Raw genomic sequence first — 141,075 nt, forward strand, 5'->3', positions numbered from 1 at the left:
TGTCGCCCTCTTTAGGGGCGATGTCATTGAAATAAGGCATTACGTCATTTTTGGCACGGTGCCAAGGGGAAAACCAGGAAATAAAAGGTGATGTCGCTCTCTTTAGGGGCGATGTCATTCGAATAAGGCATTACGTCGTCCTTGGCAAGGTGCCAAGGTGAAAATATTGGAAATAAAAGGTGATGTCGCCCTCTTTAGGGGCGATGTCATTGAAATAAGGCATTACGTCGTCTTTGGCACGGTGCGAAGGGGAAAACCTGGAAATAAAAGGTGATGTCACCCTCTTTAGGGGCGATGTCATTGAAATAAGGCATTACGTCGTCTTTGGCACGGTGCCAAGGGGAAAACCTGGAAATAAAAGGTGATGTCGCTCTCTTTAGGGGCGATGTCATTCGAATAAGGCATTACGTCATCCTTGGAACGGTGCCAAGGTGAAAATATTGGAAATAAAAGGTGATGTCGCCCTCTTTAGGGGCGATGTCATTGAAATAAGGCATTACGTCGTCTTTGGCACGGTGCCAAGGGGAAAACCTGGAAATAAAAGGTGATGTCGCTCTCTTTAGGGGCGATGTCATTCGAATAAGGCATTATGTCATCCTTGGAACGGTGCCAAGGTGAAAATATTGGAAATAAAAGGTGATGTCGCCCTCTTTAGGGGCGATGTCATTGAAATAAGGCATTACGTCGTCTTTGGCACGGTGCCAAGGGGAAAACCTGGAAATAAAAGGTGATGTCGCCCTCTTTAGGGGCGATGTCATTGGAATAAGGCATTACGTCATCCTTGGCATGGTGCCAAGGTGAAAACCTGGAAATAAAAGGTGATGTCGCCCTCTTTAGGGGCGATGTCATTGAAATAAGGCATTATGTAATCTTTGGCACGGTGCCAAGGGGAATACCTGGAAATAAAAGGTGATGTCGCCCTCTTTAGGGGCAATGTCATTGGAATAAGGCATTACGTCGTCCTTGGCACGGTGCCAAGGTGAAAACCTGGAAATAAAAGGTGATGTCGCCCTCTTTAGGGGCGATGTCATTGGAATAAGGCATTACGTCGTCCTTGGCACGGTGCCAAGGTGAAAACCTGGAAATAAAAGGTGATGTCGCCCTCTTTAGGAGCGATGTCATTGGAATGAGGCATTACGTCATCCTTGGCACGGTGCCAAGGGGAAAACTTGCAAATAAAAGTGATGTCGCCCTCTTTAGGGGCGATGTTATTGGAATAAGGCATTACGTCGTCCTTGACACGGTGCCAAGAGGGCGACATCACCTTTTATTTCCTGGTTTTCACCTTGGCACCATGCCAAAGATGACATAATGCCTTATTTCAATGACATCGCCCCTAAAGTGGACGACATCACCTTTTATTTCCAATATTTTCACCTTGGCACCGTGCCAAGCATGACGTAATGCCTCATTCCAATGACATCGCCCATAAAGAGGGCGACATCACCTTTTATTTCCTGGTTTTCCCCTTGGCACCGTGCCAAAGATGACATAATGCCTTATTTCAATGACATCGCCCCTAAAGAGGGCGACGTCACCTTTTATTTACAATATTTTCACCTAGGCACCGTGCCAACGACGACGTAATGCCTTATTCGAATGACATCGCCCCTAAAGAGGGCGACATCACCTTTTATTTCCAGGATTTCCCCTTGGCACCGTGCCAAGTACGACATAATGCCTTATTCCAATGACATCGCCCATAAAGAGGGCGACATCACCTTTTATTTCCTGGTTTTCCGCTTGGCACCGTGCCAAGCACGACGTAAAGCCTTATTTCAATGACATCGCCCCTAAAGAGGGCGACATCACCTTTTATTTCCAATATTTTCACCTTGGCACCATGCCAAAGATGACATAATGCCTTATTTCAATGACATCGCCCCTAAAGAGGGCGACATCACCTTTTATTTGCAGGTTTTCCCCTTGGCACAGTGCCAAGGACGACATAATGCCTTATTCGAATGACATCGCCCCTAAAGAGGGCGACATCACCTTTTATTTTCAGGTTTTCCCCTTGGCACAGTGCCAAGGACGACATAATGCCTTATTCGAATGACATCGCCCCTAAAGAGAGCGACATCACCTTTTATTTCCTGGTTTTCCCCTTGGCACCGTGCCAAGGACGACGTAATGCCTTATTCCAATGACATCGCCCCTAAACAGGGCGACATCACCTTTTATTTCCAATATTTTCATCTTGGCACCATGCCAAAGATGACATAATGCCTTATTTCAATGACATCGCCCCTAAAGAGGGCGACATCACCTTTTATTTGCAGGTTTTCCCCTTGGCACAGTGCCAAGGACGACATAATGCCTTATTCGAATGACATCGCCCCTAAAGAGGGCGACATCACCTTTTATTTTCAGGTTTTCCCCTTGGCACAGTGCCAAGGACGACATAATGCCTTATTCAAATGACATCGCCCCTAAAGAGAGCGACATCACCTTTTATTTCCTGGTTTTCCCCTTGGCACCGTGCCAAGGACGACGTAATGCCTTATTCCAATGACATCGCCCCTAAACAGGGCGACATCACCTTTTATTTCCAATATTTTCATCTTGGCACCATGCCAAAGATGACATAATGCCTTATTTCAATGACATCGCCCCTAAAGAGGGCGACATCACCTTTTATTTTCAGGTTTTCCCCTTGGCACAGTGCCAAGGACGACATAATGCCTTATTCGAATGACATCGCCACTAAAGAGGGCGACATCACCTTTTGTTTCCTGGTTTTCCCCTTGGCACCGTGCCAAAGACGACGTAATGCCTTATTTCAATGACATCGCCCCTAAACAGGGCGACATCACCTTTTATTTCCATGTTTTCCCCTTGGCACAGTGCCAAGGACGACGTAATGCCTTATTTGAATGACATCGCCCCTAAACAGGGCGACATCACCTTTTATTTCCAATATTTTCATCTTGGCACCATGCCAAAGATGACATAATGCCTTATTTCAATGACATCGCCCCTAAAGAGGGCGACATCACCTTTTATTTTCAGGTTTTCCCCTTGGCACAGTGCCAAGGACGACGTAATGCCTTATTTGAATGACATCGCCCCTAAAGAGGGCGACATCATCTTTTATTTCCAATATTTTCACCTTGGCACCGTGCCAAGGACGACATAATGCCTTATTCCAATGACATCGCCCCTAAAGAGAGCGACATCACCTTTTCTTTCCTGGTTTTCCCCTTGGCACCGTGCCAAAGACGACGTAATGCCTTATTTCAATGACATCGCCCCTAAAGAGGGCAACATCACCTTCTATTTCCAATATTTTCTCCTTGGCACCATGCCAAGGACGACGTAATGCCTTATTCCAATGACATCGCCCCTAAAGAGAGCGACATCACCTTTTATTTCCTAGTTTTCCCCTTGGCACCGTGCCAAAGATGACATAATGCCTTATTTCAATGACATCGCCCCTAAAGAGGGCGACGTCACCTTTTATTTACAATATTTTCACCTAGGCACCGTGCCAACGACGACGTAATGCCTTATTCGAATGACATCGCCCCTAAAGAGGGCGACATCACCTTTTATTTCCAGGATTTCCCCTTGGCACCGTGCCAAGTACGACATAATGCCTTATTCCAATGACATCGCCCATAAAGAGGGCGACATCACCTTTTATTTCCTGGTTTTCCGCTTGGCACCGTGCCAAGCACGACGTAATGCCTTATTTCAATGACATCGCCCCTAAAGAGGGCGACATCACCTTTTATTTCCAATATTTTCACCTTGGCACCATGCCAAAGATGACATAATGCCTTATTTCAATGACATCGCCCCTAAAGAGGGCGACATCACCTTTTATTTGCAGGTTTTCCCCTTGGCACAGTGCCAAGGACGACATAATGCCTTATTCGAATGACATCGCCCCTAAAGAGGGCGACATCACCTTTTATTTTCAGGTTTTCCCCTTGGCACAGTGCCAAGGACGACATAATGCCTTATTCGAATGACATCGCCCCTAAAGAGAGCGACATCACCTTTTATTTCCTGGTTTTCCCCTTGGCACCGTGCCAAGGACGACGTAATGCCTTATTCCAATGACATCGCCCCTAAACAGGGCGACATCACCTTTTATTTCCAATATTTTCATCTTGGCACCATGCCAAAGATGACATAATGCCTTATTTCAATGACATCGCCCCTAAAGAGGGCGACATCACCTTTTATTTGCAGGTTTTCCCCTTGGCACAGTGCCAAGGACGACATAATGCCTTATTCGAATGACATCGCCCCTAAAGAGGGCGACATCATCTTTTATTTCCAATATTTTCACCTTGGCACCGTGCCAAGGACGACGTAATGCCTTATTCCAATGACATCTCCCCTAAAGAGGGCGACATCACCTTTTATTTTCAGGTTTTCCCCTTGGCACAGTGCCAAGGACGACATAATGCCTTATTCGAATGACATCGCCCCTAAAGAGAGCGACATCACATTTTATTTCCTGGTTTTCCCCTTGGCACCGTGCCAAGAACGACGTAATGCCTTATTCCAATGACATCGGCCCTAAACAGGGCGACATCTCCTTTTATTTCCAATATTTTCACCTTGGCACCATGCCAAGGACGACGTAATGCCTTATTCCAATGACATCGCCCCTAAAGAGAGCGACATCACCTTTTGTTTCCTGGTTTTCCCCTTGGCACCGTGCCAAAGACGACGTAATGCCTTATTTCAATGACATCGCCCCTAAAGAGAGCGACATCACCTTTTATTTCCTAGTTTTCCCCTTGGCACCGTGCCAAAGATGACATAATGCCTTATTTCAATGACATCGCCCCTAAAGAGGGCGACGTCACCTTTTATTTACAATATTTTCACCTAGGCACCGTGCCAACGACGACGTAATGCCTTATTCGAATGACATCGCCCCTAAAGAGGGCGACATCACCTTTTATTTCCAGGATTTCCCCTTGGCACCGTGCCAAGTACGACATAATGCCTTATTCCAATGACATCGCCCATAAAGAGGGCGACATCACCTTTTATTTCCTGGTTTTCCGCTTGGCACCGTGCCAAGCACGACGTAATGCCTTATTTCAATGACATCGCCCCTAAAGAGGGCGACATCACCTTTTATTTCCAATATTTTCACCTTGGCACCATGCCAAAGATGACATAATGCCTTATTTCAATGACATCGCCCCTAAAGAGGGCGACATCACCTTTTATTTGCAGGTTTTCCCCTTGGCACAGTGCCAAGGACGACATAATGCCTTATTCGAATGACATCGCCCCTAAAGAGGGCGACATCACCTTTTATTTTCAGGTTTTCCCCTTGGCACAGTGCCAAGGACGACATAATGCCTTATTCGAATGACATCGCCCCTAAAGAGAGCGACATCACCTTTTATTTCCTGGTTTTCCCCTTGGCACCGTGCCAAGGACGACGTAATGCCTTATTCCAATGACATCGCCCCTAAACAGGGCGACATCACCTTTTATTTCCAATATTTTCATCTTGGCACCATGCCAAAGATGACATAATGCCTTATTTCAATGACATCGCCCCTAAAGAGGGCGACATCACCTTTTATTTGCAGGTTTTCCCCTTGGCACAGTGCCAAGGACGACATAATGCCTTATTCGAATGACATCGCCCCTAAAGAGGGCGACATCACCTTTTATTTTCAGGTTTTCCCCTTGGCACAGTGCCAAGGACGACGTAATGCCTTATTTGAATGACATCGCCCCTAAAGAGGGCGACATCATCTTTTATTTCCAATATTTTCACCTTGGCACCGTGCCAAGGACGACGTAATGCCTTATTCCAATGACATCTCCCCTAAAGAGGGCGACATCACCTTTTATTTTCAGGTTTTCCCCTTGGCACAGTGCCAAGGACGACATAATGCCTTATTCGAATGACATCGCCCCTAAAGAGAGCGACATCACATTTTATTTCCTGGTTTTCCCCTTGGCACCGTGCCAAGAACGACGTAATGCCTTATTCCAATGACATCGCCCCTAAACAGGGCGACATCTCCTTTTATTTCCAATATTTTCACCTTGGCACCATGCCAAGGACGACGTAATGCCTTATTCCAATGACATCGCCCCTAAAGAGAGCGACATCACCTTTTGTTTCCTGGTTTTCCCCTTGGCACCGTGCCAAAGACGACGTAATGCCTTATTTCAATGACATCGCCCCTAAAGAGGGCGACATCACCTTTTATTTCCAATATTTTCACCTTGGCACTGTGCCAAGGACGTCGTAATGCCTTATTCGAATGACATCGCCCCTAAAGAGAGCGACATCACCTTTTGTTTCCTGGTTTTCCCCTTGACACCGTGCCAAAGACGACGTAATGCCTTATTTCAATGACATCGCCCCTTAAGAGGGCGACATCACCTTTTATTTCCATGTTTTCCCCTTGGCACAGTGCCAAGGACGACGTAATTCCTTATTCGAATGACATCGCCCCTAAAGAGAGCAACATCACCTTTTATTTCCTTGTTTTCCCCTTGGCACCGTGCCAAGGACGACGTAATGCCTTATTCCAATGACATCGCCCCTAAAGAGGGCGACATCACCTTTTATTTCCAATATTTTCATCTTGGCACCATGCCAAAGATGACATAATGCCTTATTTCAATGACATCGCCCCTAAAGAGGGCGACATCACCTTTTATTTTCAGGTTTTCCCCTTGGCACAGTGCCAAGGACGACATAATGCCTTATTCGAATGACATCGCCCCTAAAGAGAGCGACATCACCTTTTATTTCCTGGTTTTCCCCTTGGCACCGTGCCAAGGACGACGTAATGCCTTATTCCAATGACATCGCCCCTAAACAGGGCGACATCACCTTTTATTTCCAATATTTTCATCTTGGCACCATGCCAAAGATGACATAATGCCTTATTTCAATGACATCGCCCCTAAAGAGGGCGACATCACCTTTTATTTTCAGGTTTTCCCCTTGGCACAGTGCCAAGGACGACATAATGCCTTATTCGAATGACGTCGCCCCTAAAGAGGGCGACATCACCTTTTATTTCCTGGTTTTCCCCTTGGCACCGTGCCAAAGACGATGTAATGCCTTATTTCAATGACATCGCCCCTAAAGAGGGCGACATCACCTTTTATTTCCATGTTTTCCCCTTGGCACAGTGCCAAGGACGACGTAATGCCTTATTTGAATGACATCGCCCCTAAAGAGGGCGACATCACCTTTTATTTCCAATATTTTCACCTTGGCACCGTGCCAAGGACGACGTAATGCCTTATTCCAATGACATCGCCCCTAAAGAGAGCGACATCACCTTTTATTTCCTGGTTTTCCCCTTGGCACCGTGCCAAGGACGACATAATTCCTTATTTCAATGACATCGCCCCTAAAGAGGGCGACATCACCTTTTATTTTCAGGTTTTCCCCTTGGCACAGTGCCAAGGACGACATAATGCCTTATTCGAATGACATCGCCCCTAAAGAGAGCGACATCACCTTTTATTTCCTGGTTTTCCCCTTGGCACCGTGCCAAGGACGACGTAATGCCTTATTCCAATGACATCGCCCCTAAACAGGGCGACATCACCTTTTATTTCCAATATTTTCATCTTGGCACCATGCCAAAGATGACATAATGCCTTATTTCAATGACATCGCCCCTAAAGAGGGCGACATCACCTTTTATTTTCAGGTTTTCCCCTTGGCACAGTGCCAAGGACGACGTAATGCCTTATTTCAATGACATCGCCCCTAAAGAGGGCGACATCACCTTTTATTTCCAATATTTTCACCTTGGTACCATGCCAAGGACGACATAATGCCTTATTCGAATGACATCGCCCCTAAAGAGGGCGACATCACCTTTTATTTCCAGGTTTTCCCCTTGGCACCGTGCCAAAGACGACGTAATGCCTTATTTCAATGACATCGCCCCTAAAGAGGGCGACATCACCTTTTATTTCCAATATTTTCTCCTTGGCACTGTGCCAAGGACGACGTAATGCCTTATTCGAATGACATCGCCCCTAAAGAGAGCGACATCACCTTTTGTTTCCTGGTTTTCCCCTTGACACCATGCCAAAGACGACGTAATGCCTTATTTCAATGACATCGCCCCTTAAGAGGGCGACATCACCTTTTATTTCCATGTTTTCCCCTTGGCACAGTGCCAAGGACGACGTAATTCCTTATTCGAATGACATCGCCCCTAAAGAGAGCGACATCACCTTTTATTTCCTTGTTTTCCCCTTGGCACCGTGCCAAAGACGACGTAATGCCTTATTTCAATGACATCGCCCCTAAAGAGGGCGACATCACCTTTTATTTCCAATATTTTCACCTTGGTACCATGCCAAGGACGACATAATGCCTTATTCGAATGACATCGCCCCTAAAGAGGGCGACATCACCTTTTATTTCCAGGTTTTCCCCTTGGCACCGTGCCAAAGACGACGTAATGCCTTATTTCAATGACATCGCCCCTAAAGAGGGCGACATCACCTTTTATTTCCAATATTTTCACCTTGGCACTGTGCCAAGGACGTCGTAATGCCTTATTCGAATGACATCGCCCCTAAAGAGAGCGACATCACCTTTTGTTTCCTGGTTTTCCCCTTGACACCGTGCCAAAGACGACGTAATGCCTTATTTCAATGACATCGCCCCTTAAGAGGGCGACATCACCTTTTATTTCCATGTTTTCCCCTTGGCACAGTGCCAAGGACGACGTAATTCCTTATTCGAATGACATCGCCCCTAAAGAGAGCAACATCACCTTTTATTTCCTTGTTTTCCCCTTGGCACCGTGCCAAGGACGACGTAATGCCTTATTCCAATGACATCGCCCCTAAAGAGGGCGACATCACCTTTTATTTCCAATATTTTCATCTTGGCACCATGCCAAAGATGACATAATGCCTTATTTCAATGACATCGCCCCTAAAGAGGGCGACATCACCTTTTATTTTCAGGTTTTCCCCTTGGCACAGTGCCAAGGACGACATAATGCCTTATTCGAATGACATCGCCCCTAAAGAGAGCGACATCACCTTTTATTTCCTGGTTTTCCCCTTGGCACCGTGCCAAGGACGACGTAATGCCTTATTCCAATGACATCGCCCCTAAACAGGGCGACATCACCTTTTATTTCCAATATTTTCATCTTGGCACCATGCCAAAGATGACATAATGCCTTATTTCAATGACATCGCCCCTAAAGAGGGCGACATCACCTTTTATTTTCAGGTTTTCCCCTTGGCACAGTGCCAAGGACGACATAATGCCTTATTCGAATGACGTCGCCCCTAAAGAGGGCGACATCACCTTTTATTTCCTGGTTTTCCCCTTGGCACCGTGCCAAAGACGATGTAATGCCTTATTTCAATGACATCGCCCCTAAAGAGGGCGACATCACCTTTTATTTCCATGTTTTCCCCTTGGCACAGTGCCAAGGACGACGTAATGCCTTATTTGAATGACATCGCCCCTAAAGAGGGCGACATCACCTTTTATTTCCAATATTTTCACCTTGGCACCGTGCCAAGGACGACGTAATGCCTTATTCCAATGACATCGCCCCTAAAGAGAGCGACATCACCTTTTATTTCCTGGTTTTCCCCTTGGCACCGTGCCAAGGACGACATAATTCCTTATTTCAATGACATCGCCCCTAAAGAGGGCGACATCACCTTTTATTTTCAGGTTTTCCCCTTGGCACAGTGCCAAGGACGACATAATGCCTTATTCGAATGACATCGCCCCTAAAGAGAGCGACATCACCTTTTATTTCCTGGTTTTCCCCTTGGCACCGTGCCAAGGACGACGTAATGCCTTATTCCAATGACATCGCCCCTAAACAGGGCGACATCACCTTTTATTTCCAATATTTTCATCTTGGCACCATGCCAAAGATGACATAATGCCTTATTTCAATGACATCGCCCCTAAAGAGGGCGACATCACCTTTTATTTTCAGGTTTTCCCCTTGGCACAGTGCCAAGGACGACGTAATGCCTTATTTCAATGACATCGCCCCTAAAGAGGGCGACATCACCTTTTATTTCCAATATTTTCACCTTGGTACCATGCCAAGGACGACATAATGCCTTATTCGAATGACATCGCCCCTAAAGAGGGCGACATCACCTTTTATTTCCAGGTTTTCCCCTTGGCACCGTGCCAAAGACGACGTAATGCCTTATTTCAATGACATCGCCCCTAAAGAGGGCGACATCACCTTTTATTTCCAATATTTTCTCCTTGGCACTGTGCCAAGGACGACGTAATGCCTTATTCAAATGACATCGCCCCTAAAGAGAGCGACATCACCTTTTGTTTCCTGGTTTTCCCCTTGACACCATGCCAAAGACGACGTAATGCCTTATTTCAATGACATCGCCCCTTAAGAGGGCGACATCACCTTTTATTTCCATGTTTTCCCCTTGGCACAGTGCCAAGGACGACGTAATTCCTTATTCGAATGACATCGCCCCTAAAGAGAGCGACATCACCTTTTATTTCCTTGTTTTCCCCTTGGCACCGTGCCAAAGACGACGTAATGCCTTATTTCAATGACATCGCCCCTAAAGAGGGCGACATCACCTTTTATTTCCAATATTTTCACCTTGGTACCATGCCAAGGACGACATAATGCCTTATTCGAATGACATCGCCCCTAAAGAGGGCGACATCACCTTTTATTTCCAGGTTTTCCCCTTGGCACCGTGCCAAAGACGACGTAATGCCTTATTTCAATGACATCGCCCCTAAAGAGGGCGACATCACCTTTTATTTCCAATATTTTCACCTTGGCACTGTGCCAAGGACGACGTAATGCCTTATTCGAATGACATCGCCCCTAAAGAGAGCGACATCACCTTTTGTTTCCTGGTTTTCCCCTTGACACCGTGCCAAAGACGACGTAATGCCTTATTTCAATGACATCGCCCCTTAAGAGGGCGACATCACCTTTTATTTCCATGTTTTCCCCTTGGCACAGTGCCAAGGACGACGTAATCCCTTATTCCAATGACATCGCCCCTAAAGAGGGCGACATCACCTTTTATTTCCAATATTTTCATCTTGGCACCATGCCAAAGATGACATAATGCCTTATTTCAATGACATCGCCCCTAAAGAGGGCGACATCACCTTTTATTTTCAGGTTTTCCCCTTGGCACAGTGCCAAGGACGACATAATGCCTTATTCGAATGACATCGCCCCTAAAGAGAGCGACATCACCTTTTATTTCCTGGTTTTCCCCTTGGCACCGTGCCAAGGACGACGTAATGCCTTATTCCAATGACATCGCCCCTAAACAGGGCGACATCACCTTTTATTTCCAATATTTTCATCTTGGCACCATGCCAAAGATGACATAATGCCTTATTTCAATGACATCGCCCCAAAAGAGGGCGACATCACCTTTTATTTTCAGGTTTTCCCCTTGGCACAGTGCCAAGGACGACATAATGCCTTATTCGAATGACATCGCCCCTAAAGAGGGCGACATCACTTTTTATTTCCTGGTTTTCCCCTTGGCACCGTGCCAAAGACGATGTAATGCCTTATTTCAATGACATCGCCCCTAAAGAGGGCGACATCACCTTTTATTTTCAGGTTTTCCCCTTGGCACAGTGCCAAGGACGACGTAATGCCTTATTTGAATGACATCGCCCCTAAAGAGGGCGACATCACCTTTTATTTCCAATATTTTCACCTTGGCACCGTGCCAAGGACGACGTAATGCCTTATTCCAATGACATCGCCCCTAAAGAGAGCGACATCACCTTTTATTTCCTGGTTTTCCCCTTGGCACCGTGCCAAGGACGACGTAATTCCTTATTTCAATGACATCGCCCCTAAAGAGGGCGACATCACCTTTTATTTTCAGGTTTTCCCCTTGGCACAGTGCCAAGGACGACATAATGCCTTATTCGAATGACATCGCCCCTAAAGAGAGCGACATCACCTTTTATTTCCTGGTTTTCCCCTTGGCACCGTGCCAAGGACGACGTAATGCCTTATTCCAATGACATCGCCCCTAAACAGGGCGACATCACCTTTTATTTCCAATATTTTCATCTTGGCACCATGCCAAAGATGACATAATGCCTTATTTCAATGACATCGCCCCTAAAGAGGGCGACATCATCTTTTATTTCCAATATTTTCACCTTGGCACCGTGCCAAGGACGACGTAATGCCTTATTCCAATGACATCGCCCCTAAAGAGAGCGACATCACCTTTTGTTTCCTGGTTTTTCCCTTGGCACCGTGCCAAAGACGACGTAATGCATTATTTCAATGACATCGCCCCTAAAGAGGGCAACATCACCTTTTATTTCCAATATTTTCCCCTTGGCACCGTGCCAAGGACGACGTAATGCCTTATTCCAATGACATCGCCCCTAAACAGGGCGACATCACCTTTTATTTCCAATATTTTCATCTTGGCACCATGCCAAAGATGACATAATGCCTTATTTCAATCACATCGCCCCTAAAGAGGGCGACATCACCTTTTATTTTCAGGTTTTCCCCTTGGCACAGTGCCAAGGACGACGTAATGCCTTATTTGAATGACATCGCCCCTAAAGAGGGCGACATCATTTTATTTCCAATATTTTCACCTTGGCACCGTGCCAAGGACGACGTAATGCCTTATTCCAATGACATCTCCCCTAAAGAGGGCGACATCACCTTTTATTTCCAATATTTTCACCTTGGCACCATGCCAAGGACGACGTAATGCCTTATTCCAATGACATCGCCCCAAAAGAGAGCGACATCACCTTTTATTTCCAATATTTTCATCTTTGCACCATGCCAAAGATGACATAATGCCTTATTTCAATGACATCGCCCCTAAAGAGGGCGACATCACCTTTTATTTTCAGGTTTTCCCCTTGGCACAGTGCCAAGGACGACATAATGCCTTATTCGAATGACATCGCCCCTAAAGAGGGCGACATCACTTTTTATTTCCTGGTTTTCCCCTTGGCACCGTGCCAAAGACGATGTAATGTCTTATTTCAATGACATCGCCCCTAAAGAGGGCGACATCACCTTTTATTTTCAGGTTTTCCCCTTGGCACAGTGCCAAGGACGACGTAATGCCTTATTTGAATGACATCGCCCCTAAAGAGGGCGACATCACCTTTTATTTCCAATATTTTCACCTTGGCACCGTGCCAAGGACGACGTAATGCCTTATTCCAATGACATCGCCCCTAAAGAGAGCGACATCACCTTTTATTTCCTGGTTTTCCCCTTGGCACCGTGCCAAGGACGACGTAATTCCTTATTTCAATGACATCGCCCCTAAAGAGGGCGACATCACCTTTTATTTTCAGGTTTTCCCCTTGGCACAGTGCCAAGGACGACATAATGCCTTATTCGAATGACATCGCCCCTAAAGAGAGCGACATCACCTTTTATTTCCTGGTTTTCCCCTTGGCACCGTGCCAAGGACGACGTAATGCCTTATTCCAATGACATCGCCCCTAAACAGGGCGACATCACCTTTTATTTCCAATATTTTCATCTTGGCACCATGCCAAAGATGACATAATGCCTTATTTCAATGACATCGCCCCTAAAGAGGGCGACATCACCTTTTATTTTCAGGTTTTCCCCTTGGCACAGTGCCAAGGACGACGTAATGCCTTATTTGAATGACATCGCCCCTAAAGAGGGCGACATCATCTTTTATTTCCAATATTTTCACCTTGGCACCGTGCCAAGGACGACGTAATGCCTTATTCCAATGACATCGCCCCTAAAGAGAGCGACATCACCTTTTGTTTCCTGGTTTTTCCCTTGGCACCGTGCCAAAGACGACGTAATGCATTATTTCAATGACATCGCCCCTAAAGAGGGCAACATCACCTTTTATTTCCAATATTTTCTCCTTGGCACCATGCCAAGGACGACGTAATGCCTTATTCCAATGACATCGCCCCTAAAGAGAGCGACATCACCTTTTATTTCCTAGTTTTCCCCTTGGCACCGTGCCAAGGACGACGTAATGCCTTATTCCAATGACATCGCCCCTAAACAGGGCGACATCACCTTTTATTTCCAATATTTTCATCTTGGCACCATGCCAAAGATGACATAATGCCTTATTTCAATCACATCGCCCCTAAAGAGGGCGACATCACCTTTTATTTTCAGGTTTTCCCCTTGGCACAGTGCCAAGGACGACGTAATGCCTTATTTGAATGACATCGCCCCTAAAGAGGGCGACATCATTTTATTTCCAATATTTTCACCTTGGCACCGTGCCAAGGACGACGTAATGCCTTATTCCAATGACATCTCCCCTAAAGAGGGCGACATCACCTTTTATTTCCAATATTTTCACCTTGGCACCATGCCAAGGACGACGTAATGCCTTATTCCAATGACATCGCCCCTAAAGAGAGCGACATCACCTTTTATTTCCAATATTTTCCCCTTGGCACCGTGCCAAAGACGACGTAATGCCTTATTTCAATGACATCGCCCCTAAAGAGAGCGACATCACCTTTTATTTCCAATATTTTCATCTTTGCACCATGCCAAAGATGACATAATGCCTTATTTCAATGACATCGCCCCTAAAGAGGGCGACATCACCTTTTATTTCCAGGTTTTCCCCTTGGCACCGTGCCAAGCACGACGTAATGCCTTATTCCAATGACATCGCCCCTAAAGAGGGCGACATCACCTTTTATTTTCAATATTTTCACCTTGGCACCGTGCCAAGGACAACGTAATGCCTTATTCCAATGACATCGCCCCTAAAGAGGGCGACATCACCTTTTATTTGCAGGTTTTCCCCTTGGCACCGATCCAAGGATGACGTAATGCCTCATTCCAATGACATCGCCCCTTTATGCCAGGGGACAGCCTGGGCTTTCTGCCTTTTGCCTGGCACTCTGCCAAGTATGACGTAATGCTAACTTGCAATGACATCGCCCCCAAAGGGGACGACATCGCCCCTTTATGCCAGGGGAAAGCCTGGGCTTTTTGCCTTTTGCCTGGCACTCTGCCAAGTATGACATCGCCTTAAAGAGAGCGACATCACCTTTTATTTCCAATATTTTCACCTGGCACTCTGCCAAGTATGTCGTAATGCTAACTTCCAATGACATCGCCCCCAAAGGGGATGACATCGCCCCTTTATGCCAGGGGAAAGTCTGGCCTTTGTGCCTTTTGCCTGGCATTGTTTCAAGGAAGGAAGGAAGGAAGGAAAGAAAGATTAAGAAAAAAGATGAAAGAAAGAAAGAAAGAAAGAAAGAAAGAAAGAAAGAAAGAAAGAAAGGGAGACAGAAGGAAAGAAAGAAAGAAAGAAAGGGAGACAGAAGGAAAGATGGGAAGGAAGGTGGGAAAGTAAGAGAAAAGAAAGGGAAGATAGAAAGATAAGGAAGTTAAGAAAAAAATAGAAAGATGATAGGAAGGAAAGGAAGAAAGAAAGAAAAAAGAAAGATGATAGGAAGGAAAGAAAGAAAGAAAATGTAAAAAGGAAGAAAGAAAGAGAAAAAAGTTAAGAAGGGAAGAAGGAAAGAAAGAGAGAAAGAAAGAAAGAAAGAAAGAAAGAAAGAAAGAAAGAAAGAAAGAAAGAGAGACAGAAGGAAAGAAAGAAAAAAGGAAGAGATGGAAGGAAGGAAAGAAAGAAATAGAAAGAAAGAAAAAGAAAACAGGGAAGGAAGGAGGGAAAGAAAGTAAGAGAAAAGAAAGGGAAGATAGAAAGAGAGAAGGAAGGAAAGAAAAAAATAGAAAGATGATAGGAAGGAAAGAAAGAAAGAAAGCAAAAAGAAAGATGATAGGAATGAAAGAAAGAAAGAAAGAAAAAAGAAAGATGATAGGAAGGAAAGAAAGAAAGAAAGAAAATGTAAAAAGGAAGAAAGAAAGAGAGAAAAAAGTTAAGAAGGGAAGAAGGAAAGAAAGAGAGAAAGAAAGAAAGAAAGAAAGAAAGAAAGAAAGAAAGAAAGAAAGAAAGAAAGAAAGAAAGATAGAAAGAAAGGGAGACAGAAGGAAAGAAAGAAAAAAGGAAGAGATGGAAGGAAGGAAAGAAAGAAATAGAAAGAAAGAAAAAGAAAACAGGGAAGGAAGGAGGGAAAGAAAGTAAGAGAAAAGAAAGGGAAGATAGAAAGAGAAGGAAGGAAAGAAAAAAAATAGAAAGATGATAGGAAGGAAAGGAGGAAAGAAAGAAAAAAGAAAGATGATAGGAAGGAAAGAAAGAAAGAAAATGTAAAAAGGAAGAAAGAAAGAGAAAAAAGTTAAGAAGGGAAGAAGGAAAGAAAGAGAGAAAGAAAGAAAGAAAGAAAGAAAGAAAGAAAGGGAGACAGAAGGAAAGAAAGAAAAAAGGAAGAGATGGAAGGAAGGAAAGAAAGAAATAGAAAGAAAGAAAAAGAAAACAGGGAAGGAAGGAGGGAAAGAGTAAGAGAAAAGAAAGGGAAGATAGAAAGAGAAAGAAGGATAGAAAAAAAATAGAAAGATGATAGGAAGGAAAGGAAGAAAGAAAGAAAAAAGAAAGATGATAGGAAGGAAAGAAAGAAAGAAAGAAAATGTAAAAAGGAAGAAAGAAAGAGAGAGAAAAGTTAAGAAGGGAAGGAGGAAAGAAAGAAAGAAAGAAAGAAAGAAAGAAAGAAAGAAAGAAAGAAAGAAAGAAAGAAAGAGAGAGGGACAGAAGGAAAGAAAGAAAAAATGAAGAGATGGAAGGAAGGAAAGAAAGAAATAGAAAGAAAGAAAAAGAAAACAGGGAAGGAAGGAGGGAAAGAAAGTAAGAGAAAAGAAAGGGAAGAAAGAAAGAGAGAAGGAAGGAAAGAAAAAAATAGAAAGATGATAGGAAGGAAAGAAAGAAAGAAAGCAAAAAGAAAGATGATAGGAATGAAAGAAAGAAAGAAAGAAAAAAGAAAGATGATAGGAAGGAAAGAAAGAAAGAAAGAAAATGTAAAAAGGAAGAAAGAAAGAGAGAAAAAAGTTAAGAAGGGAAGAAGGAAAGAAAGAGAGAAAGAAAGAAAGAAAGAAAGAAAGAAAGAAAGAAAGAAAGAAAGAAAGAAAGAAAGAAAGAAAGAAGGAAAGAAAGAAAGAAAGAAAGAAAGAAAAGGGACTAAGAGGAAAAAACAAACAATGGTTGAGGGTGAAAGGAAAAGAAAAAAGAAGATGAAGGGAGGGAAGAAAGGAATGAATGAGAGGAAGGAGGAATAAAGGAAAGAGAAGGAAGGAAGCAGAAAGGAGGAAGGAAGGAAAAGGAAAAGAAAGCAAGGCATTGAGGGAAGAAGGAAGAGGAGGAGGGAGGGAGAAATTCACGCTGGGATTTCAGGACAAACCAGGGCTTGTTCAGGTTCTCTTTGAGGAAGAAAAGAGGATTTTCAAGTGGCCCAAAGTGAACAAAACAGCCGGTTCTATCTTGGTAAAGCCTGACTTTTTTGCCCTCTTTTGGGTAGAACACTAGGGCCTGACCTCTGACCCACTTTGGGGTTAGAAAAGAGTTCGGTGGGCGTAAGGCTGCATTCTGATGACTTTGCCCCAAAATAACCAACAAAATTTTCATACCTTGGGAAAGGCTGACTTTTTTGCCCTCTTTGGGACAAGGTTTGTTTCCTTATGTGGCCGCTATTCCGGCCTTGACCACAGGAGGGCACTTTTGCTAAGGGACGGGGAAACTGTGCAGTCCTGTTGTGACATCCGGTATTGCAGCCACAAAAAGAAATAAAGCTTTTAATAGCATTTGAACATTATTCTTCTGTATCTTTTGAAGCTACCATAGGCCTTTTTAACAGGGTTTAAGGCTTTTGAAGCAGGTTTCCTACATTTGTGCCTATTCTGCAGACCCTGGGGCTCCCGTTGCCCTTCTAGAGTTATTAATAAGTGTTTTAATAACAAAGATAAACAATAATAACCTTAAAACCATTAAAATGGTTTATTTTCTTTTGTGGCTGCAATACCTGCTCCGGCCACAGGACGGCACAGTTTCCCGTCTTTTAGCAATAGTATTGAGGCCATCGCAAAGGCTAACGCTATGGCGCAAGGAAAGTGTGCCCTCCAGTGGTCAAAGTATAAATCGCAACCACACAAGGAAATACACCTTTTCAATGGGATTTTAAGGTTATTATTCTGTACCTTTATTATTAGAAGCCTTGCTATTAGTATTAATAGTGCAATGGGAGGCCCGTGGGCTGCAGAACAGGCAGAGAAGAAGCCTTAAATTGAGTTAAAAAGCCCTATGATGATGGCTTGAATAGATGCGGAATAATAATCTTAAAATGCCATTAAAAGGTTTTATTTCTTTTTGTGGCTGCAATACACGCTCTGACCACAGGATGGCAGAGTTTTCAGTCCCTTATTGAGGCCATCAAAAAGACTGCAGTGCTAACGCTAAGGGACGGGAATAGGGGAATAGCAGACACAAACGCCTTTTTCGAGCCTTTTAGCCTTGTTATTCATTATCTGCTTTAATAGCTTTGTTATCAAAATTAACATTGGTCCAAGAGGCGCTGGGGCTGCAGAAGAGCCGCCGAAGGAAACGTAGTGAAAGGGCTTAAAGCGAGCCAAAGAAGCTTATTCCCAGCTGTCTAGCATATAGTAAAGGACAGAAAGCGGAAGTTTCCCCCCTTGATGAAAAGAAAAGACCACAACAGATCAAAATACTCTTTTACAAATACTGTTCTATTGTTCACAAAAATAACACCCGGGGAGTATAACATGATCACAACAACTGGCCCATAACACTTCCCGGTATGGCCGACTTCCGGTCAGACATGCGCAGTAGTCCTCCACTGCCCTCTCCACCGACCTCCCCGGCGTAGCCAACTTCCTGTCCGTCTCCGTGGCCGTCCTTCCACTTCTGTTCAGAACGACCTTCCCGGCATGGCCGACTTCCGGTCGAACATGCGCAGTAGTCCTCCACTGCCCTCCCCACCGACCTCCCCGACGTGGCTAACTTCCTGTCCGTCTCCGTGACCGTCCTTCCACTTCTGTTCAGAACGACCTTCCCGGCATGGCCGACTTCCTGTGCCTAAGGGGGCGGCTGGATGCCGGTGGTTGCGACGGTACGAGAGACCGGGAGGCCGAGTCTCTTTGTACCCTCTCCATCTCAGGGAGAAAAACAAGACGCCAAATGGGGAACATAGAGATAAAGTTCATGTATTTGCAACATAAAATTCAGGGATTCCTTTTCAGGCTTAGGTGCGGCGTCTGCATTTCTAAAATGGCACTCGGGCGCTGTTTTACAGCCGGAGGGGGCAAGACGAGTTCAGGGGACAGAAGGGTCGGGATTTTATTTTTATTTTTTTTTTTATTTTAATTCCATTTCTATCCCGCCCTTCTCCGAAGACTCAGGGCGGCTTACAAGCTTACAAGCTTAGCAGTAGCCTTCATTCTATGTATATGCCTGCTTATTAGGGCTTTCACACACACCCCCAAGCGGCATTATTACAAAGTCAGCTTATTGCCCCCAACAATCTGGGTCCTCATTTTACCTACCTCGGAAGGATGGAAGGCTGAGTCAACCTTGAGCCTGGTGGGATGCGAACCTGCACTAATTGCAGGCAGCTGGTGTTACTTAAGGAGGCATTAGCCCACTGCTCCACCAAGGCTCATTTTGAGCTTATTCTTCTGCATCTTTATTGTTAGATGCCTTGATGTTAATCATGATAGAGCAACGGGAGGCCCAAGGGCTGCAGAACAGGCACTGAAAAAGGAAACCTGAATAATAACCTTAAAATCCCTTTGAAAAGCTTTATTTCCTTGACTGTGTGCGGTTCCTTACTGTGACCACGGGAGGGCACTCTTTTCTGTCCCGTAGCGTTAACGTTGAGGAATCCTAGGCCTTTTTGATGCCCTCGGCCAAAGATGGCGGTTGCTGCGCGCCGAGCCGGGCGGAAGTGCCGCCGCGGGGCCTGCCGGGAGTGGTAGTCGCGGGCGCGGGAGAGGACGCCGTCTCCTATCATCTGCAAGCTGCCTCTGGAAACCTGGCAACCGAGTTCCCATCTTACCCAGCCGGTCTCTGCCCCTGTCTAAAGTCTTAGGCAGGGGTCTTCAAACTTGGCCCTTTTATGACTTGTGGACTTCAACTCCCAGAATTCCTCAGCCAGCAAAGCTGGCTGAGGAATTCTGGGAATTGAAGTCCACAAGTCATAAAAGGGCCAAGTTTGAAGACCCCTGGTCTTAGGTGTCTAGGACTCCGTCCCAAGGCCCCTGCTCCCCTCCCTCCCTCCCTCCCTCCCTCCCCATCCCTTCCTCATCCCTCCACAGCCCTGCGGCAGGTAGTCCTCCCCTCACGACCACAATGGGACCAGAATTTAGGTTGCTGAGTAAGATGTTTCTGAAGTGAATTTTGCCCCATTTTCCAACCCTTCTTAACACAGTTGTTAAGTGAATCCCTGCAATTCTTAAGTTAATAACACAGTTGTGAAGTGAAGCTGCCTTTCCCATTGAATTTGCTTGTCAGAAGGTCGCAAAAGGGGATCAGGTGACCCCGGACACTGTGACCGTCATAAATAAGAGTCAGCTCAAGGTCCCATCCACTATGAAAAAAAATATAAGCCTTTTCTTTATCTGGCAGTCATCTTTTTTTCAAGACCAAGTTTCCAGTCCTCATGAGGTTTATACAGAGGATGGTTTTCCTGTGGATAGACTGCCAAGAATCCAGATTTTTATTTTATTTTATTTTTACTTACAGTTGCATCTTCACTGGTCACTGATGCGACTTTCTGTGGTTTGCGAACCTGTTACCTAAAATCCAACATCTGCAAACTGGGTGTGCAATTTACTTAGCCATTTCGCTTTTTTTAACAGAATGAGCTTTAAAGAAATGTATTTTTTTAATGAGTGTTTTATATGCAGAACACTAGAGTTATAATATGATTGAATGCAACTAGGGGAAAAAGTGAGAATTATAATAAATGAGTGATGAAGATGATTTGGGATGAATCTTGGTTTTTTTCCAGTTGCTTGTCTATTACAGTCCTCAACTTACAATCGTTCGTTTAGTGACCAATCTTACAAATTCAGGGTTCGGGGGTAATGTCCCTTTGACTGGCTCCACCGGTTCAAGTCTGTGTCCCAGCTCAAAACAGGGAGTTGTTTCGTGGAGGCTGTGCCGATAGTAAGTGGGAGGCCTTGTGGCAGGACTTTGGTTCTCTTCACCCCAAGCCCAGCTGGTAAAAGCAGGAAAGTCTGCCTTCTTACGGACACCTTTCGCCAGAACCCCTGAGATTCCTACAACTCTGTGCTTTTTTCCTAGGGGCACTTGGCGAACGCCTTTGATAAAGGAATATACAAAATAAGCAAACGCCCATAAAACTGAGTTTGGTCAGAGTGTTTCTCAAAGTCTGCCCTCCTGTGGCCAGTGTGTGCCATAACGTTTGGCAAAGAAGCCCTGGAGTGGCTTATTTTTATTCTTTCGTGTCTTTCCTTTGATGGAAGCTCAAAGCAGCCACAGAAGAGGCTGTCAGGAGTATAAAAGATAATTCCAGGAGCTAAAATTTCATTTCTAATAGGGCACCGAGGAGGGCAAAACAGGCAATGCTGCCCTCCTGTGGCCAGATAGGTCCGTGGCATTTCCCCCCTCAGGTACAGCAGAAAAGGTCACTAGATTATTATAGATGATTAATAGGTGAGATAGATAAGAGAGAAATTAAAATAATTTTATGAAAAGCACAATTTTGGTAGCACAGGACATTTCTGAATACACCCAAACCCCAAATCCTTACAAAAGATGATCCTCGGTGACTTCAGCGAAGAGGAGAAGCGCACGGTGCCCAACAGGTCCAAGCTCTGACTTGCGGGATCACAAATATAATCAAGTACTTTCAAATACTGTATTGTTTCTTTGACACAAGCATCGCATCTTCCAAGCATTACACAGCTGAAACAGTTTGTACAATTCAAAAAATAATACAGTCTTAAAGATAAAATACATAGAAGCATAATCCAATACTTTAAGGATAAAAAGTCACATAAAAATTACAAAAGCAATGATAAAATGCCACGGTGGGTTAAACAGTTCACTAATTTAAAATGACATTTTCAACAAAAGGTGAGGTGTAAAAGAAACCATAGTTGTCATCAAAAAAAATTTCTGAGAAGAAACACAACTTCAGTGTTCAAATACATGAATATCACAACAGGTATCTCTTGGTGAAGAGAGGGTGATAAGAAAGAATACATAAAAACAGGCAAAAGATAAAATGTCTACCATAAGCATCACAACTACTTAACGGTTAAATCAGGAGTAACTAAATTTTATTACAAAAATACATGTCAAACAGAATGTTACCAAGCTTGAATCCCATTTACAGAAATTTCAGGAACAAAGAGAGAAATGTGTGTGACCAAAGAAATGAAAATTATTGAGCTGACCGCCACATCCTGTGTGTCACGATTAACATGTATCAGTCAAAACATAACTTACACTGGATCCCCTTCCAGTTTGAGACTCAGCTGGGGATCCTCAGGCACCGGAGGCGGCTTGTAGTTGAGCGCTGTTGACTCCTCCTGTGTGGTGACGGCTTAAGGACCGAAGGAGCCTGGGGGACGACTGGCTGCCTCTGCATTCAGAGTGAGTTTCACAGAGTGGTAACTCTGGAGTGCCTTGGCGCCACCTCTGTGAGTCAAGATGGCCTCAGGAGCAGTGCCGCCTTTCGCCCGAGAAATGCGCTCCATCAACTCACCCGTGCTCACAGGGATTCCCCTCCGGTGTGAGGCTCAGCTGGGGATCCTCAGGGACCGGGAGAGGCTTCCAGCCGGGGGCTGCTCCCCCAGGGACCGAAAGGCTCCCCTGGCCACGCCTCCTTCGCCCCCTGCCACTCACCTCAGCCCATTTCCTCCTCCGCTGCCCTCCCCCAGCCAGTCACCAGGGCCCATGCGCCCTTGGCCCTCTGCCCGTTGCCCTTCGGCCCGCCCAATGCGCCCAGACACCCCTTGTCCGGGGTCTGTGGCTGTACGGGACAAATAGCCCCAGCCCATCGGGGGCAGGCCGAAGCCATGGTGCTGCGGGGGCAGCGAGCGATGGGCAATCCCAGGGGCGGGGGGGGGCAGCTGTGATGCAAGAGTTTTTTAAGTGCTGTGGCTGCTCTGTCCCCAGAATTGGGAGGAGGGGGACGGGCAGCAGAGTAGCAGCCCCCGGGGCCACTGGGGGGAGGGGCAGTCTGACAAGGGTGCGTTGGGGGAACAAGAGGGGGGGGCTTCACGAAGACAGCTTGGGTCACAACTCAAAGAAAGAGGGGAGGAGGAGAAAGGCCGGAGCAGCTTCTGCTGTTGCCAGGGGTGACTGGGATGGGGGGAGACAGGCAAAGAGCAAGGCCAGCGAGGCTTCACCCGGCTCTACCCTCCCAAGACGGTCGCAGTCCCATTAGCCCCCCAGCCCTGCCATTTGCCCCACGCTGCCCTCCCAAGACGGTCGCAGTCCCATTAGCCCCCCAGCCCTGCCATTTGCCCCACGCTACCCTCCCAAGACGGTCGCAGTCCCATTAGCCCCCCAGCCCTGCCATTTGCCCCACGCTGCCCTCCCAAGACGGTCGCAGTCCCATTAGCCCCCCAGCCCTGCCATTTGCCCCACGCTACCCTCCCAAGACGGTCGCAGTCCCATTAGCCCCCCAGCCCTGCCATTTGCCCCACGCTGCCCTCCCAAGACGGTCGCAGTCCCATTAGCCCCCCAGCCCTGCCATTTGCCCCACGCTACCCTCCCAAGACGGTCGCAGTCCCATTAGCCCCCCAGCCCTGCCATTTGCCCCACGCTGCCCTCCCAAGACGGTCGCAGTCCCATTAGCCCCCCAGCCCTGCCATTTGCCCCACGCTACCCTCCCAAGACGGTCGCAGTCCCATTAGCCCCCCAGCCCTGCCATTTGCCCCACGCTGCCCTCCCAAGACGGTCGCAGTCCCATTAGCCCCCCAGGGCTGCCATTTGCCCCACGCTACCCTCCCAAGACGGTCGCAGTTCCATTAGCCCCCCAGCCCTGCCATTTGCCCCACGCTGCCCTCCCAAGACGGTCGCAGTCCCATTAGCCCCCCAGCCCTGCCATTTGCCCCACGCTACCCTCCCAAGACGGTCGCAGTCCCATTAGCCCCCCAGCCCTGCCATTTGCCCCACGCTGCCCTCCCAAGACGGTCGCAGTCCCATTAGCCCCCCAGCCCTGCCATTTGCCCCACGCTACCCTCCCAAGACGGTCGCAGTCCCATTAGCCCCCCAGCCTTGCCATTTGCCCCACGCTACCCACCCAAGACGGTCGCAGTCCCATTAGCCCCCCAACCTTGCCATTTGCCCCACGCTACCCTCCCAAGACGGTCGCAGTCCCATTAGCCCCCCAGCCCTGCCATTTGCCCCACGCTACCCTCCCAAGACGGTCGCAGTCCCATTAGCCCCCCAGCCATGCCATTTGCCCCACGCTACCCTCCCAAGACGGTCGCAGTCCCATTAGCCCCCCAGCCCTGCCATTTGCCCCACGCTACCCTCCCAAGACGGTCGCAGTCCCATTAGCCCCCCAGCCATGCCATTTGCCCCACGCTACCCTCCCAAGACGGTCGCAGTCCCATTAGCCCCCCAGCCCTGACATTTGCCCCACGCTACCCTCCCAAGACGGTCGCAGTCCCATTAGCCCCCCAGCCCTGACATTTGCCCCACGCTACCCTCCCAAGACGGTCGCAGTCCCATCAGCCCCCCAGCCCTGCCATTTGCCCACAGTACCCTCCCAAGACGGTCGCAGTCCCATCAGCCCCCCAGCCCTGCCATTTGCCCACAGTACCCTCCCAAGACGGTTGCAGTCCCATTAGCCCCCCAGCCTTGCCATTTGCCCCACGCTACCCTCCCAAGACGGTCGCAGTCCCATTAGCCCCCCAGCCCTGCCATTTGCCCCACGCTACCCTCCCAAGACGGTCGCAGTCCCATTAGCCCCCCAGCCCTGCCATTTGCCCCACGCTACCCTCCCAAGACGGTCGCAGTCCCATTAGCCCCCCAGCCTTGCCATTTGCCCCACGCTGCCCTCCCAAGACGGTCACAATCCCATTAGCCCCCCAGCCCTGCCATTTGCCCCACGCTACCCTCCCAAGACGGTCGCAGTCCCATTAGCCCCCCAGCCTTGCCATTTGCCCCACGCTACCCTCCCAAGACGGTCGCAGTCCCATTAGCCCCCCAGCCTTGCCATTTGCCCCACGCTGCCCTCCCAAGACGGTCGCAGTCCCATTAGCCCCCCAGCCCTGCCATTTGGCCACAGTACCCTCCCAAGACGGTCGCAGTCCCATTAGCCCCCCAGCCCTGCCATTTGCCCCACGCTACCCTCCCAAGACGGTTGCAGTCCCATCAGCCCCCCAGCCTTGCCATTTGCCCCACGCTGCCCTCCCAAGACGGTCGCAGTCCCATTAGCCCCCCAGCCCTGCCATTTGCCCCACGTTACCCTCCCAAGACGGTCGCAGTCCCATTAGCCCCCCAGCCTTGCCATTTGCCCCACGCTGCCCTCCCAAGACATTCGCAGTCCCATTAACCCCCCAGCCTTGCCATTTGCCCCACGCTACCCTCCCAAGACGGTCGCAGTCCCATTAGCCCCCTAGCCTTGCCATTTGCCCCACGCTACCCTCCCAAGACGGTCGCAGTCCCATTAGCCCCCCAGCCCTGCCATTTGCCCACAGTACCCTCCCAAAACGGTCGCAGTCCCATTAGCCCCCCAGCCTTGCCATTTGCCCCACGTTACCCTCCCAAGACGGTCGCAGTCCCATTAGCCCCCCAGCCTTGCCATTTGCCCACAGTACCCTCCCAAGACGGTCGCAGTCCCATTAGCCCCCCAGCCCTGCCATTTGCCCACAGTACCCTCCCAAGACGGTCGCAGTCCCATTAGCCCCCCAGCCTTGCCATTTGCCCCACCTTACCCTCCCAAGACGGTCGCAGTCCCATTAGCCCCCCAGCCTTGCCATTTGCCCCACGCTGCCCTCCCAAGACGGTCGCAGTCCCATTAACCCCCCAGTCTTGCCATTTGCCCCACGCTACCCTCCCAAAACGGTCGCAGTCCCATTAACCCCCCAGCCTTGCCATTTGCCCCACGCGGCCCTCCCAAGACGGTCGCAGTCCCATTAGCCCCCTAGCCTTGCCATTTGCCCCACGCTACCCTCCCAAGACGGTCGCAGTTCCATTAGCCCCCCAGCCCTGCCATTTGCCCACAGTACCCTCCCAAAACGGTCGCAGTCCCATTAGCCCCCCAGCCTTGCCATTTGCCCCACGTTACCCTCCCAAGACGGTCGCAGTCCCATTAGCCCCCCAGCCTTGCCATTTGCCCACAGTACCCTCCCAAGACGGTCGCAGTCCCATTAGCCCCCCAGCCCTGCCATTTGCCCACAGTACCCTCCCAAGACGTTCGCAGTCCCATTAGCCCCCCAGCCTTGCCATTTGCCCCACGCTACCCTCCCAAGACGGTCGCAGACCCATTAGCCCCCCAGCCTTGCCATTTGCCCCACGCTGCCCTCCCAAGACGGTCGCAGTCCCATTAGCCCCCCAGCCTTGCCATTTGCCCCACGTTGCCCTCCCAAGACGGTTGCAGTCCCATTAGCCCCCCAGCCTTGCCATTTGCCCCACGCTACCCTCCCAAGACGGTCGCAGTCCCATTAGCCCCCCAGCCTTGCCATTTGCCCACAGTACCCTCCCAAGACGGTCGCAGTTCTAGCAGCCCACCATCCCTCTCTTTGCCTGTGTGCACCCCTAACCCACCTACCTGGCAACAGCAGAAGCTACTCCGGCCTTTCTCCTCCTCCCCTCTTTCGTTTGAGTTGTGACTCAAGCTGTCTTCGTGAAGCCCACCCCCTTGTTCCTCCAACGCACCCTTGTCAGACTGCCCTTCCCCCCCAGTGGCCCCGGCAGCTGCTACTCCTGCTGCCAATCCCCCTCCTCCCAATTCTGGTGAAAGAGCTGCAAGGCCCAAAACGTGTAGAACAGCCACACTTCTTTAAAAAATCTTGCATCACAGCTGTCCCCCCACCCCCCTGGGATTCTCCCGTACGGCCAAAGACCCAGGATAGAGGTTTTCTGGGTGAATTGGATGGACCGAAGGACGACGGGCAGAGGGCCAAGGGCCCATTGGTCGTGGAGAATGGCTGGGGGAGGGCAGCGGAGGATGAAAGCGGGCTGTAAATGGGCTGAGGTGAGTGGCAGGGGGTCCACGCCTAAACGTGGGGGTCGACCATGTGCCCAGATGGAATCAGGAATAGTGCATCTCTTTTGTCTCTCTGGTTTCTCTGACCGCACTGATAAGGATCATCATTGGCCATGTGTAAAGTAGTGAGGGAAGCCATCCAAAAGGATTCCCTTCCAGTTTGAGACTCAGTTGGGGAGCCTCAGGGACTGGGAGAGGCTTCCAGCCGAGGGCTCTTGACCCCTCCAGTGTCATTCACCCTCGCTGCTCACTCAGTGATTGAAAGGGTCACCCGGGGTGACCCGGAGAGACTTCTAGTGTGAGTCTCACAGAGTAACCGCTCAGCGACTGAATGTGTCTGGCAAGAATGGTATTAAATCTATTATCTACAGTTCAGTTCTGATTGACTCGGTGAAGTAGCATTCTTGGTGGAGACCATACTCATTCTTCCGTTCCATTCCTTCTTCCTCCATTTTCACCATCAACACTGCAGGCTGACAACTGTGTTTTCTGTCTTCCAAGATGGTGTAGTAGAAGCCTATGAGTTAAAAGAATATCAGCATTACTTCAGCTGCCACTGGAGTCTTACTCCTAATAATGCAAAATACACTGTGCTTACTATTACCCCAATACAGGTATTCCCTTTCCTTATCCTAAAGCTTTGAAGAATACAAGACTCAACTAAACTTACCTCACAGCGAAGGAGGCACCCTCACAGCCAAAGGCTAATAGGGCTTGAGCTGGAGACATTTTCTTGCTTTTTCTTTCTTCTTTCTTCCTCTGCTGTGCCCAGCATGCATTGTCTCTTTCGAGGAACAGTTGGCAGAAGAGCGCACTTGTTCCTCTGCTCAGTCTGCAAAGCTAGGGAGCTATAAAATCTTTTATATATCAACGGCCACATCTAGCATTAGGAATCAGCCGTTGAGGTTTTCTTTCTGGTTCTAAGAACCATCGCCCGGGCTAGAATTAGGCCAGGCCGAAAAGTATAATATTTATAATCGATCAACAGCCACACCTAGCATTAAAAAAAGGCCATTGCGGTTTTCTTTCTGGTTCTAAGAACCACCGCCATGGCTAGAATTAGGCCAGGCAGAAAACTATAAAAATCTATTATTAACCATCGGCCACACTGGTCATTTAAAAGGGCCGTTGAGGTTTTCTTTCTGGTTCTAAGAACCATCGCCTGGGCTAGAATTATGCCAGGCAGAAAAGTATAAAATCTATAATCGATCAACAGCCACGCCTAGCATTAAAAAGGGCTGTTGGGGAGGTTTCCTTTCTGGTTGTAAGAACCATTGCCATAGCTAAATTTACAGCTGGCAGGAATAGCATTAAATCTATTATCTACAGTTAGGTACTGATTGACTTGGTGAAGTAGCATTCTTGGTGGAGACCATAGTCATTCTTCCGTTCCATTCCTTCTTCCTCCATTTTCACCATCAACACTGCAGGCTGAGAATGTGTCTTCTGTCTTCTAAGATGGTGTACTAGAAGCCTATGAGTTAAAAAAAAAACAACAGTGTTACTTCAGCTGCCACTGGAGTCTTACTCCTAATAATGAAAAATACACTGTGCTTACTATTACCCCCAATACAGGTATTCCCTTTCCTTATCCTAAAGCTTTGAAGAATACAAGACTGAACTAAACTTACCTCACAGCGAAGGAGGCACCCTCACAGCCAAAGGCTAATAGGGCTTGAGCTGGAGACATTTTCTTGCTTTTTCTTTCTTCTTTCTTCCTCTGCTGTACCCAGCATGCGTTGTCTCTTTCGAGGAACAGTTGGCAGAAGAGCGCACTTGTTCCTCTGCTCAGTCTGCAATGCTAGGGCGCTATAAAATCTTTTATATATCAACGGCCACATCTAGCATTAGAAATCAGCCATTGACATTTTCTTTTGGGTTCTAAGAACAATTGCCATGGCTAGAATTACGCCAGGCAGAGAACTATATAAGAATTATTGCCATGGCTAAAATTACGCCAGGCAGAGAACTATAAAATCTATTATTAACCACCGGCCACACTGGTCATTTAAAAGGGCCGTTGAGTTTTTCTTTCTGGTTCTAAGAACCATCGCCCGGGCTAGAATTAGGCCAGGCCCAAAAGTATAATATCTATAATCGATCAACAGCCACACCTAGCATTAAAAAAAGGCCATTGCGGTTTTCTTTCTGGTTCTAAGAACCACCGCCGTGGCTAGAATTAGGCCAGGCAGAAAACTATAAAAATCTATTATTAACCATCGGCCACACTGGTCATTTAAAAGGGCCGTTGAGGTTTTCTTTCTGGTTCTAAGAACCATCACGGTGGCTAGAATTATGCCAGGCAGAAAAGTATAATATCTATAATCGATCAACAGCCACGCCTAGCATTAAAAAGGGCTGTTGGGGAGGTTTCCTTTCTGGTTGTAAGAACCATTGCCATAGCTAAATTTACAGCTGGCAGGAATGGCATTAAATCTATTATCTACAGTTAGGTACTGATTGACTTGGTGAAGTAGCATTCTTGGTGGAGACCATACTCATTCTTCCGTTCCATTCCTTCTTCCTCCATTTTCACCATCAACACTGCAGGCTGACAATGTGTCTTCTGTCTTCCAAGATGGTGTAGTAGAAGCCTATGAGTTAAAAGAATATCAGCATTACTTCAGCTGCCACTGGAGTCTTACTCCTAATAATGCAAAATACACTGTGCTTACTATTACCCCAATACAGGTTTTCCCTTTCCTTATCCTAAAGCTTTGAAGAATACAAGACTCAACTAAACTTACCTCACAGCGAAGGAGGCACCCTCACAGCCAAATGCTAATAGGGCTTGAGCTGGATACATTTTCTTGCTTTTTCTTTCTTCTTTCTTCCTCTGCTGTGCCCAGCATGCATTGTCTCTTTCGAGGAACAGTTGGCAGAAGAGCGCACTTGTTCCTCTGCTCAGTCTGCAAAGCTAGGGAGCTATAAAATCTTTTATATATCAACGGCCACATCTAGCATTAGGAATCAGCCGTTGAGGTTTTCTTTCTGGTTCTAAGAACCATCGCCCGGGCTAGAATTAGGCCAGGCCGAAAAGTATAATATCTATAATCGATCAACAGCCACACCTAGCATTAAAAAAAGGCCATTGCGGTTTTCTTTCTGGTTCTAAGAACCACCGCCGTGGCTAGAATTAAGCCAGGCAGAAAACTATAAAAATCTATTATTAACCATCGGCCACACTGGTCATTTAAAAGGGCCGTTGAGGTTTTCTGGTTCTAAGAACCATCGCGGTGGCTAGAATTATGCCAGGCAGAAAAGTATAAAATCTATAATCAATCAACAGCCACGCCTAGCATTAAAAAGGGCTGTTGGGGAGGTTTCCTTTCTGGTTGTAAGAACCATTGCCATAGCTAAATTTACAGCTGGCAGGAATAGCATTAAATCTATTATCTACAGTTAGGTACTGATTGACTTGGTGAAGTAGCATTCTTGGTGGAGACCATACTCATTCTTCCGTTCCATTCCTTCTTCCTCCATTTTCACCATCAACACTGCAGGCTGACAATGTGTCTTCTGTCTTCTAAGATGGTGTACTAGAAGCCTATGAGTTAAAAAAACCAACAACAGTTTTACTTCAGATGCCACTGGAGTCTTACTCCTAATAATGCAAAATACACAGTGCTTACTATTACCCCAATACAGGTATTCCCTTTCCTTATCCTAAAGCTTTGAAGAATACAAGACTCAACTAAACTTACCTCACAGCGAAGGAGGCACCCTCACAGCCAAAGGCTAATAGGGCTTGAGCTGGAGACATTTTCTTGCTTTTTCTTTCTTCTTTCTTCCTCTGCTGTGCCCAGCATGCATTGTCTCTTTCGAGGAACAGTTGGCAGAAGAGCGCACTTGTTCCTCTGCTCAGTCTGCAAAGCTAGGGAGCTATAAAATCTTTTATATATCAACGGCCACATCTAGCATTAGGAATCAGCCGTTGAGGTTTTCTTTCTGGTTCTAAGAACCATCGCCCGGGCTAGAATTAGGCCAGGCCGAAAAGTATAATATCTATAATCGATCAACAGCCACACCTAGCATTAAAAAAAGGCCATTGCGGTTTTCTTTCTGGTTCTAAGAACCACCGCCGTGGCTAGAATTAAGCCAGGCAGAAAACTATAAAAATCTATTATTAACCATCGGCCACACTGGTCATTTAAAAGGGCCGTTGAGGTTTTCTGGTTCTAAGAACCATCGCGGTGGCTAGAATTATGCCAGGCAGAAAAGTATAAAATCTATAATCGATCAACAGCCACGCCTAGCATTAAAAAGGGCTGTTGGGGAGGTTTCCTTTCTGGTTGTAAGAACCATTGCCATAGCTAAATTTACAGCTGGCAGGAATGGCATTAAATCTATTATCTACAGTTAGGTACTGATTGACTTGGTGAAGTAGCATTCTTGGTGGAGACCATACTCATTCTTCCGTTCCATTCCTTCTTCCTCCATTTTCACCATCAACACTGCAGGCTGAGAATGTGTCTTCTGTCTTCTAAGATGGTGTACTAGAAGCCTATGAGTTAAAAAAAACCAACAACAGTTTTACTTCAGATGCCACTGGAGTTTTACTCCCAAGAATGCACAAGGTACAGTGGTGCCTATTACCTCAGATGCAGGCGTTACCTTTCCTTATCTAGGCACAATGCAGAGGTTCCCAACTGTTTGGGCACCAGGGATCGGTGCCATGGAGAAAGGGTTTCCGTGGACCAGAGGGGGTGTGGTTTTAATACCTGCATCCTGAGGATGGAGCTTTGCTTGTTTGGGTAGCCCGCTTGCTGGCATGCTGCGGTCCGGTGCCGGTCCTCAGACCGAGGGTTGGGGACCCCCTGGTATTGGAAGACCATCCAACTCCCTCCATATCCTAAGACTTCGAAGAATACAAGATTGAACTAAACGTACCTCACAGCGCAGTAGGCGCCATCACAGCCAAAGGCTAATAGGGCTTGAGCTGGAGACATTTTCTTGCTCTTGTTTTTTCTTTCTTCTTCTTTCGCTTCTGTTTCTCCCTCTGCTGTGCCCAGCATGCGTTGTCTCTTTCGAGGAACAGTTGGCAGAAGAGCGTACTTGTTCCTCTGCTCAGTCTGCAAAGCTAGGGAGCTTTAAAATCTTTTATATATCAACGGCCACATCTAGCATTAGGAATCAGCCATTGACGTTTTCGTTTGGGTTCTAAGAACCATTGCGATGGCTAGAATTACGCCAGGCAGAGAACTATATAAGAATTATTGCCATGGCTAAAATTATGCCAGGCATAAAAGTCTAAAATCTATTATTAATCACCGGCCACACTGGTCATTTAAAAGGGCCGTTGAGGTTTTCTTCCTGGTTCTAAGAACCATCGCCAGGGCTAAAATTATGCCAGGCAGAAAAGTATAAAATAATAGATTTTATAAAAGTATAAAATCTATTATTAATCACCGGCCACACTGGTCATTTAAATGGGCCGTTGAGGTTTTCTTCCTGGTTCTAAGAACCATCGCCAGGGCTAAAATTATGCCAGGCATGAAACTATAAAATGTATTATTAACCTCTGCTGAGGTTTTGTTCCTGGTTCTAAGAAGCATCGCCATGGCTAAAGTTATGCCAGGCAGAAAAGTATAAAATAATAGATTTTATAAATTATAAAATCTATTATTAATCACCGGCCACACTGGTCATTTAAATGGGCCGTTGAGGTTTTCTTCCTGGTTCTAAGAACCATCGCCAGGGCTAAAATTATGCCAGGCAGAAAAGTCTAAAATCTATTATTAATCACCGGCCACACTGGTCATTTAAAAGGGCCGTTGAGGTTTTCTTCCTGGTTCTAAGAACCATCGCCAGGGCTAAAATTATGCCAGGCAGAAAAGTATAAAATAATAGATTTTATAAATTATAAAATCTATTATTAATCACCGGCCACACTGGTCATTTAAATGGGCCGTTGAGGTTTTCTTCCTGGTTCTAAGAACCATCGCCAGGGCTAAAATTATGCCAGGCATGAAACTATAAAATGTATTATTAACCTCTGCTGAGGTTTTGTTCCTGGTTTTAAGAAGCATCGCCATGGCTAAAGTTATGCCAGGCAGAAAAGTATAAAATAATAGATTTTATAAATTATAAAATCTATTATTAATCACCGGCCACACTGCTCATTTAAATGGGCCGTTGAGGTTTTCTTCCTGGTTCTAAGAACCATTGCCAGGGCTAAAAGTATGCCAGGCAGAAAAGTCTAAAATCTATTATTAATCACCGGCCACACTGGTCATTTAAAAGGGCCGTTGAGGTTTTCTTCCTGGTTCTAAGAACCATCGCCAGGGCTAAAATTATGCCAGGCAGAAAAGTATAAAATAATAGATTTTATAAATTATAAAATCTATTATTAATCACCGGCCACACTGGTCATTTAAATGGGCCGTTGAGGTTTTCTTCCTGGTTCTAAGAACCATCGCCATAGCTAAAGTTATGCCAGGCAGAAAAGTATAAAATCTATTATTAATTGTTGGCCATAAGTAACATTAAAAAGGTCCATTGAGCTTTTCTTTATTTATTTATTTTATTTTAATCCCATTTATATCCCGCCCTTCTCCAAAGACTAAGGGCGGCTTATAATCTAAGCACAAATCAATGTGCTTAGCAATAGCCTTCATTCTATGTATATGCCTGCTTATTAGGGCTTTCGCCCCCCCCCCCAGCGGCATTATTACAAAGTCAGCTTATTGCCCCCAACAATCTGGGTCCTCATTTTACCTACCTCGGAAGGATGGAAGGCTGAGTCAACCTTGAGCCTGGTGGGATGCCAACCTGCAATAATTGCAGGCAGCTGGTGTTCTTTGGGGTTCTAAGGACCATTGTCAAGGCTAAAATTATGCTAGGCAAAAAAGTTATGAAATCTAATTTCACAACAAATTCAAAGACCTAACCATAGTTCCAGTTGGGAAACTGACTATCCTAGACCAAGCGATGTCCAAAAACACTAAGAAATTTCTAGAAGCCTGGCACTCTGACAAATTAGCCATCAATAGACAGAAGCAATGTGTACCCACTTTGCCAAAAAGACAATCAAAATGCCAAAAAGGAAACACAAAGACCCAAACACCTCCTCACCAGCAATCAACACTGAGATATGCATAGATTAACACTTTGATTAACACGACCAACTGTCAAGAAATAAGCAATATCCTAATCAAGGACATGCCAAAGAAGCTAACAACAAATAGCGCAACAAAGAACCTCCAAGACCATTTTTTTTTAACTGCTAAAGCAAGCCTTAGGGCAGTGATGGCGAACCTTTTAGAGACCGAGTGCCCAAAAACTGCCCGCCCCCACCTGCCTGTGGAGCCACCCACCCCGTCCACGGCTCACCGCAGATCACATATGCGGCCCAGCAGCGCCATGGCAGCCACGCCCTCTGCCCGCGCAGCATCAACTGCGTGTGATGGGTACGAGGGCGAAGTCTTGTCCCCGCTGCTCGGCTGCCATGTCCTTGGCCGTGCTGCTCCACACGGGCTGCGCTCAGGGGCAACTCTCCTCCATGGGGGGCTGCTGGGGAGGAGGGGGCCATGGGTGGAGGCGGGTCTGGGGCAATGGCGTGCGTGCCCACAGAGAGGGCTCTGAGTGCCACCTTTGGCACCCGTGCCATAGGTTCGCCACCACTGCCTTAAGGTAAACTTCAAGAAGGCCCAAAGATTTTTGCAGTAGTTAACATGTTGCAAACAGTACTTGCCAGGCATCCGCACTTTCATGATATACCGGAGAGTGAATTGAAACACGTATCTTACTGTTGATGTCTTCTTCTTCGTCTACAGGTCAGTTTGGATTTGTGCCTTTGAAATTTAAAAAAAAAATCAATGTTACTTCAGTTGGAATTGGGGTTTTACTCCTAAGAATGCACAATACACAGTGGTTACTATTACCCCAGACACAGGTGTTACTCTTGCTTACCTAGGCATAATGGACCATCAATCAGTGGAAGATGCTAGCTGAGGAATTCTGGGAATTGAAGCCCACAAGTCATAAAGGGCCAGGGTTGAAGACCCCTGCCCTAAAGCTTTGAAGAATACAAGACTCCGCTAAACGTACCTTTCAGTGTAGCGGGCGCCGTCACAGCCGAAGACGAAGAGGGCTTGAGCTGGAGACATTTCTTGCTCTCTCGTTTCTTCTTTGTCGTCTGTTTCTTCCTCAGTCGTGCCCAGCAACGTTGTCTCTTTCGAAGAATGAGAGTCCCCTTCCTCTGCTCAGTCTGCAAAGCTAGAAAACTAAAACATCTTTTATAGACCTATGGCCGCACCTAACCTTAAAACATTGATATTTTGGTTCTATGAACCATTGCCAGGGCTAAACTTCCAGACCGACAATCAAGTAAACAATACCCTAATCAAGGAGCTGCCAAAGAAGCTAACAACAACTAGCGCAAGAAAGAACCTCCAAGACCATTTTCACCAACACTGAAAGGAGCCACTATAACATAAACTGGGAGCAAACCGCACTCCCTTCCCTAGTTTGCTAATGAAACGTCGACAAGAAAACCACCAAGCTGAGACTAGCAAGGACACCTCATTTCAACCGTGAACCACCAATATTCTCCTTTATTGGTATTCCTAGTATTAAATTGCATCAACAGGTTTACTTTCGGTTCTAAGAAGTCTGGCTGGTACCGGCATTATTTCCAAGGGTGTGAAGGTGGGAGGGAGGTGATCCCAAATGATTCCCTCCCAGCTTGAGTCTCACTGAGGGAGTCCTCAGGTACTGGAGGAGGCTGGTATCTGTCTGGTTCTAAAATCCACAGCCAATAACTAAAATTGACTTGGGTCAGAAATTTTTTTGCTACTTTTTAGGCATGTTTGTCATACTTATGACTGTTTTTTTTAAAACTTTGCTAAAGCAAGACTTAAGGTAAACTTCAGCAAGGCCCAAAGATTTTTGTATTAGTTAACATGTTGCAAACAGTACCTGCCAGGCTTCCTCACTTTCAGGATATACCGGAGAGTAAATTAAACCATCTGTCTTACTGTTGACGTCTTCTTCTTCGTCTACATGGATTCATGCCTTTGAAATAAAAAAAGTCAACATCACCAAAATGACCAGTGGATGTTCAGAGGTTAGAAAAGGAATCAGTCAAAGGGGCTTTTGTGTGTTTTATTTACTTACTTACTTACTTACTTACTTACTTACTTACTTACTTACTTATTTATTTATTTATTTATTTATTTATTTATTATTGGGATTTATATGCTGCCCTATCTCCCGAAGGACTCAGGGCGGCTAACAACAATAACATACAATAATACAGAAGTTAAAATAACATTAAATTAATGGCCCCTGTAGAATAAATTAAAATTTAAATTAAAAATTAAAATTATCCTACTTGTCAAAGAAAGCACGATACAATTAATTGTAAAATTGTTCCCTTGAGCCACTAGTCGTCTTTTACATGTTTTGCTTCTTTTAAGGCAGAGGTCTTCAAACTTGGCCCTTTTATGACTTGTGGACTGGCACGCTGGCTGAGGAATTCTGGGAGTTGAAGTCCATAAGTCATAAAAGGGGCATATTTTGCTTCTTTTAGGGACCTGAACCTTGAATAAAATTACCCCAGGTTCCAAAAAAAATCACTTTATTCCTGAGAGCAAAGTCAGCTCCTGAGATTTTACCTTAACTTTTAAAACTATTTTTAATTCTGACTTGCCTGTGGTGGTTTGGTCATTTTTAAAAGGATTGGCTGAGAGTAACTCATTTTCCACCAAATTTTTTCTCTAAACTTGAAGTCTTGGCTAAAATTACCACAGGAATTCACTTTATTCCTAAGAGGAAAGTCAGTTCCAGATGCAATTTTACCTTTAAAGTTAATTTTAACTCCTATTCACCTGTGGTGGGGTTTTTTTTGGGGGGGGGGGGGTTAAAAGGCTGAGATTACCTCAGGTTCCACCAAAATTTTATTCTAAGAACTTGAAGTCTTGTCTAAAATTACCCCAGGAATTCACTTTATTCCTAAGAGGAAAGTCAGTTCCTGATGCAATTTTACCTTTAAAGTTAATTTTAACTCCTATTCACCTGTGGTGGGTTTTTTTTTTGGGGGGGGGGGTTAAAAGGCTGAGATTACCTCAGGTTCCACCAAAATTTTATTCTAAGAACTTGAAGTCTTGTCTAAAATTACCCCAGGAATTCACTTTATTCCTAAGAGGAAAGTCAGTTCCTGATGCAATTTTACCTTTAAAGTTAATTTTAACTCCTATTCACCTGTGGTGGGGTTTTTTTTTTTGGGGGGGGGTTAAAAGGCTGAGATTACCTCAGGTTCCACCAAAATTTTATTCTAAGAACTTGAAGTCTTGTCTAAAATTACCCCAGGAATTCACTTTATTCCTAAGAGGAAAGTCAGTTCCTGACTTTAAAGCTAATTTTAACTCCTATTCACCTGTGGTGGTTTGGCCCGTTTTTAAAAGGGCACGGTTCCAGCAAAATGTTAAGGACTTGCGCCTTGAGTAGAATTACTTCAGGGCCCCGCGGTTTGCGTTATTCCCCGAGCGAAAGAGTACCTTTGGTGACCTGTGGTATTGGAGTCCTCCGAAGAAAACCCCGTTTTATCAGCTACCCCTGGCGTTTTACTCCGGGCTTCAAATTACCACAGGTCCTATCCTGACTCCCCGAGAACAAGAAGTTATTACTTGGCTAACGAGCTCACCCTCCCCCCCCGCATCCCTAAAAGGTACAAAAAGTCTCAGCTACAAGTACCTCAAAAGCTCAGAAGGCCCTGCCCGGCCTCGAGCTCGAGGACTTGGGCCGCGGAAGCACCGGAGAGAGACATTTTTGCCCTCCGGCGCCCCGCAGCATCGTCTCTTTTGAGGAAAAAGAGACGCGGTCGCGGCGTCTGCTGCCTTCGAAGCACGCTCGCTTTTTTTTTTTTTTTTTTTTTTTTGCACTCGGCCAGAACTGCACGCCGGCTTTTTAAATGTGCCCGCCTTCCGGAGAGGGGAGAGGCCGCTCAGCCAATCCGAGGGAGGCGTTTTCGGAGCAGCCAATCACGGAGCGAGATGGGCGTGCAATAATGGAGCCCGCGAGGCGGTCCGAGGGCGCCGGGCGGGAAGGGCGCGCGCTCGGCTGCTTCCCCGGCTGGCGGGGCGGTTGCCATGGAGACGGCCGCGGCGTCATCACGGCCAGGTGTGCCTCGGCCGCGCAGGTGAAGGCGATTAGAGTGTGCAATGCCTTTTCCCCAAGGCTTCGCCCCGCCCGGGGACCCTTTGGACTACAAATCCCATCCGCCAGGCAGCCGGCGGAAGGCTTTGGATTACAAGTCCCGTCAGCCACCTCTGGGGCGCCGATGGGGATCGTCCCTTCTTCCAACAGAGAACTTTTTCTGGTTGAGCGTGAAAATGCTTAAAATGCTGTTTTAAAAAATCTGAAAATTTAATAAATGCAAAATAAAATAAAAATTATATGTAGAGTTTAGGTCCGGAGATGCTTTGGACTACAGGTCCCATTAGCCACCTTTGGGTGTGTGTTCTGATGGGGATTGCCTCTCTTGCAACAAGATTGCCCTTCTGGTTGGTGGGTCCTCCCCCCCCTCCCAAATTCAAACCCTTTTTTCTGTTTTGTTTGCATCTTCTCTACCATGTTACAATCTTGCCAGGCAGCCCTTGGTTTTATTTTGAATTTATTTTTCCCCAGTCTCTTTTTCTTTATGAAAAAAAATCCAGGACTGGCTTGTTTTGCTTTGCTTTGCTTTCTAGGGATTCTGCTAAAATGTATAAGTTTCTGATACATGGTGTCTTGCCCAGTGAAAGAAATTGACTTAAATTTGAAACTGTTTATTCCTTTTCCTATTATTGGAACTCTTTCCTCAGTTAATTGTTTTCAAAAGACATCTGATACATTTCTATCAACATCATAATGATTTTAATAACTTTTAATGAGACCTCTCTCAACATTTTCCACCATGTTACACCCTCCAGACAGGGTAGGACAATGATCTGCAGAATTAACCAACCGGCTTTGTTTTCCTTTATTCAGAAAATTATTCCAGCACCGTTCAACAAACCACTGTAAGAGATGCTTTGGACTACAGATCCCATTAGCCAGCCTTGGGGGTGGTGTGCTGATGGGGATTGCTTCTCTTGCAACAAGATTGCCCTTCTAGTTGGTGGGTCCTTCTCCCCTGGAAAAAAAAATCAAACCCTTTTTTCTGTTTCTTTCATTTGCATCTTCTCTACCACGTTACAATCTTGCCAGGCAGCCCTTGATTCCTCTCCTACCCAAACAGGTTTCTTTGAAGTCATATATAAACTTGACATAAACTCTGCCCCTGCAAAGCAAACTTTGGCAAAACCCTGAGTAAGTGGAGAAGTAATCTGAGAATTGCAAAAGATTTGGAAATCTCCTAAAGTAAATACTGCACCCACAGCAGAAAGCTAATCTCTCTATTACTAAAACTCTCATTATATAACCTTTAACTAGCAAAAAACCTGCTTCGTAGGACAACAGTTTTTGAATCAAGATATCTCAAATGGACTAGCTGACAGAATGCACCCAAAATTCAGGACCTAGGTCTCCATGGAATTGAAAAATGGCAAAAATTAATAGGGCAGCCTTCATCGACCCTCAAAATTCTCATTCTGTAATCTTTAACAGGGCAAAATTGGGCTTTCTAAGACAGCAATTTTGAATCCGATGTATCTCAGATAGGATTTCTAAGAGAATGCACCCAAAATTTAGGGCCCAGGACTACATGGAATTGAAAATCAGCAAATTTAATAAAACAACATCAGCCCATAAAACTCTCAATCTGTAACCTTTTCAAGGCTAGTATTTTCAAGGCTGTCCCCCCACTTTGATCCCACTGGCAAACTGGAAATTTTGGAAAACAAATTTATCCTCATCCACAAAACATTGAGCAAAAGTGTTCATTACATTGGACCACTGATTATGCTAGCTGAGTGGCCCTTATTGACTGATTGATCGATCGATTATATGCTCTCTACTTAAAACTAAAATGTTTGAGCAACCTTTATGCACTTGATGTGTCCCAGAATTCTTGACTTTTAGCCCCCATGTTGCTAAACCAATTAAGGTAGGGTTGGGGATAGCTGAAAGAGACCCTTCTGTTCGGAATTGTCATCCTCTGAAGCCATTCTACCTTTCCCTATTTCGTAACACGTAACTGCCAACAAATGGTCATATCTCATGAAACCAGAAAGTTCTTTGGCCTTTTTGTCAATGTTCCAATAGTGACCTTTCAGCACCTTGGACAGCTACCCTTCCTCTCACACAATGCTCAAGTCGAGCGACAAGGACATAAAAATTTAACAAGCAAGCAAATTTTGGCAACTCTTAAGATGTGTGGACTTCAGCTCCCAGAATTCAGCTCCCAGTCAAAGAAGAGTATGTTCTATCTATAGGACCGTCTTGTAGCCCCTGAGATGGACAGATTCACACAATGCGTTAAGCCATGAAAGGGATTCCTCTTGTTTGACCTTAGTGGGTGGTTAACAATGAAAGTTTGGGTCTCAGTTGTGGATGCGAGTCAAGGACCACTTTATTTGTGGGTCCTTGTATTACGACCACAATGGAGGCCAACATTTCTGTTGCTAAGTGAGTCAGTTGTTTAGTGTGTTTTGCCCCATTTTACAGCCTTCCTTGCCACAGTGGTTAAGTGAATCACTCCAGTTCTTAGAATAGTAACACAGTTGTTAAGTCGGTCTGGCTTCCCCCTTGACTTTGCTTGTCTGACAGTCACAAAAGGAGATCACATGACCTTGGGATGCTGCAACCGTCATAAGTATGATTCATTTGTCCGTCCTCGGAATTTAGATATCTGTAGTTGCTGCAACCATCATAAGTGTGAATCATGGCCATGAGTCACCCTTTTTCAGTGCCATGATAACTTCAAACGGTTAGTAAAAGAACTGTTGATAGTTGAGGACTGCATGTAGTGAATAACAGTGGCTGGCTTTGAGACGGAGGAAGGTAAATATAGATCTGATTTGAATGGGGTTGGCCAGGTGGGGATGACCTTTCGGGTCACAGGGGGAAATGATCTGATAGCTTTTTGAAAAGAGATCTGGTCCTCCTAGCCAAGATTCAAATCAATTATTTAGCCCTGTCAGGCCATGCAAATTGCATCGCCGGTGTGCAAATGAGCCAGGCTCAACTTGTCGGTGCGCTAAAAGGAAGGGCAACACCCTGGGGAGGCAGGTAAGAGAGGATCTGGGTGTTCTTATCAGTTCAGGGGTGCAAAACCTCTCAGATTTCTCAGGGAGGAATCCCTGGAAGCTGAAATCTAGCAGCTTCAGCATCTTAGCAGAGGCTGCTTGACACCTTTGGGCAAAAGTCCAGGCCACCCCAGCAGAGGATGGCGGCCTCAGTGGGCTAATCTTTGCAGCTGCTGGGGGTGGCCTAGCCATGTCCATTCACACAACCACTTGGGGTGCAGCGTGACATGTTGTGTGAAATCCAGTGATGGGCTTAGCATCTTAAATCACAGTAGGGTTTATAGGGAGTCCTCAACCCAGGACTGCAGTTGGGTGGGACAAAAAAAAATACAAGCCTCATTTTTTTTTTCCAGTGCCATTGTAAATTCAAATGGTCGCTAAATGAATGGTTGCAAGCCAAGGATTTCCTGCCTTAGTTCGAGCCATTGGGTTTCAGAGAGGGAGCGAGAGAGAGATCCCACTTAACCCGTCCAGCTCATTCTGGCTTCCTTGCCTTGCTCTGATGCAACAGATCCATCATGTCTCTGACTGGAATCCCATACCAAGAGAGGACCCCCTCTTGGGTGAAGTAAGAGCTGAGAAGAAGACAGCCAGGACCATCAAGGATCTTCAAAGGACAATCTGCCTGAACGATGGGCTTCAGCGCTTCTTCAATCTTCCCAGGTTTTGAAGGCAAAAATGTGGAGACTTGGACCAACTGAACAGACCCTCTTGAGAGCATCAGCGAGTCCAGAGTGCTTCCATTTTTGTAAGCCGGTTCTCACCTTCCTGGATCAAGCCCCCTAGGATGGGAGGGGCTGTCTGCTCTCCCTTGGTGGAAATCTGGGATGTGGCCAGCAAGCCAACATCCTCCAATTCCATCGAGCTGTCTAGTTTCTCTGAGGGAAAAGCTAGCTGGGTGTCTCCTTCTTCCAATGGATCTTCTGCTTCTTCAGGGACTGTTGGAGACCTCTGCCAAGAAGCGGGGCTGGTGGCTTCATCAACACAACAGACTGGCTTCACGCCAACATTGACTAAGACTTCTGGATTCACTTAGAGGCGGATCACAGCAGCACGACACATCAACCTGGTTGCCCTCTGAATGCCTGAACTCAATACTTCAACTCCCAGAATTCCTTAGACCAGCGTTTCTCTATCATGGAAACTTTAGGGCAGGTGGACATACTTGGCTGGGGAATTCTGGGAATTGAAGTCCACGTGTCTTAAAGTTGCCACGGTTGAGAAACACTCCCTTGGACCATTGCTCAGGATTGCGAGGACATATTTTCAATGGTGTATAATGGTGTGGGTGATGGTAAGTGGGGAGGGGTTTTATCCCCTAAAATACCATAGTTTTTTTTTTTTTCTGGTGGTAAGAAATGCAGCATTAATGCAGTTTATAATGTTTTTTTCTTACCACCAGGGGGCAGCATAATCAAGTGTTGTTGTTTCTTTTTTTAAAAAACTTTCCTTTTCTGCTCCCCTTGGTAATGACTCAATCCTAACCAATTTATTAAAACTATTGTTAATTCATGCCTTGATGTCACCAAAGAGCAGAGATCCCAGAAAACGGGCCCATTCAGGAAAGAGCTGTAACTTTCAACAGTCGCTAAATGAATGGGTGTAAGTCCACCTGCATTTCTTTAAGAAGACATGTTCCCAGATGCTACCTTTCCTGGCCAGGGCTGGGTAACCAGGCTCTTGGTCTCAGCTTGGGTGAAAGCTAAGACCTTCCCAGGCAGAGTTCCCCATCTTGGCCCCCTCTACTTGAGAGTTGGTAAACAGCAACGGACTGACATCAGCCCTGCTCTCTCCTCTGTGAAAGAGCTCCTGTTTACAAAAGCAGGAGTGGAAGCAGAGCAGCTGGTGGGAAGGGAAGGGAGAAGCAAGCTGGATGTAGTCTCGGTGTCCAGGGGTCCAGCTCAGAGGGATCATCTCTCCAGATTCCATTAGGCCTCTTTCCAGCTGCCATTGTGTCTGGAGACACAAGGAAGGACTTGTTAGTTTTCTTAAGAAGGGCTTGCATAAGCAAATCCAGTGGGTTAACCCCTGGGAAAGGGGGCCAGCTGTGTGCGCCAAAGAACAACGAAGTAGTCCCCGTGAATTCTTTAGCTGACTCTCCCAAAACAAGAGCCAGCGAAGATCCCATAAACTGACAGGTAAAGGTGTGTCCTTGTGTGGGCACAACCATGCCAACTGTTGAATTGCCATTTTCTGATGCTGCTTTTGTGAAAAGAGCGTGAAGACAAGTCTGGGCAAGAAAGAAAAGTCCCATTGCCAGAAAGTAGAGACGACATCATGCATTTTTTTATGATCACCCTTCTATATTTCGACACGTTGCTTCCCATAATCCAGCAAGGGATTTGCCAAGGATCACCTGCAGAAATGAGGCGACTTTTGACTGTTTCCTTGTCAAATCTAATTATGAATTTTCCCCCTTTCCACTCAGTCCATAAAAGGGAATTATGGCCTGGGCAATCCATCTCCCTATACTGCCAAAAAACTCCCAAATCCCTACAAAGTCCACATAGAGACGGGGCCTAGAGAGCTGTTGGAGGTCCAGCTGATCTGTATCCGACCGGTTGCGACTAAGGTCGTTCACGAGATCTTATCTCGCGGCGATGAGGGTGGCGAGGTCTAACCATAATCGCCCGGCCGCCCTGTTTAGGGTAACTCGCTCCCTCCTTAATCAGGAGGTGAGGGAGAAGCCCTTGCAGGGTCGTGCCGAGGAGTTTAGCCGATATCTGTCGGACAAAATCGCTCGGATTCGGACCGGTTTGGACTCCGACTGGGCAGAGTCTGACGATGAGGACACGGGCAGTCTTGTCGATGTTATCTGGGAGGAGTTTGACCCTGTGACTCCTGAAGACGTGGACAGGATCATGGGGAAGCTGAGCTCCACCACGTGTTTATTGGACCCGTGTCCCTCCTGGCTGGTTTATGCGGCCCGGGATGGGACACGAGGCTGGCTCCAGGCAGTGATAACTGCTAACCTATTTATTTGAGCAAGCCGGTCTGGTCTGATGGGTTTGGGGTTGGGTTTTAATATGGTTTTAACTGTTGTATATATCGGGCACAAATCATTTAATTGTTTTTAACTTTTGTACTTTGTTTTTTAATGTTTATTGCCCTGTACACCGCCCTGAGTCCTTCGGGAGAAGGGCGGTATAAAATTTAATAAATATAAATTTAATAAATAAATATAAACAATGAAGGTTCGGTCAGACAAGCTCAACAGGCAGCCACAGTAGCTTGCATTGACCTGGTTTGGCATGTTGTGTGAAGGGGACGGGGCGCAAGAAAACTGCAATGTGAAGCCAGGAATCTGCCTGTCCTCTACTGGGGAGAAGATTAAAGCTGAGCTTCTTATTCCTGCTCCTGTGTGAGTCCCCCCATTCGGTGGAAAGGAAGCTTGCCCCTCCACCTCAAAATTGTGGAACTCTACAAGTGGATTACCAACCATGGCACCAATTGGTTGTGTGAATGCAGCCACTCTGGTCTGAAAACTCACAGGGGACAGTTTAGGCAAAACTGCAGAGGATGCTGACATGACACAGTCGACTGATGACGTTACCTAGTTTGGTAATGAAACATCTGCACAAAACCACAATAAACACACATTGATGGTTTGGCTGCCAGTTCCCACCCCACGTGGCTAGGTCAGCCAAACAAAGGCATCTCGGGGCTTAGGGTGCTAATAAAACTCCAATTTTAATCAATCAGAATAGAGCTGCAAGGGCCCTTGGGAAATAAGTTGACCCCCCCGGGGAGGCTCCCCTGGTTTATGCCTTACAATCATGAACCTGAACTGGCTTGATTAGGCTGTAAGTGGCGGCAACGTGTGGATCTGTAAAGGAGGGCTGATTACCCGGAGCAGATCCACCCCCTTCTTAATTGCCAGCTTATATAGTCCGTGCCAGAACTCTGAAAGCAACAGCTTCCACTCCGGCGGGCCAAAATGATGGAGAACGAGGTCTTCGCCTCTTTCCTTTTTTTCGCCACACTTTTGATCCTGAAGATGTACGCCATAGCTATTCTCACGGGGCAAGTCAGACTTCGGAAGAAGGTAAGAAGGTTCAGGACAGGGGTGGGGGGTGGGGAGCGAAAGAAAGCTTCCTTTCCTTTGCAAATTCTTTGAAAGAGGCGGAAATCCCTTCTGGGTTGCTCCAGGCTGCAGGAATCTTGCTCTCACAGCATCATCGTGCCTGTCTGCTTTTTTTTTTTTTGCAGCTTAAGGGGGAGAACGGAGACACAGGGGTGCAGGATACAACCACATTCAAGAGGTTCTGCAAAGCCCATTCTACCCAGCTGAGTTTTTTCAGAAGAAGCTGAGGCCTTCCCTAAGAAGGGAAGACGGGCAACGTATTGCAAGTTGCAAGACCGCAACGTTTTTCTGGAACTTGCAGTGAAAGTAATGGTTGAGGCTTCTAAAATGGGGGTTGTTTTTTTTAAGGAAAATATTGTTTTAGGATTCTATCTGGGTTGGTCACCAGGAGAAGAGTTGTTTCAGCTTCATGCAGGAGCCGTTCCTCGGGGTATTTCTGTGTGTGCTTTTGGCTGTTCTCTGTGTATTTATATGGTGGCTATTAAGCTATTAAGCCACCATACAAATAGCACACACAGAACGGCCCAGAGCCCTTGGAGAGGTTCCCTGAGAACGGGACAGTATGAGCCCCAACGCTTGGAAGAATAAACCTCTGATCCAGGTGGCCAAGCCAGGTTGGGTTCTGCAAGATTATCCTGGGACATGGATGTTCCCTTTCATTCCTGAATACCGTTTTAGCACACTGCTCTGCGTAATGAGTAAGGTGCGATTAAAGGAAAAATAATTAGATGCCTGAAAAAAATTAGAATCCAGAGCATTCTTATTTCCAACAATACCAGCACATAAAAGAAATATAATAGCCTTTAAAAAAACACCACTGTCTTTGGGGATTAAATAGAAGGCCAGGTGCATAACAATCATGGCACAGCCGACAGAAAGATTGTGCCATTTTAAAAACTTGCTCACGCTTGGACAAATCTGACCACCAAGAGTTTCCTAGCATGGTTGACACCAGAATAAAAACTACATCACTGGTGATGTGATGGGAATTTTTCTTGGAGATTCCATGACAATTCAAATTTGGGCGCGGGGAGGGTTAAGTGTTGAAACATGGGATATTCAAATAGTTTTTCTTGGGAAATTTTGAAGGGAATGGCTGACGTCAATACTTTTGCAATCCTGCTTTATTAAATAAGAAGCAGTTCTCTTTAAGCAGTAGAAAGTTGCCGAAAAAGAGCCGTGAGGGCTGTCGAGGAATGGGTGGGAAGTGAAAGTCGGTCTGCGGGGCAACCGATAACCTTTCATAGCAAGAGAAACGAGCCGCTGAAAATAAACGCCCAGCCTGTGTTTCCCTGAAGGTTTCAAAGCAGGCAGGAGGAACTGTTTATCTTTGCAAGCAAAGTTATGGCTGCTCCCCTTCAGCGCTCTTGTAAAAAACAAAATTCGCTCATGCCAGAGAGCTTTCTGAGCAAGGGGTGGGAGCAAAATAATTTTGATGATTATTATTATGACAGTGTTAGGGACGCGATGGCTCAGTGGGTTAGGACGCTGAGCTTGTCGATCAGAAGGTCGGCAGTTTGGCGGGTCGAATCCCGAGTGCCGCGTAGCAGAGTGAGCACCTGTTACTCGTCCCAGCTTCTGCCAACCTAGCAGTTCGAAAGCACATAAAAATGCAAGTAGAAAAATAGGGACCACTACAGTGGAAAGGTAAGAACGTTCTGTGCGCCTTTGGCGTCTAGTCATGCCGGCCACATGACCACGGAGACGTCCTTGGACAAGCGCTGGCTCTTCGGCTTTGAAATGGAGATGAGCACCGGCCCCTATAGTCGGAAACAACTAGCACGCATGTGCGGGGGAACCTTTACCTTTATTATGGCAGTGTTAGGAGCGAGTGAAGAAGAAAAAGCAGACCTCCATTTGGGTGGGATGGTATAAGAAGACCTCCAGAGTCCCCTCCAAGTCCTATGATTCTGTGTTCCAACCTATTCTTGTCATTTTAACTGCTTCTATATTTATAATTGTTTTTATACTTCTAGATTTGATTGCCTTGTAAATAGCCTGTTCTGGATAGTGAGATGGGCAACATATGAATTTAAATCAATAAAAGGGCCTCACCCTAGCTGACACCCTTGCTTTCTCTTTCCAAGGCAGCGAAGGAAGCAAGCTGCCCAGCTCTTCCCTTCCGTCTCCTCTCCAACACTGGACCTGGTCCAAAATTCATATCTCAATTGGTGTGTTTCCTCCAGGCAGAAGAGTCATACCTTTTCCAGGTGTTTATGCTAGATAAGACTTTAACATTTTAACCAGAAGACAGCCATGCAGATGACTTGCCCGTGTCCCAATTCACCACTGCGACATGCACAATATGAATGAACGAACTTCTGCTTCGACCTTCATTGTCTTCTCCTTCTGGTCTTTTCCAGGCATTTGCCAATCCTGAGGATGCTCTGAAGCACGGTGGCTTGGAGTTCCACAGAGAAGACCCCTATGTGCAGAGGTGTCTCAGGTAAGTCATTTTGGGGATCAGCGCAGCAAGGTTGACCAGACCAAAAAAACAGACACCCTGTAGGCCTACAACTACTTTGATTAGAATAGCTCTAGGGATAGAACCTTGCAATCTGAATAGGATCCTCTCCTCTCTTCTCCTCCTGTTTCATTTCTCCCAACACTATGGATCTGTTTTTTCTTGGGGAAGGATCCTTCTCACCTCCCCCCCTCATTAAAGGATGACACTATTGGCCAATTCTGTCAAGCCAGTCTTGACCTTCTAGCAAGTCTTTGCCCAAACCTTGGCTTTTTATGACTTGTGGACTTCAATACCCAGAATTCAGCCAGCCATGCTGACTCAGGAATTCTGGGAGTTCAAGTCTACAAGTCATAAAAGAGCCAAGGTTCCCTACTCCTGCCCTAAGCCCATGGGTGGTGGCTTGTCCAGTGTGGTTTAAGGCAGGCAGGTTTAAGGGCTTTGGGTGTCCCCTAAAATGTTTGGAAAGGTCTCCAGAACCCTCTCATCTATCCTGGCTGGAACTGTGTCCCATCTTTTCAAAAGAAAAATTCGCATGCCAGACATGCAGTTTATCTTAATTGCCTAATAAACTTTGATTTATCTAAAAAGGGAGGCCTCTTTAAAAAAGAGAGAGAGAGAGAGCAGGACAGCTTTGCATTTCAAAGGGACGTGATTAATTTTGGAATCTTCCTCCTGCCGATTAATCAGTCCGATTTCCCACATTTATTCACTTAGGATGAATTTTATTATTATTATTATTCAACCCCGGGTAGAAAGGCCAGGGCCCCCCCCCATGTAAAAACATCCTGCCTTGTGTAATTTGAAACTTGAAAATAAATCCTTTTCCTGAGCGAGGTTGGCAATGACGAGATTGATGTGAAAAGGAATGTAGACTCAAGTGCCAGAGAGTGATGGGCCTTGAGTTCGCAAAACATACAACCCAGCTTAATAAAGCCTTTTTTTTTTCCACCTGGCATTCTTCGCCTGGTTATTTTGCAGGACAAAGGTTTCTGTTATACCTGGGTGGCATTTTATGTTCTTTTATAAAAATGTTTAGAAAATAGGGCCTCACTGTGAAAGCCGCCCCTCCTTTTTACACCCTTTATGCTCCTTGTTACACCCAGGCCGTTCCTGGTCTGTTGCAAAATATAGAATACAGAATAACAGAGTTGGGAGGGACCGTGGAGGTCTTCTAGTCCAACCCCCTGCTCAAGCAGCAGACCTCACATCATTCGGGGCAAATGGCTGCCCAGTCTCTTCTTAAAAGCCTCCAGCGATGGAGCACCCACAACATCTGGAGGCAAGGAGTTCCACTGACTGATTGATTTCGCTGTCAGGAAATTCCTCCTTAATCCTAAATTGGATCTCTCTTTGATAAGCTTCCACCCGTTGCTTCTTGTCCTGCTTTCAGGTGCTTTGGAAATAGGTTGACCCCCTCTTTTTTATGGCAGCCCCTCAAATATTGCAAGACTGCTATCATGGCATCCTTTTCTTCATTTCTTCAGCCATTCATTGTGTAATTTAGCCTCCAGTTCTCTGCACTCTCAACCTTTTATATATATATATATATATCACAGTGACTAAAACTGGACGCAGTATTCCAGATGTGATCTCCAGTGCAGTATAAAGTGGTACTATCACTTCTTGTCATCTTGATTCTATCCCTCTGTTGATGCAGCCTAGGATTGTGTTGGCTTTTTTGGTAGCTGCAGCACACGGCTGGCTCCTATTTAAGGGATTGTCCACTAGGACTCCGAGATCCCTCTCACGGTTACCGCCTATCTGTGCATTTGGTTTTCCTTGCCTAAGTGTAAACTTTAAACATTTTAATCCTCAACCAGGGAATAATCTTGATTTCTGCAGCCCAAAGAAAGGAATTTGATTAGAGGGAGGAAGCAACCCTTGTTTATTTAACTTTAAAAAGCGCCTACGTTATTCCTCCTGGCTTCTCTGTTCTTCCTTCAGTCAACAGTCATAAAAAAATGCAATTTGCTTGTTCCAGCCTAGGAACTCCAGAGAAAGCAATGGGGCTTTAGGGAGAAGATTTACAACATATTGTTTGCTTAGAGTTAAAAAGTTGGCTCTGGCTTAGAAGCAAAAAAAGGGGTAGGATTTTTCAGCTTTGGTAATTTACAAAGAACGCACCAGCCTCCACGTCTGAGGACTGGCTGGTATTTATCCAGGACCTGTGGCATTGTTCGGGCCAGCCCATTTTTTTGCAAAGGGAAAAATGTCGAGGGAAGACCCAATGGTTAAGAACAAATACTTTTTAAATTTAAGCTTTGTTGCCATTCAGTGAATTGACTATAATTAATGGGATTCCTTTCAGTGTGTTTACTTATGTTATTTTTCTGCAGCCTGGCAGTTCTGGATGGGATTGGGGAGGGGCAAACCCTGGGAACTTAGACATCTTTCAAAGAATCATAGAATCAAAGGGCTGGAAGGGACCTCGGAGGTCATCTATTCCAACCCCCCTGCTCAAGCAGGAGACCCTATGCCATTTCAGACAAATGGCTGTCCAATCTTTTTGAAAAACTCACAACTTCTGGAGGCAATCTGTTCCCCCAATTAATTGTTCTCGATGTCAGGAAAATTCGCCTTAATTCTAGGTTGGGTCTCCCTTTAATGATCTTCTGCCCAACTCTGTCGAATTTAGATTTTGGGGGGACATGGGTGGGAACTCCTGTCTCTCCAGATGCCATCAGGATAGCTGCCAGTGGGGATGGAGGAGAACGTGTGAAGGCTGCTAATTCATTCCCTGATTCTTCTCAGCTCTCAGAGAAATCAAGAAAACAAGCTGGAACTAAATGGCCTATCAGAATCTCTTCTAATTTTGCTTGCCTATGGGTCTCAGGAGGTACCAAATACCTCCAACGCAGAGTCCCAGGCAGCTTTTAGAAATGTGGGTTTCAAATCCGAGAAGTCCCTAGTCATTGCTAAGAATTCTGGGTGTTGAAGTTCATCCATCTCAAAATGGGCAAGTCTGAGAAAGTTGTAGTAGACTCTTAGACAATTTAACGGAGTACAAAGGTCTTGGTGAAGCAATTGGCTTTTCCGCCTTGTATATTTTTTATGTGTTCTGGTTTTCCTTTGTTACCTGTGTAACCCAAGGAGAACTTGTTACAACTCATTCCTTCTTCCGCCGTAGTTTCCTCCCTGCCTTAAGGGCCAAAGAATGATTTACTCTCTGAATTTCCTAGCCGAAGAGGGCAAAGTTTCTCTAAAGTATAATACCTAGGCAAGAAATCCTTTAATTAGGTCATCAGAAGGTTAATCTTCAACAAAACCAACCAAATAGCTGAGTCCTAGTTGAGTTTATGCCCTGGGCTGAAATGTAGGCAAAACGTTGGGTGCCTTGGGTCATAACCTTGCCTTCTTTATCCAATCTCCCATTACCAACTTTGGGATTTGGCCAAGGTGTGTGGGTACATAAATGAGGGCCATGAGAATTGTCTGGAGAGCAATATTGTGGTAGCCACATACTTTTTTTTTGCCTCTTCACTAATGGGGAACAAATCCAGCTGTGGGTTCATTCCATGCAAGGTAGAGTTGAGGAGCTTTTTTTGATCTTGAGTCATTCCCTTGAAGTTGAACCTAGAAAGTTGAGGAGCTTCTTTTGACCCAGAGTCAATCTCTTGAAGTTGAACGTAGAGAGATGAGGAACTTCCTTTGACGTAGCGTCAACCTCTTGAAGTTGAGGAGCTTCTTTTGACCTTCAGTCATTCCCCTGAAGATGAGGCTCTTGGCTGACTGTACATTTGCAGAAGTAAACAAAATGAATTTCAGAGGGATTTTTAATTGCAAAGACTCAGCTCAAGTGGATTTTTGGGATGTTTATCTGGCTGACTATGTGTCCATCTGTCTTGCAATAACACAACGGATTACAGATGTGAGCTGTTCCCTTGGGTGCAGTTATCTCTGACCCATAAGCTGTGGAGAGACATGTAAACCCCTGAAAGGCCAGGGGTTTACAAGACCACTTGGAAGGATTTGCGGGGCTGATATTGTAGATGGCCGGGATGCAAAAATCCTTTCAACCATTTTGTTTAGTGACTGTTTGAAATTAGAGTGGACCCCCCCAAAAAAAGGTGGCTTATGACCATTTTTCATATTTACGACTGTTGCAGCATTTTAATCTACAAAATCAGAGGAAACCCCACTCCCTTGTTCCCTAGTTGAGTAATGAAAAGCCTGCAAGAAAACCCCCAAGCACCAGGGACCCTGCCCTCTTCCTCCTCCTCCTTAAATCCTCCTCCCTTCTAGCACTGATAATGTTACCTAGTTGGGCAATGAAACGTCTGCAAGGAAACCACCAAGCTCAGAGAGCACCAGGGACCCCACAGTTCAACCCTGAGCTACAAATATTCTCTTTCATCTGTCATTAAGCAAACAGTTAAGTTGGGGACCACCTGTAGAAAACTTGCCGTTTGTGGTTGGGTGTCTTCCATAAATCACGACTGCACAAGGCACGTCTTGGCAGAACGTGTGAACCCAGTTAGAAGTATGGACTGCCGGCTGCAATTCTCGTTAGGTGCAAGGCTGCGTTTCAGACTGCGGCTGACTCAGGTTGGATGGGATTTTCCACCAGCTCAAGAAAAAGATGAAGTCAAAGTTAGTTTTTAAAATGTTTTTCCATTATTATTATTTTTTTTGCAAAACTCGTCAACTGTAACTTGCTGAGAAACGGCTTTCTTGGCAACTGTTTTTGCTTTGAGATTCCTGGCAAAACCTTGTGAATGTAACTGGGGGAGCCAGTTTGATGCTATTCATTGAAATTATCTGGCAGGTTTTCTGTTTTTTTCTGATGATGCGATTAAATGTTATTTAAGCCGGTCACGGGGTTTTCAACTTAGGCTCCTAACAGAATTCATTCGCTTAAATGTTCACTATGCAGAATCTGTTTGTTACTTCTGCAAAGATTACATTTTAAAGAGAGGTTTTGGGTTTCCCTGGCTGACTAAAATGGAGAACAGAATTAATCAGAAATTAGAATTTCTCATCTGAACCTGGCCTGAATCCTGAAAGCATCAACCTAACCTCAGATTCCTAAATAGGCTTCTAATTCCAGAATGTTGGTAAAATGGCCAATCCTCATACTTTTTTGGTATTTTTAGAGGATCTTATATAAGCATGCATCTTGTTTTATATGTATTTACAGTATTGCAAATGCTTGCATTTACTATATTGTATTAATACAATCCATATAGTAATCTTGGGAGATTATTAAAGAGAGGCCCAACCTAGAACTAAGGAGAAATTTCCTGACAGTGAGAATAATTAATGGAACAGAAGTTGCCTCCAGAAGTTATGGGTGCTTTATCACTGGAAGCTTTTCAAGAAGAGATTTGGACAGCCTGGAATAGTGTAGGGACTCCTGCTTGAGCAAAGGGTTGGACTAGAAGACCTCCATGGTCCCTATGTTCTACGTTCCATCTCTCTTTTAAAAAGGTGACTTTCTTAGTCAAGAGTAGAACTATTTCTAGCAAATCCTAGTGGTGCACACCCCTGGTATTATTTACTTAGCTAAGATTTCAAAGGATTTCCTTTTTCTTTAATGTCAAAACTTTGAACTGCTTTGGCTTTTGAAAGAAGGGGGAAAGAATGTAGAGCTTGAGGTTTAATGGTGCGTGCAAAGTTCCCAGAAGAACTTGAGTATTTTCTACAAAGCATGGAGAAAAGGAGACCAGTTGCCTCTTGTAAAAAACATCCTGAAACAGTTCTAACCTGTTCATCTTCTTCTTGAACCGCATAATGGTAGCCAGCAGCCAACTTGAGGTCCACCCAGTGTTGAGTCTAAAGGACCAAGCCTGACCATGTTCCTCTTCTGTGTCCTTCTGTCACCAGAGTTCATCGAAACGATATGGAAACCATCTACCCGTTTCTGTTCATCGGGACTGTCTATAGTTTCCTGCATCCCAATCCAGTCGTGGCACGGATCCACTTCCTGGTTTTCTTCCTGGGTCGGATCGTTCACACCATGGCGTATCTCCTCCAGATGAGACCTCCCATCCGTTCGGTGGCTTACAGCGTGGCTCAGATTCCCTGTTTCTCCATGGCCCTACAGATCCTCATTTCAGTGATCAAACGTTAGTGACTGTTGGTGGCCTTCGTCCCCGTGGCTCTTGGGTCATGCCGAACGCAGGACATGAAGAATAGCAAGAATCTAAATGGAGGGAATAAATGCTTCACCGTATGGCTGTATTTTGCGAAACTAGTTTTGGCTTCTCTCTCTTGGGAGAAAAAGACTATAATGGATGGGTTTTTTTTTATCTCCTGGTCTCTAGGTTCTAAGGCGTGGATGATATTTTTGTAAGGTCCAAGTTTGGTTTGGAGAAATTTAAGAAGTGGGCAAGCAAGGAACACCCCAACCTGGGTGGGCGTGAATGAAAAGAGATTATTCCTTCTGCATTAGCATGAAATACTTTCTCATCCAAAGGGCCACCTAACTAACCTCAGTTGAAATCTCTTGAGCTGCCCACTCCATCTGTGAGATGTTCAGGGTCCAGCGTGGGTCGACTTATGGATGTGACTCTTACTCTTCACACTGTTTGTAATTGAACAAATAAAACACATTGAAAGAAATTTGTGCTCTTGGCATTTTCGATCTCCAACGTTTGCAGTGGGTGGGCAGTTTCTTTAAAACTCCTGTTTTTTAGATTAAATTTTTGTCAGCCCTCTCAAGGGAGGCCCTTCGGATTGGTTCCCAGAATTCCCCAGTCAGGACAGACACCGCTCAGAATTGTGGGAGTTGTAGAAGGTCCTTCAGATGCATAAATTTCAAAGTACATGTTATCAACGTCTCATTAAATGTTAGGAGAAAAAATTCTACACGGAAAAGCAGTTAGATGGTGGAACCAATGACCCACAGGGTGGGTGAATTCAAGCTGGGGCAGGGCAGCTATCTTTCAGAAATCTTGACAGTCCTTCTCTGAGTATCACGTTGTGTGGGAAGTCCTCCATAACCTCTTCCAACTCTGTGAACATGTGTTTACTATGTGTGAAGGTACTGCTAGTAGTTGTAGCTGTTTTTACTAACTTCTGTATCCTACCAAGGTCACAACAGGAGGCATCACCCTGCCCAAGTGTGTCTCATCTCAAAAAGCTAAGCACAGTCAAACCTGTTAGTACTTGAATGGGAGACCACTCAGAGATCACAAGGCCGTAGCCATCCTTGATGACCACTCAGCCCATCGTGAATGATGAGCTGTTTACTGCACAATCAACCTTCAAAGAGTCTCGGTCCTCTTTTTTTGTGACTGATCAGCTCATTGCTCTCCCATCTGAGCCAAAAAACAGGGTTGTGGGTTCCAAAGAGTCCCGTGCAAATCTAAAGTAAAAGACAGCAGAAAGTGAAATAAGCACAGAACCCCAATAACTGTGCTTCTAATTTAATTTTGAGTAAAGTTTCTTACCTGTATGTCTATGGAGATTCTGAGTCATCCAGTTAGTTATCTGGAAGTTGAGTCTCGGCTTCTTTTAAAAAAAAGAAAAGTCCTGTTGCTGTGACTCATGGATTTCTCACCTTTAGTTGCCCCTCTCTGAGGGAGGTGGATGCTCGTCCTTCACCCCCATTAGGGCAAAATCCCTAAAACAAACGAGCACTTAGGAATGATTCTGCATTGCATCCACACTGCAAGGCAACAGGAGCATTTTTCTTCCCACAAAATGCTGGCTGCAAAAAAATGTTCATTATGCATTTGATGATACAGCATTGCCCTCTAGCGTCTACAGCGCACTATGGCACATTTATTATTTTTTCTTTATTCCAGAAGCCAGCCGGCATTGGCTTCCAGAAATGGACGGGTAGAAATTATCCTATACGATTACAAAAGAGTGGTTAAGGCACTTGGCTAGGAAGCGGGAGATGGCGAGTTCTAGCCCCGCCTTAGGTGTGAAAGCCGATTGAGTGACTTTGGGCCCATCACCAGGAGACGGTGAGTTCTAGTCCCGCCTTAGGCATGTCGGTGACTTTAGGCCAGTCCCTCTCTCAGCCCGACCCACCTCACAGGATGGTTGTGGAGAAAATAGGAGGAGGAAGGCATGTGGGATATGTTCACCACCATGAGCTATTTGTAAAAAATAATAAAAATAAAATCACCCCATGGCAATGCCCGGATGTTTTGTCAGTTGTGGAACGGGATGAAAAAAGCACCATGTAAGACTGAGTTTACACAGATTTTTATTTTCGTAGGGACTGGGTGGGTGAAGGGAACAGTCTAAAGTTCTTCAAAGTCTTCGAGGGAATTCTGGGGATTGGAAACGGATGAACCGGCCTGCTGGAACGTGATGAGCTTCTCAGAAAGAACAAAGCGAAATGAAAAATACCCCAAATTTGGGGCAAAATGTCATCCTAACAAAATCCTCTTTAATATGTTCCTTCCCTCTCCCCACCCACCCCCTCCAGCTGAGGAAAGCTGGAGAAAAGCAAAACAGAGTGAGCATTGTGAGAATGCAAACAGATATTGCAACGGCAATGATTTCATTGAAGCCCCCAGCCCTGTTTTTTTCTGCATCGCCCCCTCCTCAGCTGCCCATCTTTCACCACTAAAATTTGGTGTCCTTCCCCCCCCCCTGCTGGAAATCCGCCCTCTGGTTTAAGCAGCATCCACAAATGTGCATTTTGCAAACTGTTCTAAAGGAATCACAGTGGCACAATCAAAATTTTTGCTGGTTGATCCACGGGCTGAGGGCGATCAGCTGCCATTCCTGTTTCAAACAAGTCCACACGAATTCAAGGCACATGGTGAATCAGAGCATGCCCTGTTTCTGTTTTGAAGCCAAGCAGCCCACTTTTCCTTGACGCACGTGCAGATAGCAGAGATCGACAAAGAAAGCGCTACAGGAGAGATGTTCCCCCCTCCCCAATTTGGAAAAAAAACTGCTCCATGCCAAATCTTGGTGGCTCCAAGGTCACCACCACACCCAGGTAAGGGCGAGATAATCGGGGTTGAAAAGACCATGAAATAACCAGATTATATTTGGTTTCTTGAAGCCAAAATGTTCTTGGCTTCCAACCCAACCGGGAAAGCTCTCCAAGTTCCATGTCTTCATTTCTGGTTGGCCACGTCTTCTGGATCATTCGCTCTCCCTTGAGGATGGTCCACCACCATGGTCCACCAGCATGATCTTGAAGAGGCTGGGTAATGCCTCCTCCCCAAGGGAGCTTCAAGAAGTTTCTCGAGTTGGTTGAAGCTCTCTCCTTTGGTCTTCAAGAGAAGGAGATGCTGGGGGCCAGGGGAAGAGTCTTGAGCCCTGGTGGACCATGAATATCCCTGATGTTTTGAATGGTGGAGATCGCCAAGGTTGCTGCTGACCATCAAGGAAGGGTGAGCACGTCAGTTCACAGTGGGCACCTGGTTCTGGTGGAGGCTGAACTCTTTGGCTTTCAGGCGCAAGCTGGCAATGCTGTTGGCCATGTTGACGCCCGGGGTGGGGGTGCTGGGGGTGCTGGAACTGTATGAAGGCATCGTGTTGCTGGAAGAGGCAGAGGAGATGGAAAGAAGGAGAGAGAAACAAAGGAGAAGAGGAGGCATCAGACCAGGGGTCTTCAAACTTGGCAACTTTAAGACTTGTTTTTTATTTTTTTATTTTATTTTAATTCCATTTATATCCCGTCCTTCTCCGAAGACTCAGGGCGGCTTTACAAACTTAGCAGTAAACTTGTGGGCTTCAAGTCCCAGAATTCCTCAGCCAGCCCTGCTTGAGCAGGGGGTTGGACTAGAAGACCTTCAAGATCCTTTCAAACTCTTGTTATTTTGTTAGAATAACAGAATTGGAAGGGACCTTGGGGGTCTTCTAGTCCAACCCTCTGCTCAAGCAGGAAACCCTATACCACTTCAGACAAATAGTTGCCCAATCTCTTCTTTAATACCTCCTCCTTAAAAACCTACAACTTTTGGAGGCAAGTCATTCCACTGATTAATTGTTCTGACTATCAGGAAATTCCTCCTTAGTTCTAGGTTGCTTCTCTCCTTGATCAGTTTCCATCCGTTGCTTCTTGTCCTGCCTTCGGGTGCTTTGGAGAATAAGTGGAAACCCCCCCCCACACACACACACTTCTTGGAACTCTGCTATCATGTCTCTCCTAGTCGTCTTTTCATTAAACTAGACATACCCAATTCCTGCAACCATTCTCCATCTGTTTTAGCCTTCAGTCCCCTAATGGTGTTATTAACGGAGACATAAAAAGTGCAGATTAAAAAAACATATTTTCCAAAAGTTACGTGCAAGCAGCGGCCGCTACATTAAAAAAAAAAGAGCTTACACTGCAAAAATGTACACAGAAAACTTTTGCTTGGAGGAAATTAACCTTTTAAAGGGTGACTGTAGGGCTGCAGGGATTCCTTCAACGGGGTCTAGAAAAAAAATCCACAGGGCAAGACTAGACTAAACAATGGTGTTATTAACAAGGGCATAAAAAGCCCAGATTTCCAGCCCTTCTGTTCCAAGGGCGCACAGCAGATTGCCCTCTCTGGAGGCAGAGGAGATAATGCTTTCCCTTTATAGCCAAAGAGACCAACCTAATTTTAGCTCAGGGGTTTCCCCCCCCTCTCCTCCTCTGCCTCCGATGAAATGTGTTCCTTGGCCCACAGAGCAATAGAGGCTCTATTTCCCCGTCCCTTCCTCGGGTTGGTTAGCACTCCGACTTGAAAGCTAACATAACATTGCGATTAGGGCTAACCCGGAGCAGAAGTCACCTGTGGAAACGTGAGAAGCAGGGATGGGGGAGAGGGGAGGAAAGCAGCATGGACCAACCTGTAGGGGGGGGTGGTTGACCACGATAGATAGTCGGGGCTGAGGGTGGTGGGCCGGGGAGCGACAGGCTGCTCAATGGCTGTGTCTTGGGTGTAGGATTTGAGGAGCGATACTGACCGGTTGGCCAACATCGCTCTCTCGTTCCGGCGAAATTTTGCTCTTCGGTTCTGAAACCACACCTGGTAGGGGAAGAAAGACACAGACAGCAATGAAGGGGGATATTGGTGGCTCAGGGCTGAAATGCAGGACCCTTTGGGCTCTTTGAGCTGGCTTGTTTCCTTGCAGACGTTTCATGGCCCAACTAGGTAACATCATCAGGGCTAGAAGGGAGCAGGGCTTGCAGAAAGGAGGAGGAGGAGGAGAAAATCAGGTGTGACTCAATTAACAACAGAAAGTCTGGTCCCAACTGTCATAAGTCGAGGACTACCTGTAGATGAATCCAGTCACTCTCACCTGGACTCTGGCTTCACTAAGGCTGACCCTTCGGGCCAACTCTTCCCGCACGAAAGCATCCGGATAGTGCGTCCTCTCAAAGACTCGTTCTAGAGCTTGCAGTTGGCTACTGTTGAAGGTGGTCCGGTTCCTCCGTTGCTTCTTCTTCCGTTTGGAGGAGGAGGAGTGGGCCGGACTCAGGCTTTCCCCTGTGATCAGAAGAGAGAGGCTCAGGGGGCTTTTGTAGGAGAACAGCAAGCTTCGGTGGAAAGGGCTGTCAAATGCGTCATCAGTCTGGAATCATTGCACGGCTGCAAGAGACTTCCAGGCCAGGCCCCCCACACCCACTGATCACTCCGTTCATCCTTTTCTAGGGTCAATTTAGCTTTGACCATTAGTGGACCACACGTAGTGGAAACTAACCAAGGAGAGAATCAACCTGCAACCAAGCAGAAATTAATGGAGGTTAATTGTTCCAATTAACAGTGGAACAGCTTACCTCCAGAGGTTGTGGATGCTCCATGACTGGAGGATTCCAAAAAGAGACAGGACAACCCTTTGTCCGGAATGGGCAGGGGGTTGGACTAGAAGACCTCCAAGGTCCCTTCCAACTCTATTATTCTGTGTTTTATGTTCTAACCGGTAGAGTGCCCTACAATCCTTGCCAAAGCAGCTCTGAATATTCAGACTCATTTCCACTTTGCTGCAAATCCCCTCTGGGCTCCTCTCTCTGCTTCCCATATTTTTAAATGTCTCCTGGCACCCCATTCTAGCATCCCAGCAAATCCCAGGAACCATAGACTTTTTGGAAAGGGAGAATCCACAGAAGAGAAGGCAATCCTGCTGCGCCTTCATTTAAATTCTCCTCTTGAAACCCGATCTTGCCAATTTGCCCCAACATCTGGTTTCCATTTGGTCTCTAACAGAGGGGGAGAAAAAAAACCCCTTATTTTGGGATGGTTTTAAAATTTGGAATACTTTTATGACAGCTCTCTGATTTGTACCAGTTACCCTGAATTCCTCTGCTATATGTCAAGCTTGAGCAACTCTGATGTGGCAAAAAGAGAGAGGGTGGGGGGGGGAGAAGAAGAAAAAAATAAAAATAGGAAAAAAATCTTGCCGGCTTGGAGAATTCCTTCATAAAAGGACCTTTGAGAATTTTGTCCGGAAACGGCACCAGAGCGATGCAAAAGGATACCAATCAAACATCTCACTTTAAAATAATCTTTGCTTTCACTGTTTTCTTTCCTGTAGATGCGTGCCAGGACATGAAAATATACTTCTCTCCTGCCAACATTTGGAAGAGTTTACAGATACCCGACTTACAACGCTCCCTTTAGTGGCCGCTTGAGGTTACAAGACCACCGAAAAATGATCCTGGCACTTAATGGCGGTCGCAGCACCCTCAAGGTCCCGTGATCCAAACGCAGGACATTTCTCCTAAGTTTGAGGCTGGCTCTCTCCGGGATAAGTTTCCATCCATTGTTTGTTTGCCTTCAGATATTTGGGAGATTAGGTTGACACCCACCCACCCCTCTTCTCTGGGGATTGCATTGATGAATTAAATGAAATTAAAATTAGTCAATTGGATTAAGCAAAAGGTGGAATGCAAATGTTGAAGACCCTTCCTCTCATCCGTGGCATAAATGTTGCCTCCTGTTCCATCAGAAATGGCAATTTAGAGGAAATTTTGGAGATCATTGGCATGGCCCAGCTGTGGGAAGCCTTGGATGCCTCTCTTTTCAAGGACATAAGAGCCTTTTGCCAAAACTAGAAAATATCAAAGCCCTACATTCAAAATATTAACCTTCTTTAGAGTTACAGAATGATACGAGAGAGAGAAATAATTTATAAACCCCAGAGGCCACCTTGAATTCCTGAAAAGCTTACGGTGGAAAAAAAAGCTTCTGCACTCTTATAGAGCACAAATTGCCACTGAAAATACAGATGTACCTATTCAAATTTCATAATTGTATAAGTTAATTGGACATAAGCCCAGACTTTCAATACAGTGTGAATTACAAGTATGTCAAATTCAATTTACAAAGGAAGTAATTTTGAATTTTGGCTGTATCCCAAGCTCAAAGGTTCCCCCCCCACACACACACACTTCTTTCCATTTTCTTGTGTTTTTTCTCTTCTCTCTGTTCTTCCCTACTTCTACCCCCCTTTTCCTTCCTTTTTTTTTTTTTTAAAAAAATGCAGTTTTAACTGAGTGGACTGAAATAGCCTGAAGGCTATTAGTTCTAAATTCTTCCAAAGAAAAATAAATCCTGTCTCCTTCCTAACTTTCCTTCTTCTTTCAACAAGTCCGAGACCGATACTACTTTTCTATTGAAATAATAATTATAGCCATGATAGCCTGGGGGATGCAGGGACTCCTAAGTCAAATAAATAGATTTTATTAATTAACACAGGTCTTTCCTGGATATCAATTTGTTCTCCGGTCTCCGAGTTAAGAAAAACAAACAAGGCAGCGTCCGATTCTTAATGTGGATGTTGTACATTCACAGAGGAAGGCATCAGATGTGGTTTGAGTGGTGATGCAGGTGGCCCTCAAGGTATGACCATAATTGAGCCCAAAATTTATGTTGCTAAGTGAAACAATGCATGGAAACTAATCAAGGAGAGAAGCAACATAGAACTAAGGAGAAATTTGCCGACAGTGAGAACAACCAACCAATGGAACAGCTTTGCCTTCAGATGTTGATCTCCCAACAAAGTCAAATTTATTGGATAAATAAAGAGTCATGTTTGCTGATTTTTTTGACACTTGGTGGCAATGTCCTAAATAATTCTGGAAGTATGTCTAAAATGCAGACCCCCAAGCTGATCCAAACAGTGACTTTTTCATGGTTTCCAAGGCCACAAAGAGGCACAAGGTGTGTGAATGCAGCTCCCAGATGTTTTACACACCCAGTTAAAATTCTTCCTTGAACCCAGGGGTGACTTTATGGCCCTTCCCTGTTGCTTCTGCAATCCGGAGCAGGAAGCCAAAATCAAAAGTTTGTCTAGCCTCCTCGTTGGGGTGTTGCGTTGTTGTTGCTGCTGCCTTGGCTCCCTTCCCTTCGTGTTAGACTTCGGATGCCCCAAAAACAAACGGATTTTGCAAAGGGCACCGTAAACTACAGGCGAGAGAGAGAGAGAGAGAGAGAGAGAGAGAGAGAGAGAGAGAGAGAAAGAAAAGTGAAAGAGAGGGGGAGTGGAAGAAAGAAAAAAATAGATAAAAGGGAAAGAGAAAGATAGAAAAGAGAGAGAGAGAGGAAGAATGAAAGAGAGAGAGGGGGGGGGGGCGGAACGGTTTTCCAAAGCTTCTCCATCCACCTTGATTGACGGCTTCCTTCATTTATTATGCCTCTCAGATCTCTTTGGGGAATGAAAATCTCTCTGCTTGCCCCCCCCCCACCTACCCCCCGCCCCCTTCCTCCCCAGCCTTTGAGAAGGAGCGTTGACTTTTCCCTCCAAGGGGGTTAGAAAAATGCAAAAGGGCAAAGTTTTAAACCCCGCCAGGGCAATCAAGGAGGAGGAGGGCTGAAGGCAGGTGACCCCCTTCCTCTGAAGTTTCCCATCTGAAACCGTTTAAGAGCATCTCAGTTTTCCTTCCGATCCATCCAGACTGTCAGAAAGCCGCAGGGCGGAAAAAACGTCCCTTTTCCCTCTGCTGCTCCTCGTGGGAAACGGAGGGCAGCGCTGGGAAGGGGTGGGGATGGACAGGCCTCGTCCAAACCAAAGTCTTCTCCAAGAAGCCAGACGGGGAAGCTAACCGTCCTTTAGATCGATCTGTGCACCACGCAAAATGTCACAACTGCAGCTTGGACAAAGCCGATGCAGACAATCCTCCTGCTCTTTGGACCAATTAGCGGAGCCCCTCAGCCCTCCGCCTGCCTCCCTCCCTCCCTCCCTCCCTCCGTGGGTGCAGTTTCTGCTCCCCGCCTACTTTGATTTTAATGGAGTTTCTTAAATTGAAGACCTTTATTCATTGTTTTAATAAAGGCTGGCCAAAGACCGTAATAAAGAGATTTGATTCAATTTGAATCCATTGTTTTAAACGCTTTATACTGCATTTTCTTTTAAGGTCAGTAAACCGCCTAGAGTTTCCATTGGCAGGACGGGTGGCACACGTGACATACATACATACATACATACATACATACATACTGTAGATGGTAGATAGATAGATAGATAGATAGACAGACAGACAACAGACAATAGATGGTAGATAGATGATAGATGATAGTAGATACATGATAGATGATAGATAGATGCAGATAGATACAATAGATAGTTGATAGATATAATATAGATATAATTTGAATCTACAGCTTTGTTTCTCCTCCTCCTCCTCCTCCTCTACCAGCTCACTGGCTCTTGCCCCCTCCCTGGATTTTTCCATGCAGTACTTTTGGAGAAGGACGCTTGCACTCCCCCCCCCACCCGACACACACACACACACACACACACACACCGGTTCACGCTTTCCCATGTGCCTTGCAGGTCTCCTCGTGTGTGAGGCCCTGCAGAAGGCCAGCCTTGTTGGCTGGGAACCATGGCGCCTCTCCACATCTGGTCCGACGTGGATGCCTGGCGCCGGCCTAAAGCCACAGACTTCATTCGAGAGAGAGGCGCGCAGACTTTAATAGACTCATACAGTTTGCCGAGCCAGGCTGCGAAGGGAAAGGGTTTTTTGCGGGAGATGGCAGATCCGGGCATATCTCCTTTTTTGAGAAGAAAGAAGCAGAAGCGAAAAAGGGGTGCAGAAAAGGCAATAGGCAGGAAGCTGTGGGGAGAGGCTGTCTACAAGGTAGGGGTGAGTTCACAGCCTGCCACCCCTGGGCTTTTGGAGATCAAAAGCTCTCAAGGACAGATGTGTGGGGAATAGCAGACCCGAAAGAATAACAGATTCAAAAGGGACCTTGGAGGTCTTCTAGTCCAACCCCCTGCTCAAGCAGAAGATCCTACACCAGTCCAGACAAGTGGCTGTCCAGTCTCTTCTTGAAAACCTCCAGTGATGGAGCAGCCACAAGTGGCAAAATGCTGCTTAGAACATAAAATCATAAGGCTGGAAAGGACCGGGATGGATGGCATAAGGTCTTGAGCAGGGGGTTGGACTAGAGGACCTCCGAGGTCCCCTCCAACTATATGATTCCATGTTTTAAATACAGTTGCTGGGATTGGAATTATGTATCCTAACTACTGCCATATTTTATACACTAAACCGCCCTGAGTCCTTCGGGAAAGGGCGGTATATAAATTCAATAAAATTAAAAATTAAATTAAATTAAACCATGACTTGCTTCAAATAAATGGCAACTGCTTATGTTCATGCAGCGTCAAGTGTAAAAATGGAGAAATTTTAGATGTAGTAAAAAATCACAGACGGTTACACAAGGATTCTAACCCAGCGTTTCTTAACCTTGACAAGTTTTGGATGGGTGGATTTAAACTCTCAGAATTCCCCAGCTAGCTTTTGAGGAACACTGTTCTAATTCCTGCTTTGTCTTTTTGCATTTTCTCCCCTTCCCTTTTTAAACACGTTGATAAACTTACTTGGCACTCTTTGAACAACCTGAGTTTCATAGTTTAATCTAGCTGCCTCCCCCATCTCTCTTGTCTCCTCTCTTATCATTATTATTATTTTGCTTTTGAGGTTCTCCTGCCAATAATATCACCGCTATAAATGTGAACAGATGTTTTCACAAAGGAATTCCTTCTAATGTAGATCTCAACCTGTATATTTCTTTTTTTTTTTTTTGCCTTGGTGGTGGGTCCTTCTAGGCTGGGGTGGAACCAAACAATTTTGGAAAACTCATTGCATTTCAGATTTCTTTTTCCCCTCCTTCCAGGCACTCCAAGCAGAGTGCCTGAGCTGTAATTTGCAGCAAACACAATCAATCTTTTCTTTCTTTTTTCTTTCTTTCTTTCTTTCTTTCTTTCTTTCTTTCTTTCTTTCTTTCTTTCTTTCTTTCTTTCTTTCTTTCTTTCTTTTTTACCTCCCTTTGCTCTTAAGCTTTCAAATTGCCTCTGGCTTCTCATCATACAAGCCTGCCTTTAAAAAAAAAAAACTTAAAGCAAAGGAATGAAATCTTTTCAAAACAGAAACATGTTCCTAGAAGAGATTCAAAATCACGTTTGCTTGGCAGTTTCACCTTAGCTAGTACTGATGGACTTCGAACCAGAATTACAGAATAACAGACTTGGAAGGGACCTTGGAGGTCTTCTAGTCCAACCCCCTTGACTACACCATCGTAGTCAAATGGTTGTCCAGTCTCTTCCTAAAAACCTCCAGCGATGGAGCACCCACAACTTCTGGTGGCAAGCTGTTCCGTTGGTTAATTGTTCTCACTGTCGGGAAATTTCCCCTTAGTTCTAGGTTGCTTCTCTCCTTGGTTAGTTTCCATCCATTGTTTTTCGTCTTGCCTTTTGGTGCTTTGGAAGACAGGTTGACCCCCCCCCCTCTTCTTTGTGGCAGCCCCTCAAACATTGGAAGATGCTCTCGTGACACGCCTAGTCCTTCTTTTCATTAAAGTAGACAAACCCAATTCCTGCCAGCATTCTTCATCGGTTTTAGCCTCCAGTCCCCTAATCATCTGGGTTGAGACTTTTTCTGGAGTCTCAGCATCTTTTTTTATAATATGGCGACCAAAACGAGACTCGGTTTTCCAAGTGTGACAGTACTAAGGCTTGGTAAAGTGGTACTAACGCTTCACATGAGAGAGGACAGACCTTCACCCCTCCGCTCATCTTGATTCCATCCGTCTGTCAGAACTGCCACCTCGCTGCCTGTCTGACACCTCCTGTTAACACAGCCGAGGATTGCGTCGGCTTTTTTGGCCGCCCCTTCGATATCTGAAGCGTTTCTCACTGCTCTGCCATCAGCTGAGGACAAAATAGGTTATTGTTACAGAACTGGGCATCCACAGACTTTAAAGGTTGCTGGGTTTTTTCCCTTCCAATTTCTGGGCGGAGAAGCAAAGTGGCTGAGACTCCTCCGGGAAAAGTAAAAAAAATCTCCAAATATTTCTCCAAGGTGGACTTGCCTTCGTGGTTAAGGGAAGTAACCAGGTTGGTACGTGAATCTAGCTTCCCTGTTAACTTTGCTTGTCAGAAGGTCGCAAAAGGGGATCACGCGACCCCAGGACACACACTGCAGCCGAGAACACAACTCCAGGCTGACCTGAATATTCCTTGCTTGGTAGCAGCTAATTCACATCCTCCTGAATCTGATGGAAGCAACATCAGAGGAGTTTTAAAGCTGAATTGGGCTCAGCTTCCTGTGTTTAACCCCCCCCAGATCGGTTGACATAAACAATGTTTGGATTTAAAAGGGCTCCCAAGAAAATCTTTGCCTCCCCTCTCCCCGGGAGTTAGCATCGCTAACCTCCCAACGTTCAGGGTGGAATTTAACAGCCTGAAGCCTAAACCAACTTTTCTTACAACCCAACACATGGACCCAGTTAGTGGCATAGGCAGGCCAGTCCAAAAGACAGGGAAGCCGCGAGAGGCATTTTTAAAGGAGAGCTAAAGAAAATAAGCAAAAGGGGGGGGGAAGTAAAGAAAAGAGGAGGGCGGGGTTGTTGAAACGAAAATTAAAAAGGTAGCAAGTCAGATGACGCGTGTCTGGGATGGATGGATCGAGATCCAGATTAATTTGTTTGGGTGGAGGGAGGTGAAAACACACCACACTGTTCTCTCTCTCTTTTTTTCCTTCTAATTTTGCCCTTTTCTAAATAGAAACCATACAGCTTCCCTTCGCCGGAATGAACCCAGAGTCGTTAGATACGAGATGGGCGGCAAATAAATTCAATATATAAAAGAAAATGAATGGTCCTCCCATGGAGTTTTGCTGAAACGTCCCAATGATTGTCACCGTTTACCTTCCGTCCTCTGGGCTGTTTCTCTGAATCTAGGTCTGTCCTATACTTGTTAAATAAGGAGAGAGCAACTTTTAAAAACTGGTTTAAGCTGTGATGCAAACGCTGCTTTCCAACAAAGCCGTCTCAAAATATGGTCAAGAGACTACGAGATGACGCATGACGCCATATTGTCTCAAGCACCCAAATGGTGGTCAGCTGGCCACGGGAGGGGACAGCCACCATCAGGACCTCAGACCTGCCTCACAAGTCCCCTTATTCCAGCCCATTTTTTCCCATGTCTGGGGGTAAGTCAAGGTCTACTTCTGGATCAGGATTGTGGGATTGCGAGTGTGGCTTCAAAAAGGAGAAGGACCTCTCTCCTTCCCCATCTCTGATGAAGCTTGCAGGCTTGAAGATTCCCAACAAGGTTCTGACTGAGTTGGACAAGGGTCTGGATCTCCTCCAGGTGTGCCAGGAGGAAATACCAGAACAAGCAAAGTTGGTGTCTCGCCTGCAAAGACCATCCCGGTTTCTCGGAGGAGCGAACGTTGTTTTTCTCAAGCTGGGGAGATCATGGAGGTTATGTTTATTCTGGAACCCGACGTATACACGGGATGGTCCTTCAAGACAGAAGGGGCCTTCCTCAAACTTGTACAAATAAACCCACAAAGTTTGTGGTTGGGCAGCTAAAATCCCCAAAACCCATCCGGGCATTCTTTTGCTCAAACTTCTATGGTTATGCTGAGTTCTCTGAGCATCATTTCTCCAGAATGGTTTAAATAAAACTCAGGGCTTTCCCGCCCCGATCTCTACATTGTAAAAAGATTATAAATGAAACCAGGTAGCAGATTAAAACTCGGATCCCTGGGAATTGAATAATGTCTGTAGGTTCCCATGCAGAAGACAACCGGTTTTGTCATCCTTCAGCTTAGAGGGCACTAGCAAGATGAAAATCAGAAAAGACACCACTTAAAAATGAGGAGGACCTTCCTAGTGCTCTTAGACCATGCCACTGAGTGTCCTAGATTAAACCAAGACCTGGAAGGGGCCTCAGAGGTCTTCTAGTCCAACCCGCTGCTCTAGGCAAGGAGACAATATACCATCTTGGCCAAATAACTGTCCAGTGTATTTTCGGAAACCTCCAGTGATGGAGCACTCACAACTTCCAGAGAAAATTGATTAATTGTTCTCACTGTCAGGAAATTTCTCCTTAATTCAAGGTTGGATCGCTCCTTGATAATTTTCCATCCGTTGCTTCTTCTCCCGCCTCCTACTGTACATTCTACTCCTGCATTGCAGAAGCAGGATGTCTGATTTCCCATTGTAGCTTCTAATAAATGAATAAATAAGAGGTTTTCCTGTCGTGTGTGAATCCTTATTCATTCTTTTATAACCATATCCAGATCATCAGAGGATTTAATTATTTTGTTACACGGTTTTATGTGTAACAATAGCCAGGTTCCATCTCAAGATTAATCTTGCAGTAGCTATTACAGGAAAGGGGCAGTCTAGTTTTCTTGGGAACTAAATTATCTGGATAGGCAGTCATAAGAGGGAGGGAGGGAGGGAGGGAGGGAAGGAAGGAAGGAAGGAAGGAAGGAAGGAAGGAAGGAAGGAAGGAAGGAAGGAGAAGAGAAGGAAAGAAGGAATGAAGGATGAAGGGAAGGAGAGAGGATGAAGGGGAGGGAGGGAGGGAGGGAGGAAGGAAGGAAGGAAGGAAGGAAGGAAGGAAGGAAGGAAGGAGAAGAGAAGGAAAGAAGGAATGAAGGATGAAGGGAAGGAGAGAGGATGAAGGGGAGGGAGGGAGGGAGGGAGGGAGGGAGGGAGGAAGGAAGGAAGGAAGGAAGGAAGGAAGGAAGGAAGGAAGGAAGGAAGGAAGGAAGGAAGGAAATATCTAGTCCCAATGTAAACAGGCAGGTTTTCCTTTAGGCTAAATTAAATTCAGGAGACTAAGCTTCCATTTCTAGAGGTTCCAAATGCACTGTTGCTTGTTAGCCCTACAAAGGCAAAATGGACTAGCTACAGTTGTGAAATGGCTGACCTCAACTGTACAGAATGTTACAGGAGGAACACAGCAGCGTTACACCCGTTTGTGTGATGACTACCTCACTGAGGGAATGAATGACGCACGGGCCGATCTGACCAGCTTCCATTCTTCCATCTTTTTCAAGGAAATTATCCCTCCCCAGTTTTACGATGGTTTGCTGTTGATGGTCCCAAGCAGACTTTATTGTCCATTTTACAAGTGGGATGCTGCTACGGGAAGCCAGTGCAATATATTGACATATGCAGAAAAAATGAAGCCAGGAAATTTTCCTTCCCTCATGTGAAATTGATACAGAAAATATGAAATTGGCTACAAACACAATTAGGGAAATGTCTGGCAAATAAGCACGGCCTGAGTGTTGCAGAGAAGAAATTCTTATCTACTTTACCTCCGCTCAGAAAGGATGGGGTCTTTTAAATAGATAGATAGATAGATAGATAGATAGATAGATAGATAGATAGATAGACGGATGGACAGATAATACAGATAGAAATAGTGATATAGAGATAGATTATACACACACACACACACACACAAACTACACACACAAACATATATCTACACACATACACATATACATGTATATATGAAAGTGTCACTAAATTTGACAAATGCTTCCATAAAAACCACCCTATACTAATCTACATAGCCACTGAGGCTAATTAATTGGTTAGCTTTAATAGTTGTTTGGCTTTTTTATTTGATTTAATGTGCTGCTGACAGCCACACTTTACATAAAATTGGCAAGCGCTCTAACGTAAGTGAATGCAGTGCCTGCCTTCTATTCCCCCGGAGTGGGACGGCGGCGATTTCCACCCAATCAGTGTGATGACTTTCTCTCTTCCAAAATGCACTGTCCTGGCTTGAAAGACCTGATGCAAAGGACTAAGGGGGAAATTTCCTGACAGAACAACTGACCAGTGGAACGGCTTGCCTTCAGAAGCTGTGGGTGATCCTATCCCACTTCAGAGAAATGACCGTCCGGCCTCTTCTTGAAAAGCTCCACTGACGGAGCACCCACATTTTCTGGAGGCAAGAATAACCTTGGAGGTCCACTAGTCCAGCCTTCTGCTCAAGTGGGAGACCCTAGACCATTTCGGACAAGTGGCCATCCCATCATTGAACAATTAATCAGTGGAACGTGTTGCCTTCAGAAGTTGTGGGTCCTTCATCACTGGCAGTTTTCAAGAAGGGACTGGACAGCCCCTTTGCACCCAAAACTATAAAAGACAGCATAAATAAGCAACTTGCATTAGTAGTCTTTAAAGACCTTCGCCTTACTGTAAAGTAGAATTACTATCCACTAACAGAATTACTATCCACTAACAGAATTACCACTAAAGGAGAATATTTGTAAGTCAGGGATCCTTGGTGCTCCCTGAGCTGGGTGGTTTCCTTGCAGACGTTTCACGACCCAACTAGGGAACATCCAAGCCCTGATGAGGTTCCCCGGTTGGGTCATGAAACGTCTACAAGAAAACCACCCAGCTCAGAGAGCAACAGGGGCCTCTCCCTAATAGAATTTCTCTGTTCGTTCCACACCTGCCTTTTTTTTAATGCATCTGACCAACATAGGCAGGATTTCTCCTCCAAACTTGGTGCTCACCATTTCAACCAGCTCTTAAATTCCCCCTGATTTGATTCTGGCAAAATAGGACTTTCTGGATTAACCAGTGCAAAAGGAGGTCTTTCTTTCTCTCCCCCACCCCCCACTGCCATTCCAACGGCCTTGCTGGACATCCAAAGAGGAAGGAAGAAACGGGGCTAAATCCGAAGTACAGAAGCCACGGAACTTCACCCGCGGCGCCTATTCTGGATATTCGATAGCATCTTTGCAAAGGCCGGTTGGGATCTGTTCTCCCCGATTCCCACTGTCCGAATCACAGTTGCCCCCCCTCCCAAAGATTTCCCTCCCCTCAATGCCCCCACATCGGCGATTCCCGGAGCGTGTTGGGCGCCGGATAGCGGAGCAAGTCAGGAGACCCCCGAGGAGGGGCGACGCGTTCCCAAGAGCCCCTTAAGGCGACGCTGGCTCCCGCGCGGCGCAGGGGATTCCCCCCCCCGGGTCTCTGGGAGGGGGCAGGCTCCCCAAAGGGCCCCCAGGCAAGAGCCCTTCCCTCCCACCGGGGTCCTGCCCGTCTCTTCCGCGTCTTCTGCCCCTTCCCTTTGCCCGGGACGCGCCGGGACGCGCGTTCCGACGTACTCACCTTCCCGCAGCGCGCCTCCTCCGCCTCGTCCCCCCGCTTCGCTGCCGCTGCTGCCCCCGGAGGGGTCGAACGCCCCCTTGCCGCCCTCCCGAGCCTCCGCGCCGCTTTCCCGGGCCGTCCCGTTCATGCCGACGGCCGCGTCCTCCAGGTCCAGGAGGTGGCTGACGCTGAAGTTCTTGCGCGCCTGGGGGTTGTCGGCAGGCTCCAGGATCCGGACCGGGTTGGGGGCGAACTGCTTGTCCATCCCGAAGGCGGCCACCGCTTCCATCGCGCCCGGATCCAGCTTGTGGGGCAGGAGACCCCCGCCCGGCCGGCCGGCCAGGAGCTGCGATCTGGCGAGCCTGCCTTGGCTGCCCCCAAACCGACTCACCGCCCCCCCGAAAAAAAAACTTTTCCCCCTGCTTTGATTTCCACCCCCCCCCCTTTCTTCCTCCTCCTACGTTTTCCCGGTGGGGTGTGCGCGTGTATGTGTGTTTGTGTGGGCCTGCTTCTGAGGCTGTGTGGGGGTCCTTAGTATATTCACGGTTTCTCAGTCTGACTTTCTTTCTTTCTTTCTTTCTTTCTTTCTTTCTTTCTTTCTTTCTTTCTTTCTTTCTTTCCTTCCTTCCTCTCTCTCTCTCTTTCTTCCTCTCTTCTTTGTCTTTCTCACCCTCTTTCACTTTTCTTTCCTCTTTCTCTCTCTCTTTCTCCTCTCTCTTTCTTTCTTTTCCTTTCCTTTCCTTTCCTTTCTTTCTCTGTTTCTTTCACTCTCTCTCTCTCCTGTGTAAGCTTGTGGACCAGCTAGAGAAAGAACTTCTCCAAACTTTTTACTCGGGATCTATCCCTCGCTCACCCCCCCATCCTCCCCAGCACACCGTAGCCACAGCTCCAGAAAATTTCCCATCGGTCAAAAGTTGGAACCAAACGTTGTTTTTTCTATCCAAGTTGAAACTGACCCGTCCCCTGTCGCTGTGTTTTCGCCTGAAACTGACTGATGGAGTCTTCTTGGAGTCCATCAACGTCCTCAACCGCCTTCCCCCTCCTTCGCGCCCCCTCAGTCTGCCCTTCTCCCCATTTCAACTCCCCCTCCCAATTTGGAAAGAGGAAGAGTTAAATTAGAGGAAAGCCAACCCACTTATTGAGTTTAAAATATATATATTTTTTTGGGGGGGGGGTCCTGCGGCGGCAAGAAGAGAGAAATTCCTTCTTTGCATCCTTTCCCTCTGGACCCCCTGTCTGTCCCCCTCCTCATAAAGTTGGGCTGCCTTGCGCAAGCTTATGAAATCAAATCGGCGGACATTTGAAACGTTTTATATATATATATAAAATAACCCAAGAAAAACATGGACTTCAGGGCCTTATAGCAAATTGTCACCCCCACAGGGGGTAACAGGGCAGTGTCTGTTTCCCTAAATGGGTCACTTTTCAAGGGCGGAGCTATGCAGATGAAAGTGGCAGTCTTATCCAATTAGGAGCCGCCATCTTTCAGTGCAACTTTTAAAACTTCCCTGCTATATAAAAAGTTTTCAAAAAAAATAAATACCTCTTTGTCTCCTGTTGTTTTTTAGGACAATGGTGTGGCTATGGTTTCCTGGATTCCTTCTGGATTGATTTTTTTTTTAAAAAAAAATTCCAGTCAACTCAACAGCTGTAAGATCGCCTGGTGGTCTCTTATCCATAAAGGAGAAAAGCAAATAGTTGAATCAGAACGTCAATGAATTCTTTCTCTATCTGGTTCTCAAAAAATGTCCACGAATTAGACATAAGATCATTTCAATCAGTTTCCTATTTTCTTTCCGTCCCTGAAAGATAAAAAAACAGAAATCAAAACTTTACAGGGAAACTTACCGTAGTCCTCGACTTACAATTATTCTTTAGTGACTGTTTGTAACTTTGAATGTAACTTTGAATGGTCTCTAAACAAATGGTTGCAAGTTGAGGACTACCTGTAGTAGAAAATTCACTGAAACGTCCAGAGAAAAAGTTGCTAAACTTTATTTTCCTGGTTTGGTTTCGTTTGTTTTTCCCCACAAGAGAGGGCTGCAAGCATTTCGTGGGGAGGTGAGTTCCATCGCTTTAAAAAGTGCCTTTCCACCAGCCTAACGATGAGAGAAAATAGCAATACCTCAGTAGAGAACAGTAAAGTCTAGGAAAGCTTGTAAGGGTCCTTTCAAATAACCCAAACCTAAAAAAACAAACAAACAAGGATGTGAAATCCACAGGACCAGGAAACTGAGTTTCTTCTAGCGTTTAGCCCAATGCGCTCAATCTGTTAGCGTTTGATCTCGTGGGCCACTCTGGAAAAAGAGCATCTGGCTCTTAAAGGCCATCATCAGTGTGTCTTGAGAAGGTCCCGAGAGACAACCGTGACTGTCCTGTGGAGGCGTCCACAAGGACAGCCCTGAGGAGAGGTGGAAGTTCTCCAGAACTCTGCTCCAGGTCAGGGGCCAGGCAGAAATAAAGCGGGCAGCAGCCAGAGGTCTCTCCCCCTGAGGGCCAGCTCAGGACCTGCCCGTATGGTGACCTCTGACACCAGAGCCAAAATCCAGCCGTGTGGGGTAGACCAGCCAGAAGCATCAGAGCCCGTCAGGATGCTTCAGTTGAGTTCTCACATCAGAATCGCTGGAGAAGGCTGAGGGAGATGGTGGCTCTCAAATTTATCGCAACACCCTTTGGTTCTGAGGATAAAAGGTAGAAGATAATCACATAATGTGTTTAAGTTCTCCTCCTCCTCTTTTTATTTCTCTTGATAATTGGCCCAAAGTCACCCCGCCGGTTTTCATGCAAAGGCAGGACTAGAACTCACCACCTCCTGTGATTGGCCCAAAGTCACCCAGCTGGCTTTCATACCAGGACTAGAACTCACATGCTCCCAGTTTCTAGCTGGGTGCCTTACCCACTAGATGCTCCTTTAGGGTCCCTCCCTTCTCTCTGCTCCTCTGCCAGCAGAAGGCAGCCTGGGATGGGAGGCCAGCCAAGGCTGGGAGGGGGGAGAGAGACCCCCAAACACATCTGAGTAGCTGCTCAGGGCGTTAAATAATGAGGCGGGAGAGCATAATCAAGTCTCCATTCTCCCTATGGATCCTCCAGCCTGTTGATTGCTGGAATTTGGACAGTGAAATATGAGTCTTTCATTTTTTATGATCAAAGGAGAAGCGAGTTCTAAGGCAAGAGGGAGGGAGGGAGGGTTTGCCTGGTTGGGGGGGGGAAAGAGAGATTAGGACTTGCCAATTTGGGAGGGGGGGGCGGAAAGTTTTCTTGGCAGGCGGCTAAAGTTTCTTTAGACACGCCAAGACGTATGTGCTCTGCGGCAGGGGACCCCCAGAATTACCCCTGGACCTTTCGCACAGCTGGAACAGTAAGTCATTGAGAAAATTTTGGAGGTTGGAAGGAAGGGGGGGGTGAGATTGGTAATATCACAACACCCTCCCACCACAAGCCCCCGCCCTGCCCTGCAGGTCAAGGTGGTGATTTGCAAAGTCAAATAAATAAATTAAACAAGCCGCATTAATGCCATTTCCTACCTCGTTCGGGTACTTAAAGGCACGGCGTAGGACCCCAGGGGGGTGGGGGTCTGCTTCTCTTCTCCCCCCCCCTCCCTCCCTCCCCCTCTGCCCTATTCTTCTCTCCAGCTTCACAATTTAGATAGGATTAAATGCATTTAGTGCCTCTCTGGTTCTTTTTAAGAGGTCCCAGTCGTAAGGAAGAGTGTGCCGGGGACCGCCGTCTGTTCACAATTAAAGAAGATCAGGTGCTCTTATCTCTGTTTCTCTGTTTCCTTCCATGGATGAGGGAAGGTATCAATTTTCCATCAGTAAATCTGCAGATAAGGAATAAGCAGCTGCTAACAAGCTTATCAGCCTTACACTGCAAGGTACTAATTCATATATATATATATATATATGTATGTGTACGTGTACGTGTATGTGTGTATGTGTATATGTGTATATATATGTATATATGTATATAATTTATAAAAATATAAATTGTAAACTATAAAATAGAGAGACTGAACAGCCACTTGTCTGAAATGGGATAGGGTCTCCTGCTTGAGCAAAGGGCTGGACTAGAAGACCTCCGGGGTCCCTTCCAATCCTATTATCCTAGGTTCTATGTTCCTCCCTCCCTCCATTTCTCTGTCCCTTCAGTCCTTGAGTGGCGCAACTTGGTTTTTCTCTTCCTTTCTGGAGTCCTCCACCACCCTCCAGCCGGTGACACTTTTGACCTCCTGTGTTTCATTTGCTCAAAGAGATGATCTGCAAGGTCAAAGCAATAAATTTTCTCTATTTACACTAGAGGTTAAAGGAAGGTGTTTGTAGGACATGTGTCTCACTCTCCCTCTCTGCCCCAATTCTTTACAGAGCCAGAAGAATATTTGGTGGGTTGGTCTTCTGTCAAAATGAGGAGGGGCAGAAAGGAGAAGAAAAGATATTCATTCACATGATACACCACGCGTGAAACAATTCCGAAATAATTGGAATGAAGTCCCAAAAGTGCTTTTCCAAAAGCAACTTCTTCAGAGAAGCTTCTTGGATGAGAAGCGAAATGTTTTCAGAGAGAAAAAAACCAAGGAAGTCTAGTTGCCTTTTGGAAAAGCAACTTTGGGACAATCCTGACCTGGACGATGGAGAATCTCCGTAGAAGTTTGGAAGGAAGCCTGTTTAGTTCAGACCAATATACACCCTACATACCCAACAAGAACAGAGATGATCTTCAAGCAAACAAATTCTACAAGGAGAAACTTTAAATTCTACCACTTAGAAAAACAGACAGTCAAAGATTAATGCTTTCAAATTGTGGATTTAGAGATCATTGCTAAAAAGTTTTTTTAAAAAAGTTTATTCTACATTTTTTAAAGTTCATTATAAAAAAAGATGCTGAGACTCTGGAAAGAGTGCAGACAAGAGCAACAAATATCATTAAATATACGAAGAACGGTTGCAGGAATTGGGGATGTCTAGTTTAAAGAAAAGAAGGACTGGGTGAGACATGATAGCAGTCTTTCAATATCTCAGGGCTGCCCCAAAGAAGAGAGGGGTCAAGCTCTTCTCCAAAGCCCCTGAAGGCAGGACAAGAAGCGTCGGATGGAAACTAATCAAAGAGAGAAGCAACCTAGAACTAAGGAGAAATTTCCTGACAGTGAGAACAATTAATCAGTGGAACAATCTGTCTCTGGAGAGTCTCCAAGTGGGTGATTCTACAAATTCATTTTCTGGATATTTCAGTAAGTAAATTTCCTTCCAATCATAGGAGCTTCCTATCCACCAAAGATGGTTCCAGCCACATACACACCCTTTTTTCCTCTGTTGTTACCTCCCCCCATCTCTCTCTCTCTCTCTCTCTCTCTCTCTCTCTCTCTCTCTCTATATATATATATATATATATATATATATATATATATATATATATATATATATATATATATATATACACACACACACACACACACACACACACACACACACACACATATATATCAAAGTCGCACATATTGAATCCAGATGTGTTCTTCTGCATACAAGCCTTCCAGCAATTTAATTAAATTTCCCCCAGACAGCCAGGAGGGGTTCTTAATGATCAAATTTCTCTGGACCTCTTCCCCTCCATTCCTTGCCTCCCTGGTGGATAGGTGATGGCTTCTCTCCAGGTCCAATCAATGTTAACCAAGGACTAACTTCAGCCTCCGATAATGTTTGGGTAAGAAAGGGAAGGGAAGGGAATCCAAATCACATGGAGTATTAGTACCACTTTATCCTCAGTGAGACCACACCTGGAATACGGCATCCAATTTTGGTCGCCACGATATAAAAAAGATGTTGAGACTCCGGAAAGAGTGCAGAGAAGAGCAACAAAGATGATCGGGAGACTGGAGGCTGAAACATATGATTAATGGTTGCCAGAATTGGGCATATCTAGTCTAGTGAAAAGAAGGACAGTCTTCCAATATTTGAAGGGCTGCCACAAAGAAGGGGGGGGGGGTTCAACCTATTCTCCAAAGCACCAGAAGGCAGGACAAGAAGCAGCGGATGGAAACTAACCAAGGAGAAGCAGCCTAGAACTAAGGAGAAATTTCCTGTGGAACGGCTTGCCTCCAGAACGTGTGGCTTGCCACCAGCTTTTCTAGGTGACTATAAATAAAAAGCTTCTTGTTTAGCAACAATCATCACACAGTGACTTTCCCAAAATCAGATTTCACTTGATTTTAAGAATTAGGTCTGTTAAATGGTGAGGTTGAGGGAGAGAGAGAGAGAGAGAGAGAGAGAGGGAAAGCTTGGTCCCTGGGAATTTTGCAATTTTTTGCAGAGGTAGGCACAAGGGATCAAAGGGGGTGTGGGGGGGGGGGCGAACTCCTGTCTGAGAGAGGAAAGCTAATAAAGTCAACTTCAACTAGACTTTATAAATTGCAAGCAGATGGCCCAAATAATAGTGAGGTTTTTGAAAGGGGAAAACTTCTGCACGCCGGTGTCAAAGGGCAGATTAATTTCTCAAGATAAGAAACTGCTAAGTGGGGGGGGGGGAGTATTGGGTATCCCGAAAGATACCCCTGCCCCCCCTTCCAAAAACATTGCAATCATTCAACAGCCAGCATTGCTCAGAAAAGTCTCCAAGCGTTTCCTCTGCCAGGTAGGTTGCTAAACACTGCCCCAGTTCTGATAGTGGAAAGATTTTTCAATGTAAATGAGCATGAAAAGAGAAGATACCCAGAAATTTATTTATCTGTATCCCACCTTTACTATTTTTACAAATAATTCTCTCCTTGATTAATTCCCATCCGTTGCTTCTTCTCCTGCCTTCCGGTGCTTTGGAGAATAGAGGGACACCCCTCCTTTTCTTTGGGGCAGCCCCTCAAATACTGGAAGAATGCGATCAGGTCAGAGAGATTTTCCATGCATTCTTCACCTGGTTTCATTTTTTTTTAAAAGAAAACCTTAAATTTAAAACCATTTTTTTAAAAAAGCATCAAAAAAAATCTTCCACGCCAAGCACACCCTCTAGAGGTCGTTTGAAGCTGAAACTCGGATGTTTTTCAGCAGCCAGACAGACATCTCCTCCAACCTGCAGAGGGCAAAAGGGAGAGAAGAAAAAAAAAACGGACAGAGGTTCTTTCTGCAATTTTGCAATCGAAAGCTATGCCTGCATTTATTTCCCCCCCCCTTCCGCTTCCTGCATCCTCCCGGATGCGAAAAAAGAAAGAAAAAGAAAGAAAAAGAAGAGAAACCCGTGTGAATGGGCAGCTTCAGAAGTGCCGAGAACAAGTGCGGAGTTTTTGATCCGAGGCGGTGCGTAAAACGACCCGCTGCAGAATTTGCAGCGATCCAAGTTGGAGGTTTGCAAAGGGGCGGCGGGAGGGAAGTTTGCAGAGAAGGAAATGTGGCTTTGCTGACACCGGGAACGTCATTTTTTGGGGGGGTGGGGGTGGGGTGGATAAATTGTGGAAAATACCCATTATTCCTCCTCCATCAGCTAAGCTTCTTTCTGCAAACGAGGGGGAATAAAACGAAGGAGGAAGCGCCAGAGAGAGAGAGAGAAAACTTTGGGAAGAAGGAAACGGGAAAAACAAAAGGAAACTGTGGCTGCTTACTCCCGAGTAACCCCCCTTTCCGCTTTTAAAGGCAGTCGCGAATCGGGTGAGCGCACGATAGGTGCGTAAGAAGAAGAAGTATTTATTTATTTATTTTATTTTATTACATTTATATACCGCCCTTTCCCTGAGGACTCAGGGCGGTTTACAGGGAGTTAAAAAACCAGCAATACAAAAGTTAAAACCAATTTAAAAAAGATTAAACTAACCCTGTGCAATTAAAAACCCCAATTAAAATAAATTACTCCTCAGCCTGGGCTGAGAATTTTTATATATAAAGCTCGGTTACTCCCCACGAAGTATTTTTATGGTTTTTTTTTTTTTAAAAAGGAATGCATAAATTAAGTTGTATTGATCAGGAAATAATACCAATAAGGATAATTGATAATAATGCAAAAAAAGGGGAAGGCGGAAGTTTTATATGTTAATAAATGAAGCAAGGAAGAAGTCCTTTGGGGCTTTTTAAGGGCATGCATACAATCAAGTCTGTATTGATCAGGAAATAAAATCAATAACAACAATTAACAATAATAATACTGCACAAGAAGGGGAAGGTTGAAACAGCCTGCCCAATATATATATATATATATTTTCTCACGGTCTTTTATCCTTGGAGATCTGCTACAAATTAGTTTGTTTACTCTTGGAATTGTCATTAAGTTTTCATTATTCCTGAAAATGAGGCTTCTTTTCTTGTGTTTTTATTTGCTTTGCTTCCTCTTCAGCCAGGCTGGTTGCCAGGCTGGGTTAATTTAATTTATTTTTTTGACAGTTTGCTGCTTCTCAGCAGCTGCCTAAGGCCCTCTCCAAGGGGACAGTTGACTTCTACAAAATAAGAGGACTGGGGTTTGTTTGTGTGCGAGTGTGGCATCCCTGCCCTGCCTCTTAAAACAGCTGGCCTTTTCGATTAGCCTCCCTCCAGCCACCCCCTGCAGGCAAAGATAATTTTCTTTAAAAGAAAAATAATAGTCTTGGGGCCTCCACCAATCTCCCTTGTTGCAAACAGTTGCCTTATTATAGCCGCAGTGGTTACGGTGAGTTTCTTTTGCGTAGCTGGACTAGAGATCCTTTCAAAATAGAATAAAATATAGCCATGATTTAGCAAGGTTCAATCTCTGGCTCTCCCTGGAGAAGTTCTTGAGATGTTACAAGGTCTTTTTTCAAACTGTGGGACCTATGGGGCTTTCCGAGGGTCTCTACGCCCATCCCTGCCTGGAATTTTGGTCTGCTTCTCAGATTCTGGAGGTGGCAGTTGAATGAAAGAATTCTGTCGGGGGGGGGGACGGGCAGCCACGGGTTGGATGGTGACTAGAAACACGAAGGATAACGATGACCTTCTAAGCCATACATCTGGTCAACGTTTTCACGTCCAGGGCTAGGAGCTGTTAGGGTCCAAAACCCATATTGAGATGATCTTGGGTTCTCCTGCGTAGACAATCTCTCCAGGGCCCCTTCCAAGAATTCCTGTTGGGACCGGACAGCATGATCCCCATCCTTGGTTGAAAGGTCTTCAGGATGGGCCTGAAGGAACTAGGTTGTGTTTCTGCCCCTACTTTCCTGAAATTCCATGGACAGTTTTTAATCTGGAAGGAAGGGATCTGCTCCCAACTTGGGAAGGTTGTTCTTACCTGCCAAAGTGAAGTGTGCAAGTGGCAAAGGTTGGTTAGATCTTCTAGGAGTTGAGAGCCATCCCCTTCCTGAGCTCACGGGATATCAGCATTCTTGCTTGGAATCTCATGGGAGCTACGGAGAGATGGTCAAAATTTCATGAGATTTCAATCATAATTTAAAATTAATTTAAGAAAAAGGGGAAGGGGTGTGGTTCCTCCGCCCCCTCCTCCTCCATCTCCTCTTTCTTCATTATCTCTTCCTCCTCCTCCTTTCTTGCACTGGCAAAAGGTAAAAAAATGGCCCTGAAGTCAAACTTGGTTGCACCCAAGCTATTTTCTTAGCAAATGTTATAGTATCTTTTTAGTATCCTCTTCCTTTGAAAATATTTTCCCTGCAACTTCTCAGCCTTGTCTGCAGCCCTGAAGTTTCCTTGTGGTCTCCCATCCAACTTCTCACCTGATCCAAACCTGCCTAGCTTCTGAAGCCAGCCTTGTTGAGCAAGGATCTTTCCTCTTGGTGTCCGGTTACGGTTTGAGTAGCTTCCTCTGCTGATGCCTATTTATTTTATGAATAAAAATCTGTATGCTTTGATTTCAAAACAGGCCGAGGAAAATCTGAAGTGAAGTAACCACTGGGCTGGGTGTGAAGGAGTCCTTCTTGGATGATTATTGAAAAGAATGCCGTTTCTTCATGGCTTCCGTAGAATCATCTTCGAATATCAGCCGTTAGTAGACGCTATTCTGGGGTCTCTGGGATTACAAGATCCCGAACGTCAGGAGTTGCCAGAGAGGTAAGCAGCTTTAAGGACAAAGAATTGGAAAAGGGACTCTTTCCACACCGTCCTAGCACAAAAATGTTTTTTTTTTTGCTTCCCAACTTTATTAAGGAGATTGCAAAGTCTGTCTCTGCCCATTCTTTCTCTATTTGTAAAAGCTCCAGGTCTGCGGCCGAAGATCAGGGCAAATTTCTGGTTCTCCAGAAGCTGCTGGAAAGCGAGTCCCAATCGGCTTTTTACCAAGAAGGCGTGAGCTACACGTTGTTGAAGGTCGCTGAGCTTGGGCTGGTCCAGGCGGCTGAATTCCTCTTGCACAATGGGGCAGACATCACCTTTGAAGGTTGGGCTTCCCACCCTCCCCTCTTTTGCCTTTATTTTAGAGGAGGGGGAAAACTTCAGGAGGCGTTGACTTGTGTGTGTGGGGGGGGAGCTTCCTTTAGTTGTGCGCACACACACCTGCCCTGCCGCTAAAGGGGATTTCCATTCAAATTTGCAATCTGCTGCTTTTAAGTAAGTTTGTCGTTGCATGGCCTGTTTCTCACCAGCAGATGTCGCTGTGCCACTTTTTTCATTTAGGATTACACCAGGGATAATATCAGTGTAGTAGGTAATCCTCAGACTTAGGAGTTACAAGTTACAAGTCAAGTTACAACAGACAGAAACAGGGTTGTTAAGTGAACCGGGCTTCAGACGGTCACAAAAGGGGATCACGTGAGCCCCAGAACGCTGCAACTGTCATAAATATGAATCGATTGCCAAGTGTCTGAATTTTGATCATGTGACCGTGGAGGAGGCTGAAATGGTCGTACGTCACTTCTTTCAGTGCTGTTGTAGCTTTGAAGAGTCACTAAATGAACGGTTATAAATCGAGGACTACCTGTAATTCCCCTCCTGGCCTCTAGTTCCACCCCTTTGTCCACAGGCTCCGCCTTAGTTGCTATGCACAGCTAAGAATGGCGAGGCTCCGCCCCAAGTCCTGCGTTCCAAGCTCCTCCTACAGAGGGCCATCTCCAGGGCAACATGGCGGCCTCCCTGCAAGGCTGGCCAGCTGGTCTTTTCAAGGGCCCTTGACTGAGGGGGGTAATGGGGAGGAAGCGGGGGGCCGGCTGCTTCTTCCCCTGCTGGCTTTCCTATTGCGGTGGAATGGAGCTTAATGGTAGGCTTTTTTCTTGCCAGCTCTTGTAACAACAGCCTTGTAGGGTAGGGCAGCCGATGTTTTCAGAGGTTTTTTTAAGACTGAAAAAGTAGGAGGGAATATCTGTAGCTCAGGGTTGAACTGTGGCGTCCTTGTTGCTTTCTGAGCTTGGTTGTTTTCCTGCATTTTATTACCCAGCTAGATAATGTCATCAGGGTTAGAAGGGAGTAGGGTGTGTGGGGAGGGGGAGGAGGCCTATGGGATCTTTAATGCTCTCTGAGCTTGTTTTTTTTTTCCCTTGCAGATGTTTCATGACCTAACAAGGTTACATCATCAGTGCTGGAGAAGAGCGGGCTTTGCTTCTAGCACTGATGATGTTACCTAGTTGGGTCATGAAATGTCTGTAAGGATACCACCAAGCTCAGAGAGCACCAAGGACCCCATTCAGAAAATAGCTTTTTCCCTAGAAGAGAATCTGGCGATTAAAAACATCCCCAACAAGGGGAAGAGGCCCGTTTGGAGTTTTGCATTTCATGTTTTCTGATGAAAATTCCCCACTTTCTGTAGATCCGGTCACTTACTACACAGCCTTGCACATCGCGGTGCTGCGGAACCAGCCTGACGTGGTTGAGCTCCTGGTGCAACGCGGCGCAGACATCAATCGCCGAGACCGGGTTTGTAGCCAGCCACACCTATTGTGTATGTTTGAGTGTGTGTGTTTAAAATGATAATTCCTGGAATTTCTGATAGTTCTGAGGTTTTGCAATCCCAATGCAGACATGGCCAAAAGGGTGGGATAAAAAGATTCGGGTGCTGGTTCTGTCAATACACCCCCCATGTCAATGGAGGAAAAAACAAGGAATGGGGTGTGTGGGTTCCCCACGGGAGGGGGAGGGGTAGGAAAAAAAGGGGAAATGATAGGAGTAATATAACCCCTTCCTTCTCTAATTGTTCTTAGATTCATGAAAGTAGTCCTCTGGATCTAGCCAGCGAAGAGCCGGAACGCTTGCCTTGTCTGCGGCGTCTCCTCGAACTCGGGGCCGATATCAACGCTGCTGATAAACATGGTCAGTTGGTTCTACTTTTTATCTCTGGTTTCATTAAATCACAGCAGTTCACCTCTAGCTTCTTCTAGAATCGCTCCTTTAGAAGCCAGGGATTCATCTCCCAGAATCCCCTACCTTAGCGGCACTGGGATACCATTAAGAATTCTGGGACTTGAAGGATGCCCTCCAGATTCCTTGTCCTTCTTTTCCTCCTCCCTCCTCTTCCGCTCTTCCTCTAATCCGTCTCGCCTTCCCTCCAGGAAAGACAGCTTTGCTGCACGCTCTGGCCAGCAGCGACGGGGTTCAAATCCACAACATAGAAAACATTCGGCTTCTGTTGGAAGGAGGTGAGTTGCTTCCCACCCATCCCTTTTCGGGGGCTGTTTTGGGGGAAAGTCCAAATTCTACCCAGGTTGCCAGTGTCCAAGCAGAGCTTTGAGGAAGGATGAATTTCCAGGGAAAAAATGGGATTTTCTGCTGGGAGGAAAAAGCTCTTGTGCGGGTTTTCCTTCTTCTTCCTCCCCTTGCTGGTTTTCAACCTGGCGGGATGAGGGAGGCTTTGCTTTTAAAGCCTCTTTCAGAAATGAAGAGAATTGCCCCGGTTTAGTGATGGGAGGGTGACGAAGTACAGGTGGACCAAAACTGGGCCAGAACATCTGTGGCTAAGCAAGCCTGGTCGTTAAGGGAGTCGGGCCCAACTTTACAACCTGTATTGCCAAGGTTGTTAAGCGAATCACACGGTCCTTAAATAATTCCAATCTTGTTCCCATCGCTTGTCGGAGATCCCTCGCGAAGGTCATGAGTGGCGATTGTGACGCTTCATTCGCAAGCTCTGCCAGTCTTAAGGGCGCTGCCCCGGGGGGGACCAGTATGCCGTACCCCCCCACGCAATAAACCACCCCATTTTCTCCCCCCCCCCGCCACCCCAGGCGCAGACGTCAAGGCCACCACCAAAGATGGGGACACGGTGTTCACCTTCATCATCTTCCTGCTGGGTGAGACGGTGGGCAGCGACGCCGAAGAGGCCAAGCTGATCAACCGCTTTTGCTTCCAGGCCACGCGGCTGCTGATGGCCCATGGGGCCAACCCCAGCGAATGCCCGCCCTACGAGTCCCTCACCCACCTCTGCCTCAAGAGCTTCCGGCTGCATTTCCCACTGCTGCGCTTCCTCCTGGAATCGGGGGCCTCGCCCAACTGCTCCCTCCACGGACCCGCCTGCTGGTCCGGCTTCGACACCATCTTTGAGCGCCTCTCTTCCCATCTCAGCGAGTCGGAGGACGACAGCTTCTCCTTAGACTTGCTGCAGAAAGCCGAGACCGCCCTGGAGCTGATGATGGCCAGTGGCCCGGTGGTCAAGCTGCCCAGCAACTTCCAGATCGACCTGAGCCACTGCCGCTACCACCAAGAGAAGATTCGGGCGCTTTTCGGGAAGCTGAAACAGCTGGAGAACAGCCCGCCTACCTTGAAGCACCTCTGCCGAGTCTACCTGCGGCAGTATCTCCAGCCTTGGCCCGTGGACGTCAAGGTGAAGGCCCTCCCTCTGCCCAACTGCTTGAAGAAGTACCTCCTTATAGATCCAAGTGCCTCTCTGGAGCAGGTGTGACCTCCCTGGACGAGAACGGACCTCGGACATTTGCCATCCCGGATCTCGCCACGCTGTGCAGCCAGTGCATGAACTGCCAGATCTCCGTTCAATGTCCAACGGCCGGTTACGCGAGAGACCGTGTCTGTGGCAGCCCGCTCGAGTGGTGGCTACGTGAGAATGCGTTGGGTTGGGGGGAGGTGGAACCTGCGCCAGAATCGCATCCTGGTGGCAGCTAAGCTGGTGGAAAAGCCCTTTGTGGGGTTGTGTACCAGTCGAGGAAGGATTTGCCCCTCTGCGCCAAAGGATTGCGAGGTTGTGTAGGCTTACGCTGGAGCTGTATTGAACATCCAGGGTTGGGACAGGAATGCCGACAGCTGATTAAAAGGATGCCCCAACGCTGTTCGCCTCTATTGTTGTGCTGTGGGTAAAACACCCATTCCCCTTGGTGATAGTCTATTGCAGCTAGTCCTCACTTGCTGATAAGTGGGAACGGGAAGTCCGCTGCTAAGCGAGTCATACCACACAACATCACAGGAGTCCACTAACCGACACTGGTAGTTCCAGAAACCCTAGCTGCCGTTGTTAGCCAAATCCCATGTGGTCCCAGCATCCCACCGTCGTGCGATCGTAACTTTCGACATCCTGCTCTTCCCCATTGGCTTTACAGCAGGCATGCAACCGGAATTGAGCCCAAAATTTCTGCCGCTAAGCGAGACAGTTGTGAAGCGAGTTTTGCCCCATTTTGCAACTTTTCTTGCCGCAGCTGTTAAGTGAATCACTGAGGTTGTTGAGCTAGTAAGGCCGTTAAGGGACTCTGGTGACTTTGCTCGTCAGAGGGGGGGTTCCACGACCCCGGGACACTGCAACTGTCATAAATTCGAGCCCATTGCCAAACATCCAAATTTTGATCACCTGACTATGGGGATGCTGAAAGAGTCGTGGGAAGCAACCACGCCTTCCAAAGGCTCCACCGGTTGATTGTTTTCACTGTCAGAAATTTCTCCTTGATTGTTTTCACTGTCAGAAATTTCTCCTTATTTCTAGATTCTCTCCTTGGTTAGTTTCCATCTGTTGCTTCTTGTCCTGCCTTCGGGTGCTTTGGAGAGGAGGCTGACCCCCTCTTCTTTATGGCAGCCCCTCAAATATCGGAACCCCGCTATCATGTCACCCCTGGTCCTTCTCTTTACTGGACTAGACGTACCGAATTTAAGATACCCAGTTCAGGATCTTCAGCCTGTAATTCTGCACTTCTTTACAGCCAAAGCTGCTGTTCTATCAATCCAACTGACTGTGAATTTTAGGAAAATCAAATCTTTAAAAAAAAATTGCAAAGCAAAATGCAGCATCGTGAGCCTGCTCATTTTTTCCCTCTTCCCTCCCCACCCCTTTTTTTTTTCCTTGTGTCATTTTGGATTGCTTAAAAACGCAGGATTGTTCTTAAAGCCAACTAGGGATTTTTGTGGTGGTTTTTGCTGAAACGGGGGAGGGAAAAAAAAAACTCGAACAAGCCAGGAAGATGATGGCAGATTCTAGAGATTCAATTCCACAACTTTCCCGCACCATACAAAGTGGGTTCTTTGGCTCGTTTTTCCAACCATCACAACAAACCAACATAGGAGACTACAATCACGCTTACCTTTACTTCCCCCGTCCCAGTCCATTTTGCTGCCCAGGGACACAACCGCCTTTCCCTCCCTGCTCCCCACCTCTTGAGACCCCAGCCGATCTCCCCTCTTTTCCCTTCATCCTGGCCTGCTGGAAACCATGGTTTGCCCCGGAGCACCATGGGAACGCTTCCTGGGTCTCCTTCACCTCATGGCTAACGTATAGACGTGATAGATCTCATCTGGAAAATTCTCCTGTTTCTCCTGGGCCAAAAGACTCAGCCCGGCACGGCGGATGATCTTACACACCACATCCAGATCCCGGCAAAGGCTACTGTCCACTTCGTCCATGATGACCCCTTCTTGGGCCATGTTGTCCTTAATGACGATGATGCCGTTGGGACAGAGCCCTAGGCGACACCTTTGCAAGAAGCTCAGGAGGTGCTCGTCCGTCAGGTGTCCTGTTGGGGAAGGAGAAACAGGGCCAGGTGAGATCCTGGCAGGATCCAAGGGGGTCGGTCTCGCCAGGTAGACCAGGTAGCAAAGACAGCCAGAGGAGTTAATTCTACTTTATTGTCAGGGCTACGTTGACACACGCTTGCCAGTCTGACGGCACAACTCTCCCGCCGTCTCTTTTTACAGCCTGAGAAGCTAGGAAGAGTCTCTTCTGAGTCTTTCTCCATCCATTATGCAGCTCTGGGCTCTGCTCTCTCTTACCTGACAGTTGTCTATTAAGAAAATCTTGCAAGTCTGAAAGTACAAATCTCTCTTTTACAGTCTGAGCAGTTGGGACGGTTTATTTTGGAGTTTTTTTCTCTGCCTGTTATGCATCTGTGGGGTAGGCCAGGGGTAGGCAACCTCGGCTCTTTTATGACTCACAGACTTCAACTCCCAGAATTCCTGAGCCAGCATAGCCGGCTCAGGAATTCTGGGAGTTGAAGTCCGTGAGTCATAAAAGAGCCAAGGTTGTCTACCCCGGCCCTCTCTTACCTGACTGTTCTCTAAAGCTACATTAACAGAATCTTGAGCATGTTATGAAAGTACAAATTGGGGAAATTGTTTGGTCGCTCCTGCGAGCGATACTCACCGATTACCCACTGGATCCAGATGACGTCGTAAGTGTTAGGCTCCGGGCTGAAGTCTTGCAGCCCACAACAGAAGTAATTTCGCACCCGTTGGCCTTCCGTCCCCAGGTATGTCCTGGCCTTATTCAGGAAGTCTTCCGTCACGTCCACCATGTCCACAGCTTTGAAAAGGGGCAGCAATAGTCTCTTTGTAATCCGCCCAATGCCGGCACCGCAGTCTAAGGCCAAGGCTGTGCCGGTCCTGTTTGGGCCGTCCTAGACAACAAAAACCCTGACCTTCAAAACCAAGCAATGTGTTTCACCCTTCTCCCTGCCTATTTGATTCAAAATGAAATCCTGCTCTCTTCCCCCCCCCCGCTCATCTGTTTAATTTCATATTATTGGCCATATTATCATTTTACGTTGTTAGAGAGAAAGGGAGAGAGACCGAGAGAGAGGGATAAACAGAAATGAGAGAGAAAGAGAGTGGGAGGGAGGCACAGGCCAGCCAGGAATCTGCTATCACCACCCCTACAAAACCTGCTCACCCTCAAAAACCGGAGCAAAAATTTTCTGGAGCTGCTGATGTCAATACTGGAAATATGCCCGTAGCCCCCCAGCATCCCATCCACGGTGGGGGGGATGTCCTTCCAATATTTTTCGGCCTTGGAGTAGAATTCCAGCTCATCTTCCACCCCATCGCTGGCCATGGCTGCGGTTTTCGTCTTCCTCCAGAAAAGCCAGGCGGTTTTCGGACGCTGGGCGGGCTTTTCCCTTTTGTAAGGGGAGAAAGAAAGCAGGAGAGGGGGTTAAACAGAAGAAGAACAACAACACCAACCCAATAATTCTGAAGCTGGATAAAAATGCAACTTCCTCCTGTTTAAGATGCAAAGAGAAAAGAAAAAAAAATCCTAGCCACAGGATTTGTACCTTGTACCCATCTGCCAAACTGTCAAATTGGGGGTCACTCTGTCAATCAAAGCAGAGCTGAGTTGGGGTGCCTAGTCCCCATTTGGTTTAGTTGAGCCTGAACCCCTCATTCTGCCCAGTAATTTCTATTCATCTCCCTGTCTTGCAAAGCAATTTAGCTGCCATTTTTGGCTCCTGAAAAGTCGGGGTTCCCTAATTATATTCAGTGCTTCTCCTCCCCCCCCTTCCCACCTCTACGCCCCCCCCCAACAGCTGATATTCCCTAGGGTGGTTATAAAGGGCTGGTGTTTTCCTCTACCCTCCCCTTCTGGCTTTCCTTGAGTGTGGTAAACTTTTCAAGCTGTTTTTTAAAAAAAGTTTTTAATCAGTTAGCAAGCCGGTGAGGTAGAAATAGCTGAAATAAATCATATGCTGCTTAATAACCACGGATTGATCTGTCATCTAAGGAATTTAATCTGCTTTTTTAAAGCCATTAGGGCTAAATGCAATTAAACAAAGCACTCCAAAACGCATTTCGGCCTTCTGATCCAGATCTCTGGATTGCTCTATTAGAGAATCTATTAGGGAGAGACGGGTGAAGGCCGGGGTTGGCTATTGCCAGTGTACAAAATGGACAAATGTAGAGTGCAGGCTGTGTTGTAATTGCCAAACTATGTGTGACCAAGATGACGGGCCTTGGGGACTAAATATATACATTTGTTAGGGGAGATGCCGTTCCGTGTCCAATTATGGACACAGGCCGAGGGTTAGCCAACATGCGCTCCCTATAGGCCCCTAATGAATTCTCAGTCCTAACAAGGCAGGTAAAAAGCATTCACACTAAACCAGGGTTTTAAATCAGGGATAGCCAAGCAGCCCAGTTCATAGCCCAAGCCAAGCTACAATAGCCTCATCTGCCTGGGTTCTGACCCCCCAATTAGCCCGATGTGCAAATCAAGCCAGGTTTAATGCTAGTCACTAAGTTCCTTTCTTCCGTAAAATATTTCTTCAGCAAGGTATGGCTGTGTGAATAAGCCTCCTTGGTTAATAAGCCTGGATATGCTGAACTCCTTAGGACAAGGCTTGGCAGTTTCTCCCATGGTGTAATTATTTAAAAGCCACGCTCACACGATTAAAGCAAACAATTGTTGTGTGAACGTGACTTTTAAATAATTTTAAAAGTTGAGCCATCGCAGCGGGTGCATTCACACAATGGAGAAATTAAACTTAAAGAGATGTAATGCTTTAATGGGGTGCATAAAACAGTCACTTGTTGCTGGCCAAAGAATTCGGACTAGGCCCGGATCCTGTCGATTAGTCAGATCGTGGTTTAACATAACCCTGGTTTAGTTCAAATCCTAACCTACCCTTTTGCTCTTTGCTCTCCAACAGAGCAAATGGTCTTGCCGTGTTTAAGGTTAACTATCTCTCAGTACTAAACTTACTGTTTATTCAAACCCTGATTAAAGATCCTGCCTTAGCACTGTGTTACAAAAATAACCGAATTAGCAAGGCTAGGACCAGGGGGAAATGGGGCTGAGCAGCAGGTGGGTCAGCCAAGGAGCAGCTTAAGCGGCGCCTGCCATACGAAGCCAACGCGGGGCTGCGCCCCTGGGCCGGGTTCCCGCGTGAAGATATAACGTGTGAACCGGGTCGGGTTGCTCTGCCACCGTGTTTGGGGGGGGGGAAGGGCGACGTGGGGTGGGGGGTGCAGGGCAAGGCAGGCAGCGACCCCTACGAGGGGCTGGAGGGAAGGGGCTCAACCCAGGCACACCCAACTACTGCCAGCATTAGATTCCTCAAACAGGGGCGCAGGGGTTCAGTCGGACCCCAATTTAGAAGCGTAAAGGGGGAGGGGAGAAGAGGGGGTGCCAAGCTGCGGCGGGGGGAGCTTTCCTCCCCCTGCAGGACAACGGAGGAGACCCCCTGCGCCCCCTCCCAGCGCCAGAGCCAGCCACGTGGAGAGGCAGGCAAAGCCGCACGGGGGCTCGCCTGCTCCGGAGTCGCTCCGCTTTCCCTACCGCCTCTTCCCGGTGGGAACTCACCGCCGGGAGAGCGGCCGGGGCGGCTGCGGGAAGCACGTCCGCTCCTCCGCGCTGCCCTGGCCGCTTGGCAAGGCGCCTCCTCCGGCTGACGCTCCGCCTGCGGCCGCCTCTCCTCTCCGGCGCGCCTCGCCAGCGCGCATTGGGCCGGCCAGTCTCCTCCTCCGCGGCACGCAATTTCCTTCGCTGCCCGGGCGGAGGTGGAGGAGGAGGAGGAGGAGGAGGAGGAGGAAGGGAGCCACGGAGCGCAGGGAGCGCGGCTGGCCGTGCGCAACAGCCCCGGCATCACAAAGGGCTGCGCCACCGGCCAGCCCAGAGGGAGCTCAGAGCGCGCTGGAGCGCTCCGGGAAGCGCATCCTTCGGCTGAGCGAGGCAGGAGGGCCAGGGTCCCCTTCCAACTCTGTAATCTGCATCAGGATGATGAGAGAGCCTCGAGGTGGTCTTCGGACAGCATTATGTTTAAAAAAAAAGGCTATATATATATTAGAATAGAACAGAGCTGGAAAGGGACCTTGGAGGTCTTCTAGTCGAGTCCCCTGCTCGTGCAGGAGAAATTTGAATTTATCTAACAAGAATTGTTGCAAGTGAATCAGGCAAATATTTATGAAAATAAAAATTGTTGCAAATGAATCGTGCAAATATTTATGAAAATAAAAATTGTCGCAAGTGAATCGTGCAAATATTTATGAAAATAAAAATTGTCGCAAGTGAATTGCAATTAGTTAGGAAACAAAAAATTGTTGCAAGTGAACCAGGCAAATGAATTAAGCAAATGTTTTGAAACAAAAAAAGAAATAATATACCAGTGCTAATAAAATCAAGGAAAAATAGAATAAGTGCCATTTGTAGAAACTATATTAACTAAAAGTGTCAACATAGAAACAGTCTTTCTCAAACTTTGCCTTTTAAAACATGTGGACTCTAACTCCCAGAATCCCTCATTTCGCTCATTTCCCCCCTCCCGTATAGAAAAAAGGTCCACCCACACTTGCTGGGGTATTTGGCAGTTGAAGTCCACATGTCTTAAAGTTGCCACGTTTGAGAAACTGATAGAAAACTAGCCCAACCTTTAAATGTTATTAAATCCGGAGGAGAGGGATTTTTTTTTTAACTTACTTGCTATGAGAGCAGCCCAGGACTGCTTGATGTTTACGGTAATCTATTTGACAAACACAAGATAATTCAGAACCCAGGTCCTGGGGACTGTCTGAAGGCAGCATCAGAAAAGGACTACTGAACAAGCTTGGGGTTTAAACAGAATTGCAGAATAACGGGAGGGACCCTGGAGGTCTTCTAGTCCAACCTACACCGTTCCAGACAAACGTCTGTCCATCTGTTCTTCTAGTGATGCAAACAGAGTCAAAAGGAAACTAATTTGGCCTGTGCTGGGGAAGGCACTGGACTAGCAACCAAGGAAGCCCGAGTTCTAATTCTGCTTTAGGCTAAGCTGGGTGACTTTGGCCCGCCCCTCCCTCCCAGTCCAACTCACCTTAAGGGTCGTGGGGTGGGGAAAATAGGAGGAAACACACCTAGCACCTTCAATTGTAAAAGGATGGGGATATATAGGAGCTGTGGTGCCACAATGCATGCGGCATTGCAGACTAACTCTGCCCACTGCCGGCAGTTCGACCCTGACCAGCTCAGCCTCCTGTCCTTGCGAGGTGGGTAAGATAAGAAGATGCTGGCTCTGTACACCGCTTAGAGAGGGCTGCAAAAGCACTGTGAAGAGGTATGTAAGTCTGAGTGCCATTGCTGTCAACTGAATAAACAGCGCATGGACCACACAACCATAATCACAGCAGTGTTGAGGAATTTTCCATCACAAGGAGGACCAGGGATGTCATTTGCCATATGCGGGCCTGGGATCTGGGGAAGAGGGCCTGTTTGCCTGCGGTCGAAATAACAGGAAATGGAAGTATTTTTACCTCTGTATTACAATAAGAAGGGAAGGTGCAGGCTGTGTTGCTGAGAATTCAGTTGGCAAAATACCGGTAATGGAACTTACCAGTAACGATGCTAGCCAATCAAAAGGAAGAGAGGTGGGTGCCCAAGATGGAGGTCACTGGGTGCCCTATGGATTTGGGGATCCTGGTGGGGAGGGGGGGACCCTCCAAGCCCAGAGTTGGTGGCCCCAGGATGGGATAGAATCACTAGAGTTGTGTTTTTCAAGCTTGGTAATGTAAGATGGGTAGAGCTCAACTCCCGGAATCTTACCATGCTGGCTAGGGAATTCTGGGGGTTGAAGTCCACACCTCTTAAAGTTGCCTATCTGGAGAGAAGGAAAAAAGCACTGCTTTTTTGTTTGGGAGCTAGTTTGGTCTTTCGTAAGTTCGAGTGCTATATCTTAGGCATGAAAGCCGGCTGGGTGACTTTAGGCCAATCACCAGGAGACGATGAGTTCAGAGATGAACTCATGGCAGTTGTAGCATCCTGGGGTCATGTGATCGCACTTAAGGGGAAAAGCTGGATTCACTTAAAGACTGCGATTACTTTAACATCTGCAGGGGTTTGCTTAACAATCAGGGCAAAAAATATCAGTCATAAATCAAGGATGACCCGTAGTTTGTTGTGTGAACCCAGCCAAGCAATTGCTTGCAAGTTTTGATAAACTGCAGAACTCGTGGATCATGCCGTATTGCCCATTGGCCACAAGGGGGGAGTATTGCAATGGTTTTGGCCGGGCTTGCTTTCGCCTGGAATTCTGTAATTAAATTCAACTTTGGGCTTTTCTTTGTTAAGCGATGGCAACCCCTTCTTCCCGTTTCTCCAGCTTCCTTCACTGTCCGTTGACCGTGGGAAGAAGCTGTCCTCGGCCAGGCCTGTCTCGGGAACCTGGGGAGGCCTGCAAGGGGCCCCCTTCCAGCCCCATCTCAATTCCAGGCAAGAAGGAATAAAACTCCTGGCAGTTTGTTCTTCTTGAGGCTGTGTCTGGCCTCACACAACGCACGAAAGATGGGCTGGGTTGGGTCTCTGGCGTAAGCGTGCATTGGGCAAAGTTCTCTAACTTTAGCCGATGAAGCTAAAAGCGAGAACAATCGCTTGTATAAACAGAGGCACAGAAAATCACCTGAAGTATTAGGACCACTTTAGTAAGGCCACACCTGGAATCCTGCATCCAGTTTTGTCACCACATTACAAAAATGGTGTTGAGACTTTGGGAAAAGTGCAAAGAAGAGCAACTAAGATGATCAAAGGCCTGGAGACAAAAGCATATAAAGAACGGTGGCAGGAATTGGGTATGGCCAGTCTAGAGAAAAGAAGGACTAAGGGGGACATGATAGCAGTCTTCCAATGTTTGAGGGGCTGCCACAAAGAAGAGGAGGGGGGGGGTCAACCTATTCCCCAAAGCACCTGAAGGCAAGAGGAGAAACAACGGATGGAGACTCGTGAAGGAGAGAAGCAACCTGGAACTAAGGAGAAGCTTCCTGACAGAACAATTAACCAGTGGAACTCCTTGCCTCCAGAAGTTGTGGGTGCTTCATCGCTGGAGGTTTTGAAGAAGAGACTGGACAGCCAATTGTCCAGTATTGCGTAGGGTCTCCTGCTTGAGCACGGGGTTGGACTAGAAGACCTCCAAGGTCCCTTCCAGCTCTATGGTTCAGCCAAACGTGCTACACCCATTTTCACTATTCAGGTGAAAGAGGAAAGAAGGGGGGGGAAGGAGAGAGAAAAGAAGGGAAGATGAAAGGTGGTATTAAGCCATTAATTCTCAAGAATCCTAGACGGGTGTTTCATTTACAAGTAGCTCTCGACTTGCAAGAGTTCATTTAGTGACCGTTCAAAGTTATAACGGCACTGAAAGAAGCAGCTTGTGACTGTTTTTCCATCCCCGTGGTCCCGTGATCAAAATTCAGACGCTTGGCAACCGGCTCACGTTTATGACGGTCACGTGACCCCCTTTTGCGAACTCACCGGACAAATGTTTCACTTAGCAACGTGAACTTTGGGCTCCATTGCAGCCGTGACTTGAGGACCACCTGTATGGACTGAATTTATGTAGCCGCCCGTCTCGCTTGCATTTAGCCAGCCCCAGGACCTTCCCTCGCCCCGGGGTGGGTGGGGGAGTGGGGGGAAAGGTGACCTTTGCCCTGCCTTCCTGCTCTCTGGCCTTCTTCCCACCATATGCTTGGCTCCATCCTCAAATTCACTTCTTCTCCAAAGCCCCCAAACCCTCCAGCCCCAGCCCCATTTTTCCTGTGCCCCCCCCTCCTCAGCCAAAGCCAGCAGGCTGGGCAAAACCTGAACCGCCAAAGGTAGCAATTGTAAAAATAAAAATAATGATACTATAAGGACTAACACACACACACACACACACACAAACACACACACACACCGCTGTCCCCTTCCATCCTCTGCTCTTTCACAGGCTCTTTTGACTGCCAGCGTGTGAATCCTGCTCCGTTTTCCCTCCGAGACCCCTCGGCCATCCACACATGTTGTAATTCGCTTCCTCTCCGCCCTTCCCTTCCTCACCCGCCTCTGAACAGCCAGCCAGGCCAAAACCTTGTGCTAAAACCTGTAGCATCAACCATTCTGATCAGGCTGTATCTTTGAAAAGAAAAAAACAACAACAACAAAGTTTGTGTGTGTTTGTGAGTCTCTCTGTGTGTGTTTTTGGGGGGAGGGCCCAGCATCCAGAAGCTGAAGGACTGTCCCCAAATTAAATCTAGGGTGGAGTGGGGTGCGCTGAGTCCAACTACACTTGGCAGATTTATTTCGTTTTTCAGTCCACGCTTTTCACACAAATGATCAAAATTTATCGGTCTGCAAACACATCCAATGTGAATTCCCAGCAACCAGATAAATGCAAAACAGAGACTCACGAGATGGCCAATTTTCCTCTCCCTTCCCTTCCTTGTCCCTCCCCCCAATGGGGAGGGGGAGGGGAGATGCTTAGCAACTGATCCGCAATTAGGAGAGTGGCTGGAAGAAACTGTCTCAAAGGTTGTCTGGAATCTCTGCCGGGATTTGGAATGGTCCAATAGATACTCCAGGATCCCTTTTGGCTCCTAAAAGACTCTCAAATCACAGCTGTAAAATTTCAGACAGCCACCAGATGGCAGCCAAGAATTAGATTTTTGGATGCCTCTTTGCTGAACTCTGCTGGTTAGTTCCAGTTTTGCAATTGTAATGAAGTTGTTCTAAAATGGAGCTACTCCAGAAATGTAGAATGCAGAATTAACAGTTGGAAGGGACTCTGTTACTTCTTGTTTTGCCTGCAGGTGCTTTGGAAAATAGGTTGAGCCATTCTTCTCTGTGACACCCCTCAAATAACAGGAGACTGCTATCGTGTCACCTCAGGTCCTTAATGATGAAAAAATGATGGAAGCATTTTTTTAAAGCCACCTTAATTCTTGTCCTTACTCCGTTTTCTTTTGGCGCTGTCCACCTTCTCTTGTCCAGAGGTGGTTTGAATTTTCATTTTTATGGTAGCAGAGAGGAAAACCAGCCCCAAGCGCATTAGACGAGTTTGATTCAAAGCTTTCTAAAAATGATACTGTTGATGGTGGAAAAAATATTTTGGGGTAGTGGGAAGCAAATTCTTTAAAGAGTTCTGTCTCACCATCAATAACAGAACAGGAAGGGACCCTGGAGGTCTTCTAGTCCAACCCCCTCCTCAAGCAGGAGACCCTATACCATTACAGAAAAATTGGTTGCCAAGTCTCTTCTTAAAAATCTCCAGTGATGAAGAACCCACAAGTTCTTCTTTTCACTAGACTATCTATGATTGTTAAGCAACTGGACATACATTGAGGAAGAAGATGGTAGATAGATAGATAGATAGATAGATAGATAGATAGATAGATAGATAGATAGATAGATAGATGATAGATAGATTGGATGGATGGAGAGAGAGAGAGAGAGAGAGAGAGAGAGAGAGAGAGAGAGAGAGAGAGAGAGAGAGAGAGAGAGAGAGAGAGAGAGAGAGAGAGAGAGAGAGAGATGGTAGATATAGTATTTCTTTTGTCTTCTTTAAAAAAAGGCTTGTTCTGGCCACTGTATCAACAGAAGAAGAAACCTCGATTAAACTAGGCTTGTTAATTTCACAGCCAGTCTCCTGCGCCCCCATCTGCTGGCAAACAGGCAGGGAGAGACGCAGAAGAAACAGGAGGAAAAAGGAAAGTCTAGCATCTTCCAACCAAGGCTTTGGGGGACTAGTTGTGGCTTGGGTGGGGGATAACACAAACACGCACAAAGAGAAAGACACAGGAAGTCAGAGAGAAAGGAACAGAGAGAGAAAGGAAAAAAGAAAGAGAGAACTAGAGAGAAAGAAAGAGAAAGACCGGCAAAAAAAGAACGAAGAAGAGAACGAGAACTAGAGAAGAGGAGAGGAAGAAAGAGAAAAAGATGGAGAGAAAGAAAAGTCTGGCTAAATCTGCTGACTAGGATGGGAAAAAAATTTCCGTTGGTAACGGCTGGCCTGTCGCCAAATTTCCTTTTTTGCTCCCTCGGAAAACAGGGACCCTGCCTGGACTGCGGGCCGACCGAGACGGAGGCCGCCGTGATCTGGAACGCCGAAGCAGCTGCCTGTTTTCGTTTCCCGAGGCTGAGCTTTCTTCTCCCCCCTGGTTGGGGGGCAGCCTTTTTTCCAGCCTGTTCTCCATCCTGTCCGATCTGCCCTGCCTCCTTTTGGCCTCCATCTGCTTCTCAGCAGGCTGGGGGTCTCCCACCCACCCCTCTGGGGATGCTAGGGAGGCCTTTCCAGCCTCTCCTGGCCCCCTTGGGTTGGACTCAAGGCAAGATCTCCCTCTTAAGGTAAAGGTAAAGGTTCCCCCGCACACGCGTGCTCGTCGTTTCTGACTCTAGCAGCCCATGCTCATCTCCGTTTCAAAGCTTGTCCGAGGACGTCTCTGTGGTCCTGTGGCCGGCATGACTAGACGCCAAAGGCGCACGGAACGCTGTTACCTTCCCACAGGAGTGGTCCCTATTTTTCTACGTGCATTTTGACATGCTTTCGAACTGCTAGGTTGGCAGAAGCTGGGACGAGTAACAGGCGCTCACTCTGTTATGCGGCACTCGGGATTCGACCCGCCAAACTGCCGACCTTCAGATCGACAAGCTCAGCGTCCTAACCCACTGAGCCACCACGTCCCTCTAGGGACCCTCTAAATCTGGGCTTCTTCAACCTTGGGGGTGTTGGGATGGGTGGGCTTCAATTCCCCAGACAGCCTGGTGGCTGCAGAATTCTGGGAGTCAGTCCATATCTCTTCAAGTCAGCAACACTGCTCTAAAAGGCTACCCAGAGCCTTGGGCACTCCCATCCTTGTTAGGAAATGCTTGTGGCAGGTTCTTAGAGCTAACATGGTTAGATAATGGTCAGGTGGGTTTCCTAAAACACAGGGGATGATGGCTTCAAGGGAGGCTTTTGCTGCATTTGAAGGAGGACAACGATAACCTGGAACACATCTAGAAAGGAAGAGACGGTCTTAAACCATGGCAACGTCAAGGTGTGTGGACTTCCATTCCCACATTTCCCAGCTAGGAATCCTGGGAGTTGAAATCCACATATTTTTCAACTTGCTCAGGTTGAAAGATATGGTCTACAGGACCTCTCACACCCCTTCCAGCCTCAACCTTCCACGATCCTCCTCCTCCTAGCTGCCATCCCTGTTCAACAGTCTTGGTGGCCAGATTCACACAACCATTTTTCTCTTGCAGCTTTTTCCCCCGTTAAAATCCCTGTTTCCCCCTTTCCCCACCTCAAGAAAAAGCTCTTTTCCACGCCTCATTCCCAGGCAATGCTTGCAAAGAACCCCGGAGCCAAATGCACCGTCCATTCCCAAGGCAGGCAGAAATCCAGCCGGGAAGTTCTCTGCCACCTTCCCAGGTGAATCGCGCTTGGCGGAAGGAGTCAGCCAGCGCATTGATGTCAGATAGGTAAAAAGCTCCTTCAGCATTGTCAGGTTTTTAGAGGGGAGGAAAGCCAGAAAGCCTGGACTGAACGCAGCAACTGGCTTGCTGGGGGACCCGCTGGCTCTTGAAATACCAGGTTCCAGACAGGTTTTTGCAGAGATGACTGGGATGTCCAGTAGAAGTTCCTATTTAAAAAAAGGGGGAGGGGAACGCACCAGCCAAAATGCAAATGCCAGGGCTTAGGGACTCTGCCTTGGCAATGCCAGCCCTGCTCCAAGCGAGCCTTGGTGCCGTCCAGGGTTTGCATCAGACCGCGCGGCTTGTGAAGTTGTACAGCAGCCGAGATTAACTGCGTGAGCCCAAACCCGCTTTTGTCCCCAGCTTATTCGCGCGGCTGTGCAGCCCTGCTTTCTGCTCGCAGCTATAGAAACTGGGGAGCCAAAAGCAGCCCTTTTTCGCAGGCTTCCCTGTCTTTAATCCCTGGCAGAAATGTCAGGCTGGGAGGGGGAAGAAATACACTGCCTAAAGTTTGGCAAGCAATTATATTGTAGGATCAAGTGTGTAGAGGCAGGCAGGCGGGTAGGCTGAGGGAGGGAGGGAGGGAGGGTGGGAACAAGGAGAAGGAAGGGAGGAAGGAAGGAAGGAAGGAAGGAAGGAAGGAAGGAAGGAAGGAAGGAAGGAAGGAAGAAAAAGGAAGAAGAGGGAAGGAAGGAAATATATATTTTTTAAATGACTTCCAACATTTTATCCGTCTAGAACAGGGCTTCTCAAATTTCAGCAACTTTACTGGTGTGTGCCCTTGAACTCCCAGAAGTTCCCAACCAGTCGGTATGCTGACTGTTGAATTCTGGGAGCTGAAGTCCACCTGTGCTAACTGGGGGATTCTGGGAGTTGCTGGGTTTTAGAATCCTTGGTCTTAAGTCTCTCTGGATCATGAACATCACCATCTATTCCCCAAACAAGTTTCTGGTGCAACCTTCTGCCAACCAAACCACGACGTCTCATGTGACACCTTGAGAGTCAACCATTTTTCTCCCTCCCACTCATGTTTGTGGACAGCGGACCACGAATGCAGAGCTGGGAGGCAGACTCAGCCTTGGAGAAGGTTGTGCAAGACAAAAATTGCTTCTCTCTCTTTCCTCTCTTTGCCTTCCTTCCATCCTTCCTTCCTCTTTCTTTCTTTCTTTCTTTCTTTCTTTCTTTCTTTCTTTCTTTCTTTCTTTCTTTCTTTCTTTCTTTCTTTCTTTTTCTTTCCTCTTGCACCCAGCTCTTCTTCAAACCTTCTGGAGCTCTTCTTCAGAGAAAAACCACGTGGAAAAAGGGTTAATCCAGCTTGTCTTGTTTACAGCACTGGCCTGGTCATGTGATGCCTGTCTGCTTCCTGCACACAATCCAGTCTCCTATAAATATAACTATTTCCAAACCTCCCTCTCTCTCTCTCTCTCTCTCTCTCTCTCACACACACACACACACGGGGGGGGGGCACACACACTCCCAGACAGAGCCACAGGCAGCCCAGCATCGGTTTCCCAGCTGAGCTCTGGCCTGGAGCTGAGACAAATGGGTCAGCCTCTCTGCCTGCTTCCCCTGCCTTGATGTACGCCGTCACTTTTCTGCATGACAAGGCAAGGGAGCCCAGGGTTGGCGGGGGGGGGGCACAGCAGTGGCAGCCTGCAAAATATTGGAGGCACAAGAGAACGGCATGGTTAACGAAGCCTCCGGGCTAGCAATTAATTGTGGAGGGTTTATTTCCCTGAAAAGGCTGCTGTAGCTGGGATGAAGTCCTTCCTTGCTCTGGGCTGGGTCTAATGTCTCTCCACCCACCACACATTATTGTGTGTCCTTCTCCTTCTTTATCTTCTCCTCCTCCTCCTCCTCCTTCATCTTCTTTTTCTTCTCCTTCCTCCTCCTCCTCCTCCTAGATTGAAGACCTTCTAGTGAAAGACCTTGCTCAAGCAAGAGACGCTATACCATTTCAGACAAGTGGTCCTCCGGTCTTTTCTTGAAAACATCCAGTGATCCTGCACAAGTAATAAAATTTCTGAAGGGAAGCCGTTCCACTGGTTAATTGTTCTCAGTGTCAGGAAATAATAATAATAATAATAATAATAATAATAATAATAATAATAATAATAATAATAATAATAATAAGAAGAAGAAGAAGAAGAAGAAGAAGAAGAAGAAGAAGAAGAAGAAGAAGAAGAAGAAGAAGAAGAAGAAGAAGAAGAAGAAGTTGGAAGGGACCTTGGAGGTCATCTAGTCCAACCCCCTGCTCAGGCAGGAAACCCTATACCACTTCAGACCAGTGACCCTCCAGTCTCTTCTTAAAAACCTCCAGTGTTGGAGCATTCACCACCTCTGGAGGCAGGTTGTTCCACTGGTTAATTGTTCTCAGTGTCAGGAAATTCCTCCTTAGTTCCAGGTTGCTTCTCTCCTTGACTAGTTTCTATCTGTTGCTTCTTGTCCTGCCTTCGGGCGTTTTGGAGAATAGCTTGACTCCCTCTTCTTTGGGGCAGCCCCTGAGATACTGGAAGGCTGCTATCATGTCTGTAACTGTGACTATGTCACTTCTGCAGCGAAAATGAAAAAAAAGAAAGGTAGTGGGGTTTTTCCCCCATGGGAAGGAATGCGTAGTTCAGCTTTGCTAGCAATTGTCTTTTCCTGGTTCGGTTCACACCCAGATTCCCAGATCTGTTCCTAGCAAGATTTGAGCTGGGATTATTTTACATTTTTACTGAAGCTGATGCGAATTATTGGAGTGGTTCACTTGGCAACCCGGTTGTTAAATGAATCCACCTTCCCCATTGACTTTGTTTGTCAGAAGGTCGAAAAAAGGGGGACACTGCAACCACCACGAGTACATGCCAAACATCCCGATTCTGATCACGTGGCCAGGAGGTCGTAGGTTTCGAAAGACAGTCACAAGCCACGTTTTTCAGTGCCCATGTAGCTTCGAAGGGACGCTCAATGAATTGTAAGTCGAGGACTACCTATGTAGGAGAAAAGCCCAGGAAATGTGCCTTTTGAGGGTTCTTGAAACCACGAGCACCTTTACAACAAGTGTCTCTCTGCGTGACAGGGCCTGACTACAAAGCCCAGCATGCCGAGCCAGCAAAGAATTCTGAAATGTATTTTCTCAAGTCATCTTAAAAAAACTGCTCTAAAATAAGGCATTGTCAAAAAGGCAAAGTCTTAATTCTTTTTTTTTTCTTGTCATATTTTAACACATCTATTAATTAACATGTCTGAACATAAGATAAGACTGCCACAAACTAAGAATTTAGATCCTTCCCCCCCCACCTTGTTATTCATTAACACATGCTGAAACATGACAAAACAACTCAAAATGACAGGAGTTGTGCACTTCACACTGAAAGATCGAGTTTATTGTTTCCATTCTCTTCCAACTTCACCAGGGACTGGAAACTTGTACCAGTGTTGAAGAAATGTCTTAATGTCTTCCCCAAAAACTCACACTGGTTTTTTTTTAATTTATTTTTTAATTTATTTTAAACTGGGTTTAAAGTGGAATTTAAATGTTCTGGCTTTACCCCAGAAGATAAATAACTGGTGATTGTAATCACGGCCAACTTGGAGGGGGAAAAAATTGAACGCAACATTAAAACTAACCCTTTGATTATAGGTAGTTTTCAACTTACAACCATTCATTTAACGACTGCTGAAATTTGCACCAGCACTGAAAAAAAGCGACTTAAGAGTGATCCTCACACTTAGGACGGTCGCAACAAAAAAACAACACAAAACCCCAGTCATGCGATCAAAATTCAGGAGCTTGGCATGTAGGCAGCTGCAGCACCCCTGACTCATTTAATGGCCATTTGCCAGTCTCTGCAGCTGGCTTCTTCCAACCTTGTTACTCACTGAACAATTGCAATAAATCACTTAAAGCCGTGGGAAAAAAAGAGGTTGTAAAATGGGGCACAGCTCATTTCTCAGCTGCCATGCTTAGCCGTGAAAATTCTGATCCCCACTGTGGTCGTAAGCTGGGGACCATCTGCACTTTTCCCTATGATGCCTTTCTGCCTGGATCCTGGATTTATTGTGAGTCGCCTAGAGTAGCCCGATGGCCAGATAGGCAGCATTTCATCATCATCATCATCAACAACAACAACAACTATGTAAAAAAGATGTCGAGACTCTAGAAAGAGTACAGAGAAGAGCAACAAAGATGATTGGGGGACTGGAGGCTAAAACATATAAAGAATGGTTGCTGGAATTGGGTATGTGTAGTTTAACGAAGAGAAGGGTGAGGGGTGACATGATAGCAGTGTTCCAGTATCTCAGGGGCTGCCCCAAAGAAGAGGGAGCCAAGCTATTCTCCAAAGCGCCTGAAGGCTGGACAAGAAGCAACGGATAGAAACTAGTCAAGGAGAGAAACAACCTAGAACTAAGGAGAAACTTCCTGACAGTTAGAACGATTAACCAGGGGAACAACCTGCCTTCAGAAGTGGTGAATGCTCCATCACTGGAGGTTTTTAAGAAGAGACTGGCCAGCCATTTGCCTGAAATGGTATAAGGTTTCCTGCCTGAGCAGGGGGTTGGACTAGATGACCTCCAAGGTCCCTTCCAACTTCTTCTTCTTCTTCTTCTTCTTCTTCTTCTTCTTCTTCTTCTTCTTCTTCTTCTTCTTCTTCTTCTTCTTCTTCTTCTTCTTCTTCTTATTATTATTATTATTATTATTATTATTATTATTATTATTATTATTATTATTATTATTATTATCCTGGTTGCCCTGCTCTCCATTCAGCAAAAGTTAAGAACAATTCGAACGACTTGCCTCCAGAAGTTGTGGATGCTCCGTCACTGGAGGTCTTTCAGGAGAGGCTGGACAGCCCTTTGTCTGGAATGGTTAGGGTCTCTTGCTTGGGCAGGGGGTTGGACTAGAAGGCCTCTAATGCCCCTTTCCAATTCTGCTATTCTACGATTCAGAGAAAGTCACGGTTGCTCTTGATTGCTTCTCCCACTTGGCCAACGCTTCCCTGACAACCCAGGACTCCTTGTGGCGTTTCCCTTGCAGTCTGCCAGCCAAACTCCTCCTGGGACTGTCTCTCTGGAGGAATTGCACTCTTAACTAAGATGCTCATTTGCTGGTTTGTCAATTAGCCTCCTTTGCTAGGGAAGGGGTGGGTGGGTGGGGAAGAAGGCTTTCTTTGAAGCCTCCCCATCTCTGCGTTCCTCCTCCGAACGGCTCCTTTACTGCTGAAAGGAAGCAAACGACTATGACTTTGCTTGGCTGACCCGATAAAATTTGTGCTGAGACGGCAGTCTTGGCTTTGCTGACAGTCTCAGTTCCTCATTATGGTGGGTTTCGGGGCGGGGTGGGGGGAAGAGGAGGGGAGAAATGGATGTCTGCTTTCCTCAATTCTCAACCTTCTCCTCCCGGGTGTCTCCTGCTCTGCTATCCATAATCTCGACACCCAGATCTTCCCCTTTGCATTGTACCAGGCACGCAGGTTTGTTGTTTTTTTTTTGGGGGGGGGAAGCATCGTTTTGCAGAGACAGGAAAGGATGGCGAAGTGCTGGCACTCCAGGGAGATGCTGGCTGGGCTCTTATGGACCGGTGGCGGAGATATATGGCCTATTGACAGAGGTGGTGGAGCCAGGGAAGGAGCTGGGCGATTTATGGCAGCCCCCGCACCCCACCCCATCCCGCTCGATCTGTTCTCCACCGCCAAGCCAGGTTGCAAGACTCTTTGACCAAAATGAATTAGGAATCAGTCTTCAAATAAGGCATATAGATGTGGCTCGGTCCTCTTTGTCAAGGACGACCTCCAGCTGAACCTGTTTTTTTTTAAAAAAATCATCATTATTTAAGAAATACAATCCTTGCCGTGGCCACCACCAGAGGTACCGAATCGTGATCACATGAAGTGCTAATGCCACTTTACAATGCCTTGGTAATACACCCCCCCCACACACACACTTGGAAGACTGCGTCCAGTTTGGGGTGCTACGATATAAAAAAAAAGACGTTGAGACTCTGGAAAGAGTACAGAGAAGAGCAAGCAAGATGATCAGGGGCCTGAATGAGGAAGGGTTGCAGGATTTGGGTATGTCTCGTTTAATGAAAAGGAGGACTAGGGGTGACAGGATAGCTGTGTTCCAATATTTGAGGGCCTCTCATAAAGAAGAGGGGGTCAACCTGTTCTCCAAAGCAGCTGAAGGCTGCAACAGATGGAAACTAAACAAGGAGAGACGCCACCTAGAACTGTCAAGAAGGAATTTCTTGACCGTGAGAAACAATGAACCAGCTTGCCTCCAGAAGTTGTGGGTGCTCCGTCACTGGAGGTTTTCAAAGACAGCTACATGACCAGAAGCACATAGGGTCTCCTACAGAAGCTGGACTAGAAGACCCCCACGGTCCCTCCCAATTCTGTTTGTCTGAATTCCGTATGCCCGAGAAAGTGATCTGTTTTCTGAAGGTGGTGAAGAGAAAGCTCGTGCATTATGCATTATTGTAAAAGTCTTTCCCCAGTAATCGTCTGATCAGAAATATTAGAGCAGGTGGCAGTTTGGGGACAAAGCAGAGGTCATTGCTTCATGCTAGCAGACAGCGTTGGAAGGCTTGTCACCGGGAAGAACTATGGCTTACTCCAAGCTAAGATATTAGTTGCTTGAGATTATATTGATTAGGCCTCGTTTCGGTCCCAGGATTTAGCTTGAAGGCCATTTTTCATCCAAGGAGCCTTGGAAAGGAGACACTTCGTCTTAGTTCTGTATCCGAGTTGAACTTTTGAACTACAGGTGAAGTGATTCATCTCCAAGGACCGCTCAGCTCTGCCTCCAGCTGCAGGATGTGGTCACATCCCAAAGTGTTGAAGTTAAGGGTGCCAATACGGATGGGAGAAGCCATTAGTCATCAGGTTGAATGGATTTTCTTTTCCTTGAGATGCAGGCCAGCAAAGACCAAATCACCCCCCCCCCAAATAAAATAAAATTTTAAAAAATGGCACGGAGCACTTTGTTACTGTTGGGAAAACCTTGGTGGAGCTTTCGTCATCTGCCATTCTAAGAATGGATTTTTTCGAAGGCATTGGGGCTTCCTTGGAAGACATGCCTGGCAAATAATTAACGTGTCAGTGCCGGGCAGGGCACCTGTTTTCTGAACAGGCCTTGCAATAGTTTGATAGCTGGGTTCACATGCTATTCTTGAGTAGTACCCTGTGAGTACTAGCTGGGATGCACATACTCAGCCTAAGAAGAGTCTGGACAGCCATTTGTCTGAAATGGTATAGTTCCCCTGCTCGAGCAGGGGGCTGGACTAGAAGACCTCCAAGGTCCCTTCCAGCTATTCTCTTCTCTTCTCTTCTCTTCTCTTCTCTTCTCTTCTCTTCTCTTCTCTTCTCTTCCTATTCCTATTCCTATTCCTATTCCTATTCCTATTCCTATATTAACAGTGAGGACAATCAACCAGTGGAACGACTTGCCTCCAGAAGCTGTGAATGCTCCATCACTGGAGGTTTTTAAGAAGAGACTGGACAGCCATTTCTCTGAAATAGTATAGGGTTTCCTGCTTGAACAGGGGTTGGACTAGAAGACCTCCAAGGTCCCCTCCAACACTATTATTCTCTATTCTGTAAACCCACCACCACCTTGCCTGAGATGCAGACAGAAGACCTCCTGAGGACCATTTGCTCCGTGTTTCTGGGACCAGGTGTGTGTTTGTGTGTATTTGTAGACGTTCTCTAGCACACACACCCAAGCCAGCAGCCCTTTCTCTGTGCACCAGTTGTAGGAGTTACTGGGTCCTCGATGTCTCTCTCTCTGTGTGTGTGCATGCATGGAAGAGTGAGCGAAAGGGAAAGGAGAAAAAATGAATTTTCTGGACGCCCCAGTGGTGGTGGGGATTGATCGGCTGCAGTTTAGCGAGCAGCCGGCTTCGTTCCCCACTCGCTGCCTTACAATTATTGGAAAAAAACCTGTTTGGCTGCTGTGCTGAAATTACTTATTGATCTTTTGTCTGGGTGACGAGGCGCCACTGCCTCTATGCTCTCTTGCCGGGGAGTCTCTGGGCTGCTCGGCCTCTTTCCGAAGAAAGCCTCCCCCCCCCAAACCCTCAGGTGCCCACCTGCCTCCCTGGCTCCCCTCTCTGTTGCTACGGGGGGGGGATTCAGAAGGGAGAGCTCTGCCGGTTCTCTCAGCTCCCCCCAAAAGCCCGGAAGCAATCCTATCTATCTATCTATCTATCTATCTATCTATCTATCTATCTATCTATCTATCTATCTATCATCTGTTTATCAATAGGATAGATAGATAGATAGATAGATAGATAGATAGATAGATAGATAGATAGATAGATAGACAGATAGATAGATTTTCTCCACAACAACAACCTTGTGAGCAGGGCTGCATTGAGACTGAGAGACTGGCCCAAAGTCCCCCAGCCAGCTTTTGTACCTAAGATAGAACTAGAACTCACATTCTCCTGGTTTCTAGCCTGGTCAACCAAACTGGCTCTCCAAATCCCAAACAACAGATCAAAATCTCTGAGTTTCTCTGTCTCATCTTGCACAAAATAAATATAGGTGGGATTAGTTCTTTCTCACACATCCTTCAGTTTGAGGGTCATGTAATCTCTTCTCCAAGTCTTAACGGTTTTCTCTCTCTCTCTCTTTCCTTCTTTCCTCCCTCCCTTCCTATCTCTCATTCCTACAACCTTCCTTCCTTCCTTCCTCCCTTCCTTCCTTCCTTCCTTCCTTCCTTCCTTCCTTCCTTCCTTCCTTCCTTCCTTCCTTCCTTCCCATTGGTTTTCCCTCACCCACGAGCATCTTATATTTTGCCATTCCCAAGTGTGCATTGTTTGATATGGCTGGATCTGCCTTGATGGGGATTTTCGTTCTTTGGGAATCGGGCTATTGGGAATTTGGGGGGGCGTCTGGAGGTACCTCTGATTCCTTTTCGAGAGACAGGCATCTTTTGTTCGGGTTTCAGGGGCTGTTGTCTGGTGCCGTTTCCCAGCCTGCAGTCCCCACTTCACACTCCTGGGTTACGTGGCGACATTTCTTTGCAAGATGGCCGGCATCCCTAATTAAAAGCCAAACGGGTTCATCACGGTAAGGCTGGCTGAAGATGGATTTCAAAAATAAGAAAATACAGTAGTCCTTGACTTACGACTATAAGGAAGCCTGTAATTTCAGTTGTAAGTTACTGCAACGTAACAACTGAACAATAAATCAAGTCCCCCAGAGGCACCACTGACACAAAGACATGCCAGGTTAAGCCTAGTTAGTACTAACAAGTTATGAAAAGGCAGAATATAACCACCCAACTGTATCATATGAACGAGATGATTGTGTTAGCTTCCAGCCGAGGAAAAGTTCTCTTCTTGATTTTTTACAAAAATTTACCAGAATAACATAATTAGAAGGGATCTTGGAGGTCATCTAGTCCAACCCCCTGCTCAGGCAGGAGACCCTATACCCTTGCTTGTCCGATCTCTTCTTAAAAACCTCCAGTGTTGCAGCATCCACCACTTCTGGAGGCAAGGAGTTCCACGGGTTAATTGTTCTCACTATTAGGAAATTTCTCCTCAATTCTAGGTTGCTTCTCTCCTTGGTTAGTTTCTCTCCATTAAGTGAATCATTGCAGTTGTTAAGTTAGCAACGGGGGGGTGAAGTGGATCTGGCTTCCCCATTGACTTTGCTTGCCAGAAGTTCACAGAAGGGGATCACGTGACCCGGGCACACGGCAACCGTCATAAACACGAGTCAGTTGCCAAGAGTCTGAATCTTGAATGTGTGACTTTGGGGCTGCTACAACGGTAGTGTGAAAAACTACACGAGGGGGGGGGGAAAGAATCCCGGTGCAAAATATATGTACAAAAATGGGTTTTTTTGCAATGTGTCTGTGTGTTTTTGTTTTTAATAAAAAAAATCAGCGCTCAAGAGATGCTCGAGTCACCAAGCATCTTTGAAGATACAGATGACGGATATATAAAGATTTTGTGTGTGTGTGTGTGTGTGTTGCTTTTTATTTTATTTTGTTTAATTAACTCTCAAGAGATCCAGTTCTCCAGCAGCTGAAGACGCTGAAAAGATGGGGGTGAACTCGAAAGAGCTTTCCCCGAAGGCACTGGGTGCCCTCCAAATTATCTCCGGCCCACGTGACGCTCAGCGCTACCCCAAACAGGCCTTCGCTGAACCAGTTTCTTATCTTCTAACAAAGGAGGCTGGGCTTAGATATTCGCCTCCCAATTCTGAATGGCCGTTCTGAACTTCTGAAGCTGGGTTTGGGGGGCGGGGGGGGGGGGAGAAGGGGAGCTTCAGGGAAAAGGGCCCCTGCATTTTGCCCCGGGGTTATTCAGTCAGCTGTTTTGTAAAAAGAAACCTCTGGATCTTCACCGTTGCAGTAGGGAACCCTTCAGGGCCAGCTCTGATTCACAGCTAGTTTCGAACTGCGAGAGGGAAAGGAGATTTTTTGGGGAGGGGGGGAATAGAAGTGAGGCAGAGAGGAAGCAGAGAAGGGAAGCGGTCTCCATCTTGCTGACCCTTCTGCCCGGCTAGAGGGGCAGAAAGCTTATGCAGGCAGTTCCTGACTTACGGCAACAGCGGGGAGCAGAGTTTCCATGGCAAAGGAAGGCAGTGGCTGTGAGTGTCTTTTTTGCCAGAGTTATTCAGGAACCTCTGCAGTTGTTAAGTGGCTGTCCATGGTGCGGGGAAGGACTGGGTGAGATCCTGAGGACATTAACAATGACATCCTTGTGTGTGAGAGAGAGATCACCCCAGCTTCTACCAGTCTACTGGGGGGACACTGGAAGGGACTGGGATGTTCACTTGCACTGCTGGGTTAGGGGAAGAATCCAACATTTTCCCCAATTATTTTAAAAAAATTTTGTTACAGAGCCATAACACCCTTTTATTCAAGTGATGTTTTTAAGGGACTAAAAAAAAATGAAAATTTGGAGCTGGAAAAGTGTTTTAACATTAATTAAAAGATTGGTTAACACATGCATGTTTGCACAAACTCATGCACGGCTGGTAAAATGGGGCGCACAGGTTGGCTAGGCGGTGGCTGCATCTGGTTGCTTTTTTTCCTCCCTCCCCACAGTCTACATTTTCCCAGCTTTGCCCCCAAGCAAGTACAGGTAGTCCTCGGCTTATGACACAACATTTCTATTGCTAAACAAGACTCCGTTTGGGCCCATTTTACCACCTCTCTTGCCACAGTTGTTACGTGAATCCCTGCAGTTATTAAGTTGGATCAAATGTAGCGGTGGGGGAATGTTCTTGCTACACCCAGGATTTGTGGGTCCCTCAGTCTGAAAAAGTCCCCAGCTCATGGGGGGTCTTCCCTTCCCTTTTCAAGCAAATGTGACCTCTTTATTGCTGACTGCTTGGATCCAAAACTCAGCTACAAGGAAAATGTGTTGTGTGGCTGTGAATTTCCCCAAATGGACTTCTTCTTGCCCAATTGAGAGTTAAATCTGGAGGCTTTTCAACACACACACACACACCAGCTTGAAACTGGCCCAAGAGGGAGCAGGGGAGAAAGAAAGGGGGCAGGGGAGGAAACCCCCCCCCCCCCATGCCCCCATCAACCCCAAAGGAAAAATGTCAGGGAGATCGAGAAAGAAGCAGGAAACAGAGAAGATAAATGCGGGCAAAGAACTTGAATGTGCCAAAGAAGAAGGAGGAACTGACCACAGGAGTATGTGTGGAATTCAGCTGCAGAAAGAGAAGGCCGCTGCTTGCTCGCTGGGGTTTTTGTGCACCTCATTCCAGACACTGTCTAGACTCCAGCAATTATTGTCAGCAGCTCCAAACACCCAGAGTCTGCCTGCCATTTTGGCTGAAAAGGCCTTTAAGAAAGAGAAGAAAAGAAAAGAAAAGAAAAGAAAAGAAAAGAAAAGAAAAGAAAAGAAAAGAAAAGAAAAGAAAAGAAAAGAAAAGAAAAGAAAAGAAAAGAAAAAAGAAAAGGGGATGAGGAGAAGGAAGGAAGGAAGAGAGAGAGAGAGAGAGAGAGAGAGAGAGAGAAATGGACAGCCATTTGATCAGGATGACCTGCTTGAGCAGAGGGTTGGACCAGAAGATGTCCAAGATCCCCTCCAACCCTATTATTCTATGTTCTAAAAATTCAAGGCAGGAGATAGTCCACCATAGTCTGGGACAATGTCCAGCACCAGGGCAATCAGGAAATCCAGGCACTTCAAATAAGTATAAATGTTTATTGCAAGCTTATCCTCTCTAGAAGAACCTCAACTACTAATGGTCAAAGCAAATTGGTGGTAGATAAGAGTCAATGAGAGACTCATGACGCATTTGACACCCCCCCCCTCTCCAGCTCAGCCTGATCATCTCCTCCATCTGATTTGAGACAATCTTCTCAAGCTTCAGCCAAACCTTCTCAGCTAACCTTCATTCCTGTGAGATTTGGGTCCCCTACCTTGTTGAGTAAATAATATCCTGATATAAAATTTACCGGAAACCAATTTCATTCCATGATCAACCACTTTAGAGCTTCAACAATCCTCACCAAATTAGCATTTAAGTTTCAACAAGCCGATCAACAAGCCCAAGAAACTTCCAGATCCAAGTTTTGATGGAGAAGCTTTGCATTCACGCTCAGTCTAATCTACAGTCAAGGCACAAGAGCAATTTAATGTTCAGAAAGCTTTGGATTTTTTATTTTTATTTTTGCTAAGCATCTCATATTTTATGCACCACCTACTGGATTTTTCTTGTTTTGCATCCTGATGAAACAAGAACAAAAATAATAGGTCACAGAGAGTTGAGCTTGGGGAAAAAAATAACTGATTGAAATTTAGGAGAACTTACTGAGGGAGGAGAAATTAAATGGGACATTTCCATTTATTAGGATTGGGAACCTGAAAGACAATTTTCTCTGAATATCATCGAATATAATTGCCGAAGACTTTGATGTCACTGTTCAAACAAGCTGTCCAAAGATATTAGGGGTAGAAGGGCAGGAAGAGCTGGGGCAGGCGTTGAGCACATCATCATCTTAGCATCGTTACATTGCCACAAATGATCCAAATCCAACTGCTCACAAACATTGTTGACCCTTATCTGGTGCCAATTTAGAGCTAAAACTTAGAATAATAGGATTGGAAGGGGTCTTTTAGTCCACCACCACCCCATCCACGCAGGAGGCCCTATACCGTTCCAGACAAATCTTTTCTTGAAAAACCTCCAGTGATGGAGAACCCACAAATTCTGGAGGTTACCTGCCCCTGCCCTAGACTAAACATACCCAATTCCTGCAACCGTCTTTCGTATGTTTTAGCCTCCAGCCCCCTAATCATCTTTGTTGCTCTTCTCTGCCCTCTTTCCAGAGTCTCAGCATCTTTTCTGTATCATGGTGGCCTAAACAGATGTAGCCCTAAACAGACCCAGTCATGCCCAGGGATCTTTGCCCATCGGCTCTGGAAGCATCTAATTACACTCTAGTCCTCCAAGCAAAAGAGATGGAGAGACAGAACATACGTCCTTGACTTGGCCAACTAAGACACGCCTCCCTAGCAAGGATTGGCTGGGGCGGCCAAGCTCGGGCTATTCCCCGCCCCTTTTTGCAACTTCTGAAGCCTTCCAGAAATTAGCCCTGGGATTTTTGCTTGCTTTGAGTGCAAATAAATAACCCTGTCTCTTGACTTCATTTCACTTCTCAGAGAGAGGGAGAAAGCAAATTAACCCAAAGCCCCCAACCACTTTCAGAGAAAAACCAAAAATAAAAAATCTGGAAATTCACACAGCCCCCTTTGATAATTTTCCTCTTTCACTGCCCTTCTCATTTCGACTTTAGAATTGTGTTGAACTCTACAGATCCACCTTGGATTATTACAGATTTACGTGTCCTTCCATCTGCAGAATCTCCTGGGAATTTAAGGACTTTAAAAAAAAAATGAGTTCGTGGGGAATGGCAGGCCACTTGCTCCAAAGACCCGGAGAATGTTGGCTAAGCCTTAAGCTTCTCTTAACAGACAGGACAGTTACTTGTCTGAAATGGTCTACTACTTGAGCAGAGGGTTGGACTAGAAGACTTCCAAGGTCCCTTCCAACTCTGTTAATCTGTAATTCTGTTAATCTTAGCCATGCCTAAAACCCATAAGCTTCCGTTTCCCCCTGCCCAGCCTCTCACTCCCCCTCCCCACAGTGGATGCTTTTTCTCTGTGCCAGCAACTTTCTTTTTTTTTTCCAGCATCCCCCCCCTTCCTTTCCTTGGGTTAAAAATAAATGCGAGTTTCTGGGAAGCGGTTTCGTCTACCCCTCCCTTCCGAAGAGCCCCTGAGAATAGACTCTGCTACTTTCAACCCCCAGCCCTTCCTCTGCCTCCGCTCCCTCTCTCTCCCACTCCTCCTCTTCCCCCTCCTACCCAGCTCCGATGCTCAGGCTTGGCTAGCCAGTTCAACCGGGGAAGGAATTTAACCCTTTCCCCACCAGGCAAGATGGTGGGCTGGTCTGATGGCCTAAAGCTGAGCTTCTCCTAGAGAAATCTCAATCCTGCAGGCTGAGCATTGCCTGCATTTCAACCGCCCGGCTCCTCGGTCTTGTGACTGAATTGCAGATGATTCGTGGATGGCTCTTCCATCCGATGCCATTTCCCTCCCTCTGAGAGCTCAAGGGGTCAAGCTTTTGCCTTTGACAGTCTGTGGGTGGGGAGGGGTCTCCTCTGCCCCACGGTTGGGGAGGCCAGTCCCTGTCCAAGGCACAGCTCAGCATTGGCACGGAAAACGGTGGATCAATATTGTTCATTCAAGGCAACTCAGAACCAGCTCATTGGCATGAAAGCCTAACAATTATTTGCTTAACTTCAACCACGGGTCCATGGCCTTCCGTGGGGCAACAGCAGTGGGGGAGAATGCCACCTCGAGAAATTAAACAGGGGAAGAAAGGGAAGTTCCCTCCTCCCCGATGAAGAGGGGAAGCCTCTGAGGCCTGGTTCGCAACCACAAGCCTGCGAGGCGGGTCAGGCTGAGACAGTGGCGTAGCGTGGGGGGTGCAGGGGGGGCCGGCCGCACCGGGTGCAACATCTAGGGGGGGCGCATTAGATGCATTTTACTTTAATTACATCAGTATTTTCATAACAAACAATACATGTGCTTAGGGGGTAAGGGTTCCTTTAACTAATCTAGTGGAAGAGACTCGAGTGCTAAAATCCACGGGTTAGGGGGCGCAAATTCCTTGCCTTGCCCCGGGTGCTGACAACCCACGCTACGCCACTGGGCTGAGAGCAAGGTTCATGATCCGAATGGGAAAATAAGGCTCTGGCCCTTTAAGAGTCCCCTCACCCCTCCAAGGGGCGGAGCTAACCCACCACAGGGCCTCTCTGCCAATTGGGGGGCGGGTCTTCCCTGGGCTGAGGTCCTGCTGGGACAACATCCTCCAGGCAAGGGAGCCCCATCTCAGGGCTGAAGGAGCTCTCCAAGGTGCTGATTCAGTTGTTCTCTGCTCAGGGAATCGGGCCCTCTGGCTTTGTCCCCCTGGCTGGACTGTCCGGGTCAGTGGGAGCCCCTCTTTGGACCCGACCTTCCCTGCCTGGCCTGGATTTCCCCTGGCCCTGTTTGTCCCTGCTTCCCCCGGGCCTCCGTTATGCATCCCACAGCTAGTCCTCCAGTTGCAACCACGATCAGGACCAGAATTCCCTTTGCTAAGTCAAGTGGTTGTTAAATGAGTCACCTTGATTTTAGAACCTTTTTTTGTCGGGGCTGTTAAACGAATCCCTGCAGTTGTTAATTGAATCATGCGGTCATTAAGCAAATGCGGCTTCCCTCCCTGACTTTGAGGTTCCAGCCTCAAAATGGCACCAAGCAAGTCTTGGCAACAATATGGCTTCCAATACTTCCCTCCATTTTTACTTTGTTCCCCCCTCCTCCCTTCACAAGATAGCTATGACCTTGGGATCTCCTTGTGGTCTCCCATTCATACGCTGACAAGGTTTAACGTTCTAAGCTGGTGAGGAGTTACTTGGGACCTCTGCAGAACAGTCAGCTTTCGTAAGGCCTGGAAAGAACCGACATTCATGGAAAAACATCTCAGCGTCTCCAACTGGATGCCTGGCGTTGGGCTAAGCATCTGTCCTTAATTTTCAGCTGCTCCAATCAAGGCTGAAAAATAAGACGTCTGGAGCCTGCAATTCCAAGCTTCCCCTCCCAAAACAGGGATTTTCAATCTTGAACATTCAATCTTCTTCTCCGTCCCACTCTTCTCCAAGAGGACCCACGGCGGTCCTTCAGCTGGATTAGAAGTGACCCATAAATATGTTATGGGTGTCTAGACGCTCCCCAACTTCTCTGTGTGAAACTGCTCACAAGCCTGTTTTTCACATGAAGTGCTTAGCACAGGTGTGCGAGAAGCGGGAGGTCCTACTGATGAGTCACAAAAAAGACGCATAATGGGCTGAGTGGGGAGCAAGTCAGTGGATTAAGAAATCTCCCAATTCCCGGAATCACTTCAGGTTTTCAACATGTCAATGTCCATGAGGGCCGCTTTGCTGGCCTTTATCCACCCCAGTTGGGATCTTGAACTTCTAACAAAATGAAATTTAGCCTAGAGAAAAGTCAGGTTTTACACTTAGGCAAGAAAAAACAAAGGTACGGGTACAGAGTTGGTGAATCCTGGCTCAATAGAGGTAACTGTGAGAGGGATCTTGGAGTCCTAGTCAACAACAACTTAAATATGAACCGGCCATGTGTGGCAGCTGCCAAAAAAAGTCAACACAATCCTAGGCTGCACAAAGAGAGGGATAGAATCAAGATCGGGTGGAGGTTTAGTATCGTTTTTACAATGTCTTGGCAAGACCACACCTGGAATATTGTGTCCAGATTTGGTCATCATATTATAAAAAAGATGGTGAGACTCTGGAAAGAGGGCAGAGAAGAGCAACAAAGACGATTATGGAGCTGGAGGCTAAAACGTGAAGGACGTTTGCAAGAATTGGGTTTGTCTAGTCTAGTAAAAAGGACTGGGTGACATGATAGCAGTCTTCCAATATTTGAGGGGCTGTCACAGAAAAGAGGAGGGGGGGCAACCTATTCGCCAAAGCGCCTGAAGGCAAGACAAGAAACAACGGATGGAAACTAGACAAGGAGAGACGCAACCTGGAACTAAGGAGAAACTCCCTGACAGTGAGAATAAGGAATCAGTGGAACTGCTTGCCTTCCGTGGTTGTGGGTGCAGCCTTTTAAGAAGAGTCTGGACAACCATTTGTCTGATTTCAAGGCCATTTAGCCAGCGTTGTCCAAAGACTTTTCCCTGGTCATGTGACCAGCAGGACTTCACGAAGCACTGTTACCTTCCCACTGAAGTGGTACCTATTTATCTACTTGCCTTTGCATTCTTTCGAACTGCTAGGCTGGCAGGAGCTGAGGCGAGGACAGGAGCTCACCCCATCATGTGACGCTCGGATCTCGAACTTGGGCCGCTGGCTTTCCAGCCAAGCCCAGCATCTTTAACCGCTGAGCCACCACGCTGCCCGAGAAGCACTTGGGAAGATTGAAAAAGACTGAATCATGCCGCAACACCCACAATGTAAAATGGAGATTTCAGGTTTCTCAAATTGGGAACACTGGTTTGCAAAGCTGGTCAGTCAATGCTTCTGGAGAACCGAAAGTTGCAAAGGCTGACAAGTAAAAAGGAGCATCTAAGCACGTACAGAGTGTTTTTTCTCTCTCATTGCCTGAATCGACATGTTTCCTTAAACCATACTATTATTTCTTTGCTTTTCATTTAAGAACACATTGTATGAATCAAGACACTGTAGTTTTTAAATCAGGATGTCTGGCTTAACGTTATACACAAACCTGGCTCTTGTGGCTTGTTTGGCGAACCATGGTTAAAAACAATTTTGTCCAAACCCAACTCTTGAGTTGTCTTCTCTGCTTTCTAAAGGTCAGTTGGTTGGTTGATTAAATTTAGATTCTGCCTTTCCCCCCCCTAAGAACTCCAGGGACATTGGTTGCTGAGAATAAGCTAAGAGGAAAAAAATTGGCTCAAAGTCATCTGAAGAACATTCCTGGCTGAGGAGGAAAAAAAACTTTGCTGATTCTGTCCTTGGCAAAACACGAAAGCGCTTGTGAAATTCTGCATCCAAATTACAAGCAGAGAAATTGGGGAGATAAGTTCCCTGCTTCTTCTTCTGTTTTCCCCCCCCAAAGAGTCCTCTTAATTGCAACCACAACCCTATCATTAAGAAGATTTGAGAATATTTGAGGGGCTCCTACAAAGACAGGAGGGTCAAACTATTTTTCAGAGCACCAGAAGGCAGGACAAGAAACAATGGATGGAAACTAGTCAAGGAGAGATTCCCACCTCCTGCTTCAGGAGAATCTACACCAGGGGTCTTCAAACTCAGCCCTTTTATGACTCATGGACTTCAACTCCCAGAATTCCTCAGCCAGCGTGCCTGGCTGAGAAATTCTGGGAGTTGAAGTCCGTGAGTCATAAAAGGGCCGAGTTTGAAGACCCCTGATCTACACCATTTCAAACAATTGATCGCCTGATCTCCTCTTAAAAGCCTCCAGCGATGGAGCACCCACAACTTCTGGAGGGAAGCTGTTGCACCGGTTAATTGTTCTCCCAGTCAGGAAGTTTCTCCTTGGTTCTCCTCAGTTCTAGGTCGGATCACTCCTTGATAAGTTTCCATCTGCTGCTTCGTATCCTGCCTTCAGGTGCTTTGGAGAATAGGTATCGGAAGTCGACTTCTCCCAGGTCCTTCTCTTCATGAAACTAGACCTACCCAATTCCCGCAACCGTCCTTCATATGTTTCAGCCCTCAGTCCCCTAATCCTCTTTGCTGCTCTTCTCTGCACTCTTTCAACCTCTCTTTTATATCGCGACCAAACCAGAATTCCAAGTGTGGCCTTACTAAGGCACTATAAAGCGATGCTATTACTTCGTGTGATCTTGATTCTTCTGTTCCTCTGTTAATGCAGCCTAGTTTAGCGATAAAAAGGGACGAGGGGTGACATGATAGCAGTGTTCCAATATCTCAGGGATTGCCACAAAGGAGAGTCAAGCTATTCTCCAAAGCACCTGAGGGCAGGACGAGAAGCAAGGGATGGAAACTAACCAAAGAGAGAAGCAGCCTAGAACTTCCTGAGAGTGGGAACAATTAGCCACTGAAACAGCTTCCCTCCGGAAGTTGTGGTTGCTCCATCACCGGAGGCTTTTAAGGAGAGATTGAGGTAGCCATTTGTTCAGAATGGTATAGGAACTCCTGCTTGAGCAGGGGGTTGGACTAGAAGACCTCCAAGGTCCCTTCCAACTCTGCCATTCCGTTATTCTTGATCTGCCCTAACCTCCAACTCAGCTAATGGGCCTTAGGTAGTTGAGAAGGCCTCTTGTAGGGAAGGAGGGGTCAAACGGGGAAGTAGCCACTTGCAGCCCCAAAGACTTGAGTGGGGAGGCAGAGGGAAGCGCAAAAGGAACCCCGTCCCTGCTGAAGCAGAATATTCTTTTGCGGGTGCTTTTTTAAGCGCAGAAAGAATGGGAGGAGGAAAAGGGAAAAGTAGGGAAAGAAGAGGAAAGGACGGGGGAGGGGGAGGAGGAAAGGAAGGGGAAAGGGGAAGAAGGGAAGAGAAGAGAGGCTGAGAGGAAGAGAGAGGGAAGGAATGGGACAGAAGAGGAAGAGGAGGGAGAAGACGAAAGAGAAGAAGGAAGGGGAAGGGAGCAAATGGATGAAGAAGGAAGAAAAAAGGATGAAAGGAAGGAGAAGGCGAGGCAGAAGGAGAGGGGGGAAAGAGGAAGGAAGGGTAGAAGGAGGAAAAAAAGGGAAAGAGGAAAGAGGAGCAAGGGAGGAGGGAGGGGGAGAGAGGAGAGGGAGGGAGGGAGGGAGAGAAGGAAGGGGCTCCTGCCCGGCTCCCCTCCATTCCCAGCGCACCGAAAGCAGCGCCTGCATTTGTCTTGCTATGTCCCTGCATTTTAATTACCACCTTATTAATATTCATGAGGCTCGGCACTCAAGGGGGATTAGTCTGTCATTGCCACTCGCTCCCCTTCCACCCCACCCCTCCCCCTCCCCCCCTCCCCCTCCCCCTTTTCTCTGCTCCCTTTTTCCTTCGCACTGCAGAGGCGGATGGCGGGCGCCAAAGGCTCCTTCCTTCCGCAGAGGCCGGTCCAAGGGCCAACTCCTTCGTCCGGGCCCATCTTCCTGGGCACAGACTCATGGGCTTGGTGTCAGAGAGAGACCCAGAGCCAAAACCCAACCTCCTAGCCTGAAATTTTCCCTTCCACCCCGCCCCGTCTGCTCCTCCTTTCCTCCACCACCACAAGGACCGACAATCTCAAGCTTAGACCCTGGCTGCCTTCACACAATAAACCTCGGGCAGCCCAGCCTCCGCGTTCATACATTACGCTGAGCATAGCTGCCGAGCGTTCCCTGACTTACGACCGCAGTCTGGGACCAGAATTTCTGTGGCTAAGCAAGGCGGTTGTTACACGAGCGGCCAGCTGATTTTAGGAGACCCCACCTGGACCATTTCAGAAAAGCCACTGTCCAGTCTATTCTTAAAAAGCTCCAGCGATGAAGCACCCACAATTTCTGAAGGCAAGCTTCGGAAGTTTATTAGTTTATCTGTTTATTTGTGAGTTTAGATAAAATTAGGTGTGTTTATGAGAAATGTATGAAAACACCTTTCTTCGTTTCTTCTCATTTTTAATTTTTTAGATTGTGTCAGGGTTTGTTCCTTTGCTTTCCACATCCATAAATTGTCATGCCTGACTAAACTTAAGTTTTCTTTTTCACTGTTTGCTTTCAAATTGATGTTTTTGACTTCATTTTTCCAAATGTAAGAATACACTTTTGGTCCCACAGTTTGCTTATTAAATTTATATGCTGCCCAACTTGCAGTCAAATATTTATCCATAACAGAAAGCATTTTACATTATTTTCAAGGACACACACATTTTTAACTGAGATTGTCCTAATTATACAAAAATAATGCCAAGTGAATTGCAACATTTGTAAAAATTTTGAATTTTGGGGGGGAAAATAGTTTTGGTTCACAAGCATGAGAATTCAGGTCACCCCTGTTCCTTTTAGGGTGTGCAAATCAACCAAGATCCGAGACTCGGCTTTTGTTTCCTCTGAACAAGCTGTGGCTGACAGAACACAGAAGAACAGAGTTGGGAGGGACTCCAGAGATCTTCTAGACAAACTCCCTCCTTGAGCAGGAGACTTCGTACCATCCCAGACAAATGGCTGACCAATCTGTTTTTGAAAACTTCCAGAAATGGAGCACCCGCAACTTCTGGAGGCAAGCTGTTCCAATGATTAATTGTGGAATTAATAGGATTCTCCTTCTGGATCTCCCGTTGATTAATTATTCTGTCGGGAAATTTCTCCTTAGTTCCAGGTTGGTTTCTGAGGAGCTTCCATCCATTTTTCCTTCTTCTACCCACAGATGCTTTGGAGAATAAGTTGAACCCCTCTTCTCTGTGACAAGACCCTCAAATAGCAGAAGACAGCTACCATGTCCCCCTTAATCCTTCTCTTTGTTAGACCAGAGATACCCAATTCCTGCAGCTTGTTCTTCATGTTTTAGCCTCCAGCCCCCTAATCGTCTTAGTTGCTCTTCTCTGCACTCTTTCTAGAGTCTCAGCATCTTTTTTGTATCATGGCAACCAAAACTGGATGCGGAATTCCAGGTGTGGCCTTACCAAGGCAGTATACGGCGGTACTAACACTTCACGTGACCTTGATTTTCTCCCTTTGTTGAAGCCACCTAGGACTGAATTGGCTTTCTGGGCAGCTGGATTTCAACCTTTGAAGGAAGGACCTGAAACCATCCTGGTGGGACCATTTGAGCTTCAGAGCCTTCTAAGGTCCTTCCTTGGACTTGTGCAGCTTGGGTTTCTTCTCTCTTGTAGGGACCCTTTTCAAGCCTGGTTCTCCAGCTCCTTCTGCCTCCCCCCCATCCTCCCGGCTGCCCCCCTCTAGCCAGCCAGAAGCGATGGCTGGTCCTGCCACCACGATGGCCCTCATCCTCTCCCTCTGTGCGCCAAATCCAATGGTGCCCCCATCGGCATGGCAACGCCACGTCGGCGGCACCACATCAGCACCTGAATGCTGGTCTCTCGCTGTTCCACCAAGCTCCCTGGCATGAGTTTTGCAAGGAGGGACGGGTGGAAAACAAAGCTGCTGGGCGGTGGGAAGCCACAGCACCAACTGTCAGGCACTGGAGCAGAAGCGGCTAAGAAAACAGCCCCACACTGGGGCCTTCCCACACTGCCCTAGAAGCTTCAACGGGGCCTCAGAATTCCAGATTGTCGGAATCAAGGATCCAAAACCTGTTTCAAAGCTTCTGAATTACTTCATTCTGCAGTTGAAGGGAAGGGCAACTGCCTCTATTCCTCTGCTCCCAAAATTCGGCTTTCGGAAACATCTCCCCATTTTCCCTGGCCTCTTTGCAGGTGCCTTGAAATCTCTCTTTGCAGTTCCTTCCTTGAAGACGCCCCTCAGAAGGTCTTTGAGGAGGAAGTTGAAGGCAGTGTTTTGTGTTATTCCCCTGCCTCTGCACGATCTGGGTTTGACGTGGGTCCCCAAAGTCACGATGTGCACAAAGCTTTCTTCTTCTTCTTCTTCTTCTTCTTCTTCTTCTTCTTCTTCTTCTTCTTCTTCTTCTTCTTCTTATTCTTCTTCTTCTTCTTCTTCTTCTTCTTCTTCTCCTCCTCCTCCTCCTCCTCCTCCTCCTCCTCCTCCTGATAAATGAGGACCAGACAATTCTGTCCCTCTTCTCACTCCCCTCCCTGGCTTCCCATCCTTTCATTTAACCCCCAACTCCAACCTACAACCACTAGTGTGGTCTAGTAGTTAAGGCACGGACTAGAAAGTGGGAGACTGTGAGTTCTAGTCCTGACTTAGGCATCAGCCTAGCCCACCTCACAGGATTGTTGTTATGGGGAAAATAGGAGGAGGAAGGGGTGTTGGATACATTTGCTGCCTTGAGTTCTTTGTAAAAATAATAAAGGGGGAAATAAACAAACAAACTAAGAAAGGAGAAAGCGGACTGTTCATGGCTCTCCTCTTTCCCGCCCTCCACCCTGGCCCTCATCCCAGATCCCAAGTCCCACCAAGGGGATCCATAGGGAAGCCCTCCCTGTGCCTTTCCTGGCGTTCTTGCTAGCTCCGTGCCACAAACATTTGAATTAAGTTTCCCCACCCCACCCCCAGAGTCCCCGTCAGGCAAGCCACTGATTTTGCTTCTTGGTGTAATTTACTGGGACGGCGCACTTGTGCCTCTGATGGGGGGGGGGAAGGAAAAAAGAAAATCGCAGCAGGAGCAGAGAGAGAACTTGCAAATCAGTCTAGGGGGTGGGTGAGGAAAGAGCAAAGATGCTTGGAATATGAAAAGGGGAAGCAGATTGTGGTCTCCGCCCAAGCCCCTCTGCCTCTCTCTCCTCCAGGGGCTCTTTCTCCCAGGGAGGAGAGACAAAACTGTCCTTTAACACCACATGCCCGGTCTGTATGGAGCCATCTGGACACACCAAAGTCAGCTCCACAAAAGGACGAGTTGCACAACGGCACCGGCAGGCATCCATCCGCGCTCACAGCCCTGCATGGTAGTACGTTACAGGCTCTCCTCGGCATACGACCATTTCTTCAGTGACTATTCACTCAAGTGACAACGGCACGGAGAAAAACGATGACCGGCCTTTGCACGTACAATGTGTTGCAGCACCCCCAGGCACTTGGCAACTGGCGTGTCTTTGTGACGGTTGCAGCCAGCGTCACGGGGTCACCAGATGGCCACCTGTGACCTTCCCAGTTGGCTGCCGACAAGTCAACAGGGAAAGGTGGATTTGCTTAAGGATGGTGCGACTCAATTAACGACTGCAATGATTCGCTTGAAAAGGTCGTCAAATTGGGCCGGGCTCATTTAAGAACCAGGTTGCTTAGCAAAGGAGATTCTGGGCCTAATTGTGGCCCTAAGTCCCTTCTCGTGTCTCTCCTGCCCTTCTCCTGCTGCTATGCTGGAAGAGGACCATCTTCTTGTTCCTAGGTTTTCTCCTTCCCCTCACCAGAATCTTCTTGGTGGTCCCACCAAGTCTCCTCTCTAGAAGTGTAAGGATGCTTCTCGAGAGACGCTTCTCCAAGGCAGAAGATCAAACTAGAACTAAGGTTGTTTCCTAACGATGAGAAGAGTTAACCAGTGGAAGGGCTGGCCTTCAGAAGTTGTGGGTGCTCAATCCCTGGAGGAGCAACATTTGTCCGACGTAGTGTAGTCTACCTACCGCTTGAGCAGAGAGTTGAAGTAGAACATCTCCAAGGTCCCTTCCAACTCTCTTATTGTTATATTAGACAACCATTTAACCAGGATGGTACAGGGTCTCCTGCTTGATCAGGGGGTTGGACTAGATGACCCCCAAGGCCCCTTCCAATCATCCTATTATTCTATATTCTATGATCATGAGGACAGGCTTCTTAGGCCAAGTGGAGGAAAGATCAGGTTTTGCAGGCAATGCCACCTGGGCAACTTAACAAGTCCACCAGTACTCAGTCATTGGGTTGTGGACAAGTTGTGAGGATTCAGAAGGCAAAGCTGAGCTCCTGACCAGCCTGATGAAGAAGGTGAGGTCTTGGTCCAAGTATTTTTGGAGGGAGAAAGAGGAAGGTTAAAGAGGAGAGGAAGGGTTGGACCACAATCACTGTGTGTCGAAGCTGCCACAAAACTGGGTTGTTCTTGCTGCAACAGAAGAAGATGGGCTCCTTCAAAGGAGGAGATTGGGCAAGAGAGAGGGAAGGAGGGGAAGAGAGAGGCGAGGAGGAGAAGGAGAAGAATGGTGGAGGAGGAGGAGGAGAAAACGGCAAGGAAAAGCAAAGCCAACAGGAGAGAGCGGGCGAGCCGAGGAACCGCCTGCGCAGCTCGGCGCATCCTCTCCGGATGGGCTTTTTCTGAACGGCTGCCAAGTATTTCAAGCCGGATCTTTGCGAGCCTTGAACCTCTGGCTCTCCGTGCGTGCCTGCCTTTAAAACCCGCTCTTTCCTCCCCCTCCCTCCCCTCCTCTCCCCCCTCCCCTCCCCAGCCTCTCGTGTGCGCTTTCTTGCTTTGCTGCAAGAAAAAATCCGCACCACCAGCTGCTTCTCTCGCCCGGACTCTTTCCCGCCGCGCTCCTCCTCCTCCTCCTCCTCCTGCTTTTCTATAACTCAAAGCTTGTCAGCCCAGTTCCAGACTCCTGGCGCCAAGCTCCTCTCCGGGAAGGGAAAAAAGGGGAGGGGAGCAGAGCGGGGGGGGGGAGCAAAAGCAGAGAGAGGGGGCTGGGGAGCAGGCGAGGCGGAGAGCGAGCGCGCAAGAGAGAGAGAGAGCTTGCCAAAATAATAAAATGCGTGCAAAAAAGGGGGTGGGGTGGGTGGGAGAGAGAGAGAGAAGCGAAAGCAACCAGGAGAAAATACGAAGCAAGGCTGGCGGGGGGGGGGGGTGCAGGAGAGACGCGGAGAAGCCAAAGTGGAGAAAGAGAGCGAGGGAGGACCAAAAAAGCATGGAATTCTTTTTCTTTTTTTTAGGTAGACAAGGCAGAGGGGGGGGGAGCGAAAGGAGGGGAGGGGGGAGAGGAGAAGGCAGTGGGGTGGGGGGGGGAGAGAAGACTTGAGAGGAAGAAAAGGGGGGGGCCGAGGGGAAGAGAAGGATGGACGTGGAGAGGGGGAGGAAGAAAGAGGGAAAGAAGGAAGGGATGCTGAAGTCGAGGCAGGAAGGGAGGAAAGAAAAAAGAAGCGAGAGGAGAAGAAAGGAAGAAAGAAAAATGCATTCATCTCCCCGCAACCTTCTCCTTCGTTTCGTTCCCTAATTCCCTTAACTCACACCCCCCCCAAGCAAACCGCGGCTCTCCCTCGCCCCCCGCCCCCGCGCGCTCAGAGAGTAAATAAATAAATACATAAATTAGGGGAAAGTAAGAAGGAACTGCGGGGGGGGGTGAGGCTTGCGGCAAACAGCCCCCTCCCTCAAGAAAGCGGGCGATTCATTATTTATCCAGCCGATCAATTATTTAAAGCGCAGTCGGGGCGCGGGGAGGGGGGGGCGGGCTCGGAGAAAGAGGGGTGGGGAAGCGGGGCGCGCGGGCCAGCGGAGTCCCGGGAGCCAGGCAAAAATGGGGTGGGTGGGGGGGCCACGCTGGTTGGGTTGTTGACTTTCAAAGCGATCCGGGACGCAACGCTGCCGCCCCCTCCTCCTATTCCCCCCCCCCGCATCCTGCCAACTCCGCAGAAAGACGGAGGGGGGGAGAGGAACAGCCCCTCCTTGAAGTTCTGCAAAGAAATTGGGGAGGTGTCGCTAAGGCAGGGCCGGGCGGGGTGAGGTGGGACATCCTTCCCGGACTGGGGTCCACCCTTTGGGGACGGGACGGGGGGGGGCAGCGGCGGCTGTGGCGATGTCCCTGAATAACTTGTCAACTTGGAAAACAAAATGCAGCTCAAGACACTCATTCATTTCCCCAAAGCAGAGCATGGATGGATGGAGAAATAGACAAACTAGGATAGAATGGATAAAATGGATGGATAGATAGATAGTTAATGGAGGGAGGGAGGGAGGGAGGGAAGGAAGAAGAAGGGAGGAGAATGAAAGGGAAAGAAGGAAGGAAGGGGATGGAGGGAAGAAAGAAGGAAAGAAGGATGCAACCCATTCAAAGTCACTGAATGGCACTGGGGAAATAAACAACTTTTGCTCCGTCCTCAGACTTACGACTGTCGAAGCATCCCCAGGGTCAGGTGATCAAAATACCAGCACGTGGCAACTGGCCTGCCTGAATGAAGGCTGTAGTGCCTTGGGATCGCCGGTGGGATCACCGTTTGCGACCTTCCCAGCCGGCTTCTGACAAGCCAAGTGGGGGGGGAGGCAGATTCATTTAACGACCCTGAGATTCACTTAACAACTGCAGCAATTCACTCAGCAATGCCAGCAAAAGTCGTAAAATTGGCCAAGACTCTCTTAACGGCTGACTTGCCTAGCCACAGAAATCCTGATCCCAATTGCCGTCATAACTCCGGGACCACCTCTTCTAGCTCCTTCAAATTCTCAGTGCAATAAATGGATTTTTACCCCACAAAATCAGCCAAGGCTGAAACCGACCCAGCCTAGCAATTCCTGGATTTTTGGTTCCCCCCCCCCCCCCGCCTCGGATAAGCGTGTGCTGAAGCAGCCCTCGTGTTTCTGTTTAATTGGGTTGATTGCTAAATACCATCCAGGCACAAAGCAGGGTATGCAAATTTTGCAGGAACGTGGCTTTTCTCCTTCCCTCCTTCGTGATGTATTTCCTTTGCTTCCCCCCCCCCCATTCTCCTCAAAGCCACCCCAGTGAGTGAGTGATGCTGATGCCATAGGGGAAAACAAAGAATAGGAAAAGGTTCTTAACGTGTAGAGAGCAAACTCGGGATCTCTGCTTAGGCAGCTGCTCCGGCAAAAAAAAAAAAAAAGGGGAGAGCTGCGGGTTTTTCTACCTTTCTGCAGTCCTGCGTTGGCCGAGTATGGAGAAGCGTGTGGGGTGGACGAGCCATGCCATTAAGCCATAATCTGATCAGAATAACAGAGCTGGAAGGGACCCTGGAGGTCTTCTAGTCTAGCCTCTGCCCATGGCAGGAGTGCCAATATCCATCCGAGACAAGGGGCTGTCTAGCTTCTTCTTAAAAACGTCCAGTGATGGTCCACCCAGAACTTCTAGTTTGGATTTTTCCTCAATACCTTTCCATCCATTACTTCTTCTTTTGGCCTCAGCTGCTTTGGAGAATAGGTGGACCCCTCCTCTTTGTAGCAGCCCCTCAAATATTGGAAGACTGCTCTCGGGTCACCCCTAATCCTTCTCTTTGTTAGACTAGAGATTCCCAGTTCCTGCAACTGTTCTTCATATGTTCTTCAGCCCCCTAATCATCTTTGTTGGTCTTCTCTGCACTTTTTCTAGATTCTCAGCATCTTTTCTGCGTTAGGGTGACCAAAACTTGACATACGATTCTAAGTCTGTCCAATTCTGAACCAAGCTTTACTTTTACAGCCAAACCGATTTACAACAGCCAGTTGAAACTGAATCAAACTGCAGGGTTTGCAACTATTAGCTCCAGAGATTCTCAAATCTGCAACCGTCTGCCTTCCTCTTTTTTTCCTGTAATTCCCCATTCATTTATCTGGCTTGTTCCAGCATCCTGTGTCAGGCCTATTTACATAGAGTTATCTCTTACCGAGTTATCTCTTGCAGCCGCCACTGGAGAAGCAAACAACACTTGGATTTACTAGAAGCGTTTACTTGTTTACTTCGTGACTAAAGCTGTGAGCTCCACGGTGGAAAGTTGTGACTTTAGTGGGCTCAAGTGTGAAAGATGCTCAAGGACCTTAAGATATAATGGACTTCTTTGAATTGTGCCGAGTCCATGAAGTAATTTTAATAGCAAATCTGAACTGGGAATTCTTCACTGCATAAATCCACTTTTGATTTTTGCCTAAGCCTTCCCAAATTCAGCTTCTAATTTGGGGATCCCACAATACCTTTGTAAATGATACAATTGCTTTTTTGGGGGGGGTGGAGTGTCACTATCTGTGAGATCAACACAACAGAGGTTTGTGTATACACGAATAGCCATTCTGAACTTCTGGGTGAAGGGGGGTGGGAAATGTTTGTCATTTACATGTCTGGATACACAGACATACACACCCCAGCAAAAACATTCCTCACCTGAAAAGCTAAAATCTAATTTATTTATGCCTTTTTGCAGTTGGGAAAAATAGCATTAAAACTAAAGGGAAAAAAATAGAACATGAAGAAATAGTAGCCCAGGAAAGGAATAAAGATAAAAATCTCCATAAGGCACATAGTTAAAAATTCAAACTAATATTTCAAATGTTTGGAAGACAAGGAATGTTTTAATCAAGGGCCAAACAGACTCTTGCAGGGCCCTTCAGGCACCACCCAAAAAATTCTCCAACGTTTATTTTCCTTCCATATCTTTCTCCCCATCTCTCTATTTTGCTCTTTTTCTTTTCCTCTGTCTCTTTCTGTCTTTTTCCCAGTTCAGAATAGCTATTCATATGTCTCTCCTTCTCTTTGTGTCTCTCTTTTTTCTTTGTCTCTTTCTATCTCTTTCCTTTTTCTCTTTCTCTTTTTTTTCTCTCTCTCTTCCTTCTTTTCTCCCTTCCTTCCTTTCTCTCTCTCTTACTTTCAATTTCATGAAAACAACGCAGAGAAATTCTCAGGGGTACATGGCTGTGCTCTTTTATGGTTTTTCTTTTAGTGATGGAAAGGCCTGGGTGGAAAGCTTGTAAAAAAAAATCCCATTTTTCTTGGCCCAGTCCATAGAATATTTTGCACCATTTCTTTTCTAGATTTCCATGTTTCCATTCGACCCCAAGACACAAAATCTACCAAGAACTTATCCAGAACAGAACACAGGAGCTGTCCAGGAGTGTGCAGAATGATGGAAAGAGAGGAACACAAAACAGCAGTACAGGAAGGAAAGGAAAGGAGAAAATGAAAAAGAAAGAGAGAGAGGGAGAGAGAGAGAGAGAGGGAGAGAGAGAGTCGGTTCTCAAATGATACTTGAACCGAATAAGGGGTCTTTGAGATCACCCCTCCAATCTTCCTGTGCCCATGCCAGGGACTGGCGTGGTAAGCTCTGTTTTCAAGATCCAGGAACGGGGATTTTGGCTCTGAAGCTTCCTCATCATCTCCTTCCTTGCCCGGCAAAGCCGAGCTCTGATCCTGAACATCTGCATCCTGCATCTCCCGGGTCAGTTTCTCCATCGGATGCCTGGCCCTGCAAGATCACTTCCTCCCATTCTCTGCTGGCTTTCCTTCCGGCTCGCTCTCCGTTTCCATCTAATTCCCCCGCTCAGCCACCCCATCCTTTGCTGCCAGGCCTGGGATGACGGACGTACGTCAGAGAGGCTTCTTCAAAGAGCGAGGTGGGGCTGCAGAAAGCCCTCCGTCCTGCATGTTTGGCGGGAGGGGGGGGGACTGGGGATCCAGCAGCATCCTGTGAAGCAGCGTTGGACTTCCCAGGCAGGAAGCAGGACTAGTGAATTCAACTTGATTGTAAGGCTACATTAGCAGAGTCTGGCAAGTTCTGAAAGCACAATTCTCCTCCTGCCTCTTTTGCCGCCTGAGCTTCTTTCTTCACCCATTGTGGGGCTCTGGGTTAAAACCTCTCTTATCTGACTGTTCTCTAAAGCTAGATTGACGGGATTTTGCAAGTCTGAAAATACGAATCTCTTTTGCAGCCTGAGTAGTTACGGTGGTTCCTTTCTGAGTTTCTCTGGCTGTTCTGCAGCTCTGGGCTAAGTTGTGTCTAATCTGATTCTCCTCTAAAGCTACATTAACAGAAACTTGCAAGTCTGAAAATACAAATATTTCTCCCATCTCTTTTACAGTTTAAGAAGCTGGGAATGGTCTCTTCTGATCCTCTTTCTCCACCCATTATGCAGCTCTGGGCTATGTTATCTCTTATCTGACCGTTCCCTAGGCTGCATCTCTTCCTCCCATCTCCCAAGGTCTTCCCCACATAACCATTTCAAGCACCTTGCTTTTTGCCATCTGTGCCTCTTGGGGCGAGGACATGAATAGGGATTCAGGGCTGACCTCGAGGGAGAAATGAGAAAAGGAGCAGAAGGAAGAAGCTGCATGTCCATAGAGTGAAAGAAGCACCATAAAGAAACTCAAAGGAAACTCTTCTTGATTTTCTTCTGTACCAGATGGGGATGGGTGTTCGTGGATCAAGGATGTGAAAATAATGTACTTGACTTGCAAGGCTGGGCTGCAGTATACCTAATAGACTCTAGTGGGCAGCAGCATTTTCAATTTGCCCCCTAGTCCAGGGGTAGGCAACCTCGGCTCTTTTATGACTCGTGGACTTCAACTCCCAGAATTCCTGAGCCAGCCATGCTAGCTTAGGAATTCTGGGAGTTGAAGTCCACAAGTCATAAAAGAGCCGAGGTTGCCTACCCCTGCCCTAGTCCAAAGGTTTGCAACTTAGATCTGCCAGAGGGAGGGAGGGGAAGGGACGAAGGAAAAAAAGAAAGAAAAGGAAGGAAGGAAAGAAAGAAAAAGGAAGGAAGGAGAGACAGAAAGAAAGAAAGAAAGAAAGAAAGAAAGAAAGAAAGAAAGAAAGAAAGAAAGAGAAAAAGAGTCCCCATTTCCCCCTCCTGAATCTTCCATTCTGGTGGGGAGCCAGTCCAGGGAACAGTGCACGACACACACACACCCATTCTTCTCCTCCTTGCAAAGAGCAAAGAAAGAGCTCGTTTTTTTCTTTCTCTCGTACCCCCCTCCTTTCCCCCCTTCTCCCTTTCTCAGCCTCGCCCTCATCCTGTCCGTTGCTGAGCCCTCTTGTGCAACCGGATTGCTGGGAATGAGGAAGCCGAGGGAGGCGGTGAGGCCCGGCTGGAGACAGGCGGCTTCGGCAAAGTTCTGCCTGGAAGAGGCAGCCCAAAGGAGGAGACGTGCCAGGCTGCGAGGAGGGGGGAGGACCAGTTCCATGGCTTCCTCCCCCTTGGAGTACATTCTTCTGGCGCGCAGGGCGGGCTGGCTCTTGCACGAGAGAGAGGCGCGCCTGGTTTCTGCGCCTTGGCTCTGGCATCCAAGGGGAGGGAAGGGCTGCCAGGACCCTGATGGGCTGGAATGGCTCTGGCCTCACAGTGGGGCAGGAAGGTCCCCCACCCCAAAGATTCCCACTTACCAGCTTGCTCTCCAAGGAGCCGGGAGACAGTCTCCAGCTTGAGCAGGGGGTTGGACTAGAAGACCTCCGAGGCCCCTTCCAACTCTGTTCTTTTGCTCTGTAAAGGCCTGGCCTTTCCCATCCTTGCAGAATGGACCAGGACACAGCTCTTCCTTCAGAGGGCTTCAATGGGTTTTAAGAGTCTAGTCCTCTGGAAGGCAGGGAGAAATCAGCCTTCTCTCTCCAACAGATGTTAGGTTTCCTGAACGAGAAAGACAGAAAAAACTTGACTGAGGTTAAGTAGCACACTTTTTTTCTAGCAGTGTCAGAAAATGGCCTCCTTTTTCACAGAGTTTACGATTCTAGTCCTCTGTAGGAGAGTTCAAAAATGCCTCTCTTTTCAATAGGGTTCATGTTTCTAGTTCTCCGTTTTGAAGACAACCCCAAAACAGCCCTTTCTTCAAGAAGTCATCTTCCCCTTCCTACCCTTCTCTCTTTCTCGTTTTCCTTCCTTCCTTCCTCCCTTCCTCCCCTTCCCACTCCCCCCTTATCTTTCCTTCCTTCCTTCCTTCCTTCCTTCCTTCCTTCCTTCCTTCCTTCTTAACCCTTCATAATAGAATCCTGCATTAAGACATAAAATAAAAGGCAGAGGCCGTGTATGTAAGATACATTTGCTTTTCCCTGCTTCCCCCCCCTTTTTTTTGGTTTCCTCTCTTCATTCTTGGTGAAAGGGATTAAAGACCCCCCCCCTCCATGCAAACAGACTCCTCTCCCTATCACCTACAGCCCTCTGAAGTTCCCATGGAGTCCAAAATGATCCTTACAAATATTATTGTACTGTTCAAGCTCCCATTTTGTTTTCCGGAACCCCAATTACTTGCGTAATTTCCAAAATTATGTTTGGACTCTTTGAGCAGGGACAGAGGTTTCTGTGGGTGAATTAATGCCCAAAGACTCACTCAGCTAGCTGCCTTTCAATCACATCCAGGAGGGTCTCTAGCTGGAGAAGGGAGCCAAAATTATTTATTTTTCTCCCGGGCTGTGAAATCATGGCAGGGGTTTTTATTCTGCCATCTACCTCCAGAGGATTGCTGGGGAAAATGGATTAAGATAGGGCTATCAATTAATATCTTAACTACCCTAAGATAACCCTATCAACACATCCCCGTAATTGCATTAAGTTAAGACTATCAAGAGCCGGTCGCCATGGTGATATATATACATCGATCCTGGCGAGTTTGGAAATGAGTTGGAAGAAAATACCCAAGCAGACCAACATTTTTTTTTTTGATTGAAAGAGGGGAAGGAACACGGAGCTGAGTTAAGGAATTGCCTCCGTAAAAGGGAAAAGACGCTGAAAGCAGCCACATCTTATTTTGGGGGGGGGGGGAAGCTCTCCTGGAAACCAGAAAGGTGGGGGTTTTAGGGAAGGGCGGAGAAGGGCTGCACCGTTACAGAGCTCAAAGCCCTTACAGGGAGTCCTCAAGTTACGACCAGGATGGACCCCCAAATTACCCTGGCTAAGCCAAGCATTCGTTAACTGACTTCTGCCCCATTCTACAACCTTTCTCGCTTAAACAAATCACTGTTAAATGAGTAACATGGTCGTTAAGTGAATCTGGGGGCCCCCCCCATTGATTTTGCTGGTCAGAAGGTTGCAAAAGGGGATCACTGCAACCGTCATAAATACGTGTCAGTGGAACAATTCGCCTCCAGAGGTTGTGAGTGCTCCATCACTGGAGGCTTTTAAGAAGAGACCGGAATGGGTTAGGGTCTCCTGCCTGAGCAGGGGGGGGTGGACTAGAAGGCCTCCGGGGTCCCTTCCAGCTCTGTTCTGATTGATTGATTGTAGCGGTTATAAAAAGAAGCCTGAATAGTGCCTGGAATCCAGCCACCCTCCACACACACACACCCATGTGCGTGGCACAGCCAAGCACCCGACTGGTGTTGTGTTACCAATTAAAGTGCCCCACACAGCTCGACATCAAGAAGGAAAGCAGGGCGGTTGCCAAATTGCTTCGAAGGGGTGCTTTGCTGATGGATTAGACAAGGAGATGGCATCCCCCCCCCCCCGCACGCACACAACTAGAGACACAAATCCAGAGCTCTCTCAGGAAGACACACACACACACACACACAGGGTCATCCTGTTTTCCATCCATCTGCAGGGCCAGGAGGAGAGCACAGCTGCCTGGTGTGGCTTCCCAAGCGGAGTGAGGCTGAATGAGAAGCAGCAGCAGCGGCTTTTTCCTCCCTCCCTCCCTCCCTTCGGCAGCTGGCTGGCAAAAAACGAGGGAGGGGTCCCCAGAGGGATGACACAATTGCACGGGGGAAGCAATTTAACTCCTGGCTGGCTGCTGCCCCCCTCCCAGGCTGGGTCCCCCTGTTAGGCCGACTGAGCAACCAAGGGGGGGAAAGGGGGAGTCATGGCATTGTTGGGCAAGGAGAGGAGATTTTGGGGTTTGGGAAGAGGGGAGAGAAGAGGGAGGGGAGGGGAGGAGAAGGAGGGGGACAAGCTCCTTCCCCCCCCGTCTCTTTTTTTTCTCCTTCCTTTTCATCTTCTCCTTCTCTTCCTCCCCTTCTCCTCTTTATTTATCTCCTTCTCCTTCCTTTTCATCTCCTCCTTCCCAACTCTTTCCTCTTCTTGTTTCTGTTTGTGAAGAAAGGCAAGAAGAGTTTGAAATAAGAGAGGAATAAATTGCTTCCCTTCCTCCTCCTCCTCCTCCTCCTCCCTGCAGCTCAAAGAGCACCGAGGACCCCACAGTTCAATTCCTCCTCCTTTATTCCAATAAGTCAACCCCTCTTCTCTGGGACAACCCCTCAAGTGCTGGAAGACAGTTTTCACGTCGTCCCCCCTAATCCTCCTCACATCTAAGGGCTGCCAAAAAGAAGAGGGGGGCAATCTTCTCCCCGAAGCTCCTGAAGGCAGGAGAAGAAGCAAGGGCTGGCCTCCAGGAGCTGTGGGTGCTCCATCGCTGGAGGCTTTCAAGGAGAGACTGGGCGGCCATTTGACCAGGATGGTACAAGACCTCCTGCCTTGCACAGGGGGTTGGGCTAGAAGACCTCCAAGGTCCCTCCCAGCCCGAGGTTCCGTGCCCTGGGCGCTGCCTAGGCTGGTGGTCTCAGCCAGTGGCAGTGGCTCACTGACCTCATCCGATTTCTCAGAAAAAGCTGAGCATGGATAGATTTATCACACCCGGGTGGGCGACCATTCATAAATCATAGGGCTGCAGCCTAAATGGAGACGTCCACGAAACATCCGGGAAATAAGGTAAGGAAGGTAAGCCGTTCCCGTGTTGCCAGCGAGAAAACCACGCACAGATGTTTCATCGCCACGAGTTCTGCTCTGCGGAAGAGAGACGTGATTGGAAAGGCAGGATATTGTTTCACCAAGCAGATGAAGCAAACGTGCAAATTATAAATTAAAAACAAGACGATCCTTTGTGGTTTGTTTTTTTTTAAAAAAACGGAATCTGCACCTTGGTCGCCCGAGGCTCTAGAAATAATCCACAGACAGATTAAGAGACATGAAAACAGAAGAATGTCTATCTAGCGCAGGTAGTCCTCGACTTATGAACACAACTGAGCCCAAAATTTCTGTCGCTAAGTGAGACAGTTGTTGAGTGAGTTTTGCCCCATTTTTATGTGTTTTTTTTCACAGTTGAGGAGGAGGAGAAGAAGGAGGAGGAGGAGGAGGAGGATCACATCTGCAGCTCTTAATGATCAAAGCTCTCTGACTACTTCTTCCTGGTGAGCTGGAGTTTTCAAGAAACAGACCAAGAGAGGGATGGTTGTTTTTCCACAGGCCTCCAACCGCCTCGGGACTTTCCCCTTGCAAAGACGAATGTAAGGAACAAAACAGAATACATGCAATTAAGCGTCTGATCAATGAATACTGCAAGGTTGATGGTCAGAGCTGTGCAGGAGGAGATCGGAAGCGCCGGCAATAACTGGGATTTACTGTGTCAGCGGCCTATTAACTGAGCAATTGGTTTGCCAAGCTGCAGGATGAGGGATCAGGTATTGCAGCCTGACGTTGTAATGGCAAGTGCTTGAGAGAGCAAGCCTACTCGTTCACCCACAGCATGCACTGGAGCAGAGGAAGTTGCCAACTGACCAGGAGTCTGGCCTGCCTGTCCGCAAAATTTGATGGATGACGATTTCCATCAAAGAGAGAGAGATGGAAGGCAGGAGATTCAGGGGCCGTGATGGAAGATTACCTGGTCTGTTGCTAGAGGCATTACTACCTGAGGTTGAGAAAAGGTCTGCCGACTTCTTCCAGCTCACTTTGGTGAAGGGCTTCCAGCCTTGACAGCTTTGAGACGCGTGGAGTTCAACTCCCAGAATTCCCCAGACCGCATGGACTTCTGGGAATCAAGGTCCCGGCATGATGGAGGACATCTCATTGGAGAAAATGGACCTCCTCTAACTCAAGAGCAAATTCTTACTTTTCTTGCTAACAACTCCTTCTCTGTGGGTTGACCACTCGCAGAGTTGCAGAGCTGGAAGGAGCCATTAAGGGATCTTTGGGGAATTCTGGGAGTTGAAGTCCACCCATCTTAAAGTTGCCAAGGTTGGGAATCCTTGATACAAGTCAAAGGAAGGGGTAGATTTTCAGAACAGAACAGAACAGAATAATTGAGCTGGAAGGGACAAATGGCTGTCCACTCTCTTTTTGAAAACCTCCGGGGATGGAGCACCCATCACTTCTGGAGGCAGGCTGTTCCACCGATTAATTGTTCTAACTGTCAGGAAATTCCTCCTTAGTTCTAGGTTGCTTCTCTCCTCGGTTAGTTCCCATCTATGTCTCCTTGTCTTGTTTCTCTCTCCCATCCTATGCTAAACAAAATCAAAGCTGGATTGTTTTGATGTTCTTTCTCACCCATCCTTCAGTTTCTGGACTTTGCAACTTCTTCACCTGCGTTTTAAGCACTCATTCCTTCCTTCCTTCCTTGACTTAAACCCGTCACATCCGAGACCAGGATTTCCGTGGCTAAGCATTATTATTTATTTTATTTGCCATACGGCACATTCACATCCTATCTCAGTTTGGCTAAGCAAAGCAATTGTTAAGTGAGGCTCGCCTGATTTTGCGTCCTTTCCTGCCACGATTATTAAGAGAAAACGTGGCAGTTGTTCAGTCAATTAAAGTCGTTAAGTGAATCCGGCTTTCCCTTTTGACCTTGCTTATCGGAAGCCGGCTGGGAAGGTCGTAAAACACATCACCCTGGGATACAAAGGCGCCCCAATTTCAATCACGTGGCCGTGGGGAATGCTGTGATGGTCGTAAGTGTGAGGACTGCTCTTAAGTGACTTTTTTCCCCTGCTGCTGTGCCTGGGTTTCGCCCGTCTGCTGAAGAACGGGGCCCCTTTTCTTTCCACCAGCGCTACAGGAAAAAAGTGGATGGGGGTCCCAGGAATTTAATGAGCAGGGGCAAAGACGGCAGAGCGGAGGAGGAGGAGGAGGAGGAGGAGGAGGAGGCATGAAAAGGGGCCTTTTCATCCTGGTCTCTTGGTAACCCTCTCCCGCAGGCAGGCAGGCAGGCAGCGAGCGGAGAGGAAGGCGGGGGCTGCCGTGCCGTTCGTTGCCTTGCAGCAGCCTCTCGCGCTCCGGCAGGCTTGGCGCATCCTGGCTTCTTTTGCTCCCGTTTCCTCTTCCTCGCTGCCATAGCAACGGGGTTGGCTCAAGGAGCTTTTCGCTTCCCATCTTCGTGCGCCTTTCCCTGGACACGTATTTGTTTTTGGGCGGGCGGAGTGTGTGTGTGTGTGTGTGGAGAAGAGACATGCCTATTTGCATGTGGATATACCTATTTGTTCATTTTCTTTATTATCCTCCTTTGGCTCTTTTTCACATTCTCTCCATCCCTGTTGCCCATTTGGCCTCCCCACCCACCTACCTGCTGAGTTTTATTCTGCCCCTCTCTGTGTGTCTCTCTTTCTGACTTTCTCTTTCTCTCCTCCCCCCTCTCTCCCTCTTTCTGTCTCTCTGTCCCTTTGTCTTTTTCTGTCTCTCTTTTTTTTCTCCTTCTGTCCCTCTCTGTCACTCTTTCTGTCTCTTTCACTTTCTTTCTGTCTCTCTCTCTCCCTCTTTGGCTGTCTCTCTCTCTCTTTTTTTCTTTTATGACCTTTCTTTCCACAGAGGAGGAGGTGGAGAAGAAGGAGGAGGAGGAGGAGGAGGAGAAGGAGAAGAAGAAGAAGAAGAAGAAGAAGAAGAAGAAGAAGAAGAAGAAGAAGAAGAAGAAGAAGAAGAAGAAGAAGAAGAAGAAGAAGAAGAGAATTTTAATTAAAATAAAACCATTTGGAGATGGAAGCTGGGAAAGGGAAGAACAGAGTTTTGAAGGAAAACTCACAGGATAGAAACAGAGCGATTTGGAGCACAATCCTGTCCATGCCTGCAAGCTCTGGCTTGTTTTCTGGAAAAGTTTAGACATTTTTAAAATGAGTAATAATAAGACTAATCATGATGACGATGATAGTAATGAGGGTGCAGCTATTACTGTAAGTTGCATTCACTCTTTCTCAATCAAACTTACGCCAAGGGGGGGGGGGGAAACTTAACAAAAGATGTGTGGACCTCCACACATCGGCTGGGGAATTCTGGGGATTGAAGTCCACACATCCGAAGCTTATGCGGGTTGAGAAACATTGATCTAAAACAATCTTCTCCAACCTTCCGGGTACAGTAAGACTACGTCTGAGGTTTCTTTCCCAGCAGAGGGCAGCTGGCTGGGAGTTATGGGGTTTGTGATCAACCTGCACATCCAGGCAAGAGCACTTAAGACAGTCTCTAAGAGGGAGAGTTTCCCCCTTGCATTTGGAAAGCAATCCGGATTCCACCCATTTTCAAAAATTCCCTCCGCTTTCCTGGCATCCACTGAAGCAGAACAAAGCTTATCAACTACATGCAGCTGATTCGCTTAGCGACCTTTCAAACTTACAGTGGCGCTGCAAAAGTGTGACTTACCACCGTTTCTTACCCTTATGACCGCTGCAGCATCCCCATGGGCAAACAGTCGCCATAGTGTGTGTGTGTGTGTGTGTGTGTGTGTGTGTGTGACCATTTGTGAAATCGCCACCAGCAGGAAGACCCTCTGGATGGGCGTTTTCTGGGGTCTAAAGGAATTCCTCCTCCTCCTCCCCCCCCCTTCCCTGGAAGGGGAACGAAGCAAAGCAAGAAGCCGAAGCCAAGATCAAAAGCCAGAGAGGGGCGGATGGCGGGGCGGCAGAGCCTGAGACAAAGTCCTAACAGCTGGAAGGATCAAAAGTAAGGGGGTGACCTCGTAAAAAGAGATGGGGGTCACTCTGCTGCTCAGATGTCGGCGCCGAGAGAGAACAAAACTCTTCCAAAGAACTGCTTGAAGAAAAAGGATCGGCTGGGAGGAGAAGGAGAAGGCAATACTCTCGGGAGCAAACCTTGGCTGGGAGACCTCGCTTTCAATTTACAAGACCTAAAATGGGGGGGGGGGCAGCGGGAAATGGCACTTATTTCAAGGCTATCCAGTGACCTGCCCCGTGAGCTCTCTCAAAATCTTGTAAGTCAAGGGCTAGCTGTAAATACAGATAACCATAAATTTTGGTAAATACCTGTAAATGCATGGAGTCAGCAGTAATAGTAAAAGAGTTGGAAGGGATCTTGGAGGTCATCCAGTCCAACCCCTGCTCTCGCAGGAGACCCATAATATTTCTATCCAGTTTTTTTCTTAAAAGCTTTTAATGTTGGGGCACCCACAATTTCCAAAGGCAGTTTGTTCCACTGGTTAATTGTCTTTGAGTTACAACAATTAATCTGTGGACCATTTGAAGTTATAACAGCCCTGAAAAAAATGTGATTTTTGACTAGGTTTTCACAGATACGACCGCTGCGGCATCCCCCACGGTCACTTGATCAAAATTCAGACGCTTGGCAGCTGACTCACTTAACGACCGTGTGGCTAACTGAACTGCCGCAGCGATTCACTTAACAACTGTGGCAAGAAAGGTCGTAGAATGGGGCCAAGTTCACTTAGCAAGATAAATTTTGGGCTCCATTGTGGTCGCAAGTTGAGGACTGCCTGATAAGAACAGGCTGCAAAGAGTGGAGTGGATGTTTGCTGAAAGAGATTACCTCGGGGAAATTGTGTTTTGTGTCGATCGCCTCATGAGGGAGGGAAATGGAGCTGTCTAACCAAGGGAGGAGGGTGATTGGCAGGAAAATGCAGACACTTTTGGTTGAGTCTCGTATGTAAATATTATGAAAATATTATGAAAATATCATGTACGTTATGTAAATTGAGGGAAAATGGCGAGAAAAGAACCATATGTTACGGGTAAAACTATGCAGAAAAATTCTCATTTCTCCCCCCCCCCCCCGCAACCGGTTCTCATTCAAGTTTGAGGAAAGAAGAGTTGCTTTTAGAAGGGAGAGAGAATTTCAGGGTGTCACGCGATGGACCCCTCATTGTCTGGAGAAAGAGCCTGAGGGGGAACCTTTAATTGGGGGGAGCTTCCGAACCTGGCAATTTTGAAAAATGTTAAAAAATAATAATAATAAAGGCACGTCGCTTTGCTGTAGATAATTCTTTCGCAGCCTGAAGGGGTATTGCAGCCTGGGGAAAAAAAAATCTGACTTCAAGAGCTGCCAACAACATGGAAAACGGACGGCCAACTCCCATCATCCTCAGCGAGTGTGATCACCATAGGCTGAAGTGATTGATGGCTTCCAGCCATCTGAAAGTCATCAAGGTGGAGAAAAGCTGGACTCCAGCCTTGACAACTTAAAGATGGGCGGACGTCAGCTCCCACAATTCCCTGGCCAGCATGGGGAATTCTGGGAACTGAAGTCCACCCATCTTCAAGCTGCCACGGTTGACGAACATCATTGTAGAGAAATTTATGAAGAGAGGCAGATCGGAACATACCAAGAATGCACCAAGATCAGATCCTGGAAGCATCTCAAAATCCGCCACTTGAGAAAGCCACAAGTCCAGCCAAGGATAATAATGCTAAAGTCCTCAGCTTGGGAGGTCTTCAGATATTGATGGTCTACGAGATGCAACTAACCCTGGATTGGAATGTAGGATTTCTCTGGCGGGGACGGACCAGCAAGCAGATTGTCAAAGGCAATAGAGTTTCAAGAACTTTTGCAACCACAAAGGCAATCCATGAAATAGAAGTTATCTCCTGCACTTTTCAGCAAAATTCCAACTTTCTGGCCAGGAGGAGGACTTGGTGGATTGGCTAGCTGCAAACTCCAGATTTCCAAACTTTTAAACAAAGCCACATTTGTTGCATCTTTTGCTCTGAGGACATCTGAAAATAATTAACGCATCTTGGATCGCTCTCAAAGATTTGCAACTAAACCGAGAAAGGATCAGGAGATGGGTAGATATATATTGCAATTGTAGCAGACCTTCTTTGGAAACAGATGGAGAGAAGATAGCTCAGCCATCCCGCTTCTTCTTGTTTACATGTCCTCAGTTTTCTTAAGCAGCAGCTTAATTTTTTCTTTCTCTGCCTCCTGTTGGTTCCACACCTCCTCTTCTTCCACATAGGTCAGCATTCCTCCTCTGACTCAGCTCATTTTGACCTTTCATGTTCTTCAAAAGAGTGCAGAGAAGGGCAACCAAGATGATCAGGGACCTGGAGGCCAAACCATACCATGAATGGTTAAAGGAGTAGGTATATCTAGCTGATCAAAGAGAAGGACTAGAAGTGATATTGATAGCAGTCTGCCAATATTTGAATGGCTACCACAAAAAGAGGGGGGGGGGGTCAACTTATTTTCCAAAGCTCCTGAAGGCAGGACAAGAAAGAACGGATGGAAACTAACCAAGGAGAGAAGCAACCTGGAACTAAGGAGAAACTTCCTGATGGTGAGGACTATCAATCACTGGAACGGCTTGCCTTCGCAAGTTGTGGGTGCTCCATCATAGAATCCTGGGGCTGGAAGGGACCTTGGAGGTCTTCTAGTCTAACCCAAGGAAAGTGACCCTATACCATTCCAGACAAATGGCTGTCCAATCTTATCTCGAAGACCTCCAGCGATGGAGCACTTACAACTCTGGGAGGCAAGCTGGCAAAATGGCAACCAGGCAAACAGGGGATGCTGCAACCATTGTAAATGCACAATAGTTGCAAAGCAGCTGAATCATGATCAGCTGACCACAGGATGCTGCAACGGTCATAAGTGAGAGGACTGGTCATAAAAGGGGTCACCTCACTTAACAACTGCCTTGCCTAGCAAAATAAATTTTGGAGTCAATTGTAGTTGTCAGTTGAGAACTATGACTAAAGTTTTAGTCAGGAAAGGTGAAATTGAGAAAAAAATTAAACCTTATAAATAAGACTTGTTTACGCTTAATTGAAATTGCCGGATTTTTCTGGTCACGGCTTCCTAAAAGGTAAAGGTTCCCCCGCACACGTGTGCTAGTCGTTTCTGACTCTAGGGGCCGGTGCTCATCTCTGTTTCAAAGCCAAAGAGCCAGCGCTTGTCTGAGGACGTCTCCGTGGTCATGTGGCCGGCATGACTAGACGCCAAAGGCGCACGGAACGCCGTTACCTTCCCACCATAGTGGTCCCTATTTTTCTACTTGCGTTTTTACGTGCTTTAGAACTGCTAGGTTGGCAGAAGCTGGGACGAGTAACAGGCGCTCACTCTGCTACGCGGCACTCAGGATTCGACCCGCCAAACTGCCGACCTTCTGATCTTGACAAGCTCAGCGTCCTAACCCACTGAGCCACCGCGTCCCTCACGGCTTCCTAGGTTTTGTCAATAAAATAACTTCTTTGTCCAATTCTTGGATTTTCTTGAGAGTTCATCTAAATGATTCCAGTCTCATCTTTAGATGGAGCCTGGCCACATTTTCCATTCACTTCCCCAAATTGGTGCCTCCATCACGTCTTTATTAGTTCCAGGTAGAAAATTATTCTGTGGGGGTTTTTTTCTGCCTGTTTCTAGTCAGTTTGTGAGTTCACCTTGTTGCCAAATAAATTCTGAACAAATCAACTTTGTGAGTCTAGCTGGCCAGTACAGAGATGCTAACAGCAACACTCTGACTGGCTGGGTGCCTTTTTTCTTGCCATTTTTATTTGTACCAGGGTTTCCGCTTTATACATCCTAAGTAAGGCCACACCTGGAATACTGTGTCCAGTTCTGGTTCCAAAAAAGATGTTGAGACTTTGGGAAAAAATGCAGAGATGAGCAACTAAGATGA

The 141,075-nt window shown here is 46.9% G+C and overlaps 4 protein-coding genes and 1 long non-coding RNA gene across 9 annotated transcripts; 2 read left to right on the plus strand and 3 right to left on the minus strand.

Annotated features, from left to right (window-relative positions):
• Positions 1-45,190: 45,190 nt before the first annotated feature.
• On the plus strand, positions 45,191-54,393 carry PTGES (prostaglandin E synthase). The gene is made up of 3 exons (XM_083374919.1): positions 45,191-45,319; positions 47,722-47,804; positions 53,649-54,393. Exons 1-3 carry the CDS (start codon positions 45,212-45,214, stop codon positions 53,893-53,895), a joined length of 438 nt encoding a protein of 145 aa, XP_083231045.1. The 5' UTR covers positions 45,191-45,211; the 3' UTR covers positions 53,896-54,393.
• LOC310647585 lies at positions 50,923-54,353 on the minus strand. The gene is made up of 4 exons (XR_014493893.1): positions 54,256-54,353; positions 53,529-53,967; positions 52,225-52,392; positions 50,923-51,550 (listed from the first exon to the last, which is right to left on the minus strand). It is a non-coding gene; the product is annotated as an uncharacterized lncRNA (long non-coding RNA).
• Positions 54,394-55,966: 1,573 nt separating the features above from the next.
• Positions 55,967-80,863, minus strand: PRRX2 (paired related homeobox 2). 3 transcript variants are annotated; one of them, XM_083375354.1, is made up of 7 exons: positions 80,288-80,863; positions 78,067-78,133; positions 71,099-72,879; positions 59,013-59,200; positions 58,560-58,738; positions 57,919-57,962; positions 55,967-57,278 (listed from the first exon to the last, which is right to left on the minus strand). In XM_083375354.1, the coding sequence occupies exons 3-7, from the start codon at positions 71,364-71,366 to the stop codon at positions 57,190-57,192; spliced, it is 768 nt and encodes a 255-aa protein (XP_083231480.1). In that variant the 5' UTR covers positions 71,367-72,879; positions 78,067-78,133; positions 80,288-80,863; the 3' UTR covers positions 55,967-57,189. The 3 variants fall into 3 exon arrangements, with proteins under 3 accessions (XP_083231480.1, XP_083231481.1, XP_083231479.1); XM_083375355.1 differs by lacking the exon at positions 57,919-57,962 and having other exon boundaries at positions 58,677-58,738; XM_083375353.1 differs by lacking the exon at positions 57,919-57,962.
• ASB6 (ankyrin repeat and SOCS box containing 6) lies at positions 77,878-85,529 on the plus strand. 2 transcript variants are annotated; one of them, XM_083375350.1, is made up of 7 exons: positions 77,878-78,404; positions 80,873-81,060; positions 81,204-81,385; positions 82,748-82,854; positions 83,139-83,247; positions 83,487-83,573; positions 84,156-85,529. In XM_083375350.1, the coding sequence occupies exons 2-7, from the start codon at positions 80,948-80,950 to the stop codon at positions 84,827-84,829; spliced, it is 1,272 nt and encodes a 423-aa protein (XP_083231476.1). In that variant the 5' UTR covers positions 77,878-78,404; positions 80,873-80,947; the 3' UTR covers positions 84,830-85,529. The 2 variants fall into 2 exon arrangements, with proteins under 2 accessions (XP_083231476.1, XP_083231475.1); XM_083375349.1 differs by having other exon boundaries at positions 78,089-78,357; positions 84,156-85,527.
• A 758-nt stretch (positions 85,530-86,287) lies between these two features.
• Positions 86,288-90,558, minus strand: NTMT1 (N-terminal Xaa-Pro-Lys N-methyltransferase 1). 2 transcript variants are annotated; one of them, XM_083375352.1, is made up of 4 exons: positions 90,410-90,426; positions 88,028-88,253; positions 87,503-87,755; positions 86,288-86,876 (listed from the first exon to the last, which is right to left on the minus strand). In XM_083375352.1, the coding sequence occupies exons 2-4, from the start codon at positions 88,187-88,189 to the stop codon at positions 86,620-86,622; spliced, it is 672 nt and encodes a 223-aa protein (XP_083231478.1). In that variant the 5' UTR covers positions 88,190-88,253; positions 90,410-90,426; the 3' UTR covers positions 86,288-86,619. The 2 variants fall into 2 exon arrangements, with proteins under 2 accessions (XP_083231478.1, XP_083231477.1); XM_083375351.1 differs by lacking the exon at positions 90,410-90,426 and adding an exon at positions 90,434-90,558 and having other exon boundaries at positions 86,290-86,876.
• Between the last annotated feature and the right edge of the window lie 50,517 nt (positions 90,559-141,075).

Source organism: Vipera ursinii (genome assembly GCF_947247035.1).
Source record: "Vipera ursinii genome assembly, chromosome: 16".
NCBI classification, from domain to species: Eukaryota; Metazoa; Chordata; class Lepidosauria; order Squamata; family Viperidae; genus Vipera; species Vipera ursinii.

What these genes read in the sequence shown, in the direction of transcription:
- PTGES (XM_083374919.1), top strand. Translation starts at nt 45,212, where the DNA reads ATGATGGAGAACGAGGTCTTCGCCTCTTTCCTTTTTTTCGCCACACTT. An exon ending in AAGTCAGACTTCGGAAGAAG is followed by an intron (nt 45,320 to 47,721) that starts GTAAGAAGGTTC and finishes GGTCTTTTCCAG; the next exon opens with GCATTTGCCAATCCTGAGGA. An exon ending in TATGTGCAGAGGTGTCTCAG is followed by an intron (nt 47,805 to 53,648) that starts GTAAGTCATTTT and finishes TTCTGTCACCAG; the next exon opens with AGTTCATCGAAACGATATGG.
- PRRX2 (XM_083375353.1), bottom strand. Translation starts at nt 71,366, where the DNA reads ATGGAAGCGGTGGCCGCCTTCGGGATGGACAAGCAGTTCGCCCCCAAC. An exon ending in AGGAGGCGCGCTGCGGGAAG is followed by an intron (nt 59,201 to 71,098) that starts GTGAGTACGTCG and finishes TTCTGATCACAG; the next exon opens with GGGAAAGCCTGAGTCCGGCC. An exon ending in TCAACCACCCCCCCCTACAG is followed by an intron (nt 57,279 to 58,559) that starts GTTGGTCCATGC and finishes TGCCTCTTCCAG; the next exon opens with CAACACGATGCCTTCATACA.
- ASB6 (XM_083375350.1), top strand. Translation starts at nt 80,948, where the DNA reads ATGCCGTTTCTTCATGGCTTCCGTAGAATCATCTTCGAATATCAGCCG. An exon ending in GGCAGACATCACCTTTGAAG is followed by an intron (nt 81,386 to 82,747) that starts GTTGGGCTTCCC and finishes CACTTTCTGTAG; the next exon opens with ATCCGGTCACTTACTACACA. An exon ending in ACATCAATCGCCGAGACCGG is followed by an intron (nt 82,855 to 83,138) that starts GTTTGTAGCCAG and finishes AATTGTTCTTAG; the next exon opens with ATTCATGAAAGTAGTCCTCT.
- NTMT1 (XM_083375352.1), bottom strand. Translation starts at nt 88,189, where the DNA reads ATGGCCAGCGATGGGGTGGAAGATGAGCTGGAATTCTACTCCAAGGCC. An exon ending in TTTTGCTCCGGTTTTTGAGG is followed by an intron (nt 87,756 to 88,027) that starts GTGAGCAGGTTT and finishes TTTGTTGTCTAG; the next exon opens with GACGGCCCAAACAGGACCGG. An exon ending in CTGGATCCAGTGGGTAATCG is followed by an intron (nt 86,877 to 87,502) that starts GTGAGTATCGCT and finishes CTTCCCCAACAG; the next exon opens with GACACCTGACGGACGAGCAC.